The sequence below is a fragment of the Bombus vancouverensis genome, chromosome 8 (genome assembly GCF_051014615.1).
Source record: "Bombus vancouverensis nearcticus chromosome 8, iyBomVanc1_principal, whole genome shotgun sequence".
Taxonomy (NCBI): Eukaryota; Metazoa; Arthropoda; class Insecta; order Hymenoptera; family Apidae; genus Bombus; species Bombus vancouverensis.
The window spans coordinates 17,195,796-17,339,974 of record NC_134918.1 but is presented as its reverse complement, the minus strand read 5'-3'; the positions used below and the strand labels follow the sequence as shown (position 1 = coordinate 17,339,974).

At 35.4% G+C, this 144,179-nt stretch overlaps 8 protein-coding genes and 2 long non-coding RNA genes across 24 annotated transcripts; 5 read left to right on the top strand and 5 right to left on the bottom strand.

The window, feature by feature from the left end:
- Positions 1-36,632: 36,632 nt before the first annotated feature.
- Positions 36,633-37,600, bottom strand: LOC117159645 (uncharacterized). The gene is made up of 3 exons (XR_004464614.2): positions 37,485-37,600; positions 37,131-37,408; positions 36,633-37,043 (listed from the first exon to the last, which is right to left on the bottom strand). It is a non-coding gene; the product is annotated as an uncharacterized LOC117159645 (long non-coding RNA).
- Positions 37,601-67,693: 30,093 nt separating this feature from the next.
- LOC117159644 (thiol S-methyltransferase TMT1A-like) lies at positions 67,694-72,577 on the top strand. The gene is made up of 3 exons (XM_033339657.2): positions 67,694-68,042; positions 70,335-70,594; positions 72,105-72,577. The coding sequence occupies exons 1-3, from the start codon at positions 67,766-67,768 to the stop codon at positions 72,363-72,365; spliced, it is 798 nt and encodes a 265-aa protein (XP_033195548.1). The 5' UTR covers positions 67,694-67,765; the 3' UTR covers positions 72,366-72,577.
- LOC117159641 (uncharacterized) lies at positions 69,772-93,204 on the bottom strand. 9 transcript variants are annotated; one of them, XM_076620664.1, is made up of 4 exons: positions 92,528-93,204; positions 90,020-92,319; positions 77,792-77,894; positions 69,772-77,694 (listed from the first exon to the last, which is right to left on the bottom strand). In XM_076620664.1, exon 4 carries the CDS (start codon positions 77,593-77,595, stop codon positions 75,163-75,165), a length of 2,433 nt encoding a protein of 810 aa, XP_076476779.1. In that variant the 5' UTR covers positions 77,596-77,694; positions 77,792-77,894; positions 90,020-92,319; positions 92,528-93,204; the 3' UTR covers positions 69,772-75,162. The 9 variants fall into 9 exon arrangements, with proteins under 9 accessions (XP_076476779.1, XP_076476781.1, XP_076476778.1 ...); XM_076620666.1 differs by having other exon boundaries at positions 90,020-92,155; XM_076620663.1 differs by lacking the exons at positions 90,020-92,319; positions 92,528-93,204 and adding exons at positions 79,905-80,044; positions 80,121-80,532.
- LOC117159643 (pyruvate kinase) lies at positions 80,981-97,835 on the top strand. 4 transcript variants are annotated; one of them, XM_033339654.2, is made up of 7 exons: positions 80,982-81,136; positions 85,923-85,958; positions 94,024-94,368; positions 94,647-94,833; positions 94,937-95,458; positions 95,593-95,931; positions 96,253-96,506. In XM_033339654.2, the coding sequence occupies exons 2-7, from the start codon at positions 85,932-85,934 to the stop codon at positions 96,489-96,491; spliced, it is 1,659 nt and encodes a 552-aa protein (XP_033195545.1). In that variant the 5' UTR covers positions 80,982-81,136; positions 85,923-85,931; the 3' UTR covers positions 96,492-96,506. The 4 variants fall into 4 exon arrangements, with proteins under 4 accessions (XP_033195546.1, XP_033195545.1, XP_076476784.1 ...); XM_033339656.2 differs by lacking the exons at positions 80,982-81,136; positions 85,923-85,958 and adding exons at positions 88,714-88,861; positions 97,395-97,835 and having other exon boundaries at positions 96,253-96,409; XM_033339655.2 differs by lacking the exon at positions 85,923-85,958 and having other exon boundaries at positions 80,981-81,136.
- Positions 97,836-97,922: 87 nt separating this feature from the next.
- On the top strand, positions 97,923-102,219 carry LOC117159642 (pyruvate kinase). Its single transcript, XM_033339653.2, has 9 exons — positions 97,923-98,186; positions 98,691-98,832; positions 99,242-99,480; positions 99,623-99,800; positions 100,071-100,289; positions 100,369-100,544; positions 100,874-101,104; positions 101,200-101,422; positions 101,930-102,219. The coding sequence occupies exons 1-9, from the start codon at positions 98,121-98,123 to the stop codon at positions 102,142-102,144; spliced, it is 1,689 nt and encodes a 562-aa protein (XP_033195544.2). The 5' UTR covers positions 97,923-98,120; the 3' UTR covers positions 102,145-102,219.
- A 2,320-nt stretch (positions 102,220-104,539) lies between these two features.
- LOC117159565 (lipase maturation factor 2) lies at positions 104,540-108,842 on the top strand. The gene is made up of 11 exons (XM_033339520.2): positions 104,540-105,211; positions 105,372-105,531; positions 105,641-105,824; positions 105,915-106,016; positions 106,414-106,607; positions 106,688-106,866; positions 106,964-107,213; positions 107,293-107,498; positions 107,577-107,817; positions 107,905-108,121; positions 108,211-108,842. Exons 2-11 carry the CDS (start codon positions 105,438-105,440, stop codon positions 108,488-108,490), a joined length of 1,947 nt encoding a protein of 648 aa, XP_033195411.2. The 5' UTR covers positions 104,540-105,211; positions 105,372-105,437; the 3' UTR covers positions 108,491-108,842.
- On the bottom strand, positions 107,904-114,002 carry LOC143303008 (uncharacterized). The gene is made up of 2 exons (XR_013058969.1): positions 113,864-114,002; positions 107,904-109,323 (listed from the first exon to the last, which is right to left on the bottom strand). It is a non-coding gene; the product is annotated as an uncharacterized LOC143303008 (long non-coding RNA).
- On the bottom strand, positions 109,343-113,644 carry Pbp95 (proximal sequence element A Pbp95). Its single transcript, XM_033339519.2, has one exon. It carries the CDS (start codon positions 113,642-113,644, stop codon positions 111,050-111,052), a length of 2,595 nt encoding a protein of 864 aa, XP_033195410.1. The 3' UTR covers positions 109,343-111,049.
- A 197-nt stretch (positions 114,003-114,199) lies between the features above and the next one.
- On the top strand, positions 114,200-129,364 carry Nak (Numb-associated kinase). 3 transcript variants are annotated; one of them, XM_076620660.1, is made up of 14 exons: positions 114,200-114,347; positions 114,402-114,589; positions 115,206-115,321; positions 115,426-115,559; positions 115,647-115,758; positions 115,858-116,061; positions 116,145-116,248; positions 116,345-116,477; positions 116,724-117,333; positions 117,420-117,762; positions 117,853-117,982; positions 118,354-118,603; positions 118,780-118,827; positions 124,245-129,364. In XM_076620660.1, the coding sequence occupies exons 1-14, from the start codon at positions 114,205-114,207 to the stop codon at positions 126,863-126,865; spliced, it is 5,136 nt and encodes a 1,711-aa protein (XP_076476775.1). In that variant the 5' UTR covers positions 114,200-114,204; the 3' UTR covers positions 126,866-129,364. The 3 variants fall into 3 exon arrangements, with proteins under 3 accessions (XP_076476775.1, XP_076476774.1, XP_033195402.1); XM_076620659.1 differs by having other exon boundaries at positions 117,853-117,991; positions 118,783-118,827; XM_033339511.2 differs by having other exon boundaries at positions 117,853-117,991.
- An 842-nt stretch (positions 129,365-130,206) lies between these two features.
- EMC1 (ER membrane protein complex subunit 1) lies at positions 130,207-136,206 on the bottom strand. 2 transcript variants are annotated; one of them, XM_033339517.2, is made up of 15 exons: positions 135,992-136,206; positions 135,735-135,850; positions 135,238-135,421; positions 134,365-134,520; positions 133,925-134,261; positions 133,531-133,834; positions 133,017-133,037; positions 132,352-132,524; positions 132,088-132,249; positions 131,733-132,017; positions 131,479-131,674; positions 131,188-131,385; positions 130,969-131,094; positions 130,628-130,855; positions 130,207-130,493 (listed from the first exon to the last, which is right to left on the bottom strand). In XM_033339517.2, exons 1-15 carry the CDS (start codon positions 136,132-136,134, stop codon positions 130,333-130,335), a joined length of 2,790 nt encoding a protein of 929 aa, XP_033195408.2. In that variant the 5' UTR covers positions 136,135-136,206; the 3' UTR covers positions 130,207-130,332. The 2 variants fall into 2 exon arrangements, with proteins under 2 accessions (XP_033195408.2, XP_033195409.2); XM_033339518.2 differs by lacking the exon at positions 133,017-133,037 and having other exon boundaries at positions 135,992-136,205.
- Between the last annotated feature and the right edge of the window lie 7,973 nt (positions 136,207-144,179).

Sequence of the window (144,179 nt, the reverse complement as noted above, 5' to 3'; positions counted from 1 at the left end):
CGAAGTACGATTTCCTGGTCTTCTAAACAGAATTTTTATACGTCGCGATCGCGATCGATCGGTGATAACGAAATTCGCGTAAAAAATAGTACCGTTTTCGTAGTTTGATAGAACAGCGAGACACGGACGTGGCTTAGAACGTAAGGATAGTGGCGTCCCGTAACAGCGCTAATGGACGAGTCGTAAAAAATTCCCTGTGGCACGCTCGACCTGTCCATAAAAGTTTTTTCCATGTAAATGTAAGCGTCGCAATACATTGGTCGATCGTCGTATACGTTTCAGATATTAAACGGAACTGTGCGATAAACATTTTTAATCCACGTTGACACGCATACCGAGGATGCATCTAAGCGTAATCATTCATACGGATTACGTATGGTGTTGGGTTTCAGCGTGGTCTCCCTACGATCTATTTTCAAGTAATCCCCAGCGCAAACCAACAAACAGTGACAGCTGCTGATGTCGACTAAGGAACGATTACGTGTATCCGATTTGGTCTCGTCCCTTCGCCGGCCAACGCAACGTCCTGCGGCGAATGCGTTCTCTAGCCAACTCGAAACCGCTTTTCGCTCGCAAAAAAGATCGAACGGCCAGCGACTCTGTCTGCTCGATCGCGCGTAAAAGTGGAAGAAATTCGTCACTTTCGATGCTGCTTCTACGGTAATAGGATTAAACTTTATAATAGTACATAACAAGTACTTGCTTACGCTTAGCTGCCATTCGTTAGGCTTAGGTCTCACGATGAATAATACCTTCGTATTTGTTACCGTTGATGTAGTACTTTGCGAAAAAGAACGAAAGCCGACGTCGCGTACAAGGAAGTTCCAATAAATACGCGCGTCTACCGTTAAATGAATTTATACCTTCGAGCAGACACGCAGCAAACGCGGACAGTGGACGGTCGCGCGAAATCTAACTTTACGACGTTCTCTACTTTCTTTCGCTCGAATTCGAATAAAAACGACGCTCGTGTTACTGTATTTTCGTGCCATTTTCTATTCGTCGTTCTATCTTCCGTATAATTTCGCTGTATTTTTAAATCGAACGGTCCGCAATTCTGTCACCTAAGGTACCGCGGTGTTTCGTCACGGACGCGAAGGAGACCGAATTTTGTAAAAGTAACGGGTCTTTTCTTTTTTCAAACGTTCGACGACCGCTCGGAAAATATTCGCAAAAGTTTTCGATGACGTTTGTGTTAACGAATAAGCGTTTGCGGCAACCGAACGGCAGGTTTCTTTGACGAGTAAAAGCTTCGAGGAGATTCTCGAGGTTCCGTGGCAATCCTTCTTGATCCATTGCGTCCGAAAACGACGAAGAAACGCTGCTTTCACGGGCTTTTGACTCGCGCGTTTTTTCACCTTCGTTAAATCGTTTTAGCCGCTGAACGTCGAGGATCAGCCAAGGTTCTCCGCCACCGAAGAGGAAGAGGAAGGATCTTTTGAAGGTGTACCGAGAAACCACCTGGTCGTTGTTCGGCTTTAACGCGCAATAAGATCGCCCCTTGAGATTGCCATGGCCATTATCTCGGTAATCGGTAAAGAGTTCGACAGAGAAACCGGCTCTGTGTGTGTGTGTGTGAACACTCTCTGCACCGGAACCGTTCTTCGATGAGGATGCGACAGGAATAAAACGTACACGTGGAAAATGTACATCGTCCCTGTTACGAATATCATTTGATCGTTGAAGAACGACGATCAAATGAAATATTCGTTGCTCGTTTATCCATCTACGAGCCATGAAAAATTCGATCAACGAAATTTCCCAATCGTCGAAATCTCTCGCATCGTTTCGATAACGGTGTCGTGTATATATTTTATTGTGTGGCGTAAATCTATTACCTTTGTGGACAATAAAGATAACCCGACTGTGTGTTGGAAAATAAAACGCGTACCTTTGTATATTTTTACTTTATCGTAGCAATATTTTCGTTAAAGGTACATGGGCGTGGAATATGCAAACTTTTTTTTAAATAACCAACGTAATCGTTTATTCGCGAATTATGGTACAATCGCGATCGATCGTCGTTTCGCAAACGTAAATACGAATATTTCGTCGACCGTTTGTCGATCCGATCGGAGACAGGCTAAAAGAGAACGAATCTGATCTACGAATCTACGAACGTCGAACGAAGAAACCGAGCGTAATCGAGAGCGACGTACTGAAAATATCTATGACAAAATTAACTGTTGAAGTTGGTAGTTGGAAAAATAAAAGCCGAACGAGGAGGGGATGCTCGAGATGGGAAGAACGAGAGAGAGAGCGCGTTCGAGACAGATGCCGAAGACACCGTTGGCAGAGACGTCGAGAACGGAGGAAAAATAGTAACAGGAAACGACGTGGTCCACGAAGAGTGGCTAATCTCGCTAGCAAATATTTGGATTGTCGCATCGATGGCATTGATACATCGAGTGGCGTGTGTGGGTATCCACGGTCACGCTCCGCAGGCAAAGCTAGGGAAACCTGAAAGGATCGAGGATAAACGGAGAACCGACCACTGCTCGTGTTTACACGCTATTTCGCCCGCTTCCAACCGTTCAATGCATATCCAAGAATTCCGGTATTAAGATGTTCAGATAGAGTTGTGCGAATCCTGACGGCCACTACGGATAAGCTGCTTCCGAAATATCGATGATCAGCTAATATGGGAATGCGACCCCTCAGGCGCACCGGCAGATGTAATTGAGAATAAAGCTGAGAACAGGATTTCTTTTCTATTCGCCTACCGAGCTCAACCGGTTCGTGTACCTCGACAAGCTGTTCTTAATATCAGCTTGTAGGATCGCTAACGATGTTTATATTTATATTTGTTCGAGTTTTTCAGAATTATTACGTATTTGCTGTTGTATCGTATTACCACGCGATATATATTATTATACAGGGTGGTTGGCAACCGATGGATGGTAGCGGAAAGGGGGTGATTCTACGCGAAAAAAGAAGTCGAAAATATAGAATAAACATTTTTCGTTCGAGGCTTCGTTTTCGAGAAAATCGACTTTGAATTTTTGGTCGGTACGCGTGCACTTTATCGCGTCTCGTTATAACGGATCTCACTGTAGATCGTTGTCTCGGTGGAAAAATTAAAGGAAAAAAAATCACCCCCTATCCGCTTGTACCATCAGTTACCAACCACCCTGTATACCGCATAATCGGTGCGTATATATACGCGTTGTACGTACTGACATTTCACTGAAACGTAAATTTGCAACAATTTTTGTCGAGGTTGTTCGTAGCTCCCGCGTCGATTATGCAAACATCAGGGTTTGCCGCTTGTATCGCTGAGGTGCTTCCCAATAGACCAATTCCGCTGTGATCTCGATTTTGATTTCTGGGTTCCTGGTTGTCTCTACTGTTGCTTCTTTTATTATTTTTAAAGCAATTTTTACCAATTTGTGACCTTTCCTTTTGCACATGAAGCGTCTAAAGCAATCCTTCTTTGGATGGTCAACTTGTCCACAATTGAAGCAGCTTGGTCCTTGTTCCTCGTATTCGCGTTTGCTCGACTGCTTCTGCTGTTCCCTTTTATAATTGTTACCCTTTGTTACCAGCGCCACCGATGTTTCCTGGTCGTCTTTCTTCCATCTGATTTCTTCCGTCATCAGCCTGGTACTAAGCCCGTCTAAGGTCTTCTTTCCTTCTTCCACCGAATCCCACGCACTGTGAAAATGGTCAAATTTATTGGCGGATCTGGACTTGTACCAGCTGAAATTGTATTCTCACTTATAATTACATTTCTATTTAAATATATCTTCTGCCTTACAATTTATCCGCGAGTTTTCTCCGTTTACACATCGAATAACCTCGACAATTTTATCATTACGATCGCCGTGGTCGATTTTTCAAAGACTCGCAAGATTTAAGTAAATCGAGAAAATAAGTAAACAAGACAAATTTTAATAAATCACGCGATACGACGTAAAGTAAAAGAAAAGCGTTCGAATTCTTTCACGAACCACCGTAGATCAATGAGCGACGCAGGTCTACAGCTTGCGCGCTGATGAGAAACGCGGAAACGATCGGGCGGAAGTGTCTAGCAGCGCAGCTTTATCTAAGCAGATACAGATTGGTAGGCTGGTGTTAAGAGCACTCGTCCGCGGAATTACATCGACGAGAGAATCGGCGTGATAAGAGGAGCAGCGATTTCCATTAACGGTCGAATCATCCCGTGTGCGATCGAAACGACGCGGTGTGTAGTTGAAACGCTCCTACGCAACAAGGGAGAAGAAATCCGGTCCGAGCCGGTGCCGGTCGGTCCAGGTCGGACCAATGTCTATCACGCGAGAATCTCTTCGAAGTCCTGCGAAACGATTCGTACGCGCGCATTCCATCCGAGAGGACAGAAGGAAGCAAGAGAGGGCAACCGAGGAACAAGCAGACGCCGAGATTAACTTCTTCGCCGAATAACCGATCTCCGAACGACTCGCGTTGGTGTTCTTTTTTCTTCCTTTTCACCTACTCCTTCCTCGTCTTTCGTTTCGAGCAACGGAGCGATGTTCTCGTCTAATCGTTGACTTTCTCACTGTCCGCTAAGATTACCGGGCGCGACCATATCTGCCGCATTAATCTATTTAGTTTAAGGCTCGTTGATCACAAGCGTCAAGGCACCGTATTACGTCGTGCCACGAATTCCGAGGTTAGGAATGTTCCTTCCTAATTCTTACGGTTACCGTCGTTGCTTCTTACGAAGGGAATCTTTCGGAAACGTTGCGACGAAATCGACCGGATAAGGATTTCACGATCGTTGAATCGTCGAAATCGTGATTTTTAGAATCGTCGTTGCAGCGATTCTTCTTCCTTTGCAATTGTTCAAATTCGTCGAACAAATCGGTTTATAATTTTGACCGAGTCGCTGATAACCTACGACGACACGATCGTAAAGGATCGACCAAAGGAAAAAGGCAAAAGATATCGGGGTAATATCGTTTGTTTTTTCCTTTATCGAAACGTGGAAAAATCGATAGAACCGTGTACTTTCTTCGTTTTACCGTATTCGTGTTTCTACGATATGTGGAAATATCTGCGTAGAGCAGCGAATGATCAATAAGCAAGCAATGCAGGTGTACACGCGAAAGGGAGTTTGCATCCTCTTGTTAGGGAAAACGCTGGACGACGGTGGTGGTTTATGGTTGAAGTTCCGTGACAGGTTCCTTTAGCTTGCACGACTCGGCTGAGAGAAAAACTGGCAGAGTCGTACTCCGACGAGTTACGGTTTCGTGACAATCGCAACGTCGCGTCGCGTCGGTCGTTCTTCTCTGGCTGAATCATTGATGAATTGGCGATGGGGTCGTGGGAAATCGCAGCTGTGATCGGCGACTCTTCCATCGCAAGGTGCTCCTCCGGTGCTCCACCTTCGTTCCCCTTCCACGAAACCTTACATGTGTCTCTGATCGACTATGCAAAACAGCAGAAACTTCGACCTATTACGACTTGCACCAATACCGTAATATCGTGTTTACCTAACGAATATCGAGGAAACGTTTAAACGTTGTGCCGCGCCGGCTATACGTCGCATCGCGGTTAATCGACGTAGTACTATGAAACGACAGAACTTTATTTAACGCTTTATCGACGCACGGCTGACACGGAGATTCGAGAAATGAAATTCATCGATCGAACATAGAACGTACGTTTGTTTCGCGCAACTTGCGCGATACGTTCGAAGACCACGGAAGGAAAACGTTAAGCGACGAGTACGTTTCTCGTACTAATTTCCAAGTATGCGATTTCTCCACTGAGAAATAGCGTTTTAATAGGACGTAGTCGAAAACAATGGGATTCTTGCGATTAATTTACAAATCAAACGAGGCAGCGTGTACGCTCGTCGTCTTACGGTAGAATGGCAGGCAAAAAGAGTGGACGTAACGACGTATGCATCTTACATTAACACCATAATTGTACAACATTACGTTGTATCTTGTCACGCATTGAACGAAGACAAAACAGTATTGACGTACATGTTTGCCGATTTTTTGCTACACTACGTTTCAGTCTCGTTTTTACATTATAAAACACACGGGCAAAATTTGTATATATGGTAAATCGCCGGATACCCTGTATAACTTTACATACGAAACTAAAGAAGATTTGTTTTTCTAACAAATTATTTTGCAAGTAATCTCCGCGGAGATAAATAAATTCGATACATCACCGAGAATATCGCTCGCGCTCAGTCGCAAAAATGATCCCGAAGCAGGCTGAAAATATTATCGCGAAATAGATCGATCGATGTTATCGTCGAATTGTAAAATTAGCGTTTATTAATTGATCGAGAGCGGCGTGTAATAATTTTGAATCTCCAATGTGAGAAATCAAAGCCACCGTCTTTTATTCTATCGCGGTACATTCCTCGGGACGATGCTTACACAGTTCGAAATCGCTTTGTCACTCCGCGTTTTCAAACGTTGCGCGTAGTTTGGCGCCTTATTTCTTTGTCCTAGAACGAAACGTAATCGATCTTCTTACGAAAAGACAACGAATCTTCCTTGAGAAACGACGAAGTACGCTTGGAGGAGCTTGTCGGGTGGCGAGCTCGAAACGTTGTAATTTTCGTAAGAACGGTGAATTAACGACTAAAACAACGTTATTTGACGCTGTATCTACGATAACGTTGTAGCACGTGAATAGTAACTTAATCGGATAATCGATAGACACGTGTTTGATCAAATGAAATTCAACGTAATCTCGAAATATCAGTAAACAAATGCTAAAAAGAAGGATAGCAAAAGTATTTTTTGTTTCGCTTGTACAGAGCTTCGAAAATCGCCCGAAATTCATGCCTCTAGACCAGAATACCCTCTTAATCGTTCGATGGGACACTTTCTATTTCAAAGTATCTTCTATTTATCGGTTACGTTCAAAATGCCCTGACTGTCAATTTTCGTTCAATTTTTACGATTGTAAGAAGTCGAGTCTGGTCACCAATGACCAGAGTGGCAGTCAAAGCGTTAAAATTTGTTAGCTAATAATAAAAAGCCTAATAACGCGACGATCAACGTGTGACAATCGACGCGTCGAAGGAAATTATTCCCTGCGAATATTTTTCCTTGTCGCTGTACGTACGTTGAGAGATTTTCGCAATGCGGCTACACCGATGCATGCCGCGGTCTCCTTACGCTCGCGTCGATGGTAACGACGAACGAGAAAGTCCATAGCGTGGAACGGAGACACGAAATTAGTCGGTGACATAACCAATGAACCATTCGACCGGTTGATTCAATAAATCCGTGCTATGGAGCAGGGTTGCGCGTTGCGACGACGCTTACGATTAATTCGACAGAATTAATGTGAACCGCTGACACTGTGCCGCGAGGTTAAGTCGTTTGGTTGAAACCGTGCGCTTCGAGCAAACGGATTCGTCTTTTCCATCTGGATCGCGTTCTCGCGGTGACCTCGGCCGGAAATCGCGATTCGATCCAATTTCGCTTAACCAAAGCCATCGAACCGGCATAAATCGTTGGCCAAATCGACGAATTTACAGCCGATTTTCCTCGGCTATGTAAGAAATGTCGTAAATTCGTGGAGATTGGCGTAGGCTGCGAGGTCACTTGATCGCTTATTGACCACTGTTGACTCGTGTTGACACCACAGACCTTAGGTAGATAAATATACCGTCGAGGCGCGGGTCAAGTGGATATCTGCACGGTGTTCGCCCACATCGGGTTTAAGCTGCCGCGGAACTCTTTGCCCTCGAAAGCTCGTCTCGTAACGCGTTTCCAACACCTTTTGTAACCTGGATCTCGCTTTTCTTTAAAGGGTATCGACGCTCGAGATTCGATTTACGGTGAGAAGAAACCTGTCTTCTCGTGGTTAATAAGTGGTAATTGGAAGTAAAAGGCAATTAGAAGAATAATAACACCGATTATGCGATAGGATGGAACGCGTGTATCGATCTTTACCTTGCGTAGTTGTTGGACCTCGTATTTGTCGGACAATTTTCTACTAGTCGCTTTTTGATCGAGATTACCAGTTTCCAGGAGGTTTTAATCTCTAAACGATATAACGATTTAATTATATTTAATATTACGTTTAATATAACGATACGCGATATACAGATCTTTTATTTCGAGATTTTCCTCGAGTCAAACCTCGAACGAAAAGATAATCGTTTCTCGTTAATCGATACAAGCGAACGAAGGAAATCACGATCGTTTGAACGTGCGGTAGATCGTGCGGCGAATAAGGGAAGAAAATCGATGTTACGGTACTCGAGGATACGTAGCGTGGCGCTGCAAAAGAGAACAAGCAAGAAAGCATCAATTTATTTGGATGCTTAGCAAAGAAGAAGAAGCAGCAATTATGATATTTGTCCCCATTAGGTGAATTGGGGTGGCGACTTGCGTGACCCCAACTGATCGCGGCGGTCCGCTAACTCGCGCAATGGGCCCGGGGTCAAATAAGAGCGCTTCTCTGTTCGTTCCTTTTATTTTCCCCCTTCGCCGAGCCCCACCTTTCTTTCTCTTGGCTGTGCGCGAGTCTTACGAGTCCTCGCGATTCGTCGAACGTGAATCGGTTTCGACGATCCGTACACATCTAAATCTTACGCTATGCGTGTCGAATTCGTATCGAGTCGGCCGGCACATATCTCGATAAATTGGGTCAAACGAATCAGCAACTTGGTTAAGCGTGACGAAACCAATCGTCCAGTGAGATTATTCGTACGACAGAATTTTGAAAATGCCTCGCTACATCTTTCAACGACGATAGGCGATTACTTTCGGCGTTACATATGTCGCGATCGATCTATAAGATTCGAGTATCTTGTTATCATCGACAGCAGGTGTTTCGTATCGAGCGAAAATTTCTTTCGTCGCGTTTCGTCGTGTTTCTTTGAAAGAAAGTCAATCGCACGTATCAATTTCGTACACGGCATCGAGTGTTTTCTCAGGATAGTATCGTTAGGTTAACGAGCGACACGTGCAATGATGTTTTCGAAGAATCTGAAATTTTGTCAATGGTCGAACAAATTATTTTGCAACGGTCGAATGCAAAGTAGCAATTTTAAAATGTCACGGTTCTAAATATAGAGAAAATTTTATTTGGAAAACAACGTTGGAAATTATTATTATTATATATATATAGGTATACATTATGTCAGACTTTTAGACTACATAAATCAGCCAACTGTGATGGAAATTAGCATTCACGTACTAAATAGAAAAATAATTCTCACGTCATGAATAATGTAACTTGGCTCGCTGTTAAAAAATTACTCCTAAAACTGAGGACACTGCACATACATAAATCATATATTCAAAGTCAGCTATATTTGCTATTTGCTATTTGCTATTTGCTATTTGCTATTTGCTATTTGCTATTTACTATTTGCTATTTGCTATTTGCTATTTGCTATTTGCTGTTAAATATTATTCAGTTATGCCCGTCTTATCCTAATACTAATATTATAATATCGGATAATCGTATCTTATCCAATTCGCTTTTTCGGTGCACGCACAATTGCTTATCGTATATTTTTCTTTTCTATCTTTTCGCGATAAACAGACTCTAAACAAAATACGTTCGATGCACGTAGAGGAAAAATTTACATCACTGTTGAATTTTTTATTCTACATATATTACACGCATTAACGTCTGTATTCGGTCTTTTGCTCTTTGCATTCAATATTTATTATTTACTGCTCGTACCACGTGACGTTGACGTCTATGATACGGAGGAACAAATTGTTTACACGTCCCAGTTACGTCGCCTTTGCAAAGCGTGCATATGTCGTTTCCATACTCCGATTATTACGCCTACTCGCGTTCATTCGTGTCGTATCGACTGTTAGATCGTTCGAAAAGTTTCCTTCGTTTTATCAGGAAATAATAGGAAAGGAATAAGGAAATTTTTCGTTTTACGTTATTTTCTCGAATTACGTACTATCCATTTTGTTCCGTTCAGATAAACACCGCGACATTTCACAGACTCGCGTTACGTTAGATTCGGCTAGAATCGAACATACGATGATCGTTTATTATTCGCGTTATAGTACCACGCCAGAATAATTTACTTATAATTCTCGATGACAATTTATTGTAAAGTACTTCCAAAAAAAAAAAAAAAAATTTTCACAGACTCGGTTTCGCGTTTGTACGAAGGTGCACTGTTGTAAAAGACGCTAATAACACACTAATACTCGAACAGGATCGACGCCGAACAGGTTTTGGGTTGGCAACTAATTTACGTTATATTTAATTAACACGTTATAATTTACGTTATTTACTAAATAACATTACCATCTAACGACAAAATCCGCTGATCGCTTAGTTGCCAACGCGATAGTTTCCAAACTGCCATTTGCTTGACTTTACGATCCTTCCACTTTCTCGATGCGACGTTACTTCGCGAAGCGAGCGAATTAATCGAATTAATCGCGAATATCGGAAGAAAACAGCCTACCAACGCGAAGATAAGAAAATTGGAAACGTTAAGTTAACTCTTAACTCGTAATTTTCGTTAATTTTATCCGATACTGTACGCTTTGTGTTTATTAGTTTTGCAAAATCCTTCGATGGTTGGAAGAATCGACGTGTTTTACGTTCCAAACAAAGGTCGTAGGTTAGAATCTTGCGCAAAACACATAATGAATAACGTATGATGCGACTGACGTATAAATGTCAGTGTTTTTTACACCTACGATACTCATCTGCTGATCAATATTTGTTATCGGTCATACTCGTGCATCTATGAATATTAAATATAAACATAAAATATGAATTATCGCGAAATACAAGCGTTTGCAATTACGGTGTTGTTTATAACCGCGATCGTCAAGCGTGAAAACGTTAAATCAACGAGTAAAATTATAGCATACGATTAACTTTGCATGTTCGTCGTCCGTGTATTCGTTCGGCACGAAATTCAAAATCGTAACGCGACGAATCCTACGTGATTCTCTAACGTGACTCGATTTAATCGGAAAACGATATTTTAATTAGAAAATAATTTAGTTGAACGAAAGGGCTGCAGAGACTGGGAAAAATAACCAGTTTTTATCGTGTGCGTAACATCTGCGATTAATTTATTAAGAAAAGGACGAAAAAGTGAGGAAGCGCGTTTAATACACAGCTGATGAAACGATAAAATCGAAGGGAGCAATAGATAACTCTTGTACCGTATGTAAATAATTTTGGGAACTCGATAAATTTTTCCAACGAAAAAGAGCGTTCTGTATTTTACGCGACGAAGCTTGGAGAAACCTCGCAACCTGACAAAACGTCGCATAAGAAATTTTTCTCTCATCTTTCTCTTATTACTCGAAAGAAAAGTAGATCGCTGTCGTGGTAAATCGTTGCTCGGACTTGTACAGCGACGATCGTGCGTGTCCTAGCTTCCATTTCTTTTCGGCGTGCAAAGATTTTGTAAATCAGTTTTCGAGGCAGAGCTGTAAATGTCAAGGCCAAATGTACCTAATGTACCTTTAACTAATATTTCATTTTCCCATATTGGTTCTCAATTTTGCTTCGTTTAACAAAATCGAGGTAACGCGTAGCGATAACGTCTATAGAATGTCATTCTAGAAGCTCGAAAAAGTAGGAATAGTAGGAAAGTAGGAAAAAAGGAATAGTAGGAAAAGTAGGAGAAAAAGTTTAAAAAAACGCGTGGACTTAACGATCCAATATGCAGACGACGTCGGTGAAAATAAGGTTGCAGACGGAGCGTTAAGCGTGTGTTTCAAGAATCTTCGTTGCTTATGGCAAGCGAGAACCGTTCAATTTCTCTAAATTTTAGTAGATACGTTCTTGTTTAACGGCGCAACGCGTATCCCAACGCAGACACCAAACTCGTCCAACTAGCTCCATCGTCGAGTTACGTTTTAATTGTACGACCAACGAGTACCAACGACGATTCTACCAAATTTCCTCGTCTCCATACCATACGACATCGATTCGATCCGCAACGCGGAAACGTTCTCGGATCTACGAAATCGTATCGCGGCCAGGCATGGGCCGTAGTTCGTGGATTCGCGAAAGGCTGCAAACCATGGTCACTTTGGGTCAACGTCCGCTCGTATCAATTCTTTTCACGGCACAAGGTTCGTGACTCGATAAAGCGTTCAGCACCGAGGAGCAAGGTTGGCAGAAAACCGCTGCGGCAACGTGCGTTTCTCTTTGAAAATCGAAGAGGGAGACGATGGAAAGGAGCGCGGCGTGTACCGACGTACACGCGGCCGGAAGAGGAGGCTGTCGAAGAGAGGGAGAGAGAGAAAGAGAAAGAGGAGGCAGAAAGGGGGAGAGGGAGAGAAAGGAAGAGAGAAAGAGAGAAGGGTGGAAAGCGGTCCCGCCCGATTCGTACACCTAACCAGGGAGATACGCGTCTGATTCGTCGGTCGCAATTGGTGGAGGCGGTACAGACAGGTATCCATATCCGGTATGGGTTGGGTTACCGTTACTCTCCGGTTCACCCTCATCCTCTTCATCGTCTTCCTGATACGGATACAAACGTACCTACCGTCGACAGGTCTCGGCCGATATACGCCCCATTCGCCTTCGATTCGCTTCAATTTCGTTTCCTAACAAATACCATGTTGGCCGATCCTGGGCATTGCCATTCCTTCGTTTCCAACGATCACGAATGCGCCTGTCATCCGACCGATTTACGCGTGACCGATGTTCGAAAACGTGCATACGCGTGTGCCTGGATCGATTACACTTGAAATTTCTCGCGCTAGCGAGTTAATACGTTCGCCGGTTGCTTCTCTTGTTCCGCGTTTGAAATCCCGTGGCAGGGGGATATCTCTTTGCTCGCATCGATTCTACCGTGTTCGTCGCAGATAGTTCGTCTAGCTTCTACGATCACGCGTCTCGACGTAAGGATGTTCAGGACGATGAGCGTGTCCTGATATTCGAGTCACGGTAGAAACGAAGTATGCACTTGCGCGCCGTCCTTATCGCGGATTTGTGTTTCGACGAAACGGGTCCGAAAGCGTGAAATCTCTTATCTTGCGGAACCATTGGTCGAATCACAGGCAATCGATATGGGCGAAGTAACTAACGAGAAGCTTAATCGGAAGAATTATTTCGTAGAATGGTAGTTTAAGATTTACATGGATACGCATAAATATCTTTCGCATCCGACTATGTGGATTTCAAGGTGTTCGTTTTCTTGGCTCGCTCGCGCTAGTTGCTCCGTTTGTCTTCGATTCTTTGGCTCTTTGGTTCAAAATGACGATACGTGTAATTTGTAAGGGAAAAGAAGAAACGGAAGGTAACGATGCGCGCGAGCATATCGGTGTCTGGAGAATAATTAATTTGAAAGATATTTTATCCTTAATTTTCATAATTTCGAAAACTTGCACGAGAGGTGAGCTAAACGTTACGTGGTCAGGAACTCGCGCATTTATGGCCTGCCAAGCATTTGCCGAAGTACAGCAAAGGTTTTTCATCCCAGTAACAAATGAAATTTTTAAATAAAATGATTATTTGCGTATTCTTCTTCGTTTATCGCGTTTACGCAAATGATACTTCTAATGAAAGTTCACCAGCTAAATCGTCCGTATTTTTGCTTGGAAAATGGAAAGGACAATCGCCCGGCCGACCACCGAACACGAGCAAGATGCAGTAGCGCGTGGTTACATAAATTAGCACCTACGCGCTCAACATTCGTTAGCAAATTTATTGCCTGCGTCATCGTTAAAATCCTTTTCGTTCTTCCTTAGCGCACCCTTTTCTCTGGCGTTCTCTCACGGGGAAAGTCTCTTTGTCCCTCGTCTTTGTCCGACTCGTGATTTTAGAAACGTTAGATCGACCGAATGTCGTAGACGTTTATAATATTCTCGATTACGAAGACGAATATTCTCAAATTCTATCGTTTGCGCATATATCGCTGCGTATGCGATTCAAATAAATTTCTTCGTTCGCTAATTTGCCTCTACGCTCATAAACTTCTCGATCGACGTTTCTCGCTCCAAATTAAAGAACATCGGACCCATTGGAAATTAAAGAGCCGTTGGAAATTGGCTTTTTAAACATCGGCTCGATACGTGGACCACGTGTATTCGAAAAGGTAGCTACGCACATTGCGCACAATTACGAAAACCTTCAATTTCGTCCACTCGAGCAACACGGAGCATATTTTTGTTATCGTTTCGTGTTCCTTGGAAAAGTCGTCGCATGTGGCCTCGGCCTGCAGAAGGCGTTGGTACAGTTGCCGCTTGTTGGAAATATTTTGGAACGTGCAACGCGACAGAAGGCGACAGAGAAATTTTTTTTTTTTTTTATTATTTATTTGTTGAAATTACAATCAATTCTCGCGTTGAGAATTTTCAGCAATTTTTCTGGCGTGGCGCAGTGACATGGCTGTTTATTTACAATAAGTTAATACTTATTATAGATAGGTATAATTTATAAGTATTATAAGTAAGTGAATATGCTTAATTTGGATAACTAAATGAATCTAGCGTTTAGGTCTAGCGGATAGTGCCTCTTCAGCCTGCGAATCTGGTCCGTCGTATCAAGTAGTTCAGTGATTAGGGGATTTCGATGTTTGTCGACTCTTTTGCTATATCTGTCGCTATATTTTGCTATTTCCTCTTTGACTCTGGGTATCTTGAGGTCGCGATGGATGGTTTCGTTGGTAACATACCAAGGTGCGTCTATTAAGGATCTTAGCGTTTTCGATTGGAAGCGTTGTAGTATTTCGATGTTGGAGTTACTTGCTGTTCCCCATAGTTGGATTCCGTAAGTCCAGACAGGTTTTATCACGGTCTTGTAGAGGGTAATTTTATTCTGTATGTTTAGTTTGGAGCGTCGGCCCGTGAGCCAATAGAGTTTTTTTAGTTTGTCCTTTAGTTGCTTCGTTTTATCTGAGATGTGTTTCTTCCACGTTAGTCTCCTGTCCAGGGTCATGCCCAGGTATCGGACTGGCTTGTTGGAAATATTTTGGAACGTGCAACGCGACAGAAGGCGACAGAGAATTGTTGCTCGTTGTTGCCTCGCCGAATCGAAAATAAAAATCTTCGTCGAGGTTGCTCTTTAACGCTGACTTTATCAGGCTCGTACGAACGACCTGTTACAAAATTCAATCGATCATTGTATTGCCCGAAAATTTTCTTTAGTCTCGTAAGGTGATAACAGATGAACAAGAATTTCTGTTTTATATTATTTTATTCAATTTATGATTATGGTATGATCCATTTCGTTCTATTTCTATTATTATGTTCGTGCATAATTCGATAAACTAATATAAAACGAAAAACATTGCGCGTCTATTATTTCCTTGTAAAACGAAAGAAACATTTTCGACCAAATACATTCTAAATTTTAGAAATCGCATAAAATTTTAGAAAAAGTTTCACACAAGCAAAGAAACAACGACGAGTGTACGATTTGCAATGAAATTTTGAGAACGGACGTTTCACCGGGTCTGTTAAGACCAGAAAATATTTCTATAGCGCATATCCTTATTTAGTAACGAATCATTTTCGTCACAGGCCCCGCATTTCCACTTAAGTATTTACTATTAAGGTATTCGACATTCAACGTACCTGAGCCTAAAACTAATTAATGTCTAGCCTGTGGTCAACATTTCGATTTTGTTTTGGTAGAACGGAGGTCTACGTATGAAAAGAACAATTTTCATAAATATTGACTCGAACCTTACTCGTCGACCACAAAAATGAAACCGTTCTATGAGGGAAAAAGGCCAGGTTCGACAAGAACCCAAGAATTATCCTATTCATTGTTAATACCATACTGTTTTGCTTCGCCTGTCAATTTGTGTTTAGAATTAACCGCAACTGAAAGAAACCGTTATTGGGAAACCAAAATCCGCAATGGCAATAAATCTTGTTTGCGGCTAGAAATGTCATACTTGTTTGCCAAAGTGATGACAAGTTTCAATAAGCAGCGTTTTACAGAGAGAAACGGAGAAAAAGAGAGAGAGAGAGAAACGATGGAAGGATCCTGTTAATCCGCTTAATTGATAAGTTCACCGTATCTTTGCTTTATCGTCGGTATACGTTTAGTAAATAGAATCCTTGCCCCTCTTGCTGTTACTTTGTCTTGCCGTCCATTGTTTACAGAAACATTGTATACGATTGTGCGGTTGTAAATTATGAAAACAAGTTTCCCGCAAAAGTTCTGCTTCTACGAACATTGGCCAAAGCTCCGTTGAAATTGCATTTCTAAGATGTTATTTCAAAATCTGCAGATAATCCTGTTGCTTCCGTTCCAGGCTACGACAGAATAACGTTTAGACTAACCCCCTGTCGTTCAAAAATTCATTTCGTTCGTTCGTTTTGTCTGTCTTCCTGACTCACATGTACGTTAACCATTTAATTTGAAAAAATAAAACTTATTTAACGAGTCCCTCTGAGAGACTCAAGGAGGTATCCTCCTTGAAGGATTAGAAAGTTCTAGAACGGCGTCTTTTTGTGATTTTTTTTTTACAAGGAAAAGAAAGAAAAGAAGTTATCGAATTTTGAGCTATGGTTTTATATATATTTAACGAATACAATGAAATTTTGTTTAAAGTAAAAAAAGAAATTATAGCGGATTTCTAAGCCTATTTCGTGGGCTGCGGTTTTCAGTCGGCGTGAAAAATCCACCTCGTAATTCTTGACCGAAACGGAAAAACCATAAGAGGATTAAATCGTTATATATTTTTCTTCTCGATGAACTAAAAAAGTTCGTCAAAAAGTTTATTTAAATAATCGTTATAGCACCTTAGAGTTTATTTTGTCTTTTTAAAAACACATTTTTTCTTTAAACCCGGCAAAATTTTTAATTTCACATTATTCCCTGCCATTTTTTTAGTTCATCGAGAAGAAAAATATATAATAATTTAATGCTTTTTTGGTTTTTCGCTTAAGTCAAGAATTACGAGGTGGATCTTTCACGGCGAGTGAAAACCGCAACCCACGAAATAGGCTTAGAAATCCGTTATAATTTTCTTTTTTACTTTAAACAAAATTTCGTTGTATTCGTTAAATATATATAAAACCGTACCTCAAAGTTCGATAACTTCGTTTCTTTCTTTCCCTTGTAAAAAAAATCACAAAAAGACGCTGTTTTAAAAAATTCTAATTCAGGACACCCCCTTAAAAATCCACTTGTACGAATAACTTTCCCAGGTACGATATAGTTTATCTTGTATCTGGTTTTCGTATTTCATTTGCAAATTTAACATTCTTATCAAGTACGTTCGTACGATTATTCCAGAGGTTCTTCATACGCGAATATAGCAAATTACCTTTGGACAAAACTATGGAATTTCTGCGAAATTTAATTCGAACGTCCTCTTAATAAACGGACATTGGCCATCTCGTATATGCCTCTAATTTTGCTATTTCGCGATTTTTCCGCTTGAAGAGAACTCCGCATAAAAATGAGACCATTTCTACTTAAACCGACCTACACGTTTTATGTACGTTGCACGTACGTGGCCCCTTTCCCTTCGCGCAAACACCGATAATATCTTGGAATCTGCTTGGCGTTGAAAAAATTCAAGATTCCGTCTCGTTTCCGACGTGATTCTAATCCAAGATTTTTGCCACTTAAACGTTTAATTCTTTTTAGATTCCTTTTAGAAGCACGTTAATGACAATCCTATCGATACGGATAAGCGGAGAGCGCAATTAAGTTTGCGACAAAGCGCGTTCTTAAATCTTCCTCTTTCTTGATCGGACTTTCGCGATCGACCGTGTGCACATTGTCGCTATAAATTGGCCGAAACGCATCCGTATAACTCTAGCGAACAAATGGATGAAAATTTCCAATCGTCTTGCTTTCTAATCGCGCTGCATTGTATTCGAAACGAGCGCGGCTCGTAGTTGAAAATCTCGTAGACGCGTTCCCGTTTGAGATGGCTGGAACTTTAATAATGGAGACGTATTCGTGGTGGAGTAAGAGCAGCATAGAAATAATATTTAACGCACGTGTGTGCACGCGTGAGTGAACGCATGAAAAATCCCAGCAGCGTAAAAATTTAGCTCCGTCTCGGAAACACCGGTCTCTTCGATCTTTCCGACCCCTCTCAAAACGAGAGACGTCGTATTCACGAACGTCTAGTTGTCATCCTCGAGCTACGTAAACGAAGAAAAATTCGATAGAAGAGGTCGAGTCCTTGGAAATCAAACTGACGTTCTTGTCGTGCTTCCAGTCTTTCTTTGCTTTATGTCATGTTCTTCGCTCGATCTATACGAGGGAACCGCGCTGCTATTATTTATTACGATATCGTTAAAAATCCATGAAATATCCGTATTATATCGAAGCGATCGTGAGAGAAGAAGACGTATATTAAATGTCGTATTAAGCGTTAACGAAGGAATTTTTATTTAATTTGTAAATTTAAACGAAGGACACTAACCGTAAGACTCTGCTTTTCTTGCAACGATCATATCGTAGTTTATGTGTAATTAACCGTTGAAAATGACAACGTGAGTTCGTGCTCGCTGCCATCCATATGCGGATGCGTTAGTTATAAGAAACAGTAACTAAAAGATAATCCTAGTTACAATCGATAGGCTTAAGATGCCTTTTTGTTTTTATCCCTAGTTTTTGTAAGCGCGTGCAATAAAGGTTTTTATGGCTCAGAACGGTGTGATAAATTTATCCATTCGATAAAACAATAACTATTGCGACCCTACCTCTGAGTATAGAAATAACAACATTAACGAATAATATCTAGGTTTTCTTTCAGTATATTCGTAGTTCGTCAATGTAGTGATATCGTACTGATAAATTTATCGTTTGTAATTTGTTGCTTCGTAATTAACAATAATTTATATATGTTATAAATGTATAGGAGTAAAGACGTCTTTCAAAATTTACTTTACCATTTTTAGTAAATAGGATGGAGATATAAAGTACAATTAAAACTTGAGAATTACGAAATTTCGATGAAATGACAGATGAAAATTATTAAATTGCGTTTAACATTCGCGCTATGATTTTAAACGCGCAAACTAGAACAAACGTCGTGGAAAATTGAAAGAAGGTATAGAATCGACACGAGCCACGGAAACAGTTGCTCGTGCGTTGTTAAACAAACGGCGGAGATAACCGTAAAAAGCGTAAAAGTTGTACGGTTCGTGAGATGAATGAGGTAATTACGTAGCACTGGCGAATAATTCTATTCGTTGCGCGTAATTCCATCGAGGCAATCTTGAGCAGTCAAGAGAGCGTAGTACGTTCCTGAGGAGACCGTTTGAAAGCTGTAAAGGGACACGGTCGCCATAGACTACCTGCGAACCCGTAAAGTCCCACGATCTGTGTACTCGAAAAGCCAAGACCCGTGATGAATCGTTCAGGTAACTACACTAGCGAGCAACTTGAAAATGCAAGCGGACTATAAAGGTGTTAATACGAGGATAATTGATCAATTCGAATTCACCGCTACCAGAGAAGATCATGCGCGATTGAACACGCACCTTTCGATCTCGTTCTCTCAACTAGATCTTCTATCCTAAACCGTGCATCTTCGCAGCTACAGTCGTCGAACTTTTACCTTCGAATCGCGTTCTTCTGTTTTAACAAACGGAAGTGTGTTTAGTTAATTTAATTAAATGACATTAAGTGAAAAACGTAGTAGAACGAAAGAGGTAAATATTTAGCAGGACACGCCGTACAAAAGTTCTAATACTTTTGATCGAACAAAATGTTCTTTGAATTTCTTTTTTTTTTTTGAAGTAGATGATTTTTGAAGTAGACGTAGAAAGGCGTATAGCGGCGTTTTATTTCTCATCGGTACGCCGTACAAAGAGCTTCGGACATTTTTTTGGAAAATTGCAAGGCGTGTAAAAATCTAGAATTTCTTCCGACACTTGGGAAACTCTGAGCTCCTTCGTAATGTTCGAATCAGTTCAATGAAACTACGTTGGTTAAACCTTTTCTAATGGGCCTGCGTGATCCTTTCACGTGGTTTCTGCTAACAAAAAATAATCCATTATAAGAGGAGAAATGGATAGAGGCAGCAAAGCGTAGGACTATTTCTCTGCGTTCACGTGGCTTTAGAAAGGATGGCCGAAATAGCGCATGTGTCTATAACCCTTCGGAAAATCCGATCTGTCCAATAAGTAGGTACTATACGCCTTTCACATCGCGTGTTAATAAATCAGATCTCCGTTCTACCGTTGTAAGATCGTAAAAAACGTTCTTCCTCCGTTAATGTTACATTTTACTTTTGTATTTTACTTCTACGAACACCTGCTATCGTACGATACAATGGAAGTTATTCCGATATTAGAAATGTGCGGAATTCGTCGCGTAATTTTTCTTTCTAACAAGCGCGTCGTACGATTCTACTAATAAAACAAAAAAAAAAAAATGACGATATTCGTAGAATCTTCGAAAAATCATCACCGTAAAGAGTACTTTACGTAAGCGTAAGGTTTGTTTATTGAGTTTGAAACGTCTTACGAATATAAAGAGGAACGGGACAAACGATCTTTCGACATCGAACGTTTCCTCGTTCGATACATCGATTAAACCGCGTAATTCGACGTTGTCGTAGCTTGAAATACGATGTATGTAAATACATCGTTTTGATGATAGCCGCAATTTTTTAACAAATTACGTAGTAGGTACGTGCGTAGCGAGGGGTTCTCTTTAAAATGAATAAAACATTCTCTTGCTTCGCGTTTCCTTTAAACAGGTGTGCGTCTATACCGAGCGGGGAAAATGAATCATCAATTCGGGACGAAGTAACACGTACGGATAAATTTTTAACGAAGTGCAAACGCATGCGTGTACAGTGCACGGTATTGCGCGAACGTTGCAATCCCGTTACTTTCCAGTTTATTTATATTTATATCTGAAAATCTCGTTGTTCTTTTCGCTCGGTTTACTTTCCAACGTTCTTACGTATCTTAAAAGCAACAAGTCGAAAACGAAAAAATCTCGACAGAGATTCGTTTCGCTCGTCGAACGTTACAACGAGTATTACACTTTGCATATCTTATATCGTGAATAAGAAGGAAGGACGAAGTGGAAGGACGGAAGACTGCTGGCAAGATTCGGATGCGGAAACGAGACCGAAGCAAGGGAATACCGGAAAGAAGAGGTGGGGAAAAGATGCAGACTATGCAGAATGAAAGAAGAAGACCCGAGACGTGTAATAGAAGAATGTGAAATAACGGGAGGACCAAAGGACATAGGAAAAACGCTGAACGAGACCGGAGAAGGTTTAGCAGAACCGAAAGCAATAATAGAGAAGAGAAGGAGGAGGCACAACAAGCAGGCTAAAGACCAAAGTGGCGCAATGGTTTTTAGTCATTAGTTGATAATTTATAGTTCCTAATTTTTAGTTTTTAGAGGTAGAACGAGCAAGGTAGTGCGATAGAATAGAGTGGAAAAGAGGGGAGGTAGACACGTAAGAAGAGAAATAGACGCAAGAGATGTAAAACCGAAAGTTCGTCCAAAGCCGAAAGGCACGCACTAAGCAATAATAATAATAATAATAAATAACAATATCGTGAATATTTTCTTCTATCGTATCTTTGAATCTCGTATCTCGAATATAGTATCTCGCACATACGCGTATTTTATTATTATACCGCACGATCGGAACGAGGAATTGATCGCGCGTATCGATGATCGTTTCTCATGTTCTCTTAAAATCCGAGGAACTTGCCAACGATAGAAACACGCGTTTCGATCGAGAACGATCGAAAGGACGTGGCCAGGGTTAAATTTCCCCATGAACTTCCGCGGTCTATCGATCAAATTTATCGCCGTTGTAAATTAAACGCCAGTCTATTTCACCTACTTACGAACGGTGGTATACATAGATAACTTAATTATGCGAGAGCTTGTGCATCGGAAAACGGCAGAAGGAAAGAGAGAGAGAGAGAGAGAGAGAGACAGAGAAAAGAGATTTAGGAGGTATAAGCAATAAAATAACGACAGCTGTTCCGTTGGCGATCTATCGACACTGTAGCGAATAGCGCGAACCAGTCGGTGGTGTAGCTCCGCGGTATCATAACACCAAACGCCTATTTGTTAGACGATAAATATGTAAGTGTAACACAATGTCCCTCACCCCCCGTTCAAGCATAGCCAACCCATCCTGACGCATTTCCAGGGGGTTGCGTACGAAGTGTTAACCTCGACTATACCGATGACTGAGGGGCGCGGTACGCAATATTAAATCATACACGTTAGCAGCCGCAGTTTCGATAGCTGCTACTCGCTCGGTTACGCTCGCCCTTGCGCTTGTATATGTGTACACGTTTGCCAGGTCACGGTACGCGACCCACGGGGATAGGTAAGTGGAGACAGATGGTGTCCGCGAAGTCAAAAGTTCCCAAATAAGGGCTCAGCTACGACAACATCGGATAGATACGGGAAATTGCTGGCCGATTGTAACATACCGCTAATTGTAACACGTTTCTGTATACAGTGACTCGCCGAGATATTTGAATATCGCAATCGTGAAAAGCTTTTAACCCTTTGCGCTTTTTCGGTCGGGCGTAGCAGCTACTCGAGATGATTTAGCGTATACGCGACGAGCGTCTTACGGCTAGCGTAACACGATTTTATATTCATTATATTCTTAATAATTTATCTATATTTCCATCTTTGAAAATATGATTTTGTAATATTAATTTCTGTATTTTTTTTTTGTATGATTTATAAAGCATTCTTGAATATAATCGATCTTATTTCTCAACAGTTCGAAAACAAGTTCATCTTCGTTTCGGATAATTTCACTTCCGAAAACCATTTTCGTAAGGTTTCTAAACTATGATACTTTTGCTATGATCGTCGAATCAGAACCAACGTTGGAGACGTTGTCAGAGACATAGTTTCAGATATGTCAGAGACATATTTTATCTCCATTTTAAAGTCTAAACCAGTCTAAGTCTAAGTCTAACCAGTTTACGAACCAATATTGCACTCTCATCAATTGGAAATGAAATCTAGCAGGGACTGTCGCTTCTCGCTCGCCACTGCAGTTGCAGCACGGAACGCCGTGGTGAGCGAGAGTCGCTTCTCGAGTTCAAAGGATCGAGAATACGAAATAGCATAAGAGGAGTCTGGAAAAACTCTGAACATACTCTTCGGATACGCGATATTTTAGTAAAAATGTGAACTTTATTTCATCGACGTACGTACTGTTAAGATGCAACGCGATTCGTTTATTCTGTCGTGTTTTATTAAGAAAAGAGAAGCAAAAACGTGAAAAATACGATGTTATGTAAAAGTTACATATATACACCTATTATATCCAGGTGAAATCATAAAAAAATAGTAGGCCTGAATATCCTACAGGCCCCTCCTACCCAGACAAGCATCGATAACGTCTTGCTCTCTTTCCACTACGTTGCCATTCAATTTCACTCGACGTAAACCGTCGTTCTTACTACCTCGAACGTTTTAAATATCTTTCTCTATCTGTAATGATTTATTTACGTATACGCGACGTATTTGAAAAGAAGAAGAAGAAATCTAAAGCACCGATAATGTTCAAAGGATACAGCAACTTACGTTCTCTTGTAAAGTTGTATCGAACGTTGACAAAGAAACTTAAGGCTTGAAAAGACGCTTCGAGTAAATGAACAGCATTTACCTCGCTGACACATTTATGGTCATAGAAAGGTCTAGTTAGAAACACGGATTGCCGTCATCTTTAAGTTTTCATACGCGCGGAATACGACAGCATTGCGAACCAAGTATGATCGATATCATACCACTTTATTTTTACATTCTATTAGCATTCTCAGTTTCGCCAAGAATGTTGACGTTACCACAAAACTTTGCTGCGTCGCTTGAGAAACAACCTTCCCTTTCTTGCATCGCCTTTCTTTCTAATAAGCCTGCAAATACGCTTGCCTGTTGTATCTATCGACGAGTATACGCGTCGAACAGAAACTTTGCTTCGGTACGTTCGACGAGTATACTCGTCGTAGCTTGTGTTTACTTACTTGTATATTATATACTTGCCTGTTACATCTATGGACGAGTGTACTCGTAAAACGTATCGAAGCAAAGTTTTTGTTCGACGTGTATACTCGTCGATGGGTACAACAGGCAAGTATAACAGACAAGAGTACACTCGTGGAACAAAGACTTTGCTTCGGTACGTTCGACGAGTATACTCGTCGTAGCTTGTATTTACTTACTTATACGTTACATATTATATTTATATATTATACTTGTGAATGTGATAAGAAAAATGACAGAAAGAGCGAAAATTGGGAAAAAATTGTTTAAATTGGAGTCAAGTCTATTTCGAAATATCTGTGGGCTACGAATCGAGCTTATTGTAAGTTAAAAACGTATTTAGCGTAATAAATTTGTTTTGACTGTTCGCCGAGAAATAGTTTTTACAGCAACAAATGCCCGTGAACTTTCCACTCGCCATGCATCGATCAAAAGAGGTTCTACAACACGGCTATAGAACTGGCACGCTTATGTACAAAAGTTTGCAAATAAATTACGATACCGTACAATGAATGTTTTTCGTCAGCCGCGAGTAATTGACGTAAAAAGAAATAGTACAGAGGATAGAGGAAAATATGGAAATATAGAAGGTCGTAGATTCTTACTTCTATGAAACTGTGCTTTTCGTATTTCTTAAACGTTCGTTTCTTTGCGAAGAACAGTTCGATAGAACGGTCGTTCGATAATAGTCTCGCGAGACGATATATTGTCCGTATATGCCATTAATTTGAATAAAGTAAAGGAGAGGATGTTCGTGAAAGCGGCAGAGCAATCGACCTGTACGATTACAGGAAACCTTTCGTTATCGAACAATAGCGTCTTTCGATCAAGCTTCTGTCATACCTAAGTAGTTCATAGAACGAGGAGGGGAAAGGCTGTATAGATTTTTCTAGCTCGTTTATAATACACGAATTCTTACATCGCTGAAAGATGTAGGGATTAGCTATCGAATTATCGTTCGTCGTTAGACGTAATTTAGCACGGTCGTTAAAATCTTTATACGTATCTTCGTAATTAATCCTTTTGTACGATTGAAAGAACAAAGACTTGCCGTGTCAACGCAACTGACGACATCCAAACGGTCAATGTACGTGATAACGTACGTAACAAATAGCAAAATATAATTATTCCATAAAACGCCGATCGCGTAAAACGGTCGCGAACGTTGCTTCCAATTTCTAATTCACCAGCTTAATTCGCGTAGCTTGGTAAAATTCGCACCGTTACTACAATTCGATCACAGTGTTCGGATAGATTTATGAACGATAGTGTAGGTATCTATCTCGGTAATTAAATACGCGGTTCGTATTTCGTGGCACGAACCGACGTAACAGGATCGCGTTTACAAAGTATCGCACAAGTATTTCGTTATTCGCGATCGATGACAAACGAAGAGGCAACTACGAAGCATGTATTTCCGGTCTGTGATTAGATAGCAACCGGCAAAAACGCGTCTAACAGAGTTTCGTGCCACGCAAAGGCGGTGATCGCCGATGCTCTGGCTGTGGGAGATCCTCCACCTGTCTTTACCACTGAATAGTTCGAATAATGATGGCTCATCTCTAGGCGTACCGTTACCACATTATTAAGGAGCTCGCATAGAATCGAGTAAATATCTAATACGATAATAGGTCGGCCAACTTCTGTCACGCCTACCTTCTCCACGAACGCTTGCCTTCTTCGCTACATGGAATAATTATACTTTAATAAATTACGTAGTCGAATCTTCTTCGATAACAGTTCTAACCGGCGCCACTTTTATCCGAGGATGCTTGAACGGACGGTTGAAAACATCGCGACACATACCGAGGGTAACTTTTGATTTTTATCGTCTTGCGCGGCAGACACTCGCGAGGCAGCGACTAGGAAAATTACGACTCGTCGATTGTCGAACGATCGGATTACGGGATCCAGTATACGAATAATCGCGTTTCCAGGTAAAATAAAATCCATAGCAATTATCAGGCAAGATCGATCGTCGCTCTTGGAATTTTTGAAGCGAAATTAAACGGTAATATCGATAAAATTGGGACAAAGAATTTCGTAGTAGGGCCACATAGGCGAGAAACACGTTGCACGAAATAAAAGAGCGTAACGTTTTACTCGTAGATTTCCCAGTGTTTCTGCTTTCGCAACCACAAAGCAGGAGAAAAAAGAAGGACAAAAATTACCGTAAAAGTACTTCCAGAAGAAACTTTCTCGGAACGTGGATCGCGTAAACTGTATTTTACGAACTTAAGGCTACGGAAAATATCAACCACCGTGACACGATAGGAACAAATACACGTACGTTACGAGCAAGCTTTTCTATCAGCTTGGAAAAGCCATCGTAATCTCACAAATTCAGCTCGACGGGCGACAAAGTATCACCAACGAATTTGACGATCTGGAATATCGGTTGCGTCGTCACGAGTTACGTAAAGAATAAAACAGGCGACTAAGGTGTTGAAAAAAAAATCACGATCGAGAGGAAAACAAAAGGATCGAATTTTGCCTCGAATCGATATCGTATACATTTCGAAAAATCACGTGTTTCATGGAGCACCCTGTATAAAGGTGGAACGCGTAGGTACAGGATCGGCCGAATAAAGACATCAATTACGAATTAACGGCGAGAAAGGGCGGATGGCACACATTCTTCTCGGTTGCTTCATAAATCCAAGTTCAGAATTCGGCACGGTTCACGACCGCGGTCGGCTTTTCGGAGTTAATAACGTCTCTATCAGCGAGAACCAGTAGAACGCGGTATTCACGGCGAGAATCTTGGCAAAGCGGTACCTTTGCATCATTTAATATTTAAAAACAAGCCATAAATATGTCGCCTCCGCGTGTTGGTCGTTTAAAACGCGACCGCTGGATTATGGGTGAGAGCACGTCGTCGCCGAGGTCGCCCTAAAAGCAAGACGAATGCTGTGTTGAAACGAGCGAGGTGTTATAACGACGTTGCTCTGTCGCTGTCGCAAAGAACAGTCCTTGCCACCTTATCGCGAAATAATATTTCCATGGAATATCTGATTTTCCAAATTTACGTTTTATCGAGACGCGTCTACAGCGCTGAAACGAGTGCATATCGAGTACACGAATATTTGTTGAGAAACGTACCAAAGTTTAATTGGATGCGGAAAACCATTGAACAATCGATAATAATTATTATCTGGTGTTTTTTATTGTATTTATAGACATTAGACTGGAAAGTATATTCGATGTTACGATAACAATCTTTTTCGTCGACTTTTGTCAGAAAATTAGACGCGCGCTTAAATTTGAGCGATCTTTGCGTCCCAAGTTACCTTTGTTCATTACGCGCTATTTTACTTCCAGAGCAACTACCTAAGATTACGTACACGTTCGATAAAATATCGAGTTATACAGGGTGGTTGGTAACTGGTGGTACAAGCGGAAAGGGGGTGATTCTACGCGAAAAAAGGAGTCGAAAATACAGAATACAAATTTTTCGTTCGAGGCTTTGTTTTCGAGAAAATCGACTTTGAACTTTCGCTCGGTACGCGTGCGGTACGTTATAACGGATCTCACTGTAGATCGTTGTCCCGATGGAAAAATTAAAAAAACAAAAAATTTGTATTCTATATCTTCGACTTCAAGTTAGTAACTTGCTAAATAAATGGAAAAGATGACTAGCTTAATTTTTTTTTTTAATTTTTTCATCGAGACAACGATCTACAGTGAGATCCGTTATAACGTACCGCACGCGTACCGAGCGAAAGTTCAAAGTCGATTTTCTCAAAAACAAAGCCTCGAACGAAAAACTTTTATTCTATATTTTCAACTTCTTTTTTCGCGTAGAATCACCTCCTTTCCGCTTGTACCACCAGTTACCAACCACCCTGTATATTGTATTATATTGATAAATATCGAATTATAAATATAAACTAATTAGTAAAATGTCTTCGTAATTCCGTTTATGCCTAAACGCTGTACGGAGTAGTATTTGTACTGTACGTGCGCGCGCGCCAAATATCAAAAGATCGGTATAGTACGAAGATGCGAAAACCTGTTTCCCATGCGGCTTCTGTCGTTAGGACTCTCGAGAGTCAAATGAAGACATCAATTTGTTGTTTTTCATAATAAACGGAGGGCTTAAAAAGTAGGGATCCGTTCCGCGCACCCCGTTGCAAATGGTGGAATTATTTAGTGCTGGAAAACCGTGTATGGACTGTACCCACCGTGAAACCGCCCCGCCTAAACAGTGCGTTAACCGATGATTTACGAGGCGCTAGTTTTTGGCCCTGTTCTAACAACCCTTGCCAAACCTATATAACCCTCTTTTGCTTTGCTCCAGATCTAGTTATGCGCCTATTGTCGTCTATCCCTCGCGTCATTCCACACATGCGCGTCCAATGTTCGTTCGAGATTCACGTTTCCTATCGCTTAAACATTCCTCGGGGAATTTATCTTGCCTCCTCGTAGGACTACTTTTTATCGAGTTTTAGAGAAACGTGCAAAGCTTCGAAACGCAGAGAACGGCGTGAGATATCTTGAAAAATCACTGTAACTTGGAAATAACGTTCGAACGAACGATTTGTTCGAAATATCGGACGAAAGAACCGAACATTTTCGAAGAGTGGAACCCGTCTATCATAGCGCGCGGAAAATAGGAAAACAGCCGACTGCTGAGAACGTGGACGATGTTTCTACTTATTTCGCTGTTCGTATTATCGAAATCTCCTTATCCGCTTACCGTTAAACGACTTTCATCTGTTTCGTCTGTTCTCTTGGTAGATCGATACGAGTTTCGGTTTGCGTCTATTGGATAAAAAGTCACAGAACGCGGTATGAAGCAAAGAGTCTACGCAGGTGCGACACGAATTCGCACGAAACCATTTAAGGAAGGTGCTTGTACGCGGGGACAAAGACGCGAACAGACGTTCGAATTTATTCATTGCGTCGTGTCTCGTGGGAAGTTTACGAAGTTAGAAACGCGAAAGAAAGTGGAAGGGACGAGATGAAAAGTGTAGTATCGCGTGTAAAATTCAAGTACGAAGACAGACCGTGGTAGTGGGTCTGTGGATAATTGTATAACAAGATATAAATATAACACGCGTCTCGTAATGTCAAGACGTTGCCCAATGACATACGACGAATACGTTGATACCAACTGCCCTACCTTTTAATCTTCGTACACGACCACTTCCTTCGCTTCTACCTTCTCTATTTTCTTTCTTCCACTCTTCTTTCTTTTCCCCCTTCCTTTCTCCGACACGATTCGATTTACCCAGTTACGTTTTACTTTGTCCATCGTCGAATCACTGACTGCCAAGCCGCCGCGTGTCGTCTCTTTGCAAACGATTACGGCGTCAAAGTAATCGCGCGAAACGTTCGAATTTTATTCAACTGACAGGAGAATTAACGCGCAACCGTTGCAATCACGCTTTCACATTGGTCTTACGTAAAGTTACTTTTGAGGAAGGCCGTATCGTTGGCTTACACCGGCGCAAATATCGCGCGTCCACTGTTAGCGTCGTCGGGAAGAGCGGTTTTAACGATCGAACGAGACCTTTTCACGTAACAAAGCGGATACAAATGCGGGACTAATACGGCACAGAGGAACAATCGACAGGTATTTGTCGCACGTAAAAACTCTTTCGCAAAAGGTGAACGTATAACATTGCTGCATCTTTAAAGAAAATACGTTTTCAACTGTTAAAACTGTTAAAATATACGGTAGAAGTCCACTTACCGAAAGAAAATTCTATCCGATCAATGAAATCTACTCGTTCGAGCTTCGACTCTTATTATTTATACGACACGCCGTATTCGAGTAAAGTCGAATTATATGCAGCGTGTGTATCGTTAAAATCGCGCGCTTTAAATATTTCTCTTTGTTTCTCACGATAAAAAGAATATCAGAAGAAAATGTCGTTTCTTACGAGAGAGTAAATATTATGACAAACGACGTATTTCTCTGTGGCTTGTATTCTTCGAGATTTCAATGTCACCTGTGTTATTTTACGATATCGCGTGACGTTTAAGATCGAAATCGATTCGACGATTTACGATACAACCTGGTTTACGTGACTGATTGGTTACAAAAAAATTCTGATAATCCTCGTGGCTAGGAATAGACAAGAATAACGAAATAACTGCGATAAAGAGATTAGCGAGGCAAATTTATTTTAATAAATGCGCAACGCGATACTCATTGACTAACTTCTATCCATTTTCCTAAGTAATCAATAAACATTCTATTTGATAACGTACGAATTATCGTCGAACGCGATTGCGATGTATTCTTTCATACAGGGCATTCCGATGTTGCAGGAAGTTTCAATTATCCTGCTAAATGTTGAGGAATTAAGACGGCGTTCGATCGCTTCGAGACACCGAAGTATCTGTCGAACACTTTGACCGCCACACCGAAATCACGTGTTTCGCTGAGGACGACACGGGAGTACTTTTATTATTCAAAGCATATAATGGCAAAATAATAATAAATCGATGATGTAAGACGACGTTCTTCCCCGATGGACGGTTTACCTTATCGTTGATCACGGGTGACCACCGTGACGCCTTGGTAACAGTTGATAGCGACATATTACAACGAGGCTTCGTTTATTTCAACAAACCATTCGCATTCGTTATTTCGTCGCAAGCAAAACGCGCAGAATATATCGTTGAAACGTGTAGAAGACATTAGTAAACGGTATTTGCTCATTGTATATGTCGGGTTAACGTTAGAATTTAGGGCGCGTAACAATTCTTCGTTTGGATTAGCCATCGTTTTACGAAGCAGAGATTATATTTACACGTATATACAAGACTTTCACAAAGTATAACGAATATTAAGTTTAACGAATAATAAGTTCAACGAATAATGAGTTTAACGAACGCTATTAACAATGTTCTTGGGTTCAAACGAATCCACGGTCAACGGGATAACTCTTTGCTATGCGTAGAATAATTTTAGGCACAAAATACGATTGCTGAGACGCTCGGTATAAACTGCTCGATGTGTCACTCTCCAGGGCGATCGCACGAATAATAAACTGATGGAAGTTTTCCTCGCTGTACGATTGCATTTGTTTGTTATATACTCGTTGGAAGCATCGAGAAAGTTTCAATCGCCGTTGGTAAGCAGTTTCTGCCTGGAGTTTGATTATTGATACAACGCGTGTCCCATTATATCCACGCCTCCGAGGTACAATCCCACGTGGCTAGGCCCGTTCTTGAGACCGTATGCCGCCACAACCGCATTTCTAGGGAGAACCATACAACCACTCCACGCCTCCGTCAGGCGAAACGTGCATCCCGTGACCGTGGCTACGTTCGGCGACCAGTTGTCACCTCGAGCCCAATCTCGCTATCGCAAATCTCGAACAATTACAATCAGATCGAATGACAATTGCTTAATTACAGCTATGATAAAATCTAGATTGCGATGTTGCGGGATTATCCAAAATTCGAAAGGCTCCGAACGTTCTTTCATCTCCGACGTATATATAATAGCAAGGTATGTGCACACTTCTAACTTCAATTATATGATTATGAAGCAGCATTTACGATTATTTTCTGAGCTGTGTTTATAATAATATTCGTAGATTACCCCTCAAACATATTAGATGCAAGATTTGTTCTCATTTTTTTTTATCGATGTTCTAATAAAAATGTTTAATCGTTCAATGGGGCACTTTTTATTTCAAAGTATCTTCTATTCGTCGGTTACGTTCAAAATGCCCTAATTGTCGATTTTCATGCAATTTTTACAATTGTAAGTGGTTGAGTCTGGTCATCGATGACCATCGTGGCGTCACGGGAGAAACCTTGGCCGGTCGTGTGTGATCGACGTGGCAGTCAAAGTGTTAATGGCCCAGATGTAAACGATCGATATAAAAATTTGTATAATTTTCATCATTCAAAGTACGTGGAGTAAGCTGGTCGATAAAAGACGGTCGAGTAGCGTCGTTCGCATACGGTTTCGTTTCGTTTTGTTCGAGCTGAAAGATTGTACGCACTCGCGTAAAAATGTTTATGTTTTCGAGAGTAAAAATTGTGGTGATCGAACGAGCCACAAAGGGTAGGAACCGTATCGTTTGTTTCGTGTTTTAATGCATCGCTTAACGCTTAACGTGTAAAAGAGGTCAAGGTATGTTTTATAAAGATGCAGGCAAAGGTTCGCGACAGAGGTACGTGTATTCGCGCTGAGCAAACTCACGCGATGAAAGAATAAGATAGTAATCTAGATATTGAGAGGAAGAAAAGAAAAGAAGCAAGGACGGGTAGAAAATAAAAGTGCACCGTGAAAAGAACAGCACTGAATCATAAGAAACCAGGGTCCGATGCTCCTGTCGGCTTGCGTTACCATGACGTTACCATTATATTACGCATCGTATTATACCTGCAATTTTCAACTGCTATCTAAAAATCCGATCGCTTTAACTTGAAAGTCCAGTTCTCCCAGTGATACAGAACTTGCTCGGCTATTAAATAGCGTTTACTTACTCGCAACTTTAACGTGGCGGCGCGACTTTCCTTTTGCAAATACCTAAAGTTAACTCGAACGAGGATGTTTTTCGTCATTGCCGATTTAACGCGTTCGAAATTGTTTCCATCACAGATAGGTGCAACCTGATATTTAGACTCGCGAAACTCGAAACCGAAACATTGTCGGGTTTCGAAACTCGGAATGCTTATCTTTTTCATTTTTTCTTTCTTTTTTTTTTTTTGTTCTTAAGAAATATAACTATTTTGACAGAAACTACGATCTTGGCAGACTTTCTTCGGAAAATGAAACTATACATCGGTGAAATCGAGGCAATTAAAACGAGTCCAAGCGTAAACTCGATCGGATCGTAATTATGCAAAGAAAAATAAATTCCCATTGTCTGTTCTCATAGGAATTTATGAAAACGTACATGGCGCGTAAACGCATAGACATCGACGATCGACAAATTACGTAATATCGATACGTTGTAAATTCCAAACTAATACGAGCAATGTGATTTCTATTGCGATTGCAGAAGTGGAAACGAATTAATAAATATGTAATAGTTGTTGCTCAATATTTGCCAGATGATTCGATATAATCCTTCTAACGCGATATAATCGTCCTGAAATCCCCCGTGTTCGTGTTTTCAAAGCGGAAAGATAAGACATCGATAAAGCACACACATCGTTTTCAATTACATTCGCTGTGCATGCAAACGCATGCTACTGTTGAGTGCCGGGACGAGCAACACATGTCCTTTTCCTCCTTCGATGTTTGCGTTCTTATCTCGTGAATTTTGTGCTTTATCTCTTTATACCGGAAATCAAAGATCACCGTCATTTTTACCCCTCTACCTATTCTTATCTGCGTCTCGTAACGTGTTTTGTACGAAACACCGCTTTCGACCATAGGTAAAAAAAAATCTCCTATAAAATTTACATATCTTCGATCTCGTTCGACGAGCTCGATATATTGGGTTGGCGACTAAGTGATCGCGGATTTTATCATTGGATTGTATCGACAAAATCCGCAATCACTTAGTTGCCAAGCCAATATATGTTTTAAAAACAGATCAGATTAATATCGATTAATTCCAATAATATTGGATTGATATTGGAGACTCGACGAGTTAAAATATAAAATATAAAATATAAAATATAAAATAGATAGGAAAAGTTAAAGAACGTTTTCGTTATTTCCTGCGACGTTCTCTCACGAGATCGACACCCTTTCGTTCCTCTGCTTGAAAATGACGTTTGTTGGAAGGGCAGGTAGAATCAGACAGCGGGTAGAAACAAATATTAAATGCGGTCAAGGAAGTGGAAGTAATCGAGACCGACGATGAATCTCGTAAGCTGCGAACTGTCCCATAAAACACAGTGCGACAATGCGAGCAACGTGCTGGATAATATAATATCGTAACTACGTACCTTTCTAGACGCCGTAAACTGTGTCTTCCTCAATAACGATTCTACGACTCCCTTTTGTCGATCGAAAATAGTCATAGGATGCGTTTTTTTATTTTTCCGTTGAACGAAAACAAACCATTGAGATCGAAATAGTTTACGAGACAGCGCGACAAATCTCTACCTACCTTCTCCCTTTTGTTTCTTATTTTTCCATTCGCACGTCCACCTCTTCGTAAACGTTATATATAAAAATGTGCTTGAAATTCTCTTCGACAGAAACCTTCTGACAAATACGGACGAAACGATTCGTCGTTCCTTTTTAATTGTTATTTATTCGATTATAATGTATCGCGAATAAACGGCCAAATATGTTCGATTAGGAGACGATAATACGCTGCTGTATGGAATTACGTACTTAACGGGATTAGGTGCTGAATTAGAATGTTCTAAAACGGCGTCTTTTTGTGATTTTTTTTAGAAGGAAAAGAAAGAAACGAAGTTATCGAATTTTGAGGTACGGTTTTATATATATTTAACGAATACAACGAAATTTTGTTTAAAGTGAAAAAGAAAATAATAACGGATTTCTAAGCCTATTTCGCGAGTTGCGGTTTTCGATCGGCGTGAAAGATCCACCTCGTAATTCTTGACTTAAGCGAAAAACCAAAAAAGCATTAAATTATTATATATTTTTCTTCTCGATGAACTAAAAGAAAGGCAGGGAATAATGTGGAATTAAAAATTTTGGCGGGTTTAAAGAAAAAATGTGTTTTTTAAAAAGACAAAATAAACTCTAAGGTGCTGTAACGATTATTTGAATAAACTTTTTGACGAACTTTTTTAGTTCATCGAGAAGAAAAATAAACAACAATTTAATCCTCTTTTGGTTTCTCCGTTTCGGTCAAGAATTACGAGGTGGATTTTTCACGCCGATCGAAAACTGCAGCCCACGAAATAGGCTTAGAAATCCCTTATAACTTCTTTTTTTACTTAAAAAAAAATTTCGTTGTATTCGTTAAATATATATAAAACCACACCTCAAAATTCGATAACTTCGTTTCTTTCTTTACCTCCTAAAAAAAATCACAAAAAGACGCCGTTTTAGAACATTCTAATTCAGGACACCCCCTTAATCGCGTAGACACCGTTAAAGGAAGCGAGTACGTTGGCATCGATGGAATTGCGAAAGAATCGATCGATAATTTCCCCCAAAGCAGAACCCCATTAGCGTAAAAGACGCGCAAGTGATCTCTGTAACGTATGTTTGTTAAGCGAAGGTTTTCGCGCGGATTATAGAAACGAAGAAGAGGCGAGGAAAGTGGTTCTCTTTGTTTGTCTTAACGAACAAAAGCACGTTGCTGGAGAACGTAGCGAGAGAGGGAGTGTTACCCTGTCCTTATTTCAGACGGACAGACAGACAGAAAGACAACCTAGAATTAAGTCATTCCGTTTGCCCGTCATGATTACGTTTCGATTGAGGATAGTCGCCATTTTATGCTTAGAAATTGAATAGATGTGTGCAGGAAACGCGGCCATGCTACTCGGTTCTTTGCTGACACGTATTTTAACGAGTAAACTACCTCGAAACAGTCTAGTCTCATTATCCTGACACGCGTATCCGTTCTCCGTTTCCCTTTTCGTTTCCTGCGTTACTCTCGTCACGCTGCGGTCGTTTTTATTTGCCCGGAGTACCGTTTAACTTCCAATTCGAAAACTAAGCCAAAGCTACCGAAACGAGTTAATAGAATATCGTTGTACGCGCTACTGAAACGTAAGTAAAGAATGGAGATAATACGTTACAACGTTCTATCGCGTTGCGGTAACGAAATAAAATCAAACACAAAAATTTCTCCAATTTCACTCTATGGTTTATCGTCTCCTCCACGGGAGTTTTCGTCTTAACGACACCGCACTCGCCTCGCTAAAGAAATAAAATAGACAAACTGTTATTTACACGTGTTATTTAGCGATAAAGCTCGAAAAATTTAGCGAACGTGCAGCTGGACAAATTGCAAAGTAGAAATTAAACAATAAAAGAAAAATACGCGTTCACCACGCTTTAAACGCGATTTCGTACGAAAGAGGAAGATTCGAGGGGACACGAACTTGGAAAGCTCGAGTACGCGTTGACTCGCGGCTCGAGATGGATAATCGGTGGAAAAATAATAGCTCCGTGGACAGTTTCATCGAGGAACGATTTTATAATAAGTTGTCAAGTTTGATAAGTGCGCGCTATTAATTTCGACGTTTGTTACGCGCCCGGGTGGTCGAACGGGTCTCCTTCATTTTGTCAGCCGCGCGTTTTATATTAATGTTTTCTTGACACGGAAAAGCCACGAGTGCAGTTCTTTTCATCCGACGAAAGCAAGCTCGATCCTTTGGCCGGCCAAACGACGCTGGCTGCCGCGCCTTTGGACGTATACGGACACGTCCGTAGGGTGCTAATGACGATCGATTATCCTGTATACCGGCGGCACCGTCTTCCTGCTGTTATATCTGCTACACCTCTTCTTTATCCAGCCTTCTCCTTCGATCGTCGCTTTTTGTTTGTATAATATGTGCCGCAATCGCTCGAACCTATTTGTCGCGGACACCTATTAGGTCTCCGATCAAAGGCTCTCATATTTCAGCGGATCTGATACGAAACGGACCGGTACGACGAGTTCCACGCGCGGTCGACTCTGTTGCAAGAAGGCAATTGAAAAATCTCTGTAGATGCTGTATTTGGTGCACGCATATTCCATCGACAAGGTGGCAAGAAATGTGACAAGAACAGAGCAGTGGCATTCTAGTTCGTAGTCTACGATGACGAGATTTAGTAAGCGACGATAACCAACCGAGCTAATTCCTAAATAAATTCGATGTGTGCGAGAAATGCGCAGAATATACGGATAGAGACGCGCTTATGCGTATAAATAGAAAATATATTTCTATCCAAGTTCCATTTGATCGCCTAATACTTATGGACTTACGAGGGCAGTGTATGTCGGATCGTGCTTGGTTTGGGTTAGGATTTTATAAAACGAAGCTACGGACCGATATCGAGCGGATAGCTTAACGTAGGCGAAAGTTCGGTTTTCTCGTTCGTTGAATTCGATTATCCTAAGATTCGATGGCTGTAACAGTCGCGTAGCGAATCGACGAACGCTATTGGAACGGACCTTGTGAAATAAAATATTTGTTTCCGGTAAAAAGGATCGTCGACGTGTCCTACCGCTGTAGGTGCTCCTTGATACCTGACGTCTCTAAGAGGATTACGTATTACCCGCGAATTCGAGGAGGAAACAAAACGGTTCGTCTTCTCAAGCCTAAAACTTAAGGAGATTAAAAGTTAACCCTGTTTCGTTCTACATCGCTAAGAAACTTAAGGCAGATTAGCGGTAAGTTCGGTATAACATTACCTTCGCTCTCGCTGATCCTGTTACATCTTGCCTGGAATTAAAAATATTGTCATCCCGCGGGATTATACCAACGGATATCTCCGGCCTTGTCAAACACGAATAAAAGTTTCGTCGAATCTCGCTCCTTGGCCACCTTTTCGTCATCGCCTCCCAATCTACCTGTACGATCGGAGTTTCGCAACCTTCGATACGCGGTTCTCGTAGATTTTGCAATTTTTACAGACGATTTACGCTTCCACGGTAGCAGCTGTCGAGTTATGGAGAAGATCCCGTGTACTCTACCGAGTGAAACGACTGTTATCACGTTATAAACGTACAAATATGTCGAGACGACGATGAAAGTGAAAACCACACCTGGAAGACGCGCCATTCTTTCCTCGTATTTCTCAATTTATTCGAAAAACCGAAGATCCGTGGAAAAATCTGATTCGTAGCGGGCGACAGGGCGGACGTTTGTGCCAAGGAAAGCATCAGGGAAACTACAAAGTGGCGTTCTATTTCTAGGATAAAAGCGAAACGCCTTGGCGAGACTGGCGGCGATGGCAGTGACCTTCGACGACGATACGTAGCCGCCTGCCTACCGCTTGGCGCGTACGAACGCAAAACGCGCGCGATTATTACTTGCCAACATTGAGTAACAGTGCGACCGCCGCCGCCACGCGCCTTGCCAAAGTATTTCGCTTTTATTCTAAGAACAAAACGCGATTTTGTAATCTTGCTGCGTGCTCTTCTTGCCAGAAACGTCCGCTCTGTCGCGAGCTCAAATTTTTTCTTAGACCTTCGGTTTTTGAAATAAATTGAAACATATAAGGAAAATACGGTGCGTTTTGGAGGTGTTCTTTTCGCTTTGTAACGCGATAACCAGACAATTTTTTCCTATTCGATTTACAATTAATTAGATGGAAAAAGATTACTTCGATTTTATCGGAGATACTTCGTTTTGTATTTATATTTCTTATCTTTCGAGTTTCAACCGAAGAAGGAAGATAAACTTAGAAGATATAGCTGCGATGACACAGCGAAAGCTTTGCCTCTAATTACAATTTCTTAAGAAGTCGGTTTCATGTCGGAATCGTGTCAGGCAAGAATTTGATCGTCTTCATCCTAACCGTCCGGTTGCATCGGGAACTGTAATTGTTTTGGTTCTTAAAGCAGCCCTTCGTTTGTCGCGCAATAACCACCTGTCAAACTCTGCTCGATGGTACCCGCTACCTAACTGGAACTTAATCATAGCTCCGCTCGTCTCGGTCGTATTCGTTCTCTTTTCTTTCTTCCATCTCGTCCTAACGATTCTCGAAGCAACATTTACACCCACAACAACGATTCGTCATTCTCCCTTCTCTCCGCTATATAACGTTCTTCAACTTCCTACCTCTTTGTAATATACAAATATACCATCGACGCAGGGTTTATAAATCGTCATCGATCCAGCTTGAATTCCATTCCTATAATAATACCTTGGGGAATAATTTTTGCGAATAAATTTCGTCGAATTTTAAACGATTATTTCCGTTGAAGCAATTACCTCAAGAAAAACTCTACATCTTTATTACGATACAGATATTACGCAGAAATATTCTAAATAAGGAGAGGTGCATATTGTTGTACCCTTGAATTTACATTATGTTTTGGGTTGCAAGGTCTAGGAACAGAGGAACTGATACAATAGAAACCTGATAGAGTCGATCGAGACATCGAAGAGTAGAGTTGAGAGAGCTAATCGAGTCGTCGAAGAGTAGAGTCGTTAGAGTTGATCGAGTTGTCAGTGTCGTAGAGTTGTTAGAGTTGTCCGGCAGTACCACGCCGCTTTTCCCCAGAAGCGACCTGGTGTCCGTGCGGATTTCCTCCACGTTAATATAAAAAAAAAGAGTTGTTAGAGTTGCTAGTGAGAGAGAGAGAGAGTGTTAGATTCGTTGTGACGAGAGTTGCCAAATAACTGTAAAGTTATTTGAGATAGACACGAGTATCGCATTTAATTTCAGTGAAACAAACATCGTTTTCTGTCCAATTAATACCTGTATATTCGATTCATTGTTAATAAATTGTAAGTAATCGGGAAAAAATGTATATCTTAATTTCCACGATTTTACAAGTGGGAGGAACTACAACAAATTTCTATTTGTGTTCCCAGTAGCCTCTAACCAAAGCTATAGAGTTAACTATTTTGGTAATGTCCTTTTGCTGTGACTACATGAACGTGCTTCTTATTATTCCATTGTCTAGTGACACTAAGAGAGCAAGGATCTGGATCAGCATAAACTTACACTTGTGCATTATACTTATACCTTTATACTTTTCAATTACAAATTCATCCACGCGTTCTTCGATCGGTCAACTTCAACCTCGACGATTTGTATTCTACGAACGTTTCGTTTCAGAAAGATGGTAACTAAATCCGTGACAAAACCAAACAGACAGAAAACTACGCGTTTCTTCGATTCTGCTACTTGTCTATCCGATGAATATTCGTATTGTAACCTGAATCCTGGCCAGTGACGTTCGAGAGACCGAGGAGCTGATCCATCAAGTTTCGTGATTCCTTTATCAAAACGAACAGAAAAGCGTGCAGAGGGTTATACGCACAGATACTTGTTAAATATAATGGGTTAACCCACGGGACACCGTGTACGGACGAGATTGGACACACCTCCGATTCGCTGGTGTCCATTCGCTTCCGGAACCCGCCTACGGTGCAATGCCAAAACAACCTCGCCGCTATTGTCTATCGCAATAACGTCGCCGTGATTGATGGATCTGTTACGTCTCTCTCATATCGTTGTACGAATCATAGACGCTTTCTATATTAGGAAAGATGTAGGAGCTGAAAAACGCTACGACAGCATCGTTCCGGTACGAATTTCTTTCGAAATATAGCCCTGAAAACCAGGTAACGAATCTGACCGGTTTTACCAAAATACTTGGTTTCCTATCAGTCGGATCGAAGCGAAGACAAACCTATGGATTCTCGTTGCTTTCACGACTGTGTAGGTATCCATATTGTTTCTTTTTTTTTTTTTTTTTTACAAAGGAGTTTATTGAGTCCAGAAAATACAGATTTTAAGTACATTATTCACAATAAACATGAATTTTTGTAATGGTATGTTAGGCAAAGGTACCGATACGCCGCGGTACGACGTAGCCATGCTGTATTATGCGTCGGCGCTTTACATTTTTTGTTGTATGATGCGGTTTTTGGGTTTAAGCCTCTGGGGAGCGGAGCTTTTTTTGGGTATCCATATTGTTATCGTCTTCATATGATCGAGAGGAAAATTAGTCTTCTCTCCGAGAATTCGTCTACGTTACGGTAAACCGTGCAACGTGTTCCTATCGGCGTCTACCATAACGACGACGAATATACAAAAATTGTACTCTTCGCTACGAATATTTGTGAAGATTAATTTGGCTAACCGACAGTAAGCAACCGACAATTATTCGCGTCGAAAGGAGAAAGATGGAATTGAACGTACGTGCAGCGAGAAATCTCAAAGAATATCGAAGAGAATTCATCGGTATTGGATCCATGGCAAATCTTCCCTCGGGATAACTCGGTTTTCTCGAAGGACAGATAATTCAGGGCGGAAAAGTCCAACCTCCTAGACCGTGTGCTTGTCGGTTTGCCCTTGTAACGAATTCTAGCGCGAGAAAAGGCGCGGACGTTTGAAAGGATCGAGCCTGGCAATGATCGAGAGTGATGTATTGATCTTCGTTCGTGCCACGCGTTCGCTTGCAGTTGCATCGAGCCACGGTTCTCCATCTTCTTGAAAAGTCAAACAGACTGTTGGAAGCTTGTTCGTGTACGCCAGCCCTCTTCCCTTTCGTCGTTTTTCCAGATATTCAAAATGTATAATATGGATTTAAGAATCCCAAGGGGCGCATCGATCGACGCATTTCCAGTTAACTTTTTCCAAGCTGAAGAACTTGTATTTTCACATAATTTAACTTATCTAAAACAGCAAGGTTACTTGTACGTAAAAATTCTCACCATTCTAACGCACTGCTATTTACAGGGTGGTTGGTAACTGATGGTACAAGCGGAAGATGGTGATCCTACGCGAAAAAAGAAGTCGAAAATATAGAATAAAAATTTTTTTTTATTTTTTTTTAATTTTTCCATCGAGACAACGATCTGCAATGAGATCCGTTATAACGAGACGCGATAAAGTAGACGCGTACCGAGCGAAGATTCAAAGTTGATTTTCTCGAAAACAAAGCCTCGAACGAACAATTTTTATTCTATATTTTCGACTCCTTTTTTCGCGTAGAATCACCCCCTTTCCGCTTGTACCACCAGTTACCAACCATCCTGTATATAGATATAAATGTAGGATGGTGTGACGTCAGGGAAGGACGTGGCGTGAGGGGTGATTGTTTATAAACATTGTCAAGATATGTTAGTGTTGTCAAGGAGTGTTGTGAGCGTCACCAAAGTTCGTTAAGGGAAAGTGCTGTCAGAGTTGAATTTATCGTGGTCGAGATAAGTTCGTCGTGTTGTTGTGACGTAGAATTAGTGAGAAACGAATACGCGAAACGCGATATTATATTCGATTTTGTGAGAGTGCAACGATATTGTGTTTATCATACTGTTTTTTTTGTCAGCTTATAATATAACATTCCTACATAGATAGATAGACTGTTCACTGTTTAAACGTTTCACGCCTTTCGTAATTGGATCGGATCGATGATCATATCGGTTGAACGCAAATTCAGATCATCGAGCAACTGTATAGTTTGTTGAAATTATTCAGTCGAAAAACGGTGTATTTGACAAACGCATTGAAAAAGATCAATTTCTCGATCGACGTTAGGGTAAAAGGTGGACTTTAGCGAACGTAAAGTCAGGTAGATGAAAATTGGAGGAAACCCTTCGGAAATTTATTATCGAAAAACGGTCCGACCTTCGACATCAATGGATCTGAAAATTGAACTTAAACGAGGGGGAAAAAATCGGTAATTTCGTCGAAAAATCGGTGCAACGGTTGTACCGGGTGATCCGTACACCTGAATTACGTTCTACAGAGCGGAGGCTAAATTTTTGGACAAAAAACTTCAATTGCCGAACCAACCACCCGTTTGATTATACGTAATGATCGACATTTGATTCTGGAATAACCGCGGATAAGGTTACACGTACGGGGTAGTCGAAGAGCCCTTCAGCTTTTGCGCGGATTGATTTATGAAAGTTGCCAACTGAAATGATTTCCGTGAAATTTTTTTCCCCGTTGAAATTATAAAAGTTAGAGGCGACAGTCGTGCTAACGATAAAGCGACGGAAAAACGAAACGCAGATTTTTTTTTTTTTAATTACGCGCGACGCAAAGTACCGTCGAAACACGGTTTCGTCCGTCGATTTTGATTTTCGATAATTAACATAATTAGTAGCCGATGCGATGAGAAAATAATTGTAATCGAGGGCCGAGACAGACGAAACATCGGTTGCGACGGATCGTAATCCCAGAAACGAGATTATTCGAAATATTTTATAATCGAAGCGTAAGCGTTTTTAATTTTAATACGAAAGAATTACGCGCTACGTAGTTGCGTCGTTAGCCGATACTAACTTTTACGATATACTCGGAATAAATATTTTATATATTTAGCTCCGTTAACGCTCTACTCGCCCGTTCAAGATGCAAACGATACTTTACATGCAGAATTCTAATACGATTTCTTCCTTTCTGACGAGCGTAGATCGTACAAAACTGTAATTATATTACGTTACGTGACAACGTGTAGCTTCGTAGTTTCGAATTCCTCGAGTTTACAGTTTCCTACGAGTGGCTGAACCTGATATCTTTCGTTTAAATAGCTGTTTTTATATACTTGTTTCTCTTTAACGCTGTCCGTTATTATACCTAAAACACGTGTTTCGTCGCTTATTTATTTTACGATGCGAGATTAGAGCTACTCTATCCCTTGGTGTCTGTGAAATAACGAAACTCTAACGATTACCATACGATATGGCATAATGTAATATTTTGTCCAGAATATAAACGAATAAAAAATACGGTATAATGTGTTTTTAATGCTTTCATGTCGTATATCCTCTATATAATATCCTATATTTAATTAACTCGATCAAGAAGAGCGTCATCCATATTTGGGTGACGGGGCCCCCACGGAAGTATACCCGTCACACAGATACGTGCGACGAACGTGTTAAGCTTAAAACTCGATTTTTACGTAACGACCATCGGCCTTAACGCGAAGAGCCGAGATAACCAAAAATGAAACACTGCCACTTGTCGTAGCAGCCAACGAAGTAGGAATAACGTTGGAAGACGAAAACTCGTGAAAAAACGATTTAAGAAATTATTCGAAGAAAGGAAAGCGGCCAAATGAAAGTGAAATTTTTCAAGAATTCACTTTTACTCGGTAGCACCCAGAGATTTTCAAGAACAATGGCCACACTGATGATGACAAACGTCTTGTAACACGATACTCGACCATATGCCGTCGGAAAACTACCCTCCGGCATTAATCGTGATACAGCGAAGCGTCTGTGTACGTACAACCTTGCGGCCAATAATGAAACGAAACAACATCATCGAGCAACAAAGGAGGCCGTGACCTGAAACCCTGCAGCTCGATACAAATGTGCAGATATGCAGGGTTATAGAGTTACACAACGGGACCGAAGCCCTCGAGGGACGAAGAGGGCATGGCTTCTTACCAATCGAATTTTTCTAGTTTCCATGCAAGCTGTTATCGAACGATCGCGCGTTATTCGTTACATCTTGCGGAAATTTCACAAGTTCGACTATTAACGAAATGGCAGAGTTCCTAAGGATGTTCTATGTTACGACGATGTGTGCGACGTTACGCGTCTTCGGCATGTCGGATGTTCTCGTTTCTACGTTTTCAATTCTTGTACGAAACCATAATAGAAAGAAGACCGAAGAAGAAGCATCGCGCAGACCTCGCAATAGAAATAAAATAAACAACTTGGAAGATGGAACTCCGCTGGGAACGTGTTATATTATTATACCACTAAGGTATAATATTTTACCAAATGTCCTACTGGACAGATTGTAAAATTTAAATTAAATAAAAAAAAAAAAATTCTTGTATTAGGTCGTCCGGAAAGTATCTTTCCTTTAGAGACACGTGTTTTACAGTAACGCAGTCATCTTTGTACAAACATGATCTTTAGTTTGATGGAACAAAATGGATCGTACGTAATTCGATAAAATAATATAAATATGGTTGTGCATCCATTATTTCCTTATAAAAGGAGGGAAACTTTTCGGGCTACCTAATACACGGCGATTTATATTTACCGTAGCTTGTACACACCGAGGATCGTAATTCGCGAGACGTACGAAACGAAAGAGATCCCTTGACTCGAAATAAAAGGGAAATTAACGATAACGCAATTTGGTTGGAGGAAGCCCTCGAGGAACGAAGAAGAGGCTTCTTACCGATCGAAAATTTCGAATTTCCATGCGAGCAATTAAGATTACGACCGAGAGAATTTTCTTAAGAACTGACAATGCAACGCTCCTTGTTATCTCATTTTTTCGTTCTCTATGTTTGTTTTTTAAGTTGTACGTCGAAAACTGCTCTTTTTGATTCTTCTATCGTACCGATTCTTCGACGCTATAACGAGATCTAAATAGAGACTGGACGAATATCGAACGATGGCAACCGATAGAATTGTAAAATCTTTTGTCTAAATCCGAATCGATCGATTCGAAAAAGGGACGCTCTTTAAAAATTCTCTAAACGGTATGAAATTAGAGAAAAGGTATTACACTGTGCAAAAAATGGACTATTTTACTATATATAATTTGGAGTAATTTGGAGTTGCGCGTATTTTATTTTACATGTAAAATTTCAAAAGCTCCGGCACACCTTCTCTCGTTATCTCGTTCGGCTTGAATTTTTCAAAAATTAGTTTTTCCTCATTAGAAGAATTTTATTAGAAGATGTAACGTATAACTCACGTATTGTACATTATTTACTATAAACGACAGCGTGTTTCCTCGCCTCCTAATCTCCTGAAAAAGCTGAGCAAAAAGGCTAACAGTCGCATCGACGAGCTGTCGCTTAACAAATTCCCTTACGTTTATTCGCTTTATTTACAAATACGCTTGTTTCTTACTTCGTTCGCAGCAACCGTCTATCCGGCATTTTCATTGCAAGCGGAAAGTGTCAGCACCGATCGATAATTTATTTATTCGTAAAACGTGCTTTTGTAAAATCGTAGGAAGCGAAATATTGGGTTGGAAACTACGTGATTGGGGATTTTGTTTTTTTTTTTTAAAGGAGATTTAAAGTTTATTGAGTCCAAGAATACAGTTTTAGGTACATATTCGCAATAAACGGTGAATTTTTGTAATGGTATGTTAGGAATTGGGGATTTTGTCATTAGATGGTAATGACACCCCGATACATCTATAAGAATCCTTTTTTTCTTTTGTTTATTTGGATGAATTTTACAATCGATTCCAATACGATTATAATAGGCGATTATATCGTATGTTCGATTCCTGCTGAATCTAACGCTTAAATCTAAAGGGTAATGTCCTTTTAGCCCGCGGATCTGATCCGTCGTGTCAAGTAATCGAGTAATTAACGGGTTTTGGTGGTTGTTAACTCTTACGTTATATCTGTTACCGAATTTGGATATTCCTTCTTTAACAATGGGTATCTTAAGGTGGCGATGTATCGTTTCGTCGGTAACATACCAAGGTGCGTCTATTAAGGATCTTAGAATTTTCATTGGTATCGTCGAAGAATTTCCATGTTGGAATTACTCGCTGTTGCCCATAGTTGGACCCAAACAGGTTTTAATATCGCCTTATGTAGCATTATTTTAGTCTGCACGCTCAAGTTGCAACGTCTGCCAACGAGCCGGTAGAATTTTTGTTTAATTTTGATTTAAGTTGTTTGGACTTATCTACGATGTGTCGTTTCCATGTCGTTCTTCTGTCCAGAATCGTGGCCAGATATCCGACCAGAGTCTTTGTCTGGAATTGGAATATTATTTACGGTCGCCTGTGGACAGGATTGTTTTCGCAGCGTGGAGGTCATACGACTGGATTTACTTTCATTTATTTTCAAGCGCCATTCGTGCAATCGCAAAGCATACAACCCAACAAACACGAAGATGGTACCCCGCTGGGGGTAGCGACTCACGTGATAATCAAACAGCTAAAGAATTCTACCAAATGTCCAAATTGGACAAATTGCGAATGTGAAATATTAAATAAAAAAAATGTGTACGACCATTTTTCCATAGAGTCTATCTATAAGAATCTATCTATCTATCTATCTATCTATCTATCTATCTATCTATCTATCTATCTATCTATCTATCTATCTACAAGAATCGTACGAAAAATAAAAAAGATACGAACGATTGAAACACGTTGGCCGATCATTCGAACAAGTGAAATTTTGCTGTCGACACTTTGTAGACGAGTGTAGAACAACACAGCTGAATTTCGACAAACGGTTAAGTACAAATAACCGGCGAAGACGCAGACAGTAGTGGTAGTGAAAAGAAGAGGATGTAGCTGTCCGACGAAAGGCTTTTTCAAACGAGCTTGTCAGCCATAGCATGGTGGAGCAGCTGTAGCGGCTCGATGGCATTAAATGTATAATTATCGAGTCGTTAAGAAGTATATTCTGACAGCGGACAGGCAGGCTCGCTAATTAATAAATTGCTTTTTTACTCCAACGTACTCGCTACATCTGTCAAAACGTGATCAATAAGAAATATTTTCTCGTCTCGTTCAATTTATCTTCGCTTCGGACACGCTTTGCTAACCGTTAACATCGTTTCGTTCGATTCTTTTCGTTTCGTTATACTAATTAAACGATACCCGTTTCGTAGCCAGTTGTCAGTCACCGCGGTAAATCGTTGCGAATGTATGACGAATTTGTTTTGAGTTTAATGGCTCGGTGCTGAAGAAACACGAATCGTTAAAACGAGCACCACGCGAAGGAAATAAAACGGAAATCTTTATATGTAATTGCCATTATATTTTACACGTGTGATACGTTAATAGCGGTGTTAATAGCCAAGAAACGCGCGATCGAAAATCCAATTTCACGAGCTATCCTCCGTTACTCGCGACCATAATACGTTTATGGCAAATTTAACGATACGATTTCACGAAAATATGCTAATTATATTACTCGTTGCAATATTTGGCGCACGAAGTAAATCTCTGCTTAGGTTCCGTTTCTTCGATTAGCTTCGCAAGAATAGAAATTTGCGTCGCGCACACATTTCTAACTGTTTCGTCGAACCCATGATCTTTACAACATGTGCAAACAGATTACGTGCACAAACCCGGAATGAAACGAAGGATAAGACGAAGAGACAAAAGTATCGCAAAGAATAGAATACTCGTAGGATGTGACGTTAAGTGATCACAGCCGGTCAGGTAAACAAAGGAAAGAAAAAGGCTAATAGAAGGGGTTAAATGAAACGGTTGAACCGATTTAAGAAGATACTTTTCTGGTAGACTAGGGAAACAGCGGCGATGAGCCACATAAGCAAACTAGAGACAATGCAAGCTAAAATTCTTAGAACAGCAGTAAACGCTCCATGGTACGTTAGAAACGAGGACGTTAGAAAGTGGAAAGCACGAGACACGGAAGAAGAGAAGATCGAGATGAAATTCGTCATTGTATCGCGTAGAGAAAAGCTTTATTCGATACTTCGACGAAGAGCCACCCTGTTTGTGGGTGTAGCGCGATTAAGGAGACACCCTGTGTAAATTGTACAGGCATACGTTAAATTTAACCGGATAAATTATTCAGCGGGTTGGCACGTCGTTAATTAATGCGGTGTTTTGCAAACTTGCAAAGAACGCGTTTCGTCCTCACGGTTGCCGATGGAAGTTGAAAGGGCAGTTGAACAAATAGACTCGCAGCATGTTCGTCATCGTCATCTGTTGCACTCTGGTCACGAAATACTCAGAAACGAAGACAGTCAAAGATTTTCAAGAAACAATGGCACGGCTGGCAAAAGCTTGACTCGTTCACGGCTGGACGGTGTTGGTGGAGCGAAAGAAGCAACAGATAAAAATGACGGAACACCGCGAGAATTTTCGAAGGTGACCTATCCTGAGAACGAAGATGCTCGTACAGCAGCCTACGAGATGCTTTTGAAGTCTCCCCAGACCCCTGAAGAGGCAGTAACGGCTGCATTTGTCATGATTAGCCCTTTTAGTTACGGTGACCCGCCATTATGCATGTCTTAAGACGCGCTGTAATGTTCCTACGCTCTCGGCGAAACGTGCTGATCGCCGTTATTAACGCGACCAGCGTTAACATTTTCACGTTACACGATTTTTCATGTTCACGCTATATTTCAACGTATAGAAATATCTACGCGAAACTTAGTTCTATTACTTACGTTATATGCCGATGGAAAAATTTCCACGACTTCCATAGATCTTGTTCACGATCCAAGGAACACGTTTATATCGTAGTTCGCTGTTTCATAAATCACCGTGTCTATAGAAATTAGCAAGTTTGTGTATATTTGCTCTCTTCTTATACGCGCGTTGCCTTATACGTGTACGTATACGATCGCAATATCCGTACATATACACGCGCAATTTACTTTATTTCGTCGGCTTTCGCTAATTGAACGAAATCAGCGAATAAATTACGCGTGGTAAAAATATCGATTTACGACGTTACTTATCGACAGTTTAACCAAATAACTTACGCAAATTGTTTAATACAAAGGAATTCGCACGATTCTCGTTGTCGTCTGTACGTATTGGATGTTTATTTTTTTTTTAATTTAATTTGTACTTTACAATTTGTCCGGCTCGACATTCGGTAAATATATGTTTATTATAAATAATATATTTGAACGTAAGAAGATATTCGCGTACTTGTACATATGATATATCGAAAAACACGAGAACTACACGGCGTATCTATGGAACGCTTGAAACGTCGGCTTGGAAATTCGTTTGGTAGAACTTTCTCTGAAGAACAAAGTCATTACGATGCGATCGTCCGAAAAATTCAAAGAAGGCTTAGAAAAAAGATTGGACGAACTGCAAGTGTTATTTTAGGTTCGAATACAAAGCGCTGTATCAAATGGACCCCACCTAATTGAGGCAAACACAAGGATTCGTTATATATCGAAAACAAATCCTTATCCGTCTATGTAAGCATAACTCACAGCTAATCCGTGTGTAACTGAAACCTTCCCCGAAAAGAAAACAACACGTGCACGTAAAAAAAACGTTAAAGTTTGAAACGAAACGAAAAGACGAACTTTACGTTAACAAAATCGAATAACTATAAATTCGTATTTTCGTGTATCTTCTTCTTCTTTTGAAATTTCTTTTCCCTCGGCTTATGAGAGAAAAATTATTCGTTATCGTTACGACATATTGCGATGACTATGCAAATAAAATTGTACGTAGAAGATACAAGGTCGTTGAACGTTTAAACGACACGACGTGACAGAGAATCGATGTTTAACATAGCTTTTGTTAGTCGTACGATTGATCGGTGATTGTGTTTGCACAATGCTGTGTTACCGTAGAAGCTGATTGTTTTGGGAAAACTACCCTTATTGATTTGTTTTGTGTTCCTTATACGTAAAAACAACCGAGAAACACGACACCTTGTGTACTTCTATCGAAACGAGAGTCGCGCTTTGTGAGGGCTCGTTCGTTCGCAGATTCTCAAAAGGCCAAGTCGCCTATTGTAACATTTTTAGGCATAGAAAAATCGATCGTACAAGGGAAAAAGGGAAGCAGAAACGTTGGCCCTTCATTATGAAATTACGCAACTGTAAATTGAGCAAATACAACGGTCGTGACCCTGCTCTGCTTCAGGTCTACATTTTTTCCTCTTCTTCCTTTTGCTACCCTCTAGTAATCTAGGTATCGAGTTACGCGCAACCAAAGTAACTCCTATCTGACGAGACATCTATCAGAAGGAAAAGATTCAAATAGCGTTGAATCTTTTAACAGGGAACGTCGCTTTCATGACCCGCAAAACCGGTCAATACGAATGAAAGATTCGCTTACAGATAATTTACTTTATAATAAATCGTATATACGGGGTGGTTGGTAACTGGTGGTACAGGCGGAAAGGAGGTGATTCTACGCGAAAAAATAAGTCGAAAATATAGAATAACAATTTTTCGTTCGAGGCTTTGTTTTCGAGAAAATCGACTTTGAATCTTTGTTCGGTACGCGTGCACTTTATCGCGTCTCGTTATAACGGACCTCACTGTAGATCGTTATCTCGATGAAAAAATTTAAAAAACAAAAAAAATTAAGCTAGTCATCTTTTCCATTTATTTAGCAAGTTACTAACTTGAAGTCGAAGATATAGAATACAAATTTTTTGTTTTTTTAATTTTTCCATCGAGACAACGATCTACAGTGAGATCCGTTATAACGTACCGCACGCGTACCGAGCGAAAGTTCAAAGTCTATTTTCTCGATAACAAAGCCTTAAACGAACAATTTTTATTCTATATTTTCGACTTCTTTTTTCGCATAGAATCACCCCCTTTCCGCCTGTACCACCAGTTACCAACCACCCTGTATATATAGTAGAATTTCTCAATGTATTCGATAACGACTAAACATATCGTTTAGAAAACGTCTCTACATGCTGTCATACGAACATCAATCTTTGATTAACCCCTTAACCTACGATTTACGTTCGAGAATTTTGGCCCGAAAACGTAAACAAGCTATTACATATTATATTATATATTATGTTTGGCCCGATCATCGACTACGGGCTATGACCGTAATATTTACGTTTGGTCCGACCATCGACTACGGGTTATACCCGTAATTGTAGGTTAAGGGATTAGTACTCGTCTACCTTTTACTACCTAATACTACCTAATACTAGCCTTTTACGATTCGCATATTTCTTTGCAACGTTGCAAACAGACTGTAAGTTGGCAAATAGACTGTATAGGACTGTAAATTGTGCCATTTGTTATAGAACACTCGTGATCTTTTTTTTTTTAATTGGTAGAATTTTTACGATCAATTCTCATTGAGAATTATAAGTAAATTATTCTAGCGTGGTACTACAACGTGAATAACGAGTGATTATCTAATGTTTAAATCTAATGTTTAAATCTACAGGGTAATGTCTTTTTAATCTGCCAACTAATGGGTTTTGGCGGTTGTTAATTCTTACGTTATATCTGTTACCGAATTTGGATATTTCTTCTTTAACAATGGGTATTTTAAGGTGGCGATGTATTGCTTCGTTCGTAGCATACCAAGGCGCATCTGTTAAGGATCTTAGAGTTTTTCATTGGAATCGTCGAAGAATTTCCATGTTGGAATTACTCGCTGTTCTCCATAGTTGGATTCATAGGTCCAAAGAGATTTTAATATAGTGATCGAGAACGTAAAGCAATTTTCTTCAAAATAGGGCGCTTGTGAAAAATATCGGGTCGTTCTTTCGTTTTATATGTCGGATTATCATTAGGATTTAAGGCGCGTAACGATTCTTTGTTTGAGTTAGCCATCGTTTTACGAGACAGAGATTATATTTACGCGAATATACAAGATTTTACAAAATATTATGAATATTGAGTTTAATGAATGATAAGATTAACAGACGATAAGTTTAACCAATAATTAGATTAAAGAATAATAAGTTTAACGAACAATAAGAGGTACGAATAATATGTTTTACGAATAATAAATTTAACGAATAATGAGATTAACGATCGATAGGTTTAACGAATAATGAATTTAATTAACACTATTAACAATGTTTCCGGGGTTCTAACGAATCCACGGTCAACGGGATAACTCTTTACTATGCGTAGAATAATTTTAAACAGAAAAATACGATTGCTGAGACACTCGGTAAATTGCTCGATGTATCACTTTCCAAGGCGATCACACGAATGAATATCTGATGAAAATCTTTTTCGCTATACGACTGCATTTGTTTGTTATATGCTAGCTGGAGACACCGAGAAGGTTCCAATCGTTGTTGCTAGCCAATTTCTGTCAAAAGTTTGTTGTATACTTTTTGGAAACATCGAGAAAGATCCAAACGCCGTTACTAGGCAGTTTCTGTCTGGAGATTGATTCCTAATACAACGTGTGTCCCATTATATCGACATCTCTAAAGTACAATTCTATGTGATTTCTAGGGAGAACAATACAACCGATCCACACCTTCGTCAGGCAAAACGTTTATCCCGTGACCGTGGCTACGTTCGACGACCAGTTGTCACCTCGAACCCACTTTCGCTTTCACAAATATCAAACAACTACAAATGACAATTGCTTAATTACAGTTATGATAAAATATAGGCTAAAGCATTAGAAGGCTTCCTCAAAATTGCAAAGGGAAGGCTCCGGTTTTCCTTTCATCTCCGACATATAAATAATGGGTGCGCGACATTTTCCATTTTATATTACTTTGTCGAATGTATTTTGTTCTATCGAAATAAAGATCGCAACGTTCGACAGATTAGGTTTCGTGTTTGTATAAATATGCGTTGTTGTAAAAGACGTGTCTGTAAAAGGAAGACACTTCTCGGGCAACCTAATAATTTCTAACTTTCTCGAGTATTCGACGTATTTCGTTTAAGCTGGAAGTCATCGGTATCTTGTAAAGCGTAAACCGAGATACTTGAACATCGAAATAGATGGAGAGAAAAGTGGCTCTGTAAGCAGGAACGAGCTAAGTAGCGCATTCATACTGGAAATTCGTATCGCGTCACTCCATTGAAGTCAGATTATCCCTAGCTAGGATTACGTAGGTTGCGCTCTTCAAGGCGAACAGCATTGTCGAAGCAGCATCAAATTCCAAAAATCTGACATATCACAGATAGGTATACACTTACAAATAACCGTACAATGCTCCATTTAGGGCTCATAATACATTCATTATGGATAATCTAGCGCTCTTTTTTCGTGTCTTGCACGCTTCGTCTTAATACAGTTTCGCAGATTGCGTCTTCGTAGGACTAAAGCTTGAGTTTTACAGTCTTCCTTCGATGACGTTTTGCGAGTTTTTCGTACGATATAAAAAGTAGTCGAGAAATGAACGAGATATCCATCGATTAGCTGGGTTCAATTTTTCGCTCTGCAATTGATATCTTCGAAACGTAGATTGATACCAGGTAAACAGTTTGTTCGTACGTTCAACGAAACGTCCAAGTACAGAGACAAATTGTTAGAAGAGCGGAGTATCTTTTATAACGAAGATATTATTAAAATCCAATTTGTGGCTGTACAAACGAAAGAAAGAAAAGTTAGCAAATATAAAGGCAGGGTACACGCGTTTGTTGGTAAACATATTTTTGTCTGCATATACGTACGTACAACGAAGACTTTAATATGAATTTACAAAAACAAATAACTTTGTACGAAGCAACGCGCGAAGCAGATAAGAAAAAAGGCGTCGTTGGAGCAAGATTCGTTTAAAGTTGCTTTAAAAAACGATTTCGCGTAGAAGCGGTAAAACTGTTGGCAAAGCCGATCAGAGATCAACGAGGTTTCATATGACAGCATTTTTGATCCTATTGTCCTCGTAACTAGGAATGACGTGCGAACGCGTCCCCCAGGATTCGTCACAGGATCCTGAGCGACTAATTTATGAAGCAGTAGTGTAGGATAGCCTTATTGTTGGATACAATTGTCATCCGCATTGTGCCGCTACTGTGACATAACAATCGAGCTGCTTCTCTTTGTTTGCTTGTTTGTGGCTTGTTCAAAGATCCAAGTTCTCCCAACGTATGAACGACGTGGCCGTAAAAATGTATCGAATTGTGCTTCTTCGATTTCTCTAGTTTCCGTGTGAACCTTTGAATTCGCGCAAACTTTCAAATCACATACTCTGCGTGAATTATTTTTTTAACTTCCGCCAAATCAAATTGAAAATGAAATTCCGTCTGAAAGCTCTCGCGCCAGACGCAAGAATCGAATAGCATGAGCTATGTGATATATATACTTTGTCATTAACAAGGAAAGTAAATTCTACCAAATGCCCAAACTGGACAAATCGCGAATGTAAACGATTAAATAAAAAATAAAAATTAAAAGAAAATTAACAAGAAATCAAAGGAAACGGAAGGAACTGTGGATGCCATGGAGATTCCAAAATTAACTTTGCAACGGGCATTTCGAAAATGAGTTCGAGAAGCAAGTCGAGAGCTGATCGTTGGAAACGATATCGAAATCGCGAACCAACAAAAATTAGCTTTGGAACGTCGTTTTTCATCGGAGGCAAAATATACGATAAAGATGGTTATTCGTAACCAAAATCGTTTAAACCAAGATAAGACTTCTTACGATGTAATCCTTGTAACTGGTACTGCAACAATTGCGCTTGCTGATCTCAATGACGCGATCTTATTCGCATAAACAATTACGCGAAATGGAATGTTTTACACGTGCAGCGTAGTTTTAAATGGCTTAAATATTCGCCTAGATGTTTCGTTAAAATCAAATATATTAGAAATCCGTTTCAAGAGATCATAGCGATGCCGTTATGGCTTGACGTTCGATATAAACCACCTAAGTCGTCGAATCGCGTTAAACGGCTGTTTACGATTGGGCAAAGAAACGTAAGAAAATTGATTGTCTTCGATAAATCGGTAGATGAAATAGAAGAGACGTGAAATTAATCGAGTCGGTAAAATCATCGATCTTGGCATCGATACCGCTACCAAAGTAGGATAAAGCGATAAAAATTACTCTGATAATCAGTTCCGAATAGAAGTGTAAATCGCCGCTGGGCGTTCTAACGATCCATAAACGCCTCATTAATCACACGGTAGGTGCTCGATTCTTGGCCCTGTGAAAGATGAAAGGGGACGCTAATAAGACTAACAAGAGACAGAAGTATATACATAACGTTTGCGGTGCCTAAAAGACGAATCTCTCCTTCACACGATGGACGATAATAGAGCCGCCACGAGCACGCCCAACTAATAGTAATAAAGTTAGAAATCGTGTCGTAAGCTACGGGACGTATCACGGGACGAGCAGAAAACACGCTGCGTATACGTCTATCGACAGAGACTAATACGGTAGTCGTCGAATTAGCGCAACGCGGTTCGATAATCGTGAACCTGAGAGGTTGTGTAAGCAGAGACGAAAGAGCTTGTCAGCATCTTTGTTAATTCGTCGTTTTGTGGTATTGATCGGCGAATAATAGAGAGATGAAAGGCGATAACAGTAAAATCTTCGTATTGTAAGCGACCGATGATGAATTTATAGACTTGGGAAGATAAGAAGAAAATGTGTCGTTCTGTGGCGAAAATAAAATTTATACTTAAATCGCAACTGGTTGGAACTTCTTACGAGTATTATTAACGAGCGATCGAGATATGGAAAATTAAGAAAAACGAAAGCAAAACTTAAGAATTGTATGGTATTAGGTTGTCCGGAAAGTGTCTTTCTTTTACAACTTTTAATCTGTTGCGATTTTTATTTCCATAGAACAAAATGAATCATACGTAATTTTATTCGATACAATAATATAAAACGGAAAATGTTGTGCGTCCATTATTTCCTTATAAAACGAACGAAATTTTTCGGACCACTTGATATATTTCGATATCGATGTTTCTAAAAATAAAAAAAAAAAAAAAAATAAAACATTTCGACCGAAAATCGTACGTTTGTTCTTTTACGTTTAAGATAAGGATTCAAACCGTCGACGATCTCCTGTATTCCAATACTTGTTCGTGATACGTTTCAACGAAATGTGCAACGAAATGTTTAAAAACTCGCGATAACCCGCGACTGCGAAAAGAGCGCAAAGCAAGTTCGCGTACAAATGCAAAAGTGAAAAGTTGGTTTCGCCGTTGATCGCGTACAATGTATCGTATCGAGTGATGGATATTGGCTGCGCATAGATGAATACGTTTGGAAGAACAGGGGTCAGCTTTAGTCTCGTTCGATTAGCATGAAGGAGCAAATAGAAAGCGCCAAATGATTTTTGTTCTGCACACGCGGTACACGATGCGACACAATACGAGCGATTGAGCGTAAGGGATGAGAGGTGGATCAGTGTCTGCCCCTCGTGGTGGCAGCAAAGCTTTCCTCTTCGGTTTCTGTGTGGTAAACACGTTGTGTTAGCAAAAGTAATGATGGCCCATCGTGCGATTGATTTGTGGCTCCATTAAGTCGGGGCTCGTCGGTTTCACACCTGGCGGATCTCCTCTTCCGTCGAGCGCATCCTGCTATCGTTCGATAAATCCGAATTATTTCTCCTTCAGAAATTTCTTTCCACTGAACCGCAGGCAGCGACACTTTCTCCCTTTCTTGCCTATTCTATCTCGATTCGTTCATTGTAAGTTAATTTCCGACCATCTTCTCGCGTGCTCGCTTACCGTTATACATATGCGCGTGCATTTGCTTTAATCGTTGGAAAATTGTTACAAAAATACCGAAGGATCGTTTGATATCAAATTTTTACAATTACGTATACTCCGAGACTGTGCTACGTACTCTGTTTATAATAAGCGTTTCGATAGGAAAAGTGTAATTTTAAGGAGCAACGAGAAGAAATAAGAAAACCTATATATACGTATAATCCCGAAAATAAAAAAAATTTTTTTTTTTATTTATTAATATTTACAATCAATTCTCGCATTGAGAATTTTCAGTAATTTTTTCTGGCATGACACAGTGACATGGCTAAATATTTATAATAAGTTGATACTTATTCTAGATAAGTATAATTTTTAAGTATAAGTGTTGTAAGTAAGTAAATATTATTTAATATAAATAACTAATTAAATCTAGCGTTTAGGTCCAACGGGTAGTGTCTCTTCAGCCTGCGGATCTGGTGCGACGTATCAAGTAGACCAGTGATTAGGGGGTTTCGATGTTTGTCGATTCTTTCGCTATATCTGTCGCTATATTTTGCTATTTCCTCTTTGACTGTGGGTATCTCGAGGTCGCGATGGATGGTTTCGTTGGTAACATACCAAGGTGCGTCTATTAAGGATCTTAGCGTGAGATTAAAAAATAAAAATAAATTTACCGCGCCAAAGTTACAACCGCACGATCCCTTCTAAGATAAGAGATATGGATAAAGAAATGTAAATTTTAATCAGCAGTAAATATTTGCTACGATTGGCACAAATGCGAGCGTCGTTTCATTACTTGCTTACGCGACATGATGTCTTCGATTGTACTCGGAGGACAGAGGCGAACAAGAGGCACCAGACGCAACTAATTTTTGAAATTCACCGTGACTGTCTCGCAAGGAACCTTCTGTAAGCTTTTCCTCCGACACATTTCCCTCGCATTTTTTCGAAAAGTGGTTGATCCTGCCTTTCGGGGTAAGTCTTAGACGAATTCTTAACGAGTATTCAGGAAAATTCGTCACTCACCACAGGAGTCACTATCGCCAATAATCTATTTATTGCGTGCATAATCGCCCTCTTACAATGCCTATGGGATTCTTATGGGATAGCCTGCTTTGCCTTCCGCTACGAAGCTGTGACTCTGTCATCGAATTTTACAATGCTATGTATTGAACTTCCTTTCCCGTACTTTCAAAGTTGAACTAAATACATTTATAAAATAAATTTTAAATTATCTCTTCTAAACAAATTTTCTGTAACTGGTGATACAAGCGGAAAAGGGGTGATTCTACGCGAGAAAAGAAGTCGAAAATATAGAATAAAAATTTCTTTTTTAATTTTTTTTTTTAATTTTTCCATCGAGACAACGATCTGCAGTGAGATCCGTTATAACGAGACGCGATAAAGTGCACGCGTACCGGGCGAAGATTCAAAGTCGATTTTCTCGAAAATAAAGCCTCGAGCGAAAAATTTTTATTCTATATTGTCGACTTCTTTTTTCGCGTAGAATCACCCCCTTTCCGCTTGTACCACCAGTTACCAACCACCCTGTATGATATATTTATAATTTGTCATATTTTTTTTTTTTTTTTAGTTGTTTACATTCACAAATTGTCCAATTTGGACATTTGGACATTTGGACATTTTTTGGCTGTTTGATTATCATGTTGGTGGTTACCCCCAGCGGGGTACCATCTTCGTGTTTGTTAAGTTATATCCTTTATGAGATCTGTTGGGCGTTTCCTTTTTAATTTTGTCATATAGCGACAAATCGGAGTTCTCTATACGTAATTCGGTCATATGGAGTAAAACTATGTTTTGCAGACGTTTACGGTTGTTCCAAAACTATTTTTTTTTTTATTATTATTTAACTTGTACTTTACAATCTGTCCAGTTGAACGTTCAGTAAATTTATTTTGTTTCAAAGTGCACAAAAAAATTTTGGCTTGTAACGATAAAAATGTACCTGTTTTATCGTGTTATAGAATATTATGGAACGTTAATAATTGTAAATGTATGTATGTAATGTATGAAGCTATATTTTTAGTATGTAACACGATAAAACTCTGTACTCTATATCGATACTCTGCGATACTCTATAACACGATAAAACAGGTACATTTTTATCGTTAAATTCGAAGATGGTATCCCACTGGGGGTAGCCATCCACATGTTATATTATTATACCACTAAGCTATAATATTTTACCAAATGTCCTACTGGACAAATTGTAAAATGTAAATAAATAAATAAATAAAAAAAAAATTTTTATCGTTACAAGACAAAAATTTATTGCGCGCTTTGAAACAACATAAATTTACTGAACGTTCAACTGGACAAATTCTAAAGTACGAATTAAATAATAAAAGAAAATAGCTTTGGAATAGGATTGAATTACGTATATAGAACTCCGATTTGTTGCTACATGACAAATTCGTTATTACAGACTTTTAAGGGTATGAAATTCCGTTGATTGCACTTTTCTATCGTACGATAATCTAATAAAGCAAATATGATTTTTAGCAAATAATTTATACCATATGAAAATATTAGACCACAGACTCTCGATACTATAAACAGTCGATTCTAATCCTAAACAAAACCGTGCACAATGCGTGTTCCAGACGATGTTTATAAAACGATCCGTATCGAGGAAAGAGGAATACCTCTTTCAGGCTACTAATTTTTTCTTTCGATGAAGAAGAGAGAAAAGGCAGCGGCGAAGTGCAAATAAAGATATCATGGATTTCGGTGAACGCGGAGGCTGCCTTGCTGTACTCTTTTCAATTCTCCGCGTCTCCACGCTCTCCCTATAATCCCGAGGTAGGCTCTACCTGCGCGTATAGCTGTAGCGGCAGCTGCTCTCTAATTGAATTATCTAGTTTCCAATTCGACGCGGAGATTTCGCCCGAAAGGGCCGACGAAAAGTCATGATGACTAAATATTGAAAAACATGCCAGAGTATTGTCGGCGTGGACCCCTGACTTCTTTCTTCTTGAGGGCGGGGCTGTCGATTTGTGAGACCTTTTGTTTGTGGCGGTTGGTCTTTATGCGAGATCCAGATGCTCCTGGCAGAACAAGCGACATGGACGATGGTGGTTGGATGCCGATGTTAGAGAAACAAGTCCGCGACGACGATGGTGGTGGCGTTAGCATCCGGTATTTTTCCAGGTACGAAAAGGCAGCGCGAAGAACGGAGCGAGAAACGTTTTGCCAGTGAATTCGATTCGTTTACTTCGGTTTGCTGAAATTTCAACGCGACGTCGTGACAGCCTTTTTGTATCGAGGAGAACTTGTTATCGAAACACGTGGCCGTATAAAGTTTGCCGAGTAAAGGAATTCCGAATTTTTAACGTTATCTATCGATATTACCAATTTTAACGTTATCGTCGATAATGTCATATAAAACGTATTATATCTGTATACGTACGAGGGCTATTACTTGTAAAATAAAGGAGGAGAACCCATCGCAAAACGTAGATCAATATTATCTAATTAACATTCTCGATATATAGACGAATAAATACACGTTCGATAAATATTTCGACGTAGCTTGAAAAACGAATACGCTCTAAATAGGATCGCAACTTATAATAGCAGGTACTGATCGTTTCTTTTTGCATAATCTCGCACAATTCGCAGACGAACACCTGACGAGTAGGTACGACAATAACGACAGAGTAAGAAAAAAATTGGAATACGCGAGTAACAAGTTGCAGATTTGAAAAGAGGACGTTGTTCGGGGAAGTTAAGGGAATCGGCGGGTGGTCGAAGAATACGGTTGTAAATTACTGATGTTCATTGCGTCACGGTTAAACATGCCAGATTTACGGAGAGACGATGAAAAAGAAAGATCGCCGCGTGCGAGCAGCGTAGTTTTGTACCGATCCCTTTCCAATGTTTGCGAACAATGGATGTCTGGATCAATACTTATCTGGTAAACGAAAAAGACGCTTTTTTCCCTCTAAAGTCGTATACCTCTTCTCCGAGACTGGTACGTCGCGTCGTTCGACCTGCTACAGATCGAAACCGATTTTTAGCGACAGCCGTGACAGCACGGATAATATCGTGTCGTAAAATACTAATAGCCTATCGTGACACGAATGTTAGCTTGCGATTTTTCTCTTTGCCAGTGCTAAACGTCCACGCGCTTCTATGCATTCAGGTACATTTAGCAAGGAAAATTGTAAGATTGCACGTGGCTGCTTATAATTAATCGACGTAAAATTCTTAACGTTAATAAGGTGTTCTAATTAATAAGGTTCTCTAATTCCGCGAACGTAATGTTAGCGTAGTATCGCTATATAAATAACTATGATCAGTTTATCAACGGTAAATGGATTAAGCAGATGTAAATTAAACAGAAAACAATGGTTATTTAACATGAACCGATTGCGACAAACGTATAATAATTAAAGACGACTGGATAATTAATTAACAACTCTCGTCAACGCAATCCGCGCTCTCTGCCTTCTCAACTCATACTGCTGTTGATTCGTTTCTGTCCCATAGCAACCCCTTGTCTTTTGTCTTAGCCTCGTGTCTTTTGTCTTAGCGCCATCGCGTACGTGCTCAGCAACCGCTTGTTCATAATTCGCACGACACGATACTACACCGATAGATACGTAAGGTGTTTCTCTAATAACGTTAGATGTACGTACGTGTTATCGATCAATCGCCATATGTATCGCTGCGTGAGAAAACTTCTCAAGACGAAGTTGCGTTACTTCGAGGAGTATGACGGACTTTCTTTGTACATTTTTAAATATTTTTTTTCTTTTTATTTATTTGAATTTTATTTATTATAATTTGTCCAGTAGGACATTTGGTAAAATATCATAGCTTAGTGGTACAATAATACAACATGTGGATGGCTACCCCCAGTGAGATACCATCTTGGAATATTTTGAAATTCGTTTCAAATTTCATCGATACACTCGCGATAGCCGTGTCTCGTTACGGCGCTGGCGAAATTGCAGCGTTCGGATATTCGCGCGAGACAGGTGATCGATTGATTTGTTGCAATTATCGGATCGATTTGCAAGACCGTTGATACGAAGAACGGAGCGAAAGGGACGAGGACGAACGAGTTTCGGTAAAGTTGAAAAAAAGAAAAAATGAAACGGCTCGTGTGGTGTGTCGGTAAACCCGGAAACTCGATGGGCGCATTAAGGGTCGAACTTAATAGAAAATCGAGCAAGGCGTTGAATAGATTCCATTTTGATGGAGAAGAAGCGTCGGTAGGTTGGCCGACGTGGAAGAAGGGAGGCTGACGTCGGTGCAAAGATTTTGCGCATTAACAGCGTCGAGGGAAAAAAGAGGGTGTTGCCCGATATCGTAGGTTTTTACAGGACCGAAGCATGGCAGCTCGGCCATTTATTATTTCCCGCCACGCACCAGCGTCCCAACAATACCGTCCATTGACAATTTCTGCTTCACACACGACGCCGCGCACCGCGACGCTCCGCCCACGATCGAACTACAGAGAGAGCCGACGAGCTCTCGTCCCGACAGAACCTCTGTCGCTCTCCTTTGCCGACACCGATCTTTCGGGGAAAAGAGCCCTGTTCGGATCTCTTACTTCGAACCCACAACGCCTTCTTCTCTGCGTTCTTCATAAATATTTCCTTTCCAAATCTCCTTCTGTTGGGAAACAGAACGCTTCTGTTCCCGTTTCTTCCCCCTTATCGTTTCTTACTTAAAACAGACACGACGGAGGTGGGCCTATCGACCAGCGTTGTATTAGTTTCGAATTAACGCACGTCTCTGCAACTGTTCGCATCGAAACCGTAAATTAGGCTGCGCGATTGTACGGAACAGAAACAAATCGCACAGTTCGCGTCTGATATCGGAATACCGCACGCGATCGCCGATAAAGCGCCAATGTGCAATTTTTTAAACTGTATATACGAGAACCAACGACCGCGTTATTTACGAGACGATCGAACAAAGACAGAAGCTGAATTTGATATCGCAAGCAATTGTTTAAAAGAGAATATCGTCCACGAAACGAGAATACCGGAACCGAAAGGAGAGAAAATCCGTTAGGAAACTAAATCGTGAGGAAGTGTCCTCGTGTCAGCGTGTTACCGTAACCTCGGAAATAAGCACTTGTCGTAAATCAAGAGCACGACCCATCGCTTTTACGGTATTCCTATACTCGATCTATAGTTTTCTTTATGTATTGTGATCGTTTATGATTTGTTTGACGCGCGATGTATTGTGTCGGCCTTAGTTAATGCGTCTGTTAGTTTACGACCTGATACCTTGGCCGTGGCATGCGCTAACGCTACAAACTACCACGCGACTCTCGTTGCGTGAAATATTGCTGCGATGTTTGGATACTGAAAGATGCCTAACTACCTTGGAACGAAAACATGGCATTAACGTCGACTGTAAAATCGGAGGTATCTTCCTTGAGAATGATATTTTGCTGGTGATTCGGTAAACTCGGTGCTACACAGTGGTTGCAATGGTACACCGATAATTACAGCGATTTAATAAAAGTCAGAGTGGACATAGGAATTGTAAAATTAATTTATATTCTAGTTAGAAAAGGATTCGGCGTTTTCTTAAGTTTTGCGTTAAAATCGATACGGTGCCCGCAAGAAATCGAAGTAATTGTAAGTAATAATCTTACAGAAATGTAATTGATAATCGTTGACGAATTCGTATGTAACAACATATCGAATCAAATTTTCTAAATAGAAATTTTAATCAAGGAATATGCGATTTTTTAATCGAAAACCTTATCGAAATCCCACGGAAGCTGGAAAGTACATGACTGGTTGCTCGCCGACAGGCGCCCCCAGGAAGCTACGTTTCTCGAGCTTCGTCGTCAAACTATCGTCGCTTTCTCGATTAAAGTCGCGATTCCAAAGCATCGTATACAAAATTTCGAAAATTCTACCGGATCGAATATTTGGCTAATGTGCATCGAACAACAATGGTACGAGGCAAATATGACGGACTCTTCGTTTCGCCATACTCTATTTTGCGTTACTTTACTGTACTTGTTAAACAATGATCCGTGACGATGCCGAGAAATAAAAGCTTCTCACAGAGTACACGAAGAACCCTTGCACCTAGCTCGTGCTAAGCACAATGGCGCCATATTGTGAAAATATTGATTACGATTCGCCAACAATGGAGACAATGCCGTCGACTTCGCTGCCGTAGCGACACTTGAAAAAAAGAGCTTCTTCTCGAGTACGTCTTGTATGCCTCACGGCGTCGTGTTTCGCTCAAGTTGAATCCCTCCTACGATGAATATATTATACGGGATTTGTTGTAAAAATACTCGAGGTAAAATACTCGAGGTGCTTCTAAAAATTACGATATCGGAATAATCGACGCGAAAGAACGCGTTTTTAGAATTACGTTACATACATATACCCCATTTGCATCATGGCCCTACTTAAGAGGACTGGTCCCTGTCACCGCGCGCGGTCGGTCGTAGGTGCAGTAGGTGACATCCGAATTCTTCGTGGAATTTATCGAAAATTCACCGTTTAAACCGATTGGTAGACAATGTTACTTCGTGGACATCGCATCTTGCATCCTTTATAACAGAGGAAGAAAGTAAAAATTATTTATTTTAAAAAAAAATGGCGATAGAAGACAGTCGCAGCGCGCGGATTAATCCGCGCTTGGATGCAAATGGGATACCGACGACTAACTAGAAGAGTCGGAACATCGACTAAGATATACTTTAACTACAGGTAACGATGCTTCGTATTCGTATTAATGCAAATTATTAGTTCGTTGATTAATTGTTTGCTACGGTCGCAGGTATGTAAATTCACGTTATAGTTTATAATATTAGGATATGGAATTTTACGAAACGTTGGAAAATAATCTTTCGCTAGTAGAAAGATGTAAATAAGATATGATAAGCAAGTAGCGTTCCATATCCCCTTAACCTACAACTACGAGCATAGCTCGTAGTACGATGTTCGGGACAAATATAATATACAGGGTGGTTGGTAACTGGTGGTACAGGCGGAAAGGGGGTGATTCTACGCGAAAAAAGAAGTCGAAAATATAGAATAAAAATTGTTCGTTTAAGGCTTTGTTTCCGAGAAAATCGACTTTGAACTTTCGCTCGGTACGCGTGCGGTACGTTATAACGGATCTCACTGTAGATCGTTGTCTCGATGGAAAAATTAAAAAAACAAAAAATTTTTATTCTATATCTTCGACTTCAAGTTAGCAACTTGCTAAATAAATGGAAAAGATGACTAGCTTAATTTTTTTTTTTTTAATTTTTTCATCGAGACAACGATCTACAGTGAGGTCCGTTATAACGAGACGCGATAAAGTGCACGCGTACCGAACAAAAATTCAAAGTCGATTTTCTCGAAAATAAAGCCTCAGACGAAAAATGTTTATTCTATATTTTCGACTTCTTTTTTTGCGTAGAATCACCCCCTTTCCGCTTGTACCACTAGTTACCAACCACCCTGTATAATATATAATAGCTTGTTTACGTTTTCGGGGCAAAATTTTCGAACGTAAATCGTAGGTTAAGGGGATATTGTCTTGTATCGTTTAATGATAACATTTCGAGGTATTTTGCATGAAAATTGTGGACGGGTAGTTTATCAAATACTGGCTTTGTTTGCGAGGGGAAAGTCAGGAGAAGCGGAGTGACGCGCGCAAGTGGGTAAAATATAAAACAGCAACGGCAGCATTTAAATATTTTTCACTCTCGAAAGATCAAACAGATAGGTAGGCCGTTCGCTTCGTGCTCACCAATAAGCCGTCCAAGTACTCGAAGAACTGTTCACGTGCTTGTACGTGTCCAACTTAAATTTGCTGACGAGCCTTCGGGCATTCTCGAATGACAAAAAGCGGGATGAAAAGAACGCGGGGACAAAAATACCGAAACTTTCCAGTCGAGTAGACGACGAATTAAATACCGAACTAAAAAAAATTAGTTCGTCGAGTAAAAGGACGTGTACTTTTCTACCCAAATAAGACAAATTTAATGTTTGCGCGTATCGTACCGTTGCACGGAAAGTGTCGCAACTCAAAAAACGCGATTTTTCAGTTATCGCTGTAAAAATATCGCAGTTATCGCTGTGAAAATATCGTTCGACCAATTATATCGAACCAAGATATTTCCAACGTATAAGAGACATCTTACGTGCCTCTTAGTTGCATAGTATACAATTCTATCTCACGGTCTGCCTGCTTTAATTTCGTGTAATCATCTTGACCGTAAAAATACGATCAAATAAATATGATTTTATCGTCGTAGATAAATATGGTGTTGTCGATTGCTGTATTTTCTCAAGATCTCCAAAGGATCTGCAAAATACGATTGAAAACGTCCTTGAGATGTCGAATGTATCTTGACCCGATATAGCTGAACTCTTTCGAAGTGAAACGTCGAGGAACAGAGCGAGCCACGACGAGCACGTAGTAAGAGAAAATAAAAACGCCGACGAAGAACGAAGAAGGGAAGATGTATGTATGATTTTTTACGGCGATTCTCTGGAATCAACGAGCCATTACGAAAACGGTCGGCCTCCTCTCCGCCCCAGTGCCAACAACAAAACGCCTCTCTGGAGCTGGCGAAATGCTTCTGAATCGAACGAATTTCGAGTTTCGTGCATGTGAAACGCAAAGATATATGTATGGTGCGTGTACGTACGCGTAAGAGCACGAGCAAGAGGCAAACGAATGCACGCACTCGCTCGAGGGACCAAATTGATCGAACCCGTTTTGTTTGTGGTCACTCTTAAAACTCGAGTGACAAAGAATCATGCTCCCCTAGCGCCGATATGTTCGTTTCGAACGTTTTTCTTTTTGCCCGCTGGCTGTTTCCCCTTTGTTAACTTGTACGCTCTTTCTCGCATTTCGAAAACGTGAGACTATTGTTCTCCCTCTTCTTCTACCAGCCGAATCGTGTTCTCTTCCGTAAAATTTTCAGCACACGCGTTCTTTCTCCTCTTCTTCCTCCTCCTCCTCATCCTCCTCCTCCCCTTTTCCTTCTCCCGTCTTCTCTCCGATTTTTCACAGCGAACCGTATGGCGAATATACATATACATTTGTTTATTTATTCCCAAGTTTATCAAAGTGCGGCGAATTTTGTGCGCCTATAATCGAAAACAATAGACCGAAGTCTAAAGTCTGCGTTTTTTTCAAAAATATACAACAATGATCTATCGCATATAGCAGAAACTTTATTTGAATCGTTTGAATTTAAAGGCACGTTGATTATTCTTCTGTTAGAAATCGTGTCTCGGATAGAAGACGTATTACTAGTAATTAGAAAATTTGCGTTAGTTTCTGGCCGATATCGATAGAATTTCGAGCTTACGGAACGATGCGATTCAAACACGGACAACCGATTCATTATCCTCCTCTTGCTTTATTATTTTCGCATCGTTCCAATTTTTACTTTTTTCTCGGATCGTTTCAAAGTCATCGTGTCATAGGTTATTGAACTGCTCTTGATACCGTGTACAACGTCACATTATATTACAAGAGCTTGATAATAACATGCAAAAAGATATCGACGATATTGAAATAACCTTCGTGGCGATCTTTTTTCATCGTGCACATTATGCACATTTCGAAACATGTAGCAGCAATCTATGCGTAACTATAGAATATAAATTAAATTTCTTTTTATTATTATCATTTAATTTGTACTTTACAATTTGTCCAGCTGAATATTCGGTAAATTTTTCTAGCTTAATTGCCAAACAACATGTGGGTGGCTTACCCTCAGCGGATTACCATCTTCGAGTTTGTCTATTTTGTTTCGTATAAATTACACGTTAACGTTGTAAACGCATCAAAGAACACTAAACAGCGTACCGTGTAGATTTGAGCCAACGAAATAGTACAAATAAAATGGAAAGCAGAGAATATTTTCCTAAAGCTGATATAATAATAATTGTTTGTCATGTATGCGTAGGAATGTTGGTATTATTTAGTGCAAAATCTAATGACCGGTTAACTACGTTCTTTAAAATAGAACTTATTATAATGAAGTAGTACTCATTCAGAAAATATGGCAGTAATACTTATCTTATCGTGTATGATTAGCCAACAATATTCGTTTCAGCGAACACTGGCCGTGTTAAAGTGTACTCGCCTACTAATGTACACTCGCATGTCTTATAAAACATATTCGAAATCAGTGCAAGAGGTTTACATAAGAAGCGCGAAACAAGCAAAGCCGATCATTGAAACTTAGAAAGTGTCGCCGCTCGGTCTTCTTACTTAGTCGGTTGGTTCAGTCAGCAAGATACACGTTACGAAAATATTTAAGAAGTTTTCCACGAGTGTAGGCCACAAAGAACAAAAGATGAGCAGTAAGGATTTGTGGATGCGCGACGTGATTACAAGTTATGGATTGTTAATGCTTATTTTTCTTACCATGGTGATTTCGATATTGCGAAAATGGCCAAATTTGAGACAGTACGTTTACAAGGTTCACTTAACCGGATTCGAAGTGGAGTGTGCCGAACTCATGGTACCTTATAAGAAGCATTTATTCAAGTCGTTACAGTACATTGTTTCAAGCGACAAAGTATTACGATCCATGGGTTGCATACGTCTGCTTGAGATTGGCGTTAAAACGGGTGTGCATTCCATGTACGTACATTATTAACGGTTAATATCGTAATGTTCAACCGAGATCCTACTTAAATACGTATTTTGCCTCGTGATTAATTGGTACGCGATAATACACTGAGATTTTTCCGTGATTAACTTTCTATTCCTGTTTACGAAATTGAGCTTAATATTAAAGATATTAATTTATTATTACCGGATGAATTATTGAAATTAAACGACGTCTTTAATCGTGGTACGTTTAAATCTTACCGAAAGTAGAGAAGACTTACTCCTCGAGCAATTATTTTTTATTTATGCCAGCGGTTTATATCGTAACACATACAGAACTCGTTTCAATTTTTCCTTCCAAAAATGCAAACGGACAGTTGGAAAGTTGTTTGGAATTTTTGTCTTTATACCGCTCGTATTATCCGTGATATTTTGGATACGTATGTAACACAGCTACATTACGATATTTACGACTTAGAATAATTAAATGAATATACACTACGAGCATCGAGCGTCGATATTAAACATCAAGCATTAAGCGTAAAGACTTGAAGATATTGTTCCTCGCAAGTGGGTCAAATTTAAGATAATAAAAGGAAGAACAAAAATATTTGAATAATAAATCGCGTATTAAAAGCGTATTACTAATTATAATTTCGTGCGATAAACGATCGTTGTATGCAGCAGAAATGGTAACGAGTAATACAATGATAAGGAGTATACGTATTATTTCGACGACTTTGCATCTATGTATCATTGTACCGTTAAATATAAATTATAAATTATAAGAGACAAAGATACTTCGTTATTCGATATAATTCTTATTCTTCCATATACGCGCTGTCTAAGCTTTATCCGTTGTATCGAAAGCGCACTTCTGTTACTTCGCTATAAGCAAACGTACATACAGGGTGGTTGGTAACTGATGGTACAAGCGGAAAGGGGGTGATTCTACGCGAAAAAAGAAGTCGAAAATATAGAATAAAGATTGTTCGTTCGAGGCTTTGTTTTCGAGAAAATCGACTTTGAACTTTCGCTCGGTACGCGTGCGGTACGTTATAACGGATCTCACTGTAGATCGTCGTCTCGATGGAAAAATTAAAAAAACAAAAAATTTTTATTCTATATTTTCGACTTCAAGTTAGTAACTTGCTAAATAAATAGAAAAGATGACTAGCTTAATTTTTTTTTTTTTTTAATTTTTTCATCGAGACAACGTGAGATCCGTTATAATCCGTTATATCGCACGCGTACCGAGCGAAAATTCAAAGTCGATTTTCTCGAAAACAAAGCCTCGAACGAAAAACTTTTATTCTATATTTTCGACTTCTTTTTTCGCGTAGAATCACCCCCTTTCCGCTTGTACCACCAGTTACCAACCAACCTGTATATGCATACATACGTGATACGATCTTATGCTAATTTCGCTCTCGAAATATTGGGAATAAATCGAGACCTAATTGATTCTCTATAGCAAACTTAAATAAAGGAATTAATTATATTTAAAAAAGGAGATTTTAAATAACCAAAAATGACTTGCAAAAAATAATTCGATAAAAGGCGATAAAATTAATTTTGAATAAAAAAGATTAGATATAAATCTAATATGTAATTTAAAAATGAATAAAAACACACATAAACCACACTTCTTCGATACACGATATGAACGTAAAGCAGGACAAAATTACAATATACTTGATGTTACGAAGTAACTGTATCTTTTCACAGAGGATAGACAATATCGTCTTATGTTATTTCTATATTAATATATTGAATATTTAATGACATTACAATCGTAGAACTTGTATCCTACAAATGTTTTGATGAGCGTTGATTATGTCACATAGTATAGCTGTAGTCATAAATTACACAAGTATAATTTGCGACAGGAAACTCTTTTATCAGTAACATTGAAATGCAACGGTATTTTTTTGTTAGACGCTTTTATTGTTAAACGATACAAAATACCGATACAAAAGTTTCTGTGAAAATCGTGTCTGCCTTAATATTTACTCTCTTTATTCAAATGTCACAATATGTATTTCCGAATGTCCTAGCAAAATGCAAAAGACCATCGACGATTAATATTCGGCAGCTGATAGGATCACGTTATCGCTTTAGGTTAATTCGTTTCTTGTTGTATAATTCAGTATGCATAGGTATGAACGTAACATGACTCAACTATACCAAAGTTAAAGTTGATTAGATTATTCCTCTAAGATATTATACACATATCTACGCAATTCTGTTTTATAAAAATAAGCATCAAAGTAACGTGGATATACATGCATTAAGTTTAAATGTTACAGGTGAAAATATACAATTTTACTCGGACAGTACGCACTTGATCGGAGTCGACCGAAATCTAAAACTACCAGAATATTTGATAAACGGGAATCGTTCCTGGCAATTCTCTCATATCATTATCGAACGACTAATAGTTGGCGATGGTAGCTGTTTGAAAGAGATACCCACTGGATATGTAGACGTAGTTGTGACAACAAGATCGTTATGTTCGGTGAAATCGTTGCAGTCGACGCTTCGAGAGATCCACAGGGTATTAACGCCGGTAAAATAATAATTAATCAACTATACTATATTATACTATACTATATATATACTATATATATGGTACGTACTAAATTTGATTGACATATTAATCGAAGGCTTTCAATATACGCCATGTCGTAATTTAACTTAAAAGATATTAATATTCCTATGTATTACAATCAATGAGAACCAAGCTAATAATTATTAACAATTAACATGTATATATTATGTATACACACGTGTATACATAGATAAATTCTCGTGGTAAAGTTTAAATAATGCTAATGATATTCGTTTATTTAATATTTTATTTGTTAGTAAGATTAAGAAATTTAAATTTCAGAAATTATACATATATATATATAGTAGCTTGCGATTAGATATGATCAACCATGTACATAATTATAAATAATAGATTACATATTCGCCATCGTACATTTCATTATACTCATCGTGAAAAATCCATGACCTAAACAATCGAAATAACTTGAGAGAAGTATGAAAACAAATTTCACGATTTGTCCAGAAGGCTTAGAGATGGTGGTTTCAAATCGAACGGCGTATCTCGTTTTAAACGACTTTAGACGATCGAAGACGAGTATCGAAAACGTGTCTGGATAAAAATACGACACAAATGTAAAAATATCTTGTCGTATAATTTAAAGTGACTCCGACCATCATCTTCGAGCGATTTCTACTTCGTGATAACGCGAAATCGTACAAACCGGATTGCCACTGAATTAAAAAGGCATCGTTTGACCTAAAATCTATAGATCTTGCCTTACCCAATATATTCAGCAAAAGTGCTTGGTTAATAGGCGGAATTAAAAAATATATCGATAATCTTATCGTTTTGAAAGACAGCATTTCTTTTTTCGCAACGACATCCATACGTTATATATTTAATAAATAATCCGAAATGGAAGACAAATGCTTTTATCAAAATTATTATTACATTCTCTTCGTATTAATTTATCGGACAAAAACCATAAGAACATGTCTGTGCTTTAATAATAATTTGGATTATGAAGGCTTTCGATTTTACAGGAATATAAATATCTTTAACTTGAACTATCTATAAATCTTTGCGCCAATATAACAAAATTATGTTAGTGGAATAAACAGCGTTGTTATTTAATCTTCAAACTTCTGGTGTAAACAATATAACAAATGCTTGCAAATATTTATATCATAATTTTCGAATTATCCATTAAATATTATAAAGGGTAAATATCGTACTTATGTGAAGAGTAAATATTGCATGTTAGCTATTTCATGTATTTTCGCATATTATGTGCATTAAATACATAAAAATCTACTTATTATTTTCCAATCATACTTTTCTTCGTCTTTCTATACATATATATATATCTATTACTATAATTCAATTTTGTATACATAGTTAAATACAAAAATGCAATTTAATATTATCAGCAGATATTTTATTCAAATAGATAAATATATACATATATATATATATATATATATGTATAAAGATTTTATCTAACTTGTTCTGTTCTTTGTTACAGGGTGGTCAATATTTATTTATAGAACATGTACCTGAGAATGAAGGAACGTTTGTACGGTGGTTGCAAAAAGTGTTATCACAAACAAAAATATGGCCATCGCTTTTTGGAGGTTGCCACCTGGATATCGATCCTATTGTGAATATTAAAGATGTTGGTTTCCATCATGTTACATGGGATATATTTACTCTTGACGGTTACGTATCCCACCCTTTTCATTTGATTCTTTCGAGGCAACATATATTGGGCGTAGCGATTCGATAGTTAAGCTTAACAAAACGAAAAAAATTACAAACATTTATATATATAAAAAATACATGTATGCATATATTAACAAACTGACAATGTATGGAAACAAAGGTAGAATTAATTGCTAAAATGAGATTATCATGTGGAAGTACACTGTATTCAAGCAAGTGTACTTACATATTTATAATGTCAATTAATTCACAAATAAAGTGTTATTCATTTACGAAGTATAACTTCTACAATATGTCCTCCACGTATAAATACGTCGTAAAGGTTTCTTCTTACAGTAAGTAACTTTGTAATTTCCTGTTTCCTAATATGAAATTACTCTCTTCCCATCTGATTTCGAAATATAAATAACATCGATGTAAGAGCGAATGGAAATTTAAGATCATTTTCCAAGAGAACGCAACCCATTTGCAAGAGATTCCTCGGATTCCTTTGAGACTTTTGTTCTTCGGGACCAGTGTTACGCGATACAAAAATTCAAGGTCAACAGCGATTTATGGATATAAGAAACCAAGCAACGTAAATAGGGATAAGCAAGACTGAGGAATCCAATAGGACAATTCCATAGGAATCATCGACACCGCCAAATATGTTGACGCCAAAAATCCAGGTTAGAAATTATTCAGATAGAATACAAATAGAGTTTTATAAAGAACTGCTTCTAAACGTGAAATGCAATTACTAAAAAAATTTAATAACATGTAAAAAATGATGTAAATTCGAGCAGACATTGCTATAGAAAAATGGCAACCAATTGGACTCTAAGAGCTGCAGAGGTATTTCTCTGATATTTACAATTCTAAAGACATATGTATACATAAATGTTGACAAATTGGAGGATCACTAATTCGTATAAGGAAACTAAAATTCTTTCGGAATTTGTTGATCAGGTTCTGAAGCGAAGACAGATTATACGAGTCTGTATTAAACCTGTTTGTACTGAACATCAAGATAACAGTGAAAGTAAAAGATAAAAAGGAAAATTACCGACAACATTCATAGATTTTCGAAGAGCATTCGACTCAGTCGTGAACTCAGTATTATGGAAAAAGTTATTTGACATGGGCTTGAGTTCACGAATGATAAGGCTGATAAAAAAAATAGTATGAAAAAGCAATGATGAGGGTCAAGACAGCGGGTGGAATGAGAATAAAGGAGATGCATGTCTCAGACTCGTGGAAGACTCATTGAGCACGACTCTATATTCCTTACTAGTATACGATATTGATGACTTTTTTATAAAAAGAGGATACCAAAAAGTAATCAAACAAATGGAACTGTTGCTGTTTGGGGACAATCTTTTGCTAACGGAATATATATAGGATAAGCAATGCAAATGAAGACGTAATATGGAAAAGTTGAAAACACTGAAATGTAAACATCTTTGAACTGTATGGAAAAGAAAAGAATTGGAAAGACTTTCTGCAAATTTTGATTATAGGGAACATATGTACAAGAAACAGGATGCTTAGCAAACTATACTCAAACAAATAATAATAATAAAACTATGTAATAGCTTTGGATCTGGAACAGAACATGTATAAAAAAACAGTTTATTGTTATATTTTAATATAATTTGTTATAAAGTATCATAGGAACGAAACATTGATTAATTGCAAACAATAAATTAATAATTGAAAATAAGAAATTAATCAAAATATATATACAAGAGCAAAAAATATATAATAGTGCTTTATATGTATGTAAAACATGCAATATAGAGAATCAAACAAATTCTTCATTTAACCCTCCGTCCAACCTATTTTTTAACCTTTGTTATGTATATCATTTGCATACTAAGTCGTTTAAGTTCAGGCAGCTTGTTTTAGTTCTTTATGTTTGAGAAGCCCCGAAAATTCTTAAATACTCCTGCAAGTTTCTGAAATATTATCCAGCAATTTTAAAATAAAGATACTTCAATATTACCTGTTTTTAATTAATTCAGATCGAGTTAATTTCTATATAAATACGCTACTTATATTAATTTTTATATTGTTACATTTCGTTGCAGCGATAATAAGTTCCTTGTCAATTTTTCTACATTTTTTACACATTTACTTAGATACCTAACCTTTGGAACCTATTACATTTAACCACATTACTACTTTTCTATCAAAAACTTGAATCGTTATTTGAGAGTACCGGTTAACGTATTACCGCAAATGACGACTATGGTCGTCACGAGAAACTGCATTTAGTGTCGCCTACGAAAGAAATGTGCTATTAGATAAGAAATTACTATAAGATAGATGTATAGACATTTTTCTCGTAAACGGAGACAGAACAAGATGAAAGAGAAAAAATACAATAACATATATAAACATTGCAAATATAGAAAATTAATATACGTTGTTGTATCGCTTATAAAACATTGTATAAGTTTTTCTTCTGTCATCCTTTCTTCGTATTTGTCATTTAAGAACAAAATACGCACTAAAAATAGCAAGAATATGCTGTATATAATATCTATTCCATATTAGTTGAATCTTATTCTACGTCACCAACATTTACTTCTACACACATAATTTGCTGCAACGAGTTACATGCATTACATTTTGCTATATATACCAAGGATTTTTTTTTTAATATAATAACTAAATTATTTTCTATTAAGTTATTCTTTGTCATCTCAAAATAAATTATTAGGTCAATGGTTCAGGATCAAAAATTTTTGTTTTAAGACATAAAGACTTGCTTTTGTTTTCTGTAACACTCATCTTGGATAATAACTTAAATTTTCAATTTCAGTTCCTGTTTTACATAACTTTTGATTACGATCTTCTTCCACCAATACATTACATTGTTACAAACACTTCTCATTTTTCACTGGGCTTAAATTTTCTTGTTTTTTTTTAAACCTACCATCTTTAATTATAGAATCTGAAAATAACTTATTTGATAAACTAGTTGAATTCATACTTGAAACTGTAAATTTTATTATACTATTCCTTGTTTCTTCTAATTTATCTACTGTACTATTGAATTTTTCATTCAATGCTTTATAATATTGTCTTAGTTTTAATTTTTGCATATCTTCTGAACAATGTACAAGTTTCATAAATTCATTATCTTCGTCAGAGGAAAACGAGATATGTGATTTCCTTTTATTCTTATTCATACATTCATTACGTCTTTCAAGAACTACGTCTGATTTGTTCAAAGATGTTGCTATATCATTTATATGACGTACATCTTTGTTTATATCTGAAGTTTCCGAATTAGTCTCAAAAGAATTATCTTTACTATGTAGCTTTGTAAATTGTCTTTTTCTCGAATCACGCTTATTCTTAAGATTGCTTTTATTGGTACTAAGCTTTAATTGACTTTTATCATTTTCTCTTTCTATTTTATTTTTAGCAAGCGTTTTTGTCATACCTACTTTTTTATTACATATTTCGTTATTTAATTCTTCTCCTTTTTCATGAAATTTTTCTTTTATTTGTGACATATGATTATTATGAGTTTTTACAGAAATAGAATGGGGTTGAGAACTATTTTTTGAAAATATAGATAAATTATCTGTAGAACAGTCGCCGAGTGACATATTATCACACTTACAAAGCAAAACAGTAGTTTGGTCGCTAGCTGTGTCTTCAGTTACTGCAACAGCATGTAACATAGAAGTCATATGCATTAATTTATCAAGTTGTGAAAGGTTATTAATCTTATCACCATTTTGTAATTGGGCGAATTTTGAAAATGAATCACTTCTACCTAATGTACTTTTATTATTGGCACTTTTATATTTTTGAATATCAAAGTTTGACAGTCTTTTTAATAAAACTACTGGATTTAAATTTCTAAAATTGTTCATAGTGTTAGTAGATTTTGTATACCTTTGAATTTTGATCTCTGATAATTGTTTTAAACGAACCTTTGAATTTAGGTTTAATGCCACATTACTTAGCCTCTTATATTTTTCAATATCGTGTTCTGACAAACGTGATAAACGAACAACTAAGTGTTTCATATTTGTCATTTTATTTAATCGTCTACGTCGTTGATTACTAAGTCCTGATAATTCAATTGTACTTAAATTGTTAATACTTTTTATTATCTTCTTTGATCTTTTATATTTTGCAATATCATCTTTTGATAATCGTGTTAAACAAACTACTGGATTCAAACTTTGTAATTCTTCTAATTTCTTATGTTCTTTTGTATTTATTTTTTGTAAACGATTTACGGATTTATTAAATTCGGATTGTTTATTTATAAATACATTAGCTGATAGAGATCTATTTACATATTTATCAGTGCCACTTTTTACTAAGTGTTGGTCTATCACTGAATTCTTTGTAATGTTGTCATTTATAGTCTTGAATTTTGGTATACTTTTCTTCCATTTACATTTCTTATGATTAGAAGTACTAAATTGGCTATCATTCATTAGTTTATTATATATGAAAAAGCAACTCATTCTTCTTTTCTTACTAATTTTACATTTTTTTGGTAACTTACATTCAAAATCTAATGCAGGATGTAAATTTTTATTTGAATTAGATATTGTACTTCTGTTATTACTTTTCATGCTAATAAGATCAACAGGTGAATCTCTACCAGTATATAATTTCTTCCGATGTCCTATTTTTGTGGGACTATCTTCGAACTTAAAGCTTTCTTCTGTCAAGTAAGTTTGGTTGACATGTGGTGATTTTGTATTTGATAAATTTTGTTCAATGTAAGAATTTCTATTAATACTATCATGAAATGTACGTATTAGCTTTTCATGTCTATTAATTGTTCCTGACAGCATATCTGTAGCAACATCTGCACATATATTTCTTTGTGCTTGTGTCGTATATTCCTCCTCATCCTTATCCTTTTGTAATAACACATGATTTGACATTTCACAAATCTTAGGAGAATATTGCTGTTCATCACTACCATTAGTCTCCAATATATTTTCATTACTGTTTCCGTTATTCTCTTCACATATTTTATTTTGTATTATATCGATATCCTGTATCTTTTGAAAACTTCCTATTGAATTATATTTTGCTCCCTCTACAATAGCCATTGTTTCTACTTTATTAGTTGTGTTCATATTTGATAAAATATAAGCAGCAGTATCAACAGAACTACTAGAAGACTTATGATGCGATGAACTTATACATTCTTCGCTTGTCAAAGACAATTCAATATTCAATTGTTTGTCTTTATTTACATAAAGTTCTTTATAAGGTAGATAACCTGTATTTACCCAATATTGTACCACACTTAATGGTTTACACATAGGCTGCTTTATCGTTTCTACTTTTGTTTTCTCCTCCTCATAGAATTTTTTTCGACACGGTTTCAATGTAAAGATATCCAACTCAGGTTCATCAGATACCTGAAATAAAATATATTATAATTACTACTATTATTATGAAAAGAAGAAACTCTTTAGTTAATATCTATGTAATAAAAACAATAGAAATTATACATACTCTTTCTGAATATTTAAGAAATAATTCATTCCAAAATTTTTGTCTCTCTTCTATGACAGTGGGAGATATTTTAAATGTTGAATAATGTTTAAAACCTGTGATTCTGAAATATACATATAATACACACTCAATCAAAATAATTAGAAACAATTAAATACAAAAAAGATATAAATAATATAAATAATATACTGCATAAAAATGTAAAATTTCATATATTGTTTATATGTATATCCTCCTTTTATTATATTGAATATACTGCCTTATAATTATACATGTTTAGCTAATACATATTCAATAATGCTATTAATCGAAATAATAATGACAAATAATATTTATATATCATGCATTAAAATACTAAAACAAATGCAATGTTAACACTTAATTAATTACTATGAAAAGATTGATATGCCTTAAAGATCAAATTAAAAATGTTGGACTAATATATAATTTAAGAAATAAAGTTATTATATGTCTGTTTTATATACCATGCCCTTAATTGTATTTAGTAACTTCACTTGTTTTTTAGAATTTAAGCTTTTTCTTCAAAACCATTACAGAGAGATACTTATTTACTGCTTTTTTAATTAAAAAGGCACGTTAATGCTTCATTACTTGTATAGCTATTAAAGTTAATAACTAAACTTTGAGTAGTATGGCAAATTTATATTTTTACGAACACAACAGAAAAAGATACACTATAAAATAGTAAATTATAGTTGCTTAACATTTAACATATTCCATTATCGAAACCATTAAATCAAATATTATTATTAAGAATTTGCCAATACTTTTATCTGGACATAATATTATCATAAAACAGGCTTTTTTACTTGTATTTATAATAATGTGTGTTTTGTGCTTTGTTTATGTTTGTATTATTATATATAAAAGAGTAAGATATTGCAAATACAGATCCATATACTATAAAGAAATGATGTAAGTTTGTTTACTACTGTATATTTTGACATATTAAAAATATAAAACGAATTAAGAACATACATATTAAAAAATTATAAAATATAACCATAGAATTATTATATTTTACTATTTCTATTGTTATTCTTCCAATTTATACTTCTAAATTATATAGATGTTATGATAAGCACAAATAGTTTGAAATAAATTTAAATATAATCAATGAACACTTAATATTATTATACTAAATACAAATTGATGAAACAAAAATTAAAGATTATGGAGGTACTGCTTGCAAAACCTACGCATTAATATCACAATCACTTTTCATATTAATATCTGCCAAAATGTCAAATTATAATATTAACCTATACCAATATTTACTTTACCTTCCAACACCTTTATTATAAGATAATGAAAGCGAATCGTCACTAGAAACCTTTTTACTTATTTTACTTGCCATAGCGCATATCGATAGACTTTTCTTTAAATATCACGAAAATCAGTAAAAAAATATCGGACATCATGACCAGATATAATAAAACCAAAATATGTATGTAAATATATATAGTCGCTGTATATCTAAGGGTGACATCTATTGCATTAAGGATTCCAATGTGTCCTTATATATATATATATATATATATATATATATATATATATATATGTATGTCAAAATTTAATACATATCTATATACGTAAAAACATTTATACGAAAATGTACACATATTCAATAACAAATATATACCAAAGTAAGTACTTACGTTATAATTTATATACTTTTTCATTGTTTGTCATAAAAAACGAAATATTAAGTAATTAAGAAGAATTAGATAATTTTAAGATATTTTCAAGTAGGAGTTAAAATAATTTATAAATTTTACTGTTACGTAATGAAATTTTAATAATTGTATTAGATATTTTTGTAATTAGGCGAAACTATAATTTGGTTCATTTATATAAATATATATATATATAGTTACATGTACATCATGATACATATATATTCTTACATAGATACATATGAAGCACGATCATATAGAAAGATCTAGATGCTAGCTAGGGTAAACCGTCTAATCGTAAAAAATCAACATAAAAGATCAGTAAAGTTCGCAAACCTTCGAGACAGATAGATGAGTAGATTGTATCTGTCTCTATCTGAGCATTCATAGTATATCACGCATGCGTAGAACCATACCTTCTTGTCTTCCATGCTGATTTTTCACAAGTGGTCACGATTCAATATTAGGATGATTTTCCCTAGCGAGTGTCCAAATCTGTTTATACGTACAGTATGTACAGCTACTGATACGTAAATGCCTAAATATGTAAGCATACCTAAAAAATAGAATCGAATTCAGTTGTGGGAGAGAGGTCACTTCCCTCGTTTCATGATAATGAATTTGACCATCACCTGTGCGAATTTGTTTGGTGATGTTTCTGCCGTTATAACATCGATTTGTTGGCTTTGTTGATAGAAACGATCGAAAAACACTCTATTCTTGAACAAAGTAAGTGTATGTAGAGAGCATGTGAATGCTCACCTGTGCCAACCAATCAGATGTCTCCTGTGCGGTCCACTCATTGGACGAAGCATAGATAGAAGTCAATATGGCGTCAAAGTAATATGTAAAATACCCTTAAAATGCTCAATTTTACATAGTCTAAACTTTTGAACCAATGGATTCCGCAGATTCTACACGTCGAAAACCACAAGATTGCGAATAAAAAAATAAAAAATTTTTCGAACCCTAAAGTAAAGTGTAACCAGAGAGATTTCTATATTTCCTATATGACAATTATTGTCATAAGACAAGCTGTTATAATTCGTACTCTATTAATTTATTATTTTATATCTTAATTTATCAAATTCATGACTAATATAAGATACAAACCACTTATTTAAGTTGAAAACATATATTCTTTACTACAATATAGATTTTTTTTTTACAAATACGTAAATTGAGTTGTATGTTGTTACTTGATGTGATTAAAATAAATTACTTGTAATTCCGCGATAATTTCACAAATTGCATATTAATATATAGTATAACTGTATTAGCATATTAGTAGTTTATAATTTATATTATGTATACAATTTTAATAAAAATATTATAAATGATTTAATTAATAAAAACATGTTGTATATACTTCTTCCTGTATCAATATGGCTATTTTAAATAATGTTAATGAATCGATAAGAAGTTTTATGAACATTTTGAATGCACATGATCTTTTGCGTTGAAAATCAGTCTAGAGGTACAAGATGGGCGCACTAGGAAATAGCGACTAGCGACAGCGACCTTTCGTGTCCTTAAACATCAGTTTCTTGTAAGCTGTGGGCGTGTTAGTTTGGTTTTTACAGACGTCTGATCTGATCATTGGTTTCTGTCTCGTTAAATTCGAGTTTGTTTCAACAGTTTTGGCAAGGTAATAGTTAAAATAAATTATGTAGTTTTATAAAGTAATGCATCATAAAGTGATATAAATTTTGCTGTCGCTTTGATGATTATAACCTTAAGAATTTGTATACTTTAAGTAACTTTTTCTATATCATTGTAACTATCAATAGAAGTTCCAACTTTTACTTATTCTTTTCATTTAATAGGGTTTTATTTAATTTTCATTGTATGTATGTATTACCACATGGATTTTATTCAGGAATACGTGATATTTATAACAAATATATAGCCAGAACAACGAATATCGTTTTGACCTTGAAACAATAAATTCTTTTAAATTGCTTTCTAAAAATTCAGTACCATATTTGAAAGTAATCTTGAATCATTTTTATACTTTATAATATTCGTATATTTTCCAAAATTGTTTTTTATTTATTCTTGATATAATTAAAATTTCAGTTAATATATTTGAGATTAACTATTCTTTCTTTTGTTTAAACTATATTAGCATTTTATATAATTTTTTATATATTCATAAAAGTGTAATAATAGTGTATAGAGTTTTTTTTGGAATTAACTGTATAATAACCAATAAAAATAGAAAATATACTTATACACAAATTACAAAGTGTATTTTTATATTTTTATGATTTTTATATTTTCGATGAGTAATATATCAGACATTTTAATTTGAATACATTTCTGATAAGTAATATATCAAATGGTTTTAGTTTGGACACATTTTTAAGGATTAATATATCAAACATTTGTTGTTTAGTTTGTACAAATTCATCATTCCTTGCATATGTACAATATGACTACAAAACTATTTAAACTATATTTAAATTTTATATTGTGCATAAATACTTTACGTTATTAAAGTGTACAAATTTTATACGGATAAATAATAATGACATAATAGATAGATAATAATGAAATTAAATATTAACCCACAATTTCTATAAAAAATATATTTTTGTTTAGATATACATATGTACTTTGATTCAATTTTGCATTTTTAAATTTTATGGTTACATAGGTAATATATAAGTCTTGTATGAATCTTAAATGAGGTATATATTAAAAAATAGTATGAAAATTAAATTTATATTTCAAATAAATATCCCTCAGCTTTTTCGTTGAAATAATTTTTAAGACATAGTATATGTCTTAAAGACATTTTCATATATATAAAAAAGATGTCGTCTTTTCTTTAACGTAACGTTATTGCATCTGGAATATCATAAATTATGATACAAATATGAAATTAAGCTTATAAGAGATACGAAATTGGTTGTCGTATAAAATAAAAATTCAAGTTATACATAAATGATAATATGAGTATATATTATTGGAATAAAAACCTAACGTCGTATCTTTGTTATGAAGTATACATATTTTGGTAGAAATTGACAAAGATTGTTATATTTTTCATGAATTTAATAATTTTTATACTCGAGAGGAACGAAATTTTACTTATAATATTGTTAGGAAATGTGAAGCGATTAGATTACTCGTCTTATACAAAAAAGTTTAGTGGGGGAACAAATAATAAAAAACATATCAGTATGATATTTCAAATGCCACTTTGTAATGAAAAAGTTATATAATATAATAAAATTATATGCGTATGTGTGTGTGAAATTAATTCACTTTTTTAATTGGACATTTTATTGATCTATGAATAAATTGTAATATATTAAATTCTAAAAAAAAAAGAATGAACATATAATTTGAAAAATACATGTTTGTGGTCGAAATATCATATTATAAAAGCATTGATATTCTGGCGATATTCGATAATCTTTTATAGTAAAGATTATCATGCAGTATGTTTCGGGATTTCTTTCGTCTAAAAAGGGAAAAATAATGCATGTATGACTTGGAAATCACTGCGTTATAGCGAAGCTTACGTCATGAAATACGATTCCATAATAAGTTTATATCGCCAATTGCTTCAGTTGTTGAACTGAAGATTAGTTGATGAAACTTTAATGACACGGTCTTTATGAAATTGTATGTGTGACATGATTTATAACACGCCACTATAGCGTGATGATTTTATCATCGCGCGTAATTAATCTCCTGTTTTGAAGTTAAATCTAATTTCGTTGATAATTGTTAATCAGATATGTCCTTATGTGTTTACTGATAATTATTGGAAAAATTACTGATATTCAATAATTAATTATTTCAATGAATTTATAGATATATCATTTAAATGCAGAAGTAAATACAATAGTTAACAATTTCTCTGCTAATGTATTTTACACAATTATTTTAATATTAAATATGAATTTTTGATATCTAGACTACGATGTTTTTTGTAATAAATTCGTGAAAATAGAAATTAAATGCGAAAAAGTATGCGTCTTCTTAATTTTTCGTATTTCTCAGAAATTTATTAGAAATTTACTGAATATAAATTTTTATTTTGTACAAAATAGTATAAATTTATATATTTACGCTATATTACTGTACATTTTTGAGTATTTAAATAATAGTGATGTTAGAAATATTATTTCTAAATCTCTAATTGAAATATTTATTTATATTACTATAAACTTATTTCATCTGAAAGCATTTTATTAGTTTGAAGTAGGTATTATATCTGTCTTAAGCACAAAAGTAAAGATAAAGAAGATAAATGCATACGCTCCATCGTCAATAAGTTTGGCTACCTGTACATACTTGTTTCTAACTACAATAAAATATCAATAATTAATAGTTAGTAAAAACAAGGAATGTACGAAACAGTTATTAAAATCACGAAATAAGAAAGAAACGCTTTGAATATGCTAAACAATTTATAAATTGGACACTCGATATCAAGAAAAAAGCACTATAGATCGAATTCTCGTTCCTCGATGCGATCGTGACCGAAATATGTATGTATGTAGGTCCTAGGGTACAGTACTCACAATAAAATATGGTACAAGTTACATCTTCGTTTGGGAACATTTTTCCTTTGAACGAATAGAAGATGTAAAAATCGATGGAGCGTATTGAAATATAATATCGTTTGGATTACATGTAGTTTAGAACATAAAGAAACGAGATGGTTATTTCGACGAACAAGATGCGTAGTAACACGAAACCTTTTTTCTTAGTAATATCACTACAATTGAGTTAACGCTACGGTACAACAAGAAAAAAGAGAAAAGTTAGTTCCAGTGTTATGCTATATTGCCAAAATTTGCTATAGATATGTTATATAGATATGTTCGATTAATTCTAAAAAATACAATAGATACGCATCACGAAAGTTCATTAAACAATTTCATTAATATAGAATGTCTCGCTTAAATCGATTCCTGTGAGTATCTTTAAAACTGATGGAAAATGTTTCGGATAAAAATTGAGAAATTTTTAGAAGCACATAATTTGATGTGAGTAATTTATATGTTGGTAAACATGTATAGGACATATGATGGTCAACTTATATAAATTTTGATTATGATTTTTCAAATCATTTCATCGTAGGTAATATTCACAAAAGTTCATCAAGATCATCAGACAATTTTGATATTGCATCGACGATGTTTATCTTATCCTGTTAAGTTTAATTTATTGCTGCATTTATTGTTTCGTTCGAACAAAGTGAGGATTTACTTTTGTTGAAAACTAGATTACGTTAACTTGAAAAATGTTTGTTTAATGAACATATAATATTTCATAGAAATGTGACAGTAAAAATGAAACAAAAAATATATACGTGCATATACACGTATTTTGTTATCAAACATATTATGTTGTTTTTATTTCTTAAGTTCGTAATTGTCAAAGAATCGTATAATTCAGTTAATTAAAGACCCCAGATATTTTCAGACGATGGCGGCGAGTGCAGACGGATGATATACATACATGTGTATTCCGTAAAAGCCAATATTTTTATTTGATTGTTCACCTTTTATTTTTATTAATTTGTATTGATTAATTCATTATTAATTTATTGCTTGATTAATTGTATATTAGTATCAATTCTTTTATTTGATATTGTAAATGAAGATATTGATAATATATAAACGAATCATAGAAGAAATACAAACATTTCTTAACTATGATCGATAATTATTAGGTTAATGATGTTTATGTATTATCTGAACATTGCGTGAATCGCAAATTGCTTCGTTTGATGCGTGTTTTCTGTATTCCATACAATAGGCTGTGTGAAGCTTAATACCGAGTTATTACTTCAATTTTTTAGATACAATTTTGACAACATTTGCTTAGAAGAACAACACATGCATCGTATACTTTATTTATTTGAATATAATTTCGATTTCCTGTATAATCTAATAGTAAATTAAATATACAAAGAGACTACTTAAAATTGTACGAAGAATCAGCTTGATATAAAATTGTCGTTATACATACGTATAATGTGTTTCACGTAACTAAGGCAAGCTATCTAAATCTACGAGACATAGAAAAAGATATCGTAAGACAAATTCACAGACATTTTCTTTATCTTTACGACTTTTACTTTATTGAACTAATTTTTGATACTTTTTATGTCATTAATGAAATGAAAGAACGCAGTTGGTATGGAAATTATAATTCTTTTGAATAAATGAATTAGAATGCCGTCATTTGAATTTTGCCGCACTTGCTGTGTGCACTGGTACCGCCATCGTCTAAGACGTCCATTGGACGTTTTCGATTCCTCTATATACTTCCGTGTGTTCCGAAACTTCCGTTGCTTAAGCGATAAGCAGTTTATACCTTGTACATCAACGAATGCAGTCAGACGTAGGCTCGCTGTCATCGAGCCAGTATTGCAACTAATTCCTGTGTCCTCTTTATTTGCGCAGCCTACCAAAATGGTCTGGGTTACCATCTACGATAAGGTATTATTGTGGACAACTGTTTTGCAGTGATTTTACTTTATGTGTTGCCACAGTTTCTTTTTTTTTTTAACTTCGATTTTCTGTCGCACGTATATTATTATTTCGTTAGCTTAGGCCATTACACGAATTACGCTGAATGTCGCGAATATGTGAAACTCTGTTTATATGAATGAAATGTTATGTAACACACCCTTACGCTTCGCAGTTGCTACAAGCTCGCAACATTATTATGTGTTTAAGAGTAAATGTTTCGTGGAATTCTCTTATATGAACACGAACTCCTATTCACTGGACGAAGAATCACAGATAGTGTTCTACGAACGAACTTGCTTTTCGATAGATTCATATAAACGAAGTTTTACCGCAGTGTCCGATACGATTAAAAATTGTTATCGAATTTGATCGTAGCTAAATACACCGTTGTCGAGTGTAACAAATTATAAATAATATATTTGCATTGTGTTTCCTTTTTTGCATGCGATCCTTTCGCTTGATTTCAACTTTTAAAATGTAAAAGTCACTATAGTATTTGGCACAAACTTTGTAATTAGAATTTCTAATTTACGAAAGTTAGTACGTACGTTAATCGGCAAAAGTTTTCATATTTCAAAAGTTTAAACTGCTTAGGAAGTGAAAAAATGCTATTGTAGATATTATTCATAGACAAAGAGTTATGCGTAATTCTTGTCGAATATCACGATCGTGAAAGATAATGTAATGTTAGCAAACATTTTTGTCTTCGAATTTATCTCAATGCAATGATTCGATGACATTTTATATTTTCTGCGATGTTTTTCTTTTTATTTAATTTGTTTCGCTTGTTTTATGATATCTTAATAATAATCGAAGGTAAATAATTATCGAATAAACGTGATAAGTATCTAGAGTTAACTTAGTTTTTGCATGACTTGTATCTGACCTGTGCTATGTGTGTTCTTCGCAGTATGAATTTTAATGTTTCCATTTTTCCACATAGTATATTGCCTAATGTATTCGTTAGAAATTGACTTTGAACGTTCTTCATTTTTTTAAGCATGTTAATTTATGTTTCTATAAGCTATATTACAAAACTTTAGAAGCTCATTGAATTTGTAACAAATTCCAGTAATATGGGTAATATTGTTTTATTATCATTAAATCGATAAATTCAAGATATATAGAAAATTAAACATCTAAGTGTACTATTTATGTGTTTACTAATTTCTATGTCATATAACTTTCAACAACTTAATAGTGTCCTTTTTTAAACCAAAATACTCTCTTTATAACCTTTTAGTTTCCTACAAATCATATCCAAGTCTGATTCTAATTGTCCGAATAACAACAAATGTTTCTCAAAAGACGTTATCGGACTTTATGCTCATTGTTACTGAGTTAATCTGTTTCTGGTACTATATATACAAGATTTGTAACAGGATATATACATATACTGAATGTATATTACAAGTTTTAGCGAATATATTACCACATTTACTGCTATTGGCACATACGTTGCGTATTTAAAATTTACATAGCTGATAAGTAGCCTCTCAATAATAACTACTGACGCAGTTGTTAAATTTTTTAGTTCACGCATTTTAACGAAAATATGTAGAGAGGCAAACAAAATCGTAAGAAATGAAGCGAAAGCAAATGTTATTAGTTAAACTAAAGATATCTCTGATAAAAGATATTCTGGCGAGAAATAGCTATGTTTTAGTAATAGCGAATATGTTAAGTGTTCTGTGCTGAATAATGCAATTATTTTGGTTTGCTTCTATGCTGATCTGTATGGATGGAACTTTTTAAGCGAAATTTCAACCACTTCTCAACCAGCTAGAATTTGAAACGCATAACGCTCATTTTCGATGATAATATAATATCATTTCAAAAAATCGACAATTTTCTTTAACTCACTTTTCTGCTTCTTTTTCTTCGTTTGTAAACTAATGCTCGATTTATAGCTTCGTTGTATTCGCATTCATATCGGTATCGTCACTTTAACGAAAATGGATGTAAAATCGATTTTTAACCTTATCTACAGTACCTATACATATCTATGGATAATTATTTACAAAGAGGCACGCCTCCTCGATCTTGATGAGCTTGAAATACGTAGTCAAGGTCATCATTCTGAACAACTTTTCCCTATATACGTATATATATTCGCAAAGAACTTCAATTAATTATTTGTATGTAAACTCAACTCATTGATGCTAATCATCTTTATTATGAAAATAAAGAAGGATAAATCAATAGGTTATATGTAAATTGGATTAGATTAATATTCGATCAGCGCGAGGCGGCCGGTAACGCTGTTATGACTTAATTTTATGTCATTGATTTTGTAAGTGTAATCGTAAATTCGATTACTACCATTTAGTATTATATATACAATATATCGACAAACATACTTTCATGTATAAGTCGCAAAGTAAGATCGTCCATGGATTATCGTTAGGTTGGTTGTGGGATACATTTATACATATTTGAACGATGATACTCAGGTTGAGTGCTGACTCTAATTACTATTAGTATGTACGTGACGAACAGGCAGACAAGACGTACGGAACTTGTGAACAAAATTACCATTATATCGTAGAACTTTTATTTCGTCGCCGGTATAATTTTGCTAATCGAATAACTGCATTTTTCGATATAGTGGTAGAAATATTTTCCGGTTACATAATATCAATTACGATACGTAGCGATACATTTAGTAATTATAAATCGTAATATATGTATTTATTTCTCGTTAATTAGCCTTAATTTAAATAAAGATCTTAACAAATACGTAATATTAAAAGTGTGTACATTGTGATAAAAGTGTTCTTACCTGTATATCTGAGAACATAAGATCGAGTGATCGGGACGGTAACATGTACAAGGGAAGGTTGTTCGGAATGATGACAGCATGTTTCAAGGTAATTCAAATCGATAAGAATAAATGTCTCTAAGTAAATATTAATTACCACAGTATGTAATACAAGTAAGTAAATAGTCGGTGTGTAGCAGTAATATAATGTAAGTTTGGAAAAAAGACCATGTTGGGAGAGTACTGTGTGATAATAGTCATTTATTATACTAAACTATAATACTTGAATAAATAATGCTTGAAGTTTACTGTGACTTTCATTTTTCTTGTGTACAACCTAATATTATGTCCATGAAAGACACGATTCTGTATATTGATGGTTCTAAAGACTTCATAGACGTAATTGAAAATTGAATACATCTATATTGTAATGTTTCAACAATGAAACTGGAAAAATTTCACAATCTTTCTTCATATCTATACAAAAAAATAATTACAAGATTTCGTGAAACAAATTTAAATAACTATCGGTCCCCAAAGTTTTGACATTTCAATTGGAGACACTCTGTGTATCATTTCGGTCAGCGATAAATTACACGTTTCGCGGTAAACACTTCGTTTTTGCCTACTGGGTTAAACTAAAACTGAGAACGTAAACATTAGTGGTGATCGCTGCGTCAAAATGATAGCGCTGCTTCAAAGTTTTCCTTTTTCAGTTAGCGCGAAGACGTCAAACTGCTCATACGAGAAGATATTTAATACTGCGTGTTTCAATATCGAAATTTTGTGCAATTAAGAACAATGGGTCGTGGTAAAAAATTGAGTGATGGTGAAGTAGCAGCAATTCATAATTTACGCGAAGAAAACTGTTCTATTTCTAAAATTGCGAAACAATTAAATCGTAGTCGGAAAGTTGTATACAATGTTTTAAGAAATGCAAAGGAGTATGGAAAGAGAAAAAGCACAGGTCGTCCAAAATTAAAAGCCGATTGTCAACGACGTGCGACTTTAACAAGTGCATCAAATTCTACTGCTATTGCAAGAGAAATTGTTGCAGACCTTGGTGTAAACGCTAATGTGCGTAATGTACGATGTATTAGAAAAGAACGTAAATACGTAAAACGTCAAAAATTGATCACCACCACTAACGAGGCAACGTAAAGAAGCACGTTTACAATTTCCTAAAAGATATATGCTTTTGAGAGAGAAAAATGGCGAAGAGTTATTTTTAGTCAGAAAAACTGATAGAACATAGATATTAACTTGCCGACTAGAAGGTGGTAGAAGAGTAACGGTGTGGGCTGGCGTTGGGTACTATGGAAACACTGAGATTAAATTTACAAGTGGAAAGATGAAGAGCTCAAATTGTATTACTTTAATAGACGAACAATTGAAGAAATACATTGTAATAATTCCGAGCACAAACTTTATTTTCCAATAGAATAATACAAGTATTCGCAAAGCAAAGTCAAAAGAATACTTCCGACAGCAAATTATCCAAGTTTTAGAATGAAAATGTTCGATGGTGGTCGCACTAGGACTTGACTGAGATGGGCCACTTTAGAATCACAGCTGGACAGAACGGTGGTTGGATTACGTTCGGACAGAGCGACACGCCGACCACTTGCGACCACTCGCGGCTATTCGCTACTACTCGCAACCATGCAAGTACAAAACACGGTAGAATAGAGACGAGTGATTCGCGCGTGTTCTGCGAATGGTCACGAGTGGTCGGCGTGTCGTTCTGTCCGAACATAGTCCAACCACCGTTCTATGGTTCAGCTACGGTTCTAAAGTGGCCCATCTAAGTCACGATCGTACATATTCGTGGTCTAAGTTGAGCCTCTACGAAAGATCAGTACATGACAAGGAAAGATAATTTCACGGCGTTGAGAAATTTAAAAAATGCATCGAGCGAAACTGGATATTAAGCCGAAAGTTTGTTAAAAGATGATTTAAATATTTGCCAATGTATGACGTTTAACGACGTTTAATTGCTTATAAAAGCAAACGTTTCAGCTACGAAATAATATTTTTCTATACATATTAGGCATTTAGGCATTTGATTTTTCGTTATTTTTCAATACGTATTGTAAAATAAAATTTTCTTGTAATATACGTATTCAAACATATCGAAATAATACGCTATTCTTATTAAACGGTATAAAAGGCAAAAAGTAATGTTTTTCGAAAGTTACAAATATTTATATTTATATAGCGCGCTATCTTTTTGTCGCGAAGGATTGTATGCACGGCGTGACAAACTAATAGATGCATGTCAAGAGAACTTTACTCTTCTTTAAGAGCATACATTTTTAAAACGTTTATCTTGTAACCATGTTATTTTCAGTGCCAAGTAATAACGTAGATGCATGACCTTTGAATGAATCTTATTACTAGATCAACATTTGCATTTTTTATTTCGATTAATCTCAACATCTATACTAATTAGCATGCAATAAATATCAATGACAAATTATTCATTCAAACTAAAGGGTTTAAAAAAATATTTTCTATTATTGGCGTATGTGCAATTTCAGTAAGTGTTCGTAAATATTCAGACCTGAAATGTATTGAAAAATACAATACAGTTAGAAATATGATGAAATTAACTTACTGAGCTTACAACAAAATGTAATTTCCTAATAAATTGTAAGCAATCTTGTCCTTAACACGGTCTGTATCATATGAAAGACTATGAAGGTCAAGATAATTAACAGAAAGTTTTTCCTCGATTAAGATAAATGTAAAAGGAAGTCTGATGCTCGATGAAATTGATATTTTTCTCCAACTAAGCATCCTAAGGCAATATTTTAGCATAAGTACATTTTAACAGGATCTATTTAAACTTGAAGGCCACCAGAATGCTTGTTTTTCCTTGTGCACTTCGTAGATACTAACAAAATAAATTAGCGTTTTTTTTTATGACTAGTATTAGCTGTTTACCAATTAACAAAGACCAATTAATAGCATTCCTATTTATTTGTTTAACGTGAAATTATGTTATAACTAAAGCAACAAATAATTTGAAATAATCACAAGATGAATCATTATTATCATTGTATACGTACCTAGTAGTTCTAGATAACCAATTCCTATGATTTTTGTATTATACGTGTATTAGCTTTAATTTGGATTCATTGCATTCTTTGAGCGACTTCTCTCGAAGAATAAAAGCATCATAAATTTAAAGTAAAATAAATTTCCTTAGTAAATACACGTTTTTTAATGAATGAGTTTAATTTAAAATAATATATGCTAAGCATGGGTTAGGTTGTGATTATCGACAACCATCTTACCGACAATGATGGACGTTTGTCTGTCGAGTTATCTATAACTCTAAACGGCAAGCCTCAGGTAGAAGTGTTCAAAAAAGTATCAAAACGTAGTATGCTCTTCACAACTGACGAGAATATACACATTTTGATGGAAACAAAATGTTTAGAAATATTTGTTATTTTCAGTAATTGACAAATTTTAGAATCTTCTAATTTATTTTTTAACTTGTATCTAGTATATGGTTAAAAATTCTTTGTTTAGATGAGTATCATATTCATTTTTTACTCCCTTAAAACAAATTAATTATGATTTATATTATAATATATTTTAAGTTAATTTTAAGCTAAATAATTATTCAAATGTATGCAAGCTTAGTTCATCTACGTACGATATACGGTTTATACCGGTTTTATAATATATGCTCTATTTAATGTTTCGTACGTAATTGTTTCCCAAGCTATAGGTCGTTTTAAAAAATGTTCCAAATAAAACTTACCCTGTTTCGAGAAAGGGAGGGGATCTTATCATGGCCACAAATCTAGATGGATGCACTTCCATAATTTCAAGGTGACCTTTGTTTTTTTTTATGCAGTACTGTATGTTTTTATTTAGGTAGGCGTATACCCCGTTTCGTGGCGAATTCATCGACCCATAACGTGTTGGTATTCTAAAGTCATCCAAAATCATTTGCTGACATTTAAAATTTACTATTTTCCTATCTCCTGTATTCAAAAGAATAATTTTGGACGTCGATACAATTATTTACTCTATCCCCAAATGATAGCTCGACTCTTCTCAAATTCTTCTCTAATTCTTCTAACTTCCTCGCATTCTCGTAAACTCACAAGCAGACCGACAATTTCATTAAGCGTATAATGCACTATAGTAAAGCAGATGGTTACTGAAAGGAAGCACACGTAATACTATTTGCAATAACACTGATTCCTTCGAAGCAACTGTAACAGAAACTGAGAAGATCTGCCTAGCAGCAGATTATAGATAAGAATAAGAAGGAAAAAATAAAAATAATGATAAATCGCATCATTAGTGTGATTTCGATTCATGTTTACATCCTAATGGATGCACTACTCCGGTAAATCAAATCTTGGGGACGTCCAACGAAGGCAAATTTGGAATGGCAATAAATAACGTTCAATAACTTTGGAACAGCAACATTATAGGTCGATAAGTTCGCTACGAAACGGGATATACGCCTACCTAAATAAAAACATATGGTTTCGTACAAAAAGCAAAGGTCACCTTGAAATTAGGGAAGTGTGTGCACCTAAAGGAGATTTGCGACCACCGTAAGATCCTCTTCTCTCCTTTTCTCCCGAAACAGCGTAAGTTTTTATTTGAAACTTCAAATGGAACATCCTGTATGTATATATATGTACATAAGTAGTTACGATACTTTAATCTCATGTTATGCATACCTCAATAGAATGGAGGCTTGTAGTTATAATCAACCTAAATTTTATGAAGGATGTCTATTGTTTGCTTTGCCATTTTAAACAAATCTTTATGTTAATAGTTAAACGAATTTCCCTGGTATTATATAATAATAATTTTGTTTGCACAGTTTTATGTAAACACCACTTTAAATTTAAATTCATCGATATTATAATAATAAGATGTAGTAGTTTATAGAATCCTGTGTGGGGGTTACAAGACATTCCCTTTACGTCTTAACCACGCTTTAAAAACACAATTCCATATAAACGAATTACGCCTTATGAGCACCTTTACAGCTTATATAATATTATGATAGTAATTGCATTTACTTGCACATATTAGATTTTATTTGCTAATTAAGAAACAAGTATGCAGTGCTTTTTTAGACAATTTTTTACGTAGTAACTACTTTTATAGTTAAATGTTACGCAGAGTCTAGCGATGCTTTAAACTATTAAATGTTTGAATTGTTTTTAATAATCTTGAAATATTTCTTATGAAAACAGAATTAAATTTAATCGTTATGTATCTTCACAGATGGCTGGAAAGCCGAACACGCAAGTTTTGTACGCTCAAAGCCATTTAGATCATATGTGTGCCTTGGACATCGACAGCCATGCATCGTTCGTCCGTCTTTCGGGAATTATTTGCACGATCGGACCGGCTTCAAGATCCGTCGAAACTCTCGAAAAGATGATTGAAACGGGCATGAATATCGCTCGATTAAATTTTTCTCATGGCTCTCATGAATACCACGCTGAGACTATTAGCAACGTACGAAAAGCGCAGAAGAACTTATCCAGTCGATCAGGCATTAACGTTCCTGTAGCGATTGCTCTCGATACAAAAGGTCCTGAAATCCGTACTGGACTTTTGGAAGGCGTACGTAACTCATTTATTTGTTCGTATATTGGATCATAATACAGTAATTTAAAGTATTTCAAGATCTTTCAAGATCTTTTAGAGCCACTACCACACAATCACACACAAATTATGAAAATAAAAAGTTTAAATATATAAAAATATTCTGTCTATTTACAATATCCTCGTCGAGAAATTTTTTAATGAAAATATGTAGTGTGATAGGATTTTTCACGCATCCTATATCGTATAAGACATAAAATTAACATATAATACCTAATTGTTTATTACTTTCTCAGGGTGGATCTGCTGAAGTCGAATTACTTAAGGACCAAACGTTTAAATTATCTACCGATAAGGCATACATGGAAAAAGGCAATGCAAATCTTGTTTACGTAGATTACGAGAATATTTCTAAAGTATTGAAAGTTGGAAGTCGCGTTTACGTTGACGATGGTTTGATTTCCCTCATAGTTACCGCAGTCAGTACGTGTCATTTCTCTACGTATATTCTTCTTTCCTTTTCTATGTTTAAAAAATATACAATTTAGTTGATTTCAATTTAATTAAAGTGTATTGAATATTTTAGATCCTGATGTGATTGTAACTACTGTTGAAAATGGCGGAATGTTAGGTTCTCGCAAAGGTGTCAATCTACCTGGATCACCAGTAGATTTGCCAGCTGTTTCTGAAAAAGATAAATCTGATTTGCAATTTGGTGTTGAACAAGACGTTGATATGATCTTTGCGTCATTTATAAGAGATGCTAAAGCTTTATCAGAAATTCGCGCAATTCTTGGTGAAAAGGGAAAGAACATTAAAATAATATCCAAAATTGAAAATCAGCAAGGAATGACAAATCTTGATGAAATTATCGACGCTTCTGATGGTATTATGGTAGCACGTGGTGATCTTGGTATTGAAATACCGCCAGAAAAAGTATTCTTAGCACAAAAATGTATGATCAGTAGATGTAATAAAGTTGGGAAACCAGTAATTTGTGCTACGCAAATGCTTGAGTCTATGGTGAAGAAACCACGTGCAACTAGAGCTGAAACATCGGATGTAGCTAATGCTATACTTGATGGTGCAGATTGTGTCATGTTATCAGGTATAAATTATTTAATTACTATATTATTAATTCATAATAAGCAATTATCATCTATGTATAATTTCTTAATTAATCTACCAAATTTGTATTTATTAGTATTTACATAAATATGTAATTATTTATTGTTTCAATAGGTGAAACTGCCAAAGGAGATTACCCACTGGAGTGTGTGCGCACAATGGCTAACATCTGTAAAGAAGCGGAGGCTGTAATTTGGCAGACACAAATTTTCCAAGATCTTACTCGCAAAGCATTACCACCAATTGATGCTACTCATGCTATTGGAATCGCTGCTGTAGAAGTATCCGTAAAATGTGCAGCTAGTGCTATTATAGTAATCACAACTACCGGCCGTTCAGCGCACATAGTTGCAAAATACAGACCACGTTGTCCAATTATAGCAGTAACTAGATTCCATCAAGTTGCACGACAAGCACATCTTTATCGTGGCATTTTGCCCCTTTATTATGAAGGTACTAACCAGAAAATAGTATATTACATTATATTTGAGATTGAATTAAGATTGCTAACTAGATATATTTTACATAAATAAATTGTTAGGAAAAGGAATTAATGAAGAAGTGATGAATATATTGAATTCCTATGGTTAACGTTATTATTAAACTTGAATTTTTTTATCCAAAAGAAATGTACTAAATAATCCAACTAAATGACGTTTACTAAGTAATGTAGAATAAAACTTTTCTAATAAGAGCATAAATATAATTTAAATATGAAAACTTTGTATATAATTATGTTCTAATAATTATTTCACTTTTTTTATTTATGTGTAGAAGCGCCATTAGCTGATTGGGTGAAAGACGTTGATGTACGCGTCCAGTGTGGTTTGAAATTCGGCAAAGGCCGCGGTTTCATTAAATCTGGAGATTCAGTTGTAATAGTTACTGGTTTGAAACAAGGCTCAGGATTTACGAATACACTTCGTATTGTGTACGTAGATATAGAAGTTCCCCGAGATGATGATGCATGTACTATACGTAGTGATACAGATAGTTATGAATCTATTATGTAATTTCTGCATTTATTGTATGCAGTCCATTGATATCAATTGCTAATTTATTTCGCTTGCACTTTGCAAAAATACAAATTTATTACATTATATGTGCCCATTTTAACAAAGCTTATTAAACAAAAGAAAATAGTTAGTCTAATTAACATTTATGTATTTGGCTTTGTTAATAACGTTTTGTGTATTAATATTATGTTGTGTATTAATAATATATTTCAATATTTTCACGAAAGTGAAGAATATTTTTCAGAAAACATGCAGTGAATTTTCAGTTTGTATAAAAATATATCGTTCTGCTTAATGAAATAGAAAATAGTTAAAAAATAATATTATCTACTTTTAAATTATAAATTGCATTAAAAAGATTTGTTTCAATTCGCATTAATGTTTTCGATTTTATTATCGTAATTTTAAATTTATGAAAATTTTTCATCGGAAGAAAGTTATCTGTTCTAGTTATCAATAAAGTAAAATTTGAAAAAATCGGTTCAAATTGATATATTTTTGGGTGTACTTTATTTTAGTGAGGGCTAATATATCAAAACATATTTTATATTTGTCCTGGTAACGATCGTATTCTTTTCAGTTCTTAACAGTTTCCAACGAAAATTTTAAATCATCAATAGGTATTTTATTTAAAATGTGTGATTTAATTCACATTCATTTTTTATACTAATAATTTTATCGAATATATAGATTCACAAATAATAATTAAAAAATTGTTTGAAATATACTATAGCAAACTGTACATACTGAAAAGTACTAGAATGTAAATGTTGTTTTTGTCTTACCTTTTGTGTCCTTAACTATTGTATTTTTACTTTTAACGAATTAACTTTCATATTTTTTATTTTTTACTCTTAAAAACTCGTGATATAATTTTAATATTTATTTTTCTTTTTTTAGGACGGTTGAATAAATGTACACTGGCTGTATTGTAAAGAGCAGGAGATACTAAATAACTTTAGATTTTGGAAATTTAATATGTAACTTACATTGTATGATGATGTATGATAAACTTAGTAAAATCATTGAAAGGATAACAATCTAAAGATGCCAGTAGCTGCAGTATTAATATCATTACAATGTACCTCCATAAATACAGCACACCAAAATGTATATATATATACATATGTATTTACATGTGTATACATGTATGTATATCAGGTTTTACGTATATATATGTAAATGTACATATACATGTACACAAACCCATTGTTCAATAATAAAGTACAATAATTATTTGAAATAGTAAATTATTGAAACTTGAATTATTGTTCACCAAATGAAACGCTATGCTTGATTCTTTATCTTCTGCAGGAAACATAAATAAAGAAATTTATTTTACTTTTATGCGTTTTTTTATTATCGTTTTAAAATTACTCATAAACATAACAAACTTCAAATTCTAACATCTTGTATTAAATTTCAAAAGACTGGACTACCTTCTTATATCAGAGCATGCAGTGTTCAAATTTTTTAATAACCACAACATGTAACCTGACCTCTTATAAACCTCTACCAAATTACTAATAAAATGGACAAATAACTTACAGTTCCCATTCTTAATAATCACATACATCTCTTTAAGCTTCGAAGGATACACAATTGTAACATATACTGAATTACACAATGTTATGTACCAATGACATTGCACCAGCAACTAAATGGATAAAATCATGCCGCCGAATGCCATGGGTACTATTTTTATAATTGACATTTTTGTACCTAATAGAGATTAGTTGATTAATTATCGTGATTAGGTATACGTGCTTCATTTACATTAATAAATGAGTAGGAATCAAGGACTGTTATTTCGATTGAACATATTAAACGTACTGAATTTATACAATTATGGTTTTATTTTTTAATTTAAAATTTTCTATTTACTTTCATAAAAATTTAGCGTTATGTTTTGAAACATTTTCCTTTTTCTTCAATACAGTTCTAATATTTTAATACAAAACAGTAAAAATCATAAAAATATCATACAGGGAACAAAGAGAATAGAATGTAAAGCCAAATACGTTTATACAACGAAATAGAAGATAAGTTGCGTTGATTATAGTAAAAATATAAGTAATACGCTAATGTCCCATATTTGTTATGTTATAACTTTTTGCTTTTATGCTTTTGATTCATTCCAATCTGATCTCATAAAATATGTTTTTTAAATTTGTCAATTTATCTCGTAATACACAGATGATAAATCTTGAAGATCAGTATATAACAGACGATCAAGTAAAAGCAGCATATCAAAATACACGTCTTGAACACAACATACAACTAGATATCAATTCCAGCCCTAAACTAGCAAGGCTTACACGAATTATGGTTACCCTAGGTGAGCAAACATTTGTGTCATTTTTAGTCTTTTAATACAAATTGCTTTTGATAAGACGGTACCCTAAGATGCTCGGATAAACTTTAGTTATATGTCTCTAAATAAAAAATTTTTGCTTTTTCAAAACTAGATATTTGAAATTATATTTACAATGACTAAAACGTTGTCCATAAAGTACATTCTTTTAAAATATTTCCTTTAACAAGTGCCTTTAGTTTGTCTTCCAGTTGTTAGATACAATCATTGCTTACCATAAAACATTAAATTTTTAAAATCTGGCTACCTCATTCGTAGTGACATTCCTTTGATTATTGGGTTATATTATTTAAGTTTATTAAAAAGGAATAAATAAGTAAACTCTAGATATGAATAGAGTGTGTACTGTAAAATATCTTATATATTTAATAAGGCATGGCGAACTCTCATCCTGACGCTGTCGTTAATATGATGATGGCTGGTGCGAACATAGTTCGTTTGAATATGTCTCATGAAACAGAGAAATGGCACGCAATCACTGTACAATCTGTTAGAGAAGCAGGAAATAGAATGTATGAATTGACGACGGAGGTTTACCCCTTGGGAGTTGCAATGAATCTCCAGGGTCCCGAAATAAGAACGGGTGTATTCCGTGGTGATGAGAAGAGTATAGTATGATTATTATCTAAAACCACTTGAAACAAGATATTTATTGACGATATTGTTTAATACATGTATATTGTATATGTTTTAGTAAAATTTTTATATGGCATTCTATGTGGCGATTGTATATACTGAGTATTAATATTTATAGGGATACGCTAAATTAGAGGAAGGTAAAATGGTAAAATTGGTAACGAACAATATCGCAAAACGTGGAGGGTGTGCTACATGTTTTTGGATTTCTTACCTTGATTTACCTCGCGTATGTCGGGTAGGAGATAGGATATTGATTGATCGAGGCGCTGCTCTATTACAAGTCACCTGTATCCGTTAGTTACACTTACCCTATGTTGATAAATTAATAACTAAATGGATAAATTAGTTGTGAATGTTTCAGATTTTAAATGTTTTAGATTCAAATTTTCGCTATGGTTACTGGAACTACCTTTCGCTGATTGTAAAATATAAATTTAGGAAAATAACAGTAGTATTAATAATAACTTATTTTAGCTTTTGATCGGCAAATAGAGCTTGATTTACAAAACATTAATATGCACACGATATAAACATTAATAGAAACCAAAATACTTTTAACGCAGATGAAGAAGCTGTAACTTGTAAAATAATTAAAGGTGGTATTGTAAGGGATAACAAATTGGTGCAATTACTAGACAGTGTAGTTTCATTACCACAAATTTCGGAAAAAGACACTGAACATATGAAATTGGCTTCAATGTTAGAATGTGATTTCCTTATAATGAATCATACACGTAACGAGAAAATGTTGTACGGCATTAAAAGTCGCTTGAAGAAAATGGGTATGGGTAAACTGTACATAATTCCAATGATCTGTTCGATGCACGACATTGATATTACGCTAATCGATACTGATTAAAGGTGTTACTAAAATTTGCGTTATGGCAAAGATCTCAACTCAGCAAGGATTCGAAAATTTCGATGAAATTTTACATTCAGCTGATGCTATTCTTCTCGATAGAAACAATATTGAAATAGACGTAGGGAATGAAAAACTATTTTTAGTCGAAAAAATAATTATTGCGAAATGTATAAAGGTAAGCTTTTATTAATAAATATTTGCCTTGCATAACTTCACTGTAAATTCTTTAGAATACTATGCAATTCAGTTCCGTAACAAAACAGATTTGCCATAATGATAGAAATTTACAAATCGTCAATACGAATATCTGTCACAAAAATTTATGTTCCTTTTAAGTCCAGTTTTTGTTTCTGTAATTAGGTAATGTATAAATAAAAAGAAAGAGGAATTGTTCAGAAATTATATTAATTAATCGTAGCTAATATTTAACGAAACTAGCAAGCTATAATTCTCAAGATCGTGATCCATAAATAAATTTCTACTTTGCTTTTTCCTTTCCTATAGATAGGAAAACCAATTGTATTAGGGTTTCAAGTATATAATAACGAACAGTTAAATATTGATATGAATTTAATTGCGCATGCTGTTTTAAATGGAGTCGATGCAATTTTTCTGAAAACTGGTGCTATGAATATGAAAGATACTACTAAATTATTAAGAGATGTCGATATAGTATGCAGAGAAGCTGAAAGCGCTCGGTGGCAAAAGGAAATTTTCGATGAATTAAGCTACAAGGTAGGGATATTCGGTGGAATTAAGCTGATATTATTATAATTCGATTTTTCGTAATACAATATGCATTGATATGAAGATATTTTGTGCGAAAATAGGTGCCAATACCTCTAGATCCTTTACACTCTATCATAGTTGGAGCAGTTGAGACATCGATAAAATCAAATGCAGCAGCAATTGTCGTTACTACAACAACAGGACGCAGCGCTGTTTTATTATCAATGTATCGTCCTAAATGTCTAATTCTTGCAGTTACTCGTTATGGAGTAGTTGCTAGATGGCTACAGCTGTATTATGGTATCCATTCTCTTCATTACAGAAGTAAGTATATCTTATGTTTTTCCTTAAAATAAATATACTATCCTTTTCATTTCTTCATATGTATGGATGTGCACATATGTTTTTTATTATACAGAGTCCCCAAGGGTTTAACGACTAAACCTTACCAGTATATTCTATGAGTAGAGTCGAGTAAAAAACGTTATATAAACGTAGATCGTTTAAAGTTTTATTAAAAGATTGTAATATAAAAATACGAAATGTACCAAGAGAACAATACTTTTCCTTTCAATATCGTTTCCACTTTTACGGCATTAGATTTTTATGCGTGGATAATTTTCTAAAAGAAAGATACATATATCAAAGTATTTGTAACTGTGGTGAACTCATATAGACAGTTGATTATTTCATTGTGATGAAACTAAATCAAACGAGTTTCGCAGCGTAATAAATTAAATTTCTTATCGCTGTCTTATAATACAATTAGTACTAATGGTTTAGTCCTTTAGTAAAAATTAATGTATTTAATATATGTAATTATCAATACAGCGGAGCCCTTGTCTGATTGGGGTAAAGACATGCAAACTCGAATACAGACTGGTATCGACTCTCTCCGAAGAAAAGGGTACATTAGAGTTGGCGATGCGATCGTGATTGTTAGTGGATGGCGTCAAGGAGCAGGCTTTACAAACTGCATACGTATAGTTTATGTGTCACCTGGACACATGGAAAATCAAATAGCGGATTTCGAGCCTTGCTGGTGAAATATATCCCTTTTTTTAATTCAAATAAAACAATTTTACCATGGTTGAAACAATTAATAAAACATTTTTAATTAACACTTTAGTTGTTTTTTTTAAACAACTTTTTAGATATTGTTTAACTTTATTAAGTTTTTATAACATGTATCTATATACTCTTAATTCCTGCCCGAGTCATTTCTTTCTGTTAATATTACTATCCATAATCCATATACCAAAAATCAACCTCTGTTACGTATTTATTTGTTTAAATCGATCAAATTTTAAATTTAAATTTTATTAAATTTATTTTCCGTTTGATTTTGGATTTAATCGGAAGGGAAATATTGAAATGATATTATTGTGTATGAAATATTGATTTAGATTTCTGATTAATACTGTGGACAATCAGTGTGGCTTCGTAGGCCTCGCCCAAGGATGAGCAATCTGCTAACGATGGGAAGAGGAAAACGAAAAACCATAGATGTTCTCTGCGTTGAAAACACCGTAATCACTGGTTGATACAGCGAACAATTGTTAAGGAAATAGATCGAAATTTGATAAAGTTGTTTTATTCCAGACAATTTATTAAATCTTGGCCAAGAACGTTTATTTCAATTTTATATCGTGAATTCAAGACGTTCGGATGAAATCTACGTAAATTGTGTGCTTGATAGTTTTATCTGTCAACTATAACTGCCGACGGGTGCTTTTGTTCAGAGACAACTTTGTTCGACTGCAAGTTAAAAGAGAAGAGGATATACAATTTCAAATTTCCTACCTTGATTAGATGTAAAGTCGATCGGCGGTATGTATGGCTTGGTGATGTGTCGAATTTTGACAATTAACTTTGATTCCGCAGATGAAGTGACAATACGAATGATGATTTTTTGAAACCATTTTTAATATTCGATTTCGACGGACAGAGTGACGATGTGAACAATTTGAATTTTGGATGAAGACTCTTGAAACTATTTAACTTTTCTAATATTCGATTTCGACGGACAGAGTGACGATGTGAATGGTCTGAATTTTGAATAAGGACTCTCCTACTCTATGTTATTCCCGCTTATTTATAATATCCTAATTGTCACGTGATGGATCATCTCTATGGGAATCACAGCATTGCTACGTGACAAATTAGGAATTTTGTAACTGTCTACATTCGCGGATTGTGCTGAAGTTTCGTCTTCTTAATTATCTTATTTACGCTATTCCTAATTTCTCATATCCTTGAGACACGTAAATGCTGCTGAAGTTTCGTCTTCTTAATTTCTCGTATTTCGTTGGGTATTAGGGACATGCAAGGTGCGTGATAAGATGTAGGTATCGTAGTAGCTCGTATTTTGCTAATGTTGCGTCTGCGATGTTTCCCAGAACTTCCTTACTGATGCCAATGGAACGTAGCAGGCGCGTGCCAACTTGTCCTTGCATCTACGATGTATCTGGTAACTTCCTTGCTGATGCCAGTGAATCGTTCAAGGCGCGTGGCAACTTAGTATTTGCCGAGTCTTCCTATGCGTTATTTCCTGTTTCTTTCAATAAAATATCATTTTCTTTTTTTTATAATAGTAAGTTTAATATATTATTTCATAGTTTGTTTCTCACGGCTAGACTCTATTAATTTCTAATATTCTTGCGTTACGTTGTATTGATCATTATTTATTCCCTCCTCGTTACGATCTTTCAGTTTATTATCATTTATTAAATATTTATTCCTTCGTTGAAAATATGATTTATCCTGCAACGCATAAAGGCTACTATATGCACGTGTTGATTATCCAAAATGGCCGCCTGTGAATGTCCCTAGTATACAGTGACATTTTATTAATGTGAAATCTATTATTTATCCGTTAATTATTTGTGACTTTATTTTAATAGTTGACGTATAATTGCAGTGGGAATAATATTATTTTGTATTTATTTACTGTGTATAATTATTGTATGTATTCCGATGCGCACATGTAGGAGCTATCATAACAATCCAAGATGGCCGCTCGTGAATGTCTCTAGTAAAAGTATAATGACGCGTCCTTAATTTGTTTAATACTGAAATAATTATTCGTCCGCACTTATTTTCCTCTATTTTAGCGCAGTTAGAATTTTTAAATGACAATAGTATTGTTATAATGTGTATATATACTATGTGTTACTTTAATATAATAACATGTGGATTGTGTTATTGTTAATTTTTATAATTTATCAATAGCACTGTTTTATTGGTGTGTTTTGAGTAATTTATTTTTATAGAGTGTTCGCTTAATTAATTTCATAGTAATATTTTACTTCGGATATTTTTTCAATTGAAATATACTGAGCGAATCAGTTCTTCTACAGTTTCACTAAGATTTTTATGTTATATAACATTTATTAGACATTAGTTCGATACAAAATAATAATAATGTAATCGTAATAATTATATATATATATATAAGGCAAAGATCAGTCTCTAGTATCAGTATTGTGATACCGTCTTTTCTTTGCATCCCGCCTGCTACTCAGTTCGCCGTGAGTCGAATACACGACAACATTAAGAAGAGAGAGAAAGAAACAGAGACAACCGGGTTCGAACTATATTTACATGATGGCGTCACGCAACGAATCCTAACTACTTGATTGAAGCGCTTTACTGCAGCAGTTGATCAACATCGTCCAGTCACTAAGAGTCTTACCCCACCAGAAGAGTTTTCCGACCTGTGTATACCACTGTTTGTTAATCTATCTTATATGTATGTAATTACACACATAACTCGTCTGGATAGAACTGAATAAGTTCTTGTCTATGCTAGGATGGAACACAATAAGTTCTTGTCACGACCGTGGTTCTTTTATATACTAGAGTTGAATTAGTGCAACACTTGGTCCCTTGGTGCAGCACTTGCACCAGCAACTCAACCTACGGGCGTGAACACTCTCATTTCCTCTATAATACTACTAGATAGTAACGTCTAGGAAAAAACAATCAAAATCTGACAACAGCTCAAACGTTGTATCACTTGTAAGTTATATCGTATATGTATTTAGGAATAAAGGTCACGAATTTGGATTACGACTTGATGAACAATATTCTATCAGATTATGAAATAATAAGGTAACTATATCTATAAAATAATAACAATGTTTCAGAAAATATTTATAATTATTAATTAAAAGATTAAAGGATTTAAATGAAATTTTAATTTTATCTATACGCACATGTATACATATACGTATAGTATGTATATGTATATACATATTGTTTCACATTGCAGGTCTCAATCATTACATTTGAATACATTTTAATCTCTTGAAATAATCCTAACGTATAGCAATCGACGATGGTTCAAGTACGATATACACGTAATTTATTTTTACGAGGAATTTGCATTATATATCTTTTTGCCTTTCTTAGTTTTTATATACAAATACCGGGTGAGTACAAATTGAAAGGTTCAAAATAAATAATATTTATTTTACATTGTTACATTATTACATTGTTCCTTCTAACATTTATTCTTTTCTTTTTCTATTTGTGATAAAGGATTATATGGAGATAATGGCATCCTACCGGCTAGAACTCAGCTGGATCTTAAAAGTCGTTCACCTTTGTTTCATAAATTAAGACAAAAACCAACATTACTGTGGTTTGCTCCTTATCTTGGGTTAAATATAGAATACATGTTAGATGTATTATCACTTGTGGGTGTTGCTCTTTCTTTCGCAGGGTAATGATTGATCATTTCATTGTAATTTATATAACCAAAGTGTATGTATACATAAATGGTTATAATAATGTAAATATTGGTTATTTTCAGATTTATATCACAAAGATTTTGTATTGCATTGGTATTTGCACTACTTTGGTCATTATATTATTCTTTGTATCAAATTGGTCAAACATTTATGTGGTTTCAATGGCAAGTAATATTTCCTAAATTTGTTAATACTTGTGTCGTATATGCACATTACATACATGTATATATATATATATATAACATTAGAGACAACATACACACATACATATGCAAACATATACACATATATCTATAAAGTACAGAATAATATATCGATTAATAGTATTAATTCAATATGGATAAATTGGGTTAATTAATTTTGTTGTTTTCTGAAATTGACTTCAATCAGCACAAATATATGTATAATATAATATAACATGGTTAAAGCAATTTACAAGTTAATTAATAAAAACATATTGCAATTATGTGTAACATAGTTAGAAAAATATAAACCAATAATTCCATAAACCATATAAATCATTTATGATAAGCTTATAGATATTTTTGTATACTTTTACAGGGATGTACTTTTATTGGAAGCAGGATTTTTATGTATATTTGTAGCACCATTTTGCTATTCTCAACGTGGAAAACTAAGTACACCAAGCGATGCTGTAACCTTTTGGACTGTGCGTTGGCTACTTTTCCGCTTAATGTTTTCCAGTGGAGTAGTGAAACTTACTTCTGGTTGTCCTGTGTGGTGGAAATTAAATGGTATAATATTTTGTCAAACATGCATTTACACTATAACCAAGTGAAAGAAGAATGTTTAGTTCTTTGCAACAATGTTTCAGCCTTAAATGTACATTTTGAGTCACAGTGTATACCTACTCATTTAGCATGGTACGCACATCATTTGCCAACATGGTTTTTACGTTTTACTACTGTGATTGTCAATATTATTGAACTTGTCATTCCATTTTTATTCTTCTTTCCAAACAGAAAAGTCAGAATAATTGCATTTTATACACAGGTAAATATATTTGATCAATAATTTGAGTCATAACTATTTGTATTACCTAATGTTTAATATATGACGATTGTTTAATAATCTATATTAATTCTATTAGGTATTTCTTCAGATACACATTATAGCAACAGGAAACTACAATTTTTTCAACTTTTTAACTATCTGTTTATGTATCTCTTTACTTGATGATCAATTCTTTTATAAAAAAAAATCTAAAAATGGTACTTATAATATCATAGAATCTTTTTCTACAATATTGTGTATTGTAGTTTATGGAGGAATTTTTTATGCAACATATGTGTATTACAATCTTAGAATATCTGATAATTGGACAATCCAAAGCGACATTGGTATGTAGATATCTTTAACAAAAGACACAAATATATTTCTTAATTGCCATTTCTTTTATTATTTACTTCATTATTTCAGCATTTACGCAAGAACAATTTGATTACATTTTATCACGAACAATCCCAGTTTCTATCTCCATCGGCATAATATCCCTCGCATTTACAGTTGTAAATGCATTAGTTACGTCTTTATTAGCCATTAAAGGAATACAAAATAAAATTTTGGCAACATTCGTTACGATTCTTTATGCAGCAGCAGTTTGTTCTATCTTCGCTATAAGTATTGTACGTATGTACCTGCTATTATTATGTGTCACTGTTTATGTTATTTAATATTCGTGTTCATAATGTTTGTGTGCCTAGGTACCGTATGCCACCTTACATCACAGTTATAATTCAACAATACCAGTGCAATTAAAACAGATACAAGGGAAAGTCGAACATCTTCATCTTGTAAATAGTTATGGATTATTTAGACGTATGACCGGAGTAGGAGGTAGACTAGAAGTAATCATCGAAGGAAGCAATGACATTGACGGGCCATGGAAAGAATACGAATTTTTATATAAACCAGGAAATGTTAATAATTCATTACCGTTTGTTGGTTGGTCATTTCTTCTTCTTTCTAAATCACATTATTCAACATCTTTAAGAATTGCAATTAATTATTATTAATCTTTATTGTTTTCAGCTCCTCATCAACCACGGCTCGATTGGCAAATGTGGTTTGCTGCGTTAGGTACTTATCATCAAAATCCATGGTTAATGTCATTAGCATATCGCCTTTTGAGCGGTCAACCAGAAGTGTTGGCTCTAATGAATAACATGAAAAACCCATTTGCTGAAAAACCACCTAGATATATTAAAGCTAGTCTTTATCGTTATCATTACACCCCATGGAGTCAATCGTAAGTATTTATACGCATGTATATCTTCTCAATTATTCTTAAGTTTGAATAGTCTTAATTATTTTCTGTTTCATCTTATCTTTTATTAGGTGGAATAAACAAGCTTGGTGGACAAGAGAAAAAATTGGAGAATATTTTCCAATATTTAGTCACGATCATCCACCGCTTCTCGAATATTTATCAAAAATGAAAATTATTCAAGATAAGCCGACTTTCAAAATAACAAACGATTCGTTAAAACTATTCTTCGATAGCATTAGGTCTCTGGTTTACAAAATCGAAGCTAGCCTTCTCTTATGGGGAGTTTTTACAGCAGGTTGTACAATCATCATGACTAGTTACAATAATTCAGTGTCAAAGAAAAAGTAAGTATTTATCTCATTTTTGTCATGTTCTCAGTAAAAAATAATTCATAGTTGGTTATGTTTATAAAAACGTGCTTGTGTATAGTCGTAATCAAGTTTGGTTGTATCATACATATAAATTATTTCATAAATTATGCATATATTATATTTTTACGAATACATAATCATCTGCTCAATACATTTTTCTTTCTTTTTTTTCATACATCTTAATCAAACATCTATTGATCATATGCATCTACATAAAATTTAGAAAAGGTGTGTGGGAGGGGGGAGAGAACGAATTTACTGAGAAAATATACAATATGTTTCCTATCAATAATACTGTAAAATATCTGTACTAAACTTATAAGTACGTTTTTTGTTGTCAAATTTTTTATACATGTATTAAATCGTTTTACTTTACCTTATTCAAAAATGATACATATATATGTTCTATGATATGTCCATACATACGATAATACTCTAAATCGCATTTAAGTTTAAATTAAATTATTTGTGATCTATTTTTCTGAATGTATTTCTTTTAAGTAATTATTGCAATGTAATATAAGTGTATATAGTATGTTTTGAAATTTGTTGTGCATTTAATAAATAAAAATGGTCAGAAAGTCCACTTCCAGGTGGATTAAAATGATATATGTTTGCATAATGTAGTTAGTATAGTAGCTCTGTGTCACTTTTCTTCCTCAAGTGAAAAGAACTATCATATTATTACAACAAAAGTAAATGAAATCATTTCGAAAATTTGATCGATAAAAGATTTATGCCATCAACTAATATTTGAATTTTTATATTTCTTATTACATTTTCATGAAATTATTACTGATGTATAATGACCTGAAAAAAGAAAGAAATATTGATTCCCTTCTTTTAATAAACATTTATTTTGTATAATACAATACGATTTTTATAAAGTAAAATGCTTGAAAGATATAATTATTTTACATAAAGATACATAAAGATGTTAATATCATTGTGGTCAGTATATTAATCGATATATTGAAATATAACTAATGTAGTATAATAAAGACATAGGATTAAGAGAAAAACATAATTCAGGAAATATGCGATAATTGCAGAGAAAGAACCTCTCGTTAATTGCATGGTTTTCATGCCCATCACAGAGGGGAGGTTCCCCCCAACCGTGAGACAATGTTCAACTACCAACTACGGTCGAGTAATATAACATAATTTAATATTAGATATGGTTGAGACAATGTATGTGGCTACTAATTCAAAAGCGGAACTTTTTTATTTTCGACATTTTTTAAATTCAATTCTTACTACCGTATTTTTGAGATCTTTCTGATTAAAATGAGACCAAACACGATATAATTTGAATTATATTTATTTATTGTTATATCACTATCATTTATTAATATAAGCAAATATGCGCTAAATCATATCGTGTTTGGTACCATTTTAATCAGAAAAATGTAACAAACATGTTGGTAAAAGTTTCATTTACCAAAATTAAAAATAAGAACGTCTGATTTTTGAGTTAAAGATCTCAGCTTATCGCGGGTCTTTAATATTTGCCAAACACTTCGACTCTCAGTCCCTCGTTATCTTTCATTCGAGTTGTTCTTTTCCACGTTCGGCACGTCTAAGATCTCGGTTTTCAGAAAGAAAATCGTTTCTACCTTTACATAGTTGCAAAACTTGGGTCCCGATTTTTGTGCAATTATGAAATGTTTCCTGTTATTCTAATTCATCTGACAGTTAGTCTAATTTACAATTACCTGAATTACTAAGTATGGGTAAAAATCACTTCATATTCTTCGTGTTTCATCTCTTTCTAAAAAAGATTTCCGACTTATTATATATGTTGGTGTGCTACAGTTTATAGGAATGAATACTAATAATAGGAATAGATAAAGATTCACACGGAGAAGAATATCTCATTATCAGTCGCTTCTACGAGCCGCTATTCAAGTGGCTGTACGATCTCATATATGGGGATACACAAATTGTTAAAGTCCACAAATATCGAAAAATTTGCAGAAGGTAGCATCTAAAATTTATAAGCTCCCTTTAGTAATTGTTTAAGATTTGCATAAAAATACTTTGACCCTATAAAAGAAAGGACTGCCACTTCCTTTAGCCATTGTATAATAAGCTTCTTTCAATAGAAATGTGTCCAAACATCAAGCTCACATTCACTTAACTTTAATTCCATTTACTATCTTTTTTTACACATTTTTACTAAGGAAAAATGTTATCAACCTAATGGTAGCAGTTTCATATAGATTTAGTTATAAATAAAAATATATGTCTAAATAATATAAAAACAGAAATTTCTGAAATATCCCCATAAATTAAACCGTAAGCCAGAGAAAAATAATATTTACCCAAAAATTAACGTAGTGCTTTAATTTAGTGAAATGAAAGTTGCTTTTATTTGGAAGTGTAAAATTTATAAAATGGATTTTATAAGTTATATAATTTTGTTCCGCCCTTAAAATAAAAAATGGTCTAATATCCTAAACTGAATCCTTATATTATATCCTAAAATTCTCGCTTAATATTCGTTACTTCCTTGTTTTATGTTCCACTAATGTGTCTAATATTTGAGACGTCTCTTTTTCGGTGGAATATCTTCGAACAAAAATGTATCCTCTACATAAACTTGTGGCAATAAGATATTTGACAGACCTAATGGGTACTTAAATAATTGTTCTAAACGTGTTTCTAATAAATTAAATGCTTGTAATTCGCTTGATGGTATAAAATATTCATCAAGAAAACTATACTTTTCATTTAATCGTTTCAAATATGTTAAGTTTTTAAAACTTATCAAAGTTGCATAGCTAGCATACATCATAGATGTTTCATGGTTTTGAGTAATTTCTGTCATACTGTTAGATAGACATTTGCTTTGAAATTCCATATACTGAGATTTGTAATTGACATCGTCATTTTCATGAGATGCAGCGGTACCAATGTCGAAACGAACGACTGATTCCAATTTTTTTAATGTTTTGTCAGTTGAATTGTTTCTATCGTTGCTATTATTGGTACGACATCGACGTTGTAATAGTAATTTTGTTAAAAATGTAGAACAGTTTTGAGTTTCAAAGGCTGATTCACAGCATTTTGGATTATTAACTTGAAAGGAACGAGCAAATTTTTGAAATTGTAATTCTTGTTCATCACCACCGATGTAAGGAATTATAAGCTCTGATGTATTAAACTCTGTAGGTAGTTCGAATACAAATTTATTGCTTCTATCTATATCATAATCGATACACTTCTTTAATTTCTTCAATTTTATTTGCGAATCAAAAGGACATGGAGGTAAAAAACAAGAATCTTGTTCAGACTCATTGCGTTTAAACATGCGTGATTCATACTCCTCTACAATTTGAAAGTACTTTTTCTTATCACTTTTTAGTTTTATATATTCCCTTAATGAATGCAAAAGCTGTTGATCTCTATTGTTTAATTTTTTATCAATAATGTTGTTGGATATACAGAGTTTGGCATTCAATGCTTGTAAAATATTATATAAGCTTATTGTTTTACATTTCAACTTTTCCACATCATGAAGTTCCCGCTTACGTATCAAGTGTTCTGCTTTACATTTTGTATGAAAATAGTCAATTAGTTCTTGATCTATATTCGTAATATTATTATCATGACCTTCATTGGTAATACTATTATTAGGTTCGAAGATATTTTTACAAAGTTCTTCCTTTTTTTGTTCCTTGTTTTCATTTTCTGAATGTTGTACTCTATTTTTTAAGCGATATTTATGCAGTTCAAGTATGGAAACACCTCTCTTAATGTATTTTTGCAAAGCTGTATATCTATGTCTTAATTGAGTCCTAGTTTTGCACGAAAAGTTTTTAGCTATTACAGACCAATTTGGACCAATGCACTGAAAAAGATGAAGTAACTTTGTATCTTCTTCAAGCGTCCACGAAGTCCAACTTTCAATTTGGTTAATGGTTAATGTTTGATAACGATCATGAAGTTGAATGGTAGATCTATTAGGCATTAATGCAGCTGATATTTTACGAAAGTTAGTACCATATTTAGTAACAGCATCTTTCAAGATATCGTCTTCAGTTTTAGTAAATCTGCCTTTAGTTAAATATGGTGATAAGCTGTATGACCATCGAAAATAAACTTGTTGCTTAGTTCTATTTTGCATCCAACTAGTTACATCGCCCCAAGGAATGAAGTCACCAATTTGAAATATTTCTACTAGTTTCAAAAGTCTTTTATCTTCTTCATTTTCCCAAATGCAATGGACTTTAGGTAATGTTTTCCTTGTATTATATCTGATAAGACATTGATACGCACTACGATTTGTATTTAACTCTTTGGCAATTTTGTCCCAGTTTTGAAATTCATACTTTTGTACTATTCTCTTGAGTTTAGTAATTTCTGACTTCGTCCAATGCTTCCTGTTGATGTTAGGGTGAAGAAAAACATTCCACATGATACGACAATCAAATGGAGAATGGACATCTTCAAAGTAATTAGATGATATTTTAAACCAATCAAATTCTTTTTGTTGTAATGGATTGACTGTTTGTAAAATATCTGTAGATGAAAATTTCTTTTTCCTGTTGTTGTATTCTTTTTCTCCTTCAGCTTCTTTTCTTACCGCATCTAAAAGCACATCTCTTTCCTTTTTAGTCCATGCAGAAATTTTGGGAAGATTTTTGAGCTGTAATTCTTTATAGCTTTCCTTCAACATTTCATCTTCATTATTAGAAGCAAAAAAATAATGTTTATCCTTAAAATAAGGCATGCCAGCATTGCAAATTGAAATTTTTGTATCTTTGGCTATATTTTTTTTTAAATTACATTCTATCACTGCTAATTTTTTTTGACATTTTGTAAGAGCAAGGATTATGTTGCTTTTTAAATCCATTAAAGAAGAGATTATTTGTTTGTTATACTCTAGCATATCATAGCAATTTTCGATACTATATTCCGTAAAGTCGTCTTTGGTTTGACATTCATTTTGTAGTACACTTATTTGATCTTTAACAGATTCCTGTTTTAAGTTATCGACTAATTCGATGTCATTTATTTCGTAATTATTCTCAAAATGATTTCCATCTTCACATTTGGGAAATATACTTTCTAACAACATTTCGACTAGATCATTATTTTCATCACCTTCATCGAGTACCGTGTTCATTACGAACAGATTTGTAAATAAGTTCGTTATTATTTATCGATTAACAAATTACACTTTCGATCAACATTAAATTCACATCAATTTATGAAAAATAACCATATCTATTATTAATATATTTGCAATAATTGTAAGCAAATTACAAAAGATAAAGTATGAAGTGTACTAAAAAACATAGGTACGTGTTAAGACTTTAAACTGCGTGTATCTATATTTACATACGTAAATAAATGTGTCGATGTAGTTTTCAAGACGTGTTGTTCGACTATTCGTGCTGCTTTTCTTTCATCTGCCTCAATATGTAAGTAAGTACATACGTATTTTGGAGCCATGATGATGCTGATTAAGTTTAAAGATTTCGATCACGAACACATTAAAAATTAAATGTTAGGTTAACCGGAGTTGATCGGAATTTTTCATTTAAAATATCACTGCACAACAAATAATGTACGTAGAAATGTATACGAATAAATGTCGATTTGACATAAACAATAAAAGTATTAGGAAATTTTGACATTCGACCGGAAGTCGTGCACATATGTTTACGATATAGGTTGTGTAAAATGGTGCATGCGCAGTTTCTACGGCCTGAATATGTCGGCTGGGTAAAATACGTTAACTGTTATCATGACTGGAACGATTTCCTTTCGTTAAGTTCATTGCTGTTAAATTATTACGAAACTGATCGTAACTTAAAAGTTGAAAGGTACGAATACGATAAATATTATTGATTTAGAAAGTCAAACTCGCCATATTGTAGATTAAAAAATTTAGTAAAGGAGGCCTTATGTCAACTCAGTTCAACATTGAAGGGGCCGACGACGTGTGCCAATATGAAGAAGCTGTTTTCAAAAATCGAAAACACGTCGAAGGAGCCTAACAGTTACATAGGAAAAGTTTTTGTGGTGGGACGTTACACTGTCACTGTCGAAGACATTCTAGCCGAAGGTGCGTCTTATTATCAACCTTGAATACTCATCACCCCTTTCCACTATTTCATTCGTCTGTTCGATCATCTTATGCTTCCCATATACAACTCGTTTATAGAAAACAACAGTATAGTTCATTATGTGATATCGAACATGAACGCCGAACATTAACCGTATTAAACTAAGAATAATTAGTAGTAATGTATATATACTGTTTGATATTCCAACTATTTTAGTTGGAACACTCAACTTCTACATTACATTTATATTAATTTATATATACATAGAGAATCTATTGATGATATTTACATTACGTGAGTGTGAATTTAAAAACTTGTTTTATATGTTTATATGTTTTCTTTGAAAACTTTATTGTACCAGATCCCTGAATTTGTATAAAAGTTAATCAAGTGTATACTTGAATAAAAATATGATATCTTTAGATATGTAGAGGAGATTATGAGTAGATAAGCACAACCAGTTAGTCATAATTGAATTTTACATCATATTGTAGCAATAGTCTGGCTTAGGTTATATATTTTTACAATTATCTATTAATCAAAACATCTATTAATATTTGATATCTGCAATCTATCATGACTACATAGTTATATACTGTAATAATATCATTGCAGGAGGATTTGCCATTGTATTCCTGGTAAAATCTTCGAGTGGACGTTATGCACTTAAACGCATGTATGTTAATAACGAACATGATCTCAATGTATGTAAAAGGGAGATACAAATTGCAGTAAGTTTTATATACTTTTTCAACTGAAATAAAATTTTCTTTCGCATAAAAGGAATTGAATCTAGCTTTTACCTGTAAAGCTACATTTGTATTTTTATTTTCAGAGTAACTTGAATGGTCATAAAAATATTATAGGATATTTGGATAGCAGTATCACTCACATAGGTGGAGGAGTACATGAACTTTTACTTTTAATGCCTTACTGCAAATCTCAAGTTTTACAAATGATGAACAATAGGTTAAAAAAATGTGTTAAATAAGTCTGAACAATCACATAAGATATAGAAGAAAATTCGCAAGTACTTACCGACTGAATTATTTACAGGTTACAGACTGGATTTAGCGAGTCTGAAGTTCTGCAAATATTTTGTGATGTTTGTGAAGCTGTATCTCGACTGCATCATTGTCAGACACCGATAATACATAGAGATTTAAAGGTTTGTGTCTATCACATGCTATATTTGTCAGTTATGCCAATAATTCTGTAGCAGTTTTATAATATCCTTTTTTAAATATTTACTTAAAATATTTTTCAGATTGAAAATATATTATACTCTGATACTGGCCATTATGTATTATGTGACTTTGGTTCTGCAACAGCAAAAATTTTAAATCCCAGTATACAGGGAGCAGCGATAGTCGAAGAAGAAATTAAAAAATACACGACTCTCAGTTATAGAGCACCTGAAATGGTTGATATGTATTGTGGAAAACCTGTTACAACGAAAGCAGATATATGGGTAGAATAAATTAAGAATTTCAAATTTAAACAATTTACTCGCGGAAAGAAGCAATAAACAAATAATATTTCATAAATCCTTAGGCATTGGGGTGTTTGTTGTACAAACTTTGTTTCTTTACATTACCATTCGGAGAAAGCACACTTGCTATTCAATCGGGAAATTTTACGATACCAAATCATTCAAGGTTTGTGTTTTATACATTCATATTTTTTGTTTTCATACATTTTATTTTTGATCGTCTTACATAATAAAACTATTACAATTATTTTACATCATACAGATATAGTAGAAGCCTTCATTGTTTGATACGTTATATGCTCGAGCCAGATCCTGATAATCGTCCCGATATTTATCAAGTGTCTGTGATCGCATTCCAAATTCAGGGAAAAGAGTGTCCAGTACAGAATTTACATGTATGTAAATGCGCACGTACTTATTTATTAAATATTTGAATATTTTATTATATTATTTATTTTATATATTATTTATATTATGTATTTTATATTATTATATTATTTATTATTAAATTCAATTTGAAATTGTTATATTTTTCGTATAATATGTTATAAATATAATGCAAAATGCAGATTTATGTTTAGACATATCGTGGACATATCGTGCATATTGCATTTTGTAATGAAATACTTTTATTCTTTTAGAAAGTTCAAACACCAGTTTTGGAATCATTACCTTGTCCGCCTATGGAATCTGAAAATATGAAAAGATCATCATTAGTGAAGACACCAAAACCGACTCCAGTAACTACTGTTGAGGGTACGTCAGTTACACCAAGACAACGACCAAAGGGGCAGGCTGTGAGCACAGGTCCGATAAGTCTAAGCGGTCAGATCGTGAGTCAAATATCTGGTCAAGGAACTCAGACTCAGTCGCAAAGTTCTGTAGGAAATACGATTTCATATGTTCAAATGGGTCAACAACTTGCTTCGTTAAACGCGTCACAACCTTACTTAGGACAAAATATGCAAGCAAGTGTTCAGCCATTACCAGTGAACTCTCAACCATCTACTCATCAAGTGTCAACGCTCACTCAAGTTTCGCCTCAAGTTTGTTGTACTACGACTAATCAAAACGTTCCCTTTGGAACGCATCAGTCGCAAATCCAAAAATCACAACAGAGTCAGTCACAATGTTCTACGATTAGACGATCTCCTGTAAGTGTTCAAGATACCGTAGGTTCATATTACTTTGATTCACCAGTGGCAACAAACGTGAATGAAGAAAATCTAGAGGCGCTATTTCCACCGTCTGGTAAGAAGATTTATATGCAAAGATTTCTCTAAATTTTTCTTCATTAGATTAGATTGTATCTTATTTACTTTATTATATTTGTATAGGTTATCCAGATCCGTTTAAAGATGATAACAGAGCTATGCCACCACCCGCAAAAATACCACCACCTGTCGCTCCTAAACCTTCTAAAATTCTGCCTAAGGCAAATGTTTCTGCTAGTTGTCCACCTCCAAAATTTACGCCTGTTAATTCATTAACATCGAAGCTAAATACTCCAACAGGGCCTAATAAAGCTACTCCTGTAATGGTACCAACTTTACCGAAACCAGTCAATAAGACTGAAAGTTTAAGTCAAAATATAAGTTCAAGTACCTCTCCGCCCGATAGTCCGACACTCTCCTCGGTACGTCATAGAAGAAACGTTAGCGATACAAGTGCTTTTAATAAGTAAGTATATACTTTTTTGTTCCACAAAACTAATTTATATCGAAACGTTTGCAAAATTTATAAAACACTTATTTGTTGTTTGTACTATAGAGCATTTGCAAGCGAAACAACACAATTTCTAGCACCGTACGAAGCTTCAGTGAAAGCACGTTCAGAAGATGCTAACACTCCTGAAGTTCTAACTGGTGTAAGACCTTGCCTAGGTTCTAGTGCTTCGCATGTACGTATTGTAAGTACATAAACTGCACTGATTTGTCTTAATAATTTTCTTTAACGTTCATTTGGTATCTATTACTTAATTTTAATTATATCAGTATTGTTGCTATTATCACCATTCTTATTACTATACGCTGAAAAAATGTTTATTACATTACATTATATGTATTATATTAATAATGTATTTAAACATTTTTGGATCACGAATTCATTACTATTTAAGTTCATTAAATGATTTTAAATCGTTTGAATTATATAATTTATTGTTTTTATTTTCTGTATAGCACCCATCTTAAAAACATACAGGGTATACAGTGTCAATAAATATTTTGATACATTTGAAATCACTAAACAGTTGATAATGTTTCTAATTAGGGCGAACTTTCAAGCGTAACTGCTACTGAAGGAAGATCTTTAAGTGCGGATGTAGCAGCTTGGAATCCGTTTGAAGACGTACAACCTTTCAACCAATTAACGGAAGATCATATTTTTGGTGCTGAGTTTGATAAAATTAGAAGGGGCAGTAATGCAAGCATCGCTGGTGTAAAAAGTCGCGAAAGCCTCGTTATGACGTATGCAGAATTACCAGAAGATCCATTTGAATCTGCACCTTTTAGTTTGCCAAGTAAGTACACGTTGTGATTAAATTCATCTTTAATCGAATCTGTTTTTTGAAAAATCATCACTATTAGTTGTAACATAAATTAACATCTCTATACTAAAAAAAATTGACATCTTTATACTATAATGCTTTTTTGTTGTTCGTTTGAAATAGTTGTAACATATTGACGTATTTTTTAGCAGGAAAGAAGAACAAAATTGGATCAAAGACTGCCGCACTTGCTGGAGGTAATGCATAGACTGCTTCGTATACATTCTTATTCCATTTGCCTTTTTCTCCTTTATGAGTCTGTATACAGCAGAGTTTTACAAATGATACGTAATGTGCGTAAGCGTATTAAGCATAATCGATATTTCGTAATCTTCCTTTTCTTTCTCTCTTCTTCCACCCCCTTCTCTCACTCTTTAAATCACGTTCCACCAAGTCGTAATTAAATAGTATACTCAGGGCTGTATAATTCTTCCTTACATTTATGTACAACTTTTTAAATGTAGATTTTTGTCAAAGATAGCAAGACTAGCTTAAGTCGAATCTGCTGTCTAATGTGATACGAATTATGTAATTTATAAAATGATCGATACGTCGAGGAACAAACGTTGCAAAGACGAATCTCTATCAAAAATTATGTTCCTAGATAGACGCGTTTTAAACCTATCTACTAACTACTTACAAATTTATTAGAAGATAATGTGCACATGGGAAAACAATGTGTACAAACTTACCATCTTTCTTGACTTGTATGCTTGAAGATCTAAAGCAAAAGGATAATATAAAATAACTTATTCTCGGTGTACATACATTGAAGACGATCGCAGCAATGCAATTGGGCATGATTATTCTTATAGAGTTACACTACAGCTTCTCTATTCAAGAAACGATCAAGTATTATTTGTGATGATGTAGAAAAAGAGATTTGATTTTATTAAAGCAAGGATAAAGTATACGCAACTATAACAGAAAACAAGAAATTTCTTTATTCTGTTTTGTCGTTAATACTCTGAAATCATATATATATGTACATGATTATGCTATGTATGTAATGTCGGGTACAGAACAAAATTAGTTTCAGCTGGGTCATGACGCACATGATAGAACAATAGAACAATAATGTGTACAAATTCCTTGCAATATACAGGAATAGGATAGTGACCCGAAACGATGATCGATTCTAGAACAAAAGAAACGAGGAAAGATAAAGTGGGAAAAGAGAATATTAAAAGCAAAAGAAGTTATTAGAAAATATTCGACAAGGGTTTGCGTTAGGATTTTCGACCCATAGGTAGGGTTCTTCGCAGACAGAGTTAACAGTTAGTCCGCTTTAAGCTGAACTATAATTGCTAACAATAAATGAATAATCGCTATAAAAGTTACCATCATTTCGTACTAACTTAACGAATTACCATGATAAAGATTACATAAAATTCACGTTCTAATTTGTACGATATTGGTGTCTTTTGTAAGATGTGTTTTTAATAATTGTTCGAATTACCAAAGATAGAGGAATAAGTTTTGACAAATGTCTGTTCTATCACGTACGGTGACGCGAGGAAAAGTAGGGAGAGGGGTGGTAGAATATATAATATTATTGTATAGGCAAGGATGAATCGTTAAAGGAAGAAAAACTGATACATTACACGAGAAACGTGTGTAAAAATTGTAAAGATCGCTGTTGATAAGTATCGATGATGGTTATTGTTATATACAAGGTGAAAAATTTGATTTTGATGTTTGCGAGACACAGAGAGAATTCCAATGTTGCTATATTTAACGAAGGGTTTTAAAGATAATCGGAAAGGGATAATATTACATATTTGATACGTTGATGTCGAGTTCACTTTTTCGTTGTGTGCATTCGAAGGGGAAAATTTGTAAGATGCTAATCGCGATCGTTGCTGCTATCTGATGTATTATTGTATTATTCGTGTGTTTATTAAGTAATACACTTGAAGTGTATCGAATGGTGTTTCTCGTGGTTGTATATCTGTAGATAAGTAAAAAGATTACAAATATAAGAATTTAATAAATGGTGGCGATAGTACTGTCCGTAATAAAATATTTCACGTTAGAAACAATTTCACGATACTCGGTTTTCAATTGTTCATACAATATGTGTTACAGTATACTTTAATTTGATTTTTATGCCATGAAATTACACAACTATGTACGTATTTATGTACATATGTATATACCTATCCGAAACAAATTTCAATGTTTATTCATACATATAACTCGAATTATAAATTTGAGAGATTCCAAATAGAAATATACATAGGTTAAATACGGAATTGAGACGGAGAGTAAATGTATATTACAATATCCATTCGTTGTTACATATTATCCCTTTTAACGAATTGTACACGTTATAGTCAAGAAATGCGATGCATTGTAATCTTTAAGTAAACTGTAATTTTAATTAGCGTATTACAGGTATACGTGCATAGGCACAATTAATTTTTCTGTTAAAATAACAGTTTCGTAAGACTAAATAACGAATGAGAGATTTATAACTCTATAAATATGTGTATACATAGCCATATATACATATACACGCAAGCGTGCACGTACATCAAGAGACACATGTTTCACGATGTCAAAAGACAAGTTTATATGGTATTGAAAAACATAGTGTGTGTAATATTATCTATCTACTAGTTTAACAAACTTCGATCCGCATAGTGTACAATTTAGAAGGGGTTACGTGAAGTTAAGAGTGCAGTGAATGACTTTACATGAATTTACGGGTAGTTATCGATTTTTTTTCATTCATACATCTCATTCATCTTTTATTGGACACGTATTATTACTATTAATAGTATTTTGGTTTTAAAGCACAAACAAATCGGAAAAATGAAAAAATTAGGAAGTATTAGGAAACTGTCAACCAACGCGGTGAGTTAACAGTAAGCGAAAAGAGGCGAGGGAATCCTTTCTCTTCTTCTTTTTCTCTTTTTTCGATTTTCTTCCTTTTTTTTTATTTCTTTCCTTTCCTATCTATATATATATCCTATATATATATATTTATGCCGTAGAACTTGGTTTATGAGTGAATCTGTCGTATAAACATAGGAAAAGCAATTCTGATAATAGGAGTTCTCTGATGTTTCTCGTTATATATGTTTTTTCATTTATATATAATAGGAATTTACGTTCACATGAGTAGATTTATTTGGCAAAAGTTTATGTAATTAGGCATTATGTAATTAAAATTTCGTGATATAATCGGCTGTTCATATAAACGGAGTTCTACTGTAAAAAAGTATATTTATTAGATTGCTTTTCTGTATATACAGCTACGTATAAGAATATAACAATCGATTAACAACTCCACACTAAGTATTCACATACTGAATTTCACTTTGTTTCATGTTTTCTTATTTCTTTGATACATTTCTCTCTATTTTTGTCTGTGTAACGTTCCTTTCCTTCTGTAAATTTTATTCTCGTACTTATCCTTCTTTTTGCTCACGCTGTCTATTTTCTTTCTTGTCTTTAATCTTCTGTTTCCCCACTTACTTACTTCTTGCTTACATCTCTCCTTATTTTCTTTATAATTTGTGGAAACACATAGTACATATCTGTATTTCCGCGTATACATCGGTATTTTGAATATTTATATGGTAGTTCTACCATAAGTCTTGTAGGTAGTTGCGTCTTGCTTTTCGTTTTTAACTAATGTTAATGGAGAAGCATCAAGTATTTTTTCTTTATTTGTATAGCTAAAATGTCTGATCGTATCGTTTGATAAGCACGTATGTGACTCCGAGCAAGTATTTCTCTGATTTTTGTCTTCACGAACTGCAGATTATATTAAGATGTAAATAGAATAGCAGTATATAGTTGATCGAAATGTTTCTTTAACGTGATATTTTATTGCCACGTCATTACCATTCAAAGCCAATAAAAACTCTTCTCGATAGGTTTTTTCTTTTTTTTTCCGAATATTTTTTCGTAATTGTCGTTTTTCTTCGTACATATTTGTATTTTATTTCTCACTGTCTGGAACACCCTAATGAGTTTGGGAGGCATATATAATTAATTTTCACTGAATTATCAGTTTATACGTTCACATACAGTAATGTACTATTCTTCGTAAAGAGGCATTAAAAAAGAAGAATTTGTCCCGTGTCGTTTGCCTTCCATTGTGTCTCTGTGTCTTCCGTTTAAGATTTGTGTATAAGATCTAAGTTTTAGATCGTTGTGGTGATAATGATGACACACAATATGATTCAATTTGTTATTGTTCCGATACATTTGCTTTGATCCATCCATCCATTCAATACGCAATATAACGAATCGCACTTATGCATTTACATGCATTTTAATCACGAATGCCAAATGACGAGCACGTAACTCGAGAGCACCATAGGAGGCTGACAATCTTGGACATCTCGTATTCGCTGTATTAAGATAATGTTACAGCAATAAACATGTAAATTACCATATAGTGTATGGACTATTGTTTTTTTCGAATGTAAAACGCAGCAATTCTTTGTCCGTGGAGCAACTCTATTTCATTCTACATATAGAAAAATGATAACATAACTGATCGCAGTACCGCTGCTAGTATTGGGTTGATCGCTTTTATGCTAGACACATGCAATAATATATCATTGAATCATGTTACCTTGACACAAAGATCATTACTGCGTTTTCTTACATATTATCCTTAACCCCCTGAATCTGATTAGGACTGTTCCAGACCATATGGTGACGGTATGAAGTAACACGGTGATGGTAGTAATTAACGTTGTCTAAAATAGAAAAATGAGGGACAGTTGCAAAATAGAAGCGGGGCTGATACCGAGAAAAAAAAGGAGAAAAAGAAGGATGATCAGGAGAGAGGAAGGAGGGGAGGAGGAAGAGAGCAGATAAAAGAAAAGGAACGAAGAAAATAAATACTGACGCTTAATTTTTAGTATATCTGGTGTCGTGTAAGGAGTACTTAACGTACGTTTAAGCGTTTTAGAAGTACAGTGCACCGACTGTAACAGACCTAATCAGACACAGAATAGGCCTAATATGACTCTTTATTATACAAACCACTTAAAATATTTGATTGTTTTCTTCGTAGTAAGATGGATGAAATTGTTTTATGCGAAAGGCAATAGCAAATATATATATATATATATATATATCGAACGTGTAATTTAAGAAGCAGTAGGATTGCAAAGCGCGATGTTTCCGTTTATCTTTCATCATTATGAATGATATATTAAGAGGTTGATAACATGTACGAATCGAAATAACGATACAATTAGAATGTATTGGTATTACGTTAAATGGTTTCTAACATATTTGCGCATATATGTATATGTAGGTAAGTACAAGTTAGTTTCTGCTGTTTTAAACAGAAACGTGGGTGACGGGACGATTTTAGCAAAAGAAACTATGAATGCCGATTATGTACATGACTCTATTGGTAAGAAATATCAATTATCTTGCTGCTATCGTTCTTTCTTCTTTTTTTTTCTTTTCTTCTCTCTTCTTTTCTTTCCTCTTCTTTTTGTTTATTTGTTCCTTTCGCCAGACTGACATCATTACAATACGGAAATGTATGAATCGATATGTTGTCGAGTCGCGACGAAAGTTGTTAGAATTAGAAAAGATACGATAACACAAGTTATGGACACATTCTGTTTTTCAGGCAAGTCGCAATTAAACGGTAGACCAAGAATACCACCGAAACAATGGAACCCGGGATTCGAGCGCCCCGAACTGGACCACAGGATGACAGGAAATAATCCTCCTATTTCTCCGCCATTCGTTCGGGTTCCTCTAGAAGATCGGTCCAAGTACGAAAAGTTAACGTTCAACGCTGGAGACGTATCCAGCGATAGCGACAAAGATTTGTCGCAAGAGCGAATTCAACAAAAGAGAAAAAGGGTGAAGAATGCGATACGCAGGAAGAGGAAAACGCAGAATGTGAACAAAGTCGTGGGTGATTCGACAGGCTCGGCTGGTAATTCGAAGACGCTCGGTAATAACTGGCGTAATCAAAGTATTTGTAACAGCGCCATTAAATTGAATGGTATCGGCGCTGATGGGTACAGAAAGCATAACAATATTCGAAACGGAAGTAACAAAGGAGAAATACAGGAGGAAGGAGAGGAGGTGCAGGAGGAGGGAGAGAGTATGAAAAAGGAAGAAACAGAAGGAGGAAATAAAAGAAGAGAGAAAGAAGAAGAAGAGGAAGGGGAAGCTGAAAAGGACGAAGACGAAGAAGAAGAGGAAGAGGAGGAGGAGGAGGAGGAAGAGGAGGAGGAGGAGGAGGAAGAAGAGGAAGAGGAAGACGACGATAAAGATAACGATGACATAGATGATAACAATAACGACAACGACAACGAAAAAAGAACTAATGAAAACGATGAAAAATATGAGGGGATAAACGAAGCAACCCCGGATGGTATATATAGAGTTTGTGGTTCTCTTCATCATTCGGAAAGAAATGTTGTTACTACGAGTGAACAAGATTACAGAACGAAAAAGTCGAAGAGGTATTATCGAGAAGAGCGATCGTCGATTAGTCCGGTAAATACGGATCCAGTTGTCGGCCATCAATATGGAGAGAAGCCTCTTTTGCTCGATGACGAACTTGATCCGGAACCGAAACTCGATTACTCTTATGGCGATCCATTCGTTATGGATGATCGATATGGGTCAAATTATCAGTCGTTCAACGACATCGGTTCGTCAAAGAGAATCGAGAAGACGAAACTCCTGAGCGACGTATTATGGAAATTCGACAAGGACGTTTTCGCGTTAGCTCCGTTTCCAAAGTCGTCCAGTTATTCGAAAAAAGGTAACGATTTTCAAGAGAGTAATCAATTTAAAAACGTAGCTCCCGCTATCTTTGACGTGACGGCTCCATCCGAGACGGTGACGGATGTAGAAAACAAGTTGCTTTCTACAGGAAGATGTAATTCATCCTGGAAGTGTGCAAATGTCACGAAAACAGAGGGATTCACGAACATCGACTTGTTATCCGGAGAAACGCAACGATCTCCGGTTACTAAGGCAATCTCGATTGTTCGCCGAGACTCTGAACGGAAAAGGAACACGATGCAGAATCAAATAAAGGAAATGGATCAAGATGATGAGATTAAAGCGGGAGGAGCAGGAGACCGAGAAGAAGATGAAGAAGAAGATAAAGCGAGAGTAGCGATAATCGAAGAGAAAGAGAAAGAAACGGAAGAAGAAAAAGGAGAAAATAAAGAGAAAGATTTATTTGGTTCATCGCCGTTTAGTCCGAGCAGTTTTGTAATAAATTCGTTTGATTTTAACAGTTTACGAAACGTTACGGAGCAACCACCGAAACAATCGGCAAAAATGACGTTTGCGAATCAAGAAGAATCGTACGATGATTACACTCAAGTGTCTGTCCATCCCATTCAAGCCCAGCAATCTTCGCCGAACGTTTGTCATTTGAAACAAGCTATTACTACTGCTGCAGCGGCAGCATCATCGACTACAAAAACAGTATTGAACTCTAAATTTACCGATGTCTCTGCGAATAGCGATTATTCGCGTACGTTTTTGGATGCTTCGAAAGATCTTTTTGGTTCCATTCCGTTCGACGAATTCGCATCTTTACAATTAAACGAAGAAAAAAAGAGATCGGAGACTCGCATACCATTTGTTCAATTATCGTCATCGTCATCGTCATCGACGCAACTGCGCCAGTCGCAGCCACAGGAGCCGGGTTTCGTTGGCGAAAACTTAGACGCGATGCTATTAGATAAAGCACAACCGCCGATCTCTGATCGAGCAACATCTACCTTACAAGAGGTATATACGATTAAATCGGTTCATCATACTGCTCGAATCACTGTTCAAACGATGAACAGTGTATCGAAACCAGATGTTGCGTCGGATATTGTTTTACCCATGTCACCGGAACCGTTGGTTGTTACCGATGACGATCACCACGATATGCCAAGACATAAAAGAGAAAAATCTAATAAATCGGAGAAGTCGAAATATCATTTGATCAGTGAGATTCATAGCGATATTAGCGATGTACTGTCATCGTCGAAGCTAACTCACAAAAGTAAGTCGACTTGTTACGGTAAAAAAACACCAAGAGCGAAAAAATGTTCTGTCGTTAGCACAGCTGCTGGTTTCAGTAACATGAGCTTCGAAGATTTTCCGAGCGACGAGAACGAGGAAAGACAGATTAGGAATACGAAAATCGCGCCGTTCGAAGTAATAAGAGAACCTGAAAAACGATTCGGTTCGTTGAAGAGGAGAAGCAATCCTTTCACTTGAGACTCGAAAATAATGTGAATAGAAATTACCGTGAGTCTATCACACCTGTCGGAAGGACATTATATTGACATCGATCCGCGTAGAGACTCGACGGTTACATTTTTTCATTTATTTTCAAGCGAAGTGCAAAGCACGGAGAGAGTAAACTTTACAAAACGATGTATTTTGTCGATATTTGCATCGATTTACATTTTGTAATACTGACACTCTCCGTTATCACATGCGATCAACTTTCCTTTCCTCTCAGTTTCCCTTTTGCTTCTTCTCCTTTTTTCCTTTTTATTGTACATGTATAAAACGCTATGTGATTTGTATATAATATCGTGCGGACGTATCGTACGTAGCTGTAGTTAGCGATCGAAATGATAAGCAACAAAATTTCGTTCCATCCTTGTAACGATTCAAAAAATATATTCTGTTATGGTTCTCGCTCCATTTGGAGAATCTTTGCTTTAAAGAACAATCTCCTATATATATTTACCTTTCAATTAAAATCATACGCTGGATCAATGTTGCTAATATATATCTTTTTAATCAATATATGTAATTAATATATATAATTTTAATCAAACTCTTGAATTCTGTGAAAAAATGGAATACCATAAAAAGAGAAATAAATAAGAGTAAATAAAAAGGTAAGACAGTGGGGGAAAAGGAGAAAGGAGTCGAATAAAGAAAGCTGATGTATCTATTTTTGTAGCTATGTGTTTTCACTATGCTTGAATAGCTTTCTGCTACTGCTAGTACTAGTACTACTACTACCACCACTCCTACTCTTGCTACACTACTCCTAGTCCTACTACTACTACTATACTACTACACTACTTCTGTTGCTACCGCTACTATTATTATTATGATCTGTCAGATCGTAGAAACGATGCAATATTTCGTAGAATAGAAGTACAATGTCAATGATACACGTTTTTAGTTAACTTTCTGTCGATTGTTTATGTTATGCATCTTCTAATCTACATACTACTTTTACAAAAAGCCAATCTTAAGAGAGAGAAATACCGAATTATGTTGTATGCTATACATCATAAGTAATGGCATAAAGAAAACGAACACCGAACATGTAATGGAATACGAATGGAGAAAATATTTTTGAATTTATTTCATTAACGCGCGCGTGTGCCCACCCCCTTCCTTTTCTCCAGCACGCGTTACCAAGTAAATTGACATCGCGATGCAAGTTAGTATATGTATAAATTTGACAATTATATACATATACATATACTACATATACTACATTAAGATTGATAGGTGCACGTGCAGCTTAAAAATTACTGAATTAAACGTACGATCAACATAGTGTCTACGAATTGAAGAAATCTTTTGCTGGTAACAGTTTTTATGTACGTTTGTATACACGTGTATACGTAATATTAACACATTCCATGCGTAAGACGTGAACGTACGCGCCATGGGAATTTCTTATATTTTTGCGGATGGCACCTGAATAAATGGATACATGTTGTAGAAAAATCGATTTCCGCCACTAGAGATCCCCTTCGATTTTGTGTGCCGCATTGAATGTGTTAATAAGATCCTAAGCAAGTTGCGATATATTAAAAAATTATCGCATCATACGATACATGTAGAGAATGATTTTAGAGATTAGTAAAGGCTACATTAAAACGAAGAGGATCGGTGGGTAATTATATACAAAATTATCTTTCTATGATATCCTTTAAACACTGGTATAGTATTGCCTTCTTTTTCTTTCTTTCTACTTCGGATTATGCAATGATTCATATCATTTTTGTACAACGATGAAGATTCTATGTGACTTTTCTTGATTCAAATCTATAAGTAAAAAGGTGCAAGCTCCCGAAGTATGATAAGTAACTATTGCGATATGTCATAACAATAAGTGTTTGATATATAGGTGTACGAGTGAAAATGTTTAGGGAAACGCGCATTTGAGGATGTTTGAAAACATGTTAACGCGATCATCATGGCTGTATCGACAATGGTGTAAAAATATCTGCTCAACGATCATCTCATTCTTTGCGTAGTCGCTGCAAAAAATACAATACGTTCGAAAAATCGGTCACGTTGTAAACATATTATTATTATTAGTATACATGTCGCTGCTACGGAAACAATGATTTTGGGCATTGTGGCAGGAATGATCAGTATGCGCTGAGATCAAAGTTGTTTCAAGTAGGTTTCAAATAGAAGATAGAATTTATAGTTACCTTCTTAGTAAATGAGCTACGATTGTAGCCGCAATTTAAACACGATCCTGATAATGAGTGCCGTAACTCGATGCATTGATTTATATTAAATCTAAATAATTGATACATCTTAAATCTACGACGATTGTAGCTTAAAACTGATTGTGCGAGTGGATGAGTGAGGAAGCGAGTAAGGGAGAGGGGAAGCGATAAAATAACTATTATTGTAAATATTAATAACATAGTATTACTCGCCATAATGGTAAAATTGGAAAAGTAATTGTTTCAGTATAGCAAATATATTTAATGTTTTCTTCTACCATTCTTTTCCTCCGTTTGTTATCGTTATCACAACGTTTAAGGAAACATTACGTTATCGTAATGTTAATTAAGAAAATGCATCGAAATTCTTTTCCATGTTGTAGTCACAAACAAAGAGGAAGGAAAAGGGAAGTAAACCAGACAATATCGTAAAGATGTTTGTATAATTATTGTGTATACAAGACTGTGTAAGTACACATTTATGTATATGCACATTTATATACATTTCTCATTACATGCTTACATGATAATATTTCGATTCTTGCAAGAAAGAACTATAAAATATAGTCCTTAGAATAACATATATACATATATCATGAGTTTTAAACTTGACGAATTTGTAATTTTCGGGTGATAGGGAAACTGTTTAATTTAATATGCAAATTTAAATTGACATAATATGTCTTGCAAATATTATTTCTAAATATGTATTCGAAAATGTTAGTTTTTCCAGTATTGAAATATTAAATATGACAAAATAAATTAATAATTTAAAATATTCTTGGTATTTTTATCTTAATTTTCTATTAAAATTAATTTACATAATATAGATGTACGTATATTAAAGAAATGTGTAACTCTATATTTTGTATTTTCTTAACGAAAAATAACTATATTTTGAGCATGTTGTCAGTTACTTTAATAATCTAATAATTAGTGATCCTGGTCCACTGTTGTCATACGATGATTAGCACACTTTAAAATATTCGGAAATATGTTATCTATTGTGTGCGTTCTGTACTAATAAAAGGATAAATAATACATATATATATATATGTATGTATATATATATGTATATATTCTGATACTTAGGTAAGATAATAAATTGTTAACATTCACTTTGCAGTAACATTGTTTTTTTATAAAACAGTATTTTTTTTACAAATTATTATTAGCAAAACGTCTTGCTTTTAGTGAACAAATATTTAAGAATGTAATGTATTGATTCTCTAGAAAAATCAAACATCATTTCCATGCTTGCTTTTGCGCTTTCTGGGATGCTAGTTTCTTTGTGATGTACGACGAAATTAAAAGCGCTGCCAATACTATCACAATAAGATAATAATCAAAATCTTCTTTCAAAACGTCAAATGTTTTAGACGGTGCCACACGTGTGTAGAACAAGTCTGCGAACATCGTATTACATACATAATTACTTGTAATTTTCTAATTGTAATACATTACTAATGGGTTAAATGTATTAGTCCCTCAGTGATTGATAAAGTTACGGTAAAACAAAGTTGTATCTCAAAGTACTTACCAAGACCGTGTACAAAAACTAAGCAAGTACTTTCAAGGCCACTAGGACTAGTATGAATGCCGGAAACCCTAAAGACGCTTTGGTTATAATTAATTATTGCATCCATATGAATAGGTATTTCTGGCATATATGGTATGACACCTTCTTCGCGTATTTCGGGATTAATAGGCCGCCGTGGATCTACCATCATCCACGGTAATTCCAATACTCCGCCATTAGCTAGGGCCACTAATACGTATAAAAAGTAATTTATAAACAATTATGTTTTCCTATTTATAAATTATTAGTACAGTACTATAGTACTAATTATAAAGTATTAGACATACAATTCATACACATACCTATGATGTGTTTACTCGTGATACCTTTCTCTGTAATAGTTTCCCGCATAGATTCTATTGCTGCTGGGAAAATAAAAGCTTGTCTTTCTACAATTGGCAACTTAGTTGTAGCTAACGATGAAAACACTAGAATAAGATATTGAATTTATAATATTTAATATAAACAAGAACAAGGATATGAATCAACATAATTATAATAAAAAATGGCGTGAACAATACCTGTGGTATTACTCTGTATTTTTCCTTCATATAATTCTAAACTAGCAATTTCTGTTCTACGACTCTTTTCGTTAAAATAACTGTACACTATCCAATTTTCTGAATGCACAACATGGACTGGACCACGAACTCTCTTGTGCATAATAGAAAATATCATTGCTCCAGACACCACGTCCAATAAATATAAATTAAGCGTATCTGTAAGTCGTGAATTATTTTTAAATTAGTTATATATATGATATGGAACTTCAATAATTACAATATTCTTATACAGCAGCATAATAAACGTACCTTTATGAGTGCGTCCAACACCCTCAGTTACAATTGCGACTAAGTTAGGATTAATATACTTATATAGAACTGATCTATCACTTAGAACCCTACCCTGGGAATGAACACGTTCAATTGGATTTTTCGATACGACGTGTGTTATTCTTTGGTTTTTTGGTGACAGCAGTAATTCCCATACTTTATGAGAAATGAGTTCCTAAAGGATGAAATTAAGATGAATATTTAGAAAGTTTGCTAAATAAGCTTATACATACTTGAGCTGTACTATATGATAAAGAATATCCAGACAATATTCCAGTTGTTTGATCAGCAGTAAATATATATGTATTTTTAGCGAGTGATGCAGCAATTGCAGTTGCACCTTCAGGATATACATGAGCTTTATCTCGTGTGTCAAAAATAAGTATGCCTCGCAGAAAATCATCCGTCGTTACATGAAGTAACATAGATTGCTTTATTCTATATCCTAATTTTATTAAACCATCCAATGGTTGACCAGTAATCGGATTAAAAGTATATACAATTCCTTCTCCCGTTTGCTAAAATATTTAAAATCAAATAAGAGATCTATTTATATTGAATTAATGTTTTAATGCATACAATACATACTTTATCCTCTGCCAATAACGTACATTGTGGCGGATATGGAAAATGTCTGCTACCACGTTGTACGTATAAAATTATTGCATCAGATCTTTTATTGAAACCTCGAATACCTCGTACCCTAAGTTGCCAAATAATTTCACCTTTTCTAGTTTCAATACCATATAACTATAAATATATAAAATCAAGGATTAACATTAAATGTTTGGTTTGAATTAAATGTATATAATATATGTTAATTAATCAATGTAAGTATATTTATTTTCATACTTTTCCTGTTGATGTAACGAGTACAATCATTTTATGTAAACCAAATTTATCTCGTACTAAATCAGTACGTTGATTGGATTGTTGAGGTGTGAGACTTAATATGGATTGGAAGAATGTTCTTGCTTGTTTAAGTTGAGAACTGACTCTTCTAAACATCATGCTCAATACATCCCCTAGATATAACACAAAATTATAAAATATGTCAAATGTGTAATATTAATATTGTAAATTATTTTTTTATAACATATTTATCATAAAAAACAAAGGAACAACAAACTTTTTAACTGCAAACCTAACAAACAACTACAATATTAATAATATATGTTAATAAAAAATTACAGTAAAGCACAATTAAATTTACAAGTATAATAATAATTATTATCTTTTTTTATCATTCATGCATAGTGCTTCAATATTCTATTTGTAAGGCAAATTTAAACATACTGTTGTATTAAAAAAGTTTATATTAATATACTTTATATTGTCATGCAAATAATAACATTGTAGGAACTTTCTTAAATAGCAAAGATAAAAATATTTACTAGTCTGCATTTAATTCGTTTATATTTTCTTGAACTTCTAAAGAAAATTAACGTGCCTATAAGACTAATAAACAGCAGGAATAAAGTAATTTTCAAACCAGCCTTTGCTGCTCCACTACTTACATGAACTGTCTACATCAATACCTGCCAGCAGCCATTCACAAAAGAAATGTAATTAATACAACATAACTAATACTTTTCTTATTAAGATATAAGTTGAGAATATATAATGTGATTTATTTATTGTTGTGTGTGTTACGATTAAACTGTATCATTAAGCTGTTTAATACGTTCTAAGTAATAATATAGAAACGAAGACAATAATACAAATAGTTTTTAATCAGAATATTACTTTTATACAAGTACTACTTACTTGCATTAAAAAATGATTTACTTCTGACAAATATCAAAATATTTATATCAAATATAAGAAATGTTGCAATTAAATTACTTATAACAGATAGACACTTATTACAAATCTCAATGTGAATCTTTAATATTATAATTATCAATTTTTATAATATTATTTTTTAATATCTCGTTTAATGATCTTATACAAAAATATTTAATTTATTTTATCATAACGTTTGCTGTGCCTTAAAAAATATGATAAGCATATGTTATAGTTTATACTTACTCTCTTTCTGATCGAATTCTGTTTCTATTTCTTGATCTCTATCTGACATAGGTAGTTCTATAATCTCCACTGCTACAATACTAGCAAGTGCTTCTTCCCTAGCCCACACTAATTTATTATGCTGTAGCAGCGCAACACTGTGATCTTCTGAAGCTAATAAATGACGGCAAGTTACACCTTTTGTTTGTCGAGGACAAACAGAAGCCATAATTGTTGGTGAGAGTAGTGAATTATGCGTTACAACGATAGATAAATTTGGCATAGGTTTTGATGTTAAAAGTTCTGAAGCAACAATTTCTGTTACCTAGAATTATATCAATAGAAGTTCTCAGTATTTTTGTTAATTAATATTCAAAAAATTTTTTTTAATACAGTTAAATTTTAAAATACTTACTCCATTTTTATAAGTTGTTTCTAAAAGCACTTTTTCATTATCAACTGAAACAATATAGAGCATAGAATCTTCTGCTATATCCCTTTGGATAGGAACAGGTACCTCTCCAACAAGAAGAATACGTTTCCGTTGGTTATTATCTGCGCTAATTGATACAACAGGTTCTTCACCTAACACTGATTCTAAATGATATGGACCTTGTGCACCAGCACCAAATATGGTATTTATTGTAACTGATTGCGGTTGAGAATGTGTATCGAATAAATGTACCAAAAGCAATATAGCTAATGAACTGTCTCCTTTCAAGCAAGCTAAATATGGAGCTGCTAAAACACATCTAAAAGACAAAAAGTTATAAAAATTTTATTACGTAGGAATTTTAAATATACCGAGCTTTTTACTAACATAACATATTTCTACTTTATAAAATAATTTCTTACTCTGTTTCTTGAGTTATAAATGGTGCTGAGACCCTTCTTGTTTTCAATTTATCTCCTGTTTTACTGTCATAGGATGTTACTTCTACGCCACTATTATAAATTGGTAAAATATGGTGTAATGTTCCATCTTTTATATGCCATTTCACATCTTTAATTCTGTATGAAAAAATGATTTTATTAGTAACATCAGTATACGTAATGTAAAATATTATGTGCTGCTGAAATATAACATTTATAAAATTATCGTATACTTTCATGTTTAGAAACAAATTATTTTATAGAAATTGACCATAATTAGGAAATGAAATATTTTTGAATACAAAACAAGATATATTTTAATATATGAAACTTAAAAAGATCTGAAGCAGTTTATATTAGTTGCTTAACGAATTCATCTTGTTTCAGAGTAAAAAATCTTTCATTGTCTTGTTCTATTGTATTACGTTTTACAAAATCCTTTACAGATTTCTTTACACTGGAACTACCTGGTAAATACGTAATAACGTAAAGGTAACATCAAGTGTAATAACATATTACTGTGAGATATAATCATGTAGTATGTAAAAAGATATTATTGATTGTGCATTAAATACGGATAAAGAAACCTGTTAGCACTGTACAATCCCAGTGTAGAAAAGGATATAAATGGTGAGAAACGTCTGAAAACCAATAATGATAATTACATTTTATTTTGTATATTATAACTGTTTCATGAAAACAAATCTTGTTAATAAATCTATAACATTAATATTAAATAATATAAAAATTTTCTTTCAACGTTCAAACTATCTTTGAAAACGATTAATTATCTATAATTATCTATAGAATATCAAATAGAAGTATGTTTAATTAAAATATATAATATTAACAAACCTATCGTGATTTTGTTCAGCAATTGGCCATTCATGAAGTATATGTCCAGTAGCCAAATCCCATGCACGAACAATAGCCGGTACACCTCCACTTACAGAAACAAGATCTCCATCTGCAATTCCACCCAATGCTCGAATCCGACCTGCATATCCTTTTTCTAATACACGTCTCCATAGTATTTGTCCTAAATCAAAAGATTATGTCTCCCTATCTTTCTTATAATTTATACTTTTATAGTTTACATGTACGTATGATATCATATAATCACATTGCAAAGGAATGTTTAATAAAATTGTAATAAAATACTAAATTTAAAATGATAAATTGTAAAAATAGCACAAAGACAAATGCTACACACTTTTTGATCTTTTCGGCTAATTTCAAAGATTTCAATTAAATATGATAAATTTATATTCACACGTATATGTAAAATTAAACAAATGAAAAAGTTTCGCATATCTAATCGAAACGGCTTTACGTCAATGTTTATAGCCCACCTGACTTTAGATTTAGCGCAGCAATAACATTTTCTTCAGTAGCAACAATAATCTTTTTTGCGGTCGAGACAGTATCAAAACTGGCGAATTTAATTTTGCCGACATAATTCTGTTTCCTGCAAGCACAACGGCAAATGGTTCATTGAGAATGATTCGACACAACTGATACGCTGTCAAATCATGGTAACATGCTACTGCATTATTTAAGAGATTCAGCATTGTAAGCAACGTTTGTTCAAGGATTCCAAATAATTTACCAGTCAAATTTTCCAACTTGATCTTCGTACAGACACAGAGACAAATTAAATAGTCCGACCAGTATGATAAGATATTGTAATATCTGAACATCGATTAAAAACCGGTTGATGTTCCCTCTAAAACTCCATACGAACGGAGCCATGACGATAAGTGTGAACGTATCAACGTATTAATCCATCCGCTTACACAAATTTCTTCCGCACCTGATGTATAACCATTGGTAGTGTAAGCGAACGATGGTCACCTCATATAAAAACTACGTATTTTTTTATTATTTTTATAATGATTTCTATTTTGTAGTACATAAAGAAAAGAAAAGATAGGGGACATTTAAAAAACCAACGATCGAATATATAATTTATAGAGATCCATTTTGTAATGTATAAAATTATGTTACAATTGTCGTCGATAAACAATAATATTTATGTAAATTATTAGCAATTATATACATTGCAGTTTTAAATATGATAAGAAATATTTACAGATAAGTTTTAATTAGTTAATATGTTTGGTATTAATGAACAATGTAATAGAACAGATAACAAATTTTTTTATAAATCCTTGGAATAGGCAAATATGTATTTATATTTCATATATTACAAATGTTTTTTATTCTGTTTCTATTAATTTGTATATCAATTTTTACATTATCGACGGAGTAAATTTCAATAGTTGAGACATAATATATATACATACTAGACCATATCAATGGTCTATTCAGATTGGCGGGAATATCCGGTGCTATTTGAAATTATTTTTAGCGATGGATGAAAATCTTCATATTTAAATAGTTTGAAGTAAAATTGCAATAATTAGACACATTCTCTATAATTATTACCTTGAAACAAGTATTCTCCAAATTTTTTACACTTCTATAAGTATTATTATTTAATATTTTTGCTTATAATAATTTTCATATTTGCAATGTAAAGTAAAAACTATATATAGTAACACAATAATTTATATTCACAAAAATTTAATTGTCAGTAAAATTTCCAGCATACATTACTGGTTTAAAATTTCGTCATAAGAAATAGCAATAGTATAATGCAAATATATAATATACTATTTTTTCTCCTGGCTAGTAGTAACAACGTTCATGATAATTAAAAAGAAAAATAAAATTATATATAGTTATTTTTTTCAAATATAATTGTTATATTTGTGAAAAATTACAATTCGCATTAATATCTTTAAACAGCATAAGAAATTATTTTCTTTTGGTGGCTCAAAGTATAAATTCAATTTACGAAGTCATTAGATATTCTCTTAAATACCATTTGGGAAATTTTGCAACGGAAATATTAAATTTTGAACACATACATACAGCAAATTAAAATTTTATGATTTTATATTAATTTAACTTACATCGATAATGTAGTTTACGTACATATGAACATATCTGCAGATAATAATTCGTATACCCAATATTTATTATTCTACATTATATCAATTTATTGTTATTCATAATTTATGAACAATTGTCTTCGCACACATAATAGAATTTCGAAATATAATTAAAGACTATAATTATATTCTATGTATGTATGTACAAAGAAGCGAGGAAATTATTTTCATAAATATAATGTGTACCGACAGATGACGTTATATTACATTTCAGGAATTTACAACGTTTGAAACAACTTTTGTAGTAAAAAGAAAAACATACCAGCATATTAAAATAATATTAATTTTAGCAATTTAACTCGTTTAAGTTTTTCGTAAATTGTAAATCTACAAATTATTTAAGGATGTACCTTTCATATTACATATATGTACCTATATAATGCTTTAGCAAATATTTAAAAATAAAATAAATAGAATTTCTCAAACAAACAAATTTATCAAATTCGTTATTGGCTAATTTAAAATTTATTACTCAAATTATTATTCATTCGCTTAGATAACTTGACTGCTCGATAAAATTGATAAACATATTCCCTAAATCACGCTAATGCGTAAACTAATAAACGTTACATTTTTATAACTAAAGTTTACGCTTTAATCCATTAATTTCATTATATACGTTATTTACAATTTTTCCTTACTCCTAATAAAATATAACATTCTATTTATTACACTTCCAATCTATTCATCTCTATATATCATTGCACTTACAAAATGTAGTATACGTAGTATAAACTACGTTATTATCGTACTGTTACTTCTAAATTACGTGTATCGTTAGAATTGATATTCGAATATAACTGAACCTCTTTCGACCTTTCGAAAAACTTTCACTTTTCCTTGGCCTGTGTTTAACCAAGCGGCGATTCTTTATCCGCAGGAACAGAGAGGAAGAACAGGCTGGCGCCGCGCCGGAAGAATTTACGTAGCACTTAATCCCACCGCTTAGAGGGCCCGACAAAATCACCCTACTTCGCATTCTTGGCTACCTATTCTTCCGCGCTTCTGCTCTTCCTGCGCCACTCATCATCACGCGAACCTCTTCTTACGTTCAAACACTTTCACCTCAACTCTTATTCCTTAACGAGGCGAACCCATGGCCCTGTTGCTATGATTTAAGAAGGCGAAACTCACTCCTTGTAAATTACCAAGCGATGTTTTACGATAAACGTGTCCTAGGACTTCTTTCGAAGAAGGCAAGTTAGATTTCGATATTCGCCTTCGTACAGTAGAATCTGATCGGAGGAGACAGAAATAGGAGATCGAAACCTACCTATGGCGAAACATGTAGAAATATTAAATAGATCAAAACATTAGAAAAGGCTGGCCACCTGAAGATGGACGTTCTTTTATCAGTGAAACGGACAATGGCGAAGCTAAGATTGCCAGGAGAACGAGGATGGACAGTAACGACGGAAGTTGGGATAAGGCACAAAATAGAGGGAGGAAAAGCTGCCGTGTCGGATGTACGATACACGGGAAATAGAAAACAGGGACCGCCTATGTACTATGCGAGTGTCCCATATACGAAGAAATCAGGCCAAATATACTGAAAAACATAAGGAGCAAATAAGGTAAAGAGGAGAGTAAGGGAATATGGGAATCGACAGAATTCATTAAGCGATGAGTAAAATAAAGGTCGTTTTGTCTACAGGAATAGTATCAGCAACATTAAGTCACCAACAATTAAAACGAATCTGAAATAAAAAAAAAAGAAGAAAAAAGAAAAAGAAACGAACATCGCTTATGATTTTTAATCATAAGAAACTGGTATCAGTCGAATATTTGATTGTCAGCCGAATGTTAAGAATGGAAGATATTTCATTCTTTGGCACCTCGTTATCGGTATTTGAATTTTGCTTTTGTCACTCGATAATATTTAATCGATCGAGATAACTTTAGATAACTTTAATTAGATAATAATTCTTCAGTTTCCATATTTTCCTGCGAAAGAAGTAACTTTCAATTCGAATAATACGATACTTCTGTATGAAGCAGTGTATTTATAAATATTTATAAAATTATTATACGCTTTATTGAAATAAAATTTGGAAAAATTATACCGATCGTGCAATGGAAAGAAAAATTGTTTTCTCTGTAGAAGATATCGAAGGAACAGCGAGAAGAAAATCTCGAATCAGTCGTGAAGCCAATCCTTTAATCGCCTGTACTAAAATATTATAAGACGCGTAATCACAGTGATCGTGCCAAAATCCGACGACTAATCTCTTAACCGTAAAACCGGTTTTATTTACTCATTCGCTTACCCTTACTGGGTACTTCACTGGCTGCTTTCACAGATTTTAATGACAGTTGCGAATCGTTATTGTAACCATTGTTGCGAATGCGTTATTTCATCGTTGCTGCTAGCGGTATCGTAATATCGTCATATTATCTGTATTCGCGTAAACTTAATTTTCCATCGTGAAACTTATCTCGAAGAGCTTCACGCTGAAATTTTGGACGATTTAGAAATGTAGAATTAAATAACGTAAGACTAATATTTCGGACTAATTCTGGTTTTAATACGAATGAATAGAACGCTTAATGTTCAATTTAATACATGTACATGGAGGTATCGAATCATATCGTTCGTAAGTTGTTTAAAAATCTAGCTCGTTAATTGTTTTACGTTACATGACACGTGTATACGATACAGCGTTATACGGCGAACAAAAGAGTACGAATCAAATTTTGCACGAAACAGGATAAGTACAATGCCGTTCTTTGCTTGCAGTCTATGCTTAATTCGATTAATTTTTGTAAAATGTCTCGATTGTTACGAATACCGTTGAAAGACAAACAACATTTGCAGCGAAAATAACAAATACGAGTGACAATTCCCGAAAGAAGAAGAACGTTTCTAAATCGAGTACGATACTCACTCTGTAAGGACGATATGACGTAACATTTGAAATATCACGAGTGCCTCTTCACTTATATTCTTCGACTGGCCCACCAGGGAGACGTAATCTCCATTCTCGATGATCTTTCAATTTTAATTTATCAGCGTTCCAGGCATCCTTCGATAAAATATCCAGTCTCGTAGCTATAGTTTCGATATTTCGAGTTCCTTGGAGCGATCTACAACGATTCGAAGATCCAGTCAGCCTTCGATTCTCCTCTAATATCCTGCTACGTGTTATTTAGAGGAATCGTGCCGGTTGCCAGAGGGTGTATCGCTAGAAAAAGCTCGGCGGAGAATAGAAAGGGGCAAGAGGAGGGCGTCATGTAGAAATGACACTCGTAATCGACTTCTAGGACGGTCTCGATTTCCTTTGGCCGCTGCCAGAAATGAATGAACCTTGCCGGTCGAAGAGAGGAGAATGGGAGGGCTGCGCGAGGTGCCGGCTAACCTCCGTCAGATGAGATAGGATTGAATGGACGTCGTGAAGACTGGGGATAAGGTGTAGAGAGACGAAGCCAGGGCTGGCGAACAAACGAACACACGTGGGTGTGGAAATGGGTGGAAACAAAAAGACAAAGCTGGAGAAAATAGAGAGAGTACGGAGGAACGAGGGGCGAGGGGAGGAAAAACAAGATCCAAAGAGCGCACGAAGAGACAGGGTTGGTATGAAAAAGCGTACTGGCGGAAAAGGAGGGAAAACCAGATGAAACTGTATAGAAGAAGAAGGAGAGGGAATATAGCGAAGAGAGGGAATGGACAGGGATAGGTGGAAAAAAATCAGCGAGGAAAGGAAGCGAGACGCGAGAACGGAGAAGAGGAAAGAGTTGGGCCGAGGTACACGGGCGATGAGACGAGACCGGATGAGATGAGATGATAGTGTTGCATGTAGCGCGTGCGCGTACCGACTCAATAAACATCCGTAGAAGCCTCGGTAAGACCCTGGCCTGCGCTCTGGATTACCGCCGCTACTTTCCTTTATTTTCCGGATGCAATGCCTCCCCCTTTCGACCCATCTTTACCCGTGGCTCTCTCTGCCCTGTCGGGAAAGAGACGGGACTTGTCATTCTTTACGTACTTCTTCCGGCTTCCTCGCCTCCCACGACACTGGATCAACCGGCGAACTGTGCCGGAGAAATCGGTGGCCGATTGGCGACGAATCGCGCGACCTACTTACAATTTTGCCTGGAATAGTTGTAATTAGGATTTTTACACTTTAGATCGTTGATTTGGTTTATCGAGAGCCAATTTGCCGCCAATTCTTCGCTGCGAAAGATAAAACGAACGTTTGCTTGATACGCGATACGAGTATTTGTAACTTTATGTCGCAGGATTGCAAGCTGACCATTTTAAATTGATCGATACTTGTAATTTTACGAGGAACAGTTAGAGTCAGATCGCTTGATTTTTCATTTGGCTTCCGTTCTCAATATACACACACAGTCGCACAAAGGTCTTTATACGCACATGCATTTTATTTGACTCGAGAAGAATATTCTTGGATGAAATTTTCTTTTCGTTCCTTGTTCAAAATTAGACCGCGTTACACGTGAAAAGGCGTTCTTCCATTCGTTTGATCTACCTGCTGAACGCAATCGAACCAGGTACGCGGACAAATTTTATAAATTACCTCGACACGTGGATACAACGTACTCGTAATTAGAAACGTTCCATCGAGAAGGATTTACTGCTTTCACGTTCACCGGTCCATTTCCAGAGCGATGTGGATTTTGGCTAGACGGTTCTTTGGTTTTCTTGTCTTCGCTGATAAGAGGCAGAACTTCGGTCTTTATGTACTACGACTCTCTGTTCGCGTTTCTGGGCCAAATCGACGCGATTAAAGTTTCTTGGACATTGCGTCTTCGCATTTTCCGAATGCTTGATTTTCATCCTGCTTCTTGTTTATAGTTCCTTCAGCGCTAAGCATCTGCGAATCTTGGTAAAGAGCTTTTAAGTAGCAAACTCTATCTCTCGCGACATTCCGCAATGTTCTCTTTTTCATCCAGTCTACTATTGCTTTATGAATATAATAAACATTGTCATTTGTTAATTTACTTTTTATAAAATCTCGAATAAGTCTACATACATATATATATATGCTATGTATATGTACATTGTGTATATAGTCAGATTACCTTGTAACTCCACTAGTATAAGTCTTAGAAACTTCTTCCTTATTTTTCTTACGATACCACGTCAGTGCCTATTATGAATGTAATAAACGTAATATCGCGTGTACCTAACAGTTTCAAAGTACACGCAGAACTACCACGTACTCGTTCGTTATTCGATCTGCTTAAAAATGGGCTGCGAGTTTCGTCTTTATGTGGCGAGTAGCTGTTGCTGTAAAGTGTGTACATCTTCGACGAAGTGAGTTTCTGAAATTCGGGATTGATCGCTCATAGTTCATCCACGCACGCGCAGATACCAAAACTACGTGCCATTGGAAGCGAATAGACACACACACACACACACGCGTTAAAGAAAGTGAATTAAAGCACAAAAGTTGCTGCGCGTTTATGTTAAAACGTTATACGAGTCTCGACTCTTTTTTCGACGAAATTATTTAGAATTCATCGTTTCGGAATTCGATTCTAAAGTCAGAAGAACGTCTTTTATCGAGATTAAAGTGTCGATTTCTAATTTTTCTTCTTATAATGTAACTGTAAGCGAATGATTTGTTCAGACAAGCATGTACGTACTATGTGCATGATCTAAATTGAAAGAGGTAATTCGTAAAAAAAAAAACGTGCTCATCCCCCTCGTTCAAATATTGTCCTATTTGTCTGTGCTTGCGCGAAAGATGGCACAAGTGCTACGTAAATAAACGAGCAGACCAATTAAAGAGATAGAAACATCATGTTTCTCATTACATTATCTACGCGCAGGCAAAGCGTGGTACAACTGTCGTTTTAACTTTCGTATCTTCGTAATAATCTCATATCGTATGCGTTGGTTATCAATGAGTAAACCACCCTTTCAAGGGTCATTTTCGAGCACACGTGTTTTTCGATCCGGATTTATCCGATTTCGAGGTTCACGGGGTCGCGTAAAACTTTTATTAATACACTTACGCTTCGATAGAAGGTTGTTACGATGTTACGTACTTTTACCATTATTGTACTGTAAGTCATTCACAATCTGTTTCTATAAACGTTAAACAAAAAGAAAATTCTCATTCGACGGCTGCTATCGACGCTATTGAAGTTTATACAAATTTCTTGGTACGGTTCCCAAGCTGAGACCGTGACAGTTAATAAATTATTAAATTACCAACAGACGTAAAAAATGTCAAAGTTAGGAATTTTCGTAATATCTACGATACTAGTTGGCCTTTAAGAATCGCTTTAATTACATCATAATATCTTATTATATAAGGAATGATTACCAATCAATTTTATCTGTAATTTTCTGATTAAGATACCTTATAGCGCTTATATTACATAATCAAAAATAAACAAGCGTCTTGACTTTTGAACGATAGTGTGTACGATATTTCATAATCATCCTGCGAGTAGATCGATAAATTTTTGTTCATTCAACAAACACCCTCTATATTATTTACCAAAGATACCTCGCTCGCGTAACATCTGTCTACCAAGAATTCTTTGAGAACCTTAAATAAAAGTAATTGTCGAAAACGTCAAATGGAATTTTATAAAAGTATGTAATTATGTATATTTCGAGGACCAATTTCGCGGACAGAAGTATAAGTCCGCTCCCTCGAAGGCGACAACCACTCGCCCTTTACTTAATTGCGAAAATCCAAGAGTCGTAAGGTAGACCAGGCTCGGTCTTCCAGGCGTAGGGTTCGGTTAACAGGAAACCCCGACTCTAACGTCGCCAGTTCTCCTCTCTCTCTCTCTCTTTCTCTC

Excerpts from the sequence above, each read along its gene's own strand:
- LOC117159644 (XM_033339657.2), top strand. The coding sequence starts at position 67,766 with ATGAGCAGTAAGGATTTGTGGATGCGCGACGTGATTACAAGTTATGGA. Across the intron at positions 68,043-70,334 it reads TGAGATTGGCGTTAAAACGG|GTGAAAATATACAATTTTAC; the intron begins GTGTGCATTCCA and ends TAAATGTTACAG. Across the intron at positions 70,595-72,104 it reads TCCACAGGGTATTAACGCCG|GGTGGTCAATATTTATTTAT; the intron begins GTAAAATAATAA and ends TCTTTGTTACAG.
- LOC117159643 (XM_076620669.1), top strand. The coding sequence starts at position 88,817 with ATGTACAAGGGAAGGTTGTTCGGAATGATGACAGCATGTTTCAAG. Across the intron at positions 94,369-94,646 it reads GTACTGGACTTTTGGAAGGC|GGTGGATCTGCTGAAGTCGA; the intron begins GTACGTAACTCA and ends TTACTTTCTCAG. Across the intron at positions 95,932-96,252 it reads TTTGCCCCTTTATTATGAAG|AAGCGCCATTAGCTGATTGG; the intron begins GTACTAACCAGA and ends ATTTATGTGTAG.
- LOC117159641 (XM_076620662.1), bottom strand. The coding sequence starts at position 92,718 with ATGATTTTGGATGACTTTAGAATACCAACACGTTATGGGTCGATGAAT. Across the intron at positions 77,895-92,527 it reads CCTCCCTTTCTCGAAACAGG|AATCACAGGTTTTAAACATT; the intron begins GTAAGTTTTATT and ends TGTATATTTCAG. Across the intron at positions 77,695-77,791 it reads TTCTTAAATATTCAGAAAGA|GTATCTGATGAACCTGAGTT; the intron begins GTATGTATAATT and ends ATTTTATTTCAG.
- LOC117159642 (XM_033339653.2), top strand. The coding sequence starts at position 98,121 with ATGTTATGTACCAATGACATTGCACCAGCAACTAAATGGATAAAATCA. Across the intron at positions 98,187-98,690 it reads CATGCCGCCGAATGCCATGG|ATGATAAATCTTGAAGATCA; the intron begins GTACTATTTTTA and ends CGTAATACACAG. Across the intron at positions 100,545-100,873 it reads TTATTGCGAAATGTATAAAG|ATAGGAAAACCAATTGTATT; the intron begins GTAAGCTTTTAT and ends CCTTTCCTATAG.
- LOC117159565 (XM_033339520.2), top strand. The coding sequence starts at position 105,438 with ATGGTTCAAGTACGATATACACGTAATTTATTTTTACGAGGAATTTGC. Across the intron at positions 107,214-107,292 it reads GACAATCCAAAGCGACATTG|CATTTACGCAAGAACAATTT; the intron begins GTATGTAGATAT and ends TCATTATTTCAG. Across the intron at positions 108,122-108,210 it reads TACACCCCATGGAGTCAATC|GTGGAATAAACAAGCTTGGT; the intron begins GTAAGTATTTAT and ends ATCTTTTATTAG.
- Pbp95 (XM_033339519.2), bottom strand. The coding sequence starts at position 113,644 with ATGAACACGGTACTCGATGAAGGTGATGAAAATAATGATCTAGTCGAA.
- Nak (XM_033339511.2), top strand. The coding sequence starts at position 114,205 with ATGGTGCATGCGCAGTTTCTACGGCCTGAATATGTCGGCTGGGTAAAA. Across the intron at positions 117,334-117,419 it reads GGCGCTATTTCCACCGTCTG|GTTATCCAGATCCGTTTAAA; the intron begins GTAAGAAGATTT and ends ATATTTGTATAG. Across the intron at positions 118,604-118,779 it reads TGCACCTTTTAGTTTGCCAA|CAGGAAAGAAGAACAAAATT; the intron begins GTAAGTACACGT and ends CGTATTTTTTAG.
- EMC1 (XM_033339517.2), bottom strand. The coding sequence starts at position 136,134 with ATGGCTCCGTTCGTATGGAGTTTTAGAGGGAACATCAACCGGTTTTTA. Across the intron at positions 134,262-134,364 it reads TTTATAACTCAAGAAACAGA|ATGTGTTTTAGCAGCTCCAT; the intron begins GTAAGAAATTAT and ends TTTGTCTTTTAG. Across the intron at positions 130,856-130,968 it reads CACGAGTAAACACATCATAG|TGGCCCTAGCTAATGGCGGA; the intron begins GTATGTGTATGA and ends TATACGTATTAG.